We start from the raw sequence: 104,039 nt of genomic DNA, 5'->3' as shown, positions 1-104,039 counted from the left end.
AAAAGCTCCCAACCCACCAGCCAATAAGCTACATATTAATATACTAAAGGGTGGGGGAATAAATATGTCTTTGCTTAGTGTCAGAAAGAAACTAAGATAAGTACTGAGTCATCTGCGAACTTGCTTTCATGCGGAGTATATTAACAATACACTCATATAATTTTTCTCATTTAAATAATAACATCAGTTCCTGTAACATTATGGAAATTATGTAATTTTCATCATTTGTGTAATGGCATCATTACATAAAAGATGCTAGGATGTGATTTACATCATTCACTTACTTTACTTTATTACTCAGTGACTGAACTGATGTAAGAGCCACCATTCATTGTATCTCAGTATACAAATCCCAGGCTTTAACTGTTAACCCTGTTAAGGATATTGTTGTTGTGTTACCAACCAGCAGAGTGTAGAGCACAGAGAAACGTTGCTGAGAGCAATGAATAAGAGATGTGCAAACTGGTTTATCAAAAGTTTACTTTATAGTGAAAAAACAATCTCATAGTCTTTAAACAAATAACCCTGTTATTAAGCTGGTTATTAAGACCAGCTGCCTGCAATTACTGCAGGGTTTGAATCTCGCCAAGGCTCAAGGTTGACTCAGCCTTCCATCCTTTCTAAGGTAGGTGAAATGAGGACCCAGTTTGTGGGGGCAATAATTTTGTATAAATATACAAAAGGATGAAGGCTATTGCTGAGCACATTGTAAGCCGCCCTGAGTCTTCGGAGAAGGGCGGCATATAAATCAAATTTTTAAAAATTTTTTTAAAAAATGATAGCTTATCATCAACTGAATATGTTGCAGTACCTTTCTTAAATACGTTCACAACTAATTACAGCATGACTCAGCATTACAATGAATCAGCAGGAAAACTTTAAAGTCACACAATACATATTCATATTAAAGTCACAGAACACATATATTGCCTGGACAACTTGTTAGACTCAAACCATATCCTAACAAATCCCTAGGGAAGAAGTGTTCTTCAGACACTGTGGTCCTAGGCCATGGACTCTTTAGGGGGTTAATATCAGCAAGCAATGAAGCTGTCAAAGACCATATAAAATTGGCACAATAGCTTGCTTTATGTGGAATGTGAAATGGAGACCCAAAGATGAAGCATCATATACAATTTGCCAAAAGACAAGGCAACATGAAGTTCAACTCTTAGCATATTATTAACCTTTGCAAGGAGATACAGTAAATACCACCCTTAATTCATTCATTTTGTCATAAATTAATTAAATATATTATGGTGCAAGGCCAGCAACATAGGATACCCTACCAGAAGAAAATATCCAGATCATAATATAATGCATGATAAGACAGGCAGTGCTTATTTATTTGTCGAATTTAGACACTACTCATGTCACTCACAGAGTGAGTCTGTGGTGGTATACTTTTAAAAGAAAAAAACCCCAAAACCATCTAAAAATACAATGTCTGTCCCCCCCTCCCTCGAGAGGGCTGCCTCTCCTCTGAAGGAGAGTATTATTATTGTTGTTGTTGTTAATTGCACAGTCAGCCAGACTGGATTTGGCATTTTTATTCACCTGTTGAGTCTTTCCCCAGGACCTGGGATAGCAGATGTTGATGCTTGATGGTGTTGGAGGTATTGTCAAAAGACATAAGCTGTTCTGAATAAAAGTGCCTTTCTGAGCTAGAATGTTCCATATGGTTGGTGCTACAGCAGAAAAGGCTCTTCCTGGTCCCACCAGATTATTCCAAAAAGAAGCCATGACAGAGGAAGGCCACTTCCTGGACCCTTCTTTAACCAAGCATACCTTCCCTACCTAACCCTGTGGGACAGGCTGACATGATGGGGATGAAACAGCATAACATAAAACAATAGATTATTGTTTTATGTATTACAGTTGGATGCAGTTTTGCAAGTATCTCATTATTTATTATTGCACTAGCTAGTATCATGCCCTCAATATTAATTCCTTGGAGATATTTTGCATAAATAAATAAATTATTTATAATGTTGCTATGGCAAGACAAGGACTTCCAGTTTTCTTTGGTTCAGTGGAGCTTGTCTGGTGCAGTTGGTGGTGTTAAACTCCCAACTTGTTAACTTTATCTCTAGACTTTTATAATAACAATTACATTGATGTTGAATGAGATTTTTAAAAAAATACTGCCTTTGGGCTTGCTCAGAGAATCGATATGTGACTGCTCTGAAATCCTAGCAAATCAACTCAGAGTATAGATGCTAGCTTTCCCATCTTTGAGCTGCTGGACATAGTTGAGCCTTATTAGGGAAATAGCTGAACTTCGACCTAGAATCACGCAAGAAATTCATGTAATAAAGTAATCCGAATTTGAAGAAAGAATGGGAAAATGTTTGTAGCTTCTTCACATGTTTGTAGCTTCTTCATCATTACACTATTGAAAGACTTCAGCTAAGCAAGGGATCAATGTTTTGAATCAATTCATTAGTAATGGCTTTTCAAGCATTTTGAAAGGTTACTTCTGAATACAACTTATCTGAATCATATGCCTGGCACGATATACAGTTAAAACATAACTCAGATGTATTGGCAGCTGCAGAAATAACTAAAATATCTGGACGGGTAAGAAATGTTGCATTTGAAGCAAAACCAACAGTTCACTTTTATGTGACATTAAATAAAAATATGAAAAAGGTTAATATTAATAATATATATGATATATGGAATAAGAAATTAAAACACCCAAATCTGGAAAATTAATGGGCCCAAGTTAATACATACATTAATACAATCTTGGGGAAACATAAAATATTCTCTTTATGGCTTAGCAATAAAGTTAATTCAGCAAATTTTATTCCAATTTATTGGACTCTTCAAAGAATTATTTTAAAAGGTTGGATATTAGAATTTTTGTGCTGAATTTGTAAGAAGCGTGCAGCTCTTTGATCCTATAATTTGGATGTGTTCCTTCATGTTCTGCTTTGGGTCCCAAGTTAATGCATACATTAATAAAAACTTGGGGGAAAACATAGTAGTTAAAGAAACAGATGGGATGCTGAATTATATCCCAAAACTATGAAATACGATATTTTATGAAGAACTCTAGCCTTATCAAAGCTGGCATTCAGCCAATGTGGAAAGAAGTCTTGATATTAAAGATGTATGGATTTATTTCTTTACCTACACTTATTGTAAAACTGGATATAATGGTTAATCTCAGATCGAAGACCTTAAAATCTAAATCTGAAAGATAAATATAAATTCAGCTTTCCAATTCTAATAAATTGTTAAATAAATAAAAACATATCTATGGACTTAAGATCTGAGTCCCAAAAAGGAGCAAAAGCTAACACATAAGTAGACCTGGTCAACTTTAGCTGATCTTGAAAAAATTAGCAGGGTTACAACTGCTTGATATTTGGATCAGAGCGCACTAGATGATCCCAGAACTGAAAACTAGACCTGGAAGTTAAAATAATTTCAAAGGAGGCAAAGATAAAACAACAACAACCCACCTCCATATCACTGCCATGGAAACTGCATGGAGGTGTCTATATAGTCACCAAGAGATGAGCTGGAACTCAAGGGAATCCTAGACATAGCCTCATTCTCATTGCTGGCAAGAAAGATCTACTTGATACGCACGCACACAAACATTTTCTTTAAAAATGCAATGTAATGCATCTGTAGCTCTCCAATAGTCCTCTTATAAACCAAATCCCATTCCCTTCAGCAGTGATTATGAAATCACACTAAGGCCAGAAAATGGTCAATTCCTCTCTGACAAATGTATTTCAGTGATGCAATGATATGATTTTAAGCAGAAAAAGAAGTTCAACATTTGTAGTTGTTTAGCAAGCAGATAAGGAAGCTAATTTTTTCCAGCAATTTCCAGCAACCAGCAATTTTTTCTTACTCAAAGTGTCATAGATAGAATAACAGTACATACTGCACTGCACATAAGATCCTTCAAGCGTCTCCAGAAGTAGTTTCTTCACATAGCATCATTACACAATTGAATCTATTACCACATGTCCATATACACAGGAAACACAACCAGATAACCTAATTCTACTTTATTGTAAAGATACATTAACAGACTCTTGCAAGTCTGGAAATACATCTCTCCCTCCATTTTCTTTATAGTCCAAGAAACTTTGAGAGTTTGACATCCCATGTTTCTGCTAGGGCAGGGGTGTCAAACTCGATTTCATTGAGGGCTGCATCAGGGTTGTGTTTGACCTCGGGCGGCTGGAATAGGCGTGGCCATCTTGACCATTGTGTTGGGGGCGCCTGTGGTGGCCTGAGTGCTCTGCCAGAGAAAACAGGCTCCTGAGCTCCGTTTTCGGCTGCGAGGGCCTTCTGTAACCCTCTGCCAGAGAAAACTGAGTTCGGGAAGACCCATATGCGGCCTTTCCCAGCTCCATTTTCACTGGCAGAGGCACTGCGGGCTAGTCCTTTGCTGCTTCCAGGGTGGCCCCATGTGCCAGATCTAAGCACTAGATCCGGCCCCCGGGCCTTGAGTTTGACATCCCTGTGCTAGGGGTTCAACTGTCTTTTATATGACCCTTCCCTTGGCTGTTTCCCAAAGCCATTCCTTCATACTATTACATCACAGGAACAACAATAGAAACAACCTGGACAAAGGATGAAAATATATAGCCCTGATGATGATGATTGTTATTAATAAGGACAATATATTGATTGCCACGACTAGATGACTCATCGTGAAATAATCAGTATGACTCATAGAAGAATAAAAGCATAATTTGAGTTCATTCAATGTGGACAACTCAAAGCTTGGCAAAGTCAAAACCCACTCCAGTGATAACTAATTTGTAGCAGATAAAGGGACAGAGTAGAAGCAATTTCAAAACCTGCTATACATTGAGTCTGTAGAGATTCTCAGTCATTCAGGTCATGGTCGTCCCAATGGTGCTTTTTCAGGAGGCAACTGAACTTTCTTGTTTTTTCTTTGAAGACATTTTGCTTCTCATCCAAGAAGCTTCTTCAGCTCTGACAGGATAGTGGGGAATGGAAGGATTTATATTGCTTGCAGACAGCTAGTTGTATAGCTAATTCCCCACTATTCTATCAGAGCTGAAGAAGCCTCCTGAAAAAGCACCTTTGGGACAATCATGACCTGGATGACTGAGAATCTCTACAGACTTTTAGCTATACAATTTGGGACGAACACCCTTTGAATGGTGTGGGAGTGGGGATGGATTTCCAGAAGAAAAAAATTGCAGACTACAGGAACCAGAAGCACTACTCAGGTGGCCCTGAGGACACAGATAAACTTCCAATTGCTTCAATGACCCTCTAAAAGGATGCAAATGACCAGCTGTCTACAAGGAATATAAATCCTTCCATTCCCCACTATCCTGTCAGAGGTGAAGAAGCTTCTTGGATGACAAGCGAAATATCTTCAAAGAAAAAACAAGGAAGTTCAGTTGCCTCCTGAAAAAACACCTTTGCTATACATTGACTTAAACCAACCTTTTTTCAGGTTTCTGTGTGTTAACCTGAAAAGTGATGGTAATTTAAATAGCAGTTAATGTTAATTTTATGGGGCACAGTGGCCTAGCATTTAGAAGGTTGGCAGTTTAAGACCCAAGCACGGGTGAGACACCATTCTTGTCCACTCCTGCCAACCTAGCAGTTCAAAAGCATGCAAATGCAAGTAGATAAATAGGTATCACTTTGGTGGGAAGATAACAGCGTTCTGTGCACCTTGGTGTATAGTCATATGACCACGGAAGTGTCTTCAGACAATACTCCTTCGGATCTATAGGAAACAGAGATGAGCAGTGCCCCCTAGAGTCAGACAAGACTGAACAAGGGAAACCTTTTACTTTTTAATGTTAATTTTGCTACAGTAAAGCTAGCACAAAGTCCCAAATCCATTTTGTAATAATCGTTTTCAAAATGTGAACATACATGCATACATTCATGAAAAAAATGTACACACAGCATTTTAGGAAGAGATTGGAAAAATGGTTTGCTAGGAAAAGCGGAGCCCATATGTACAAATATAAACTTTGTAAAAGGAGAAAGTTCAGTCAAATAATTAGAATTTTAATAGCTCCATGACCAATATAAATGCTAGTTAATCAAGGTTAGCTATTTCTGTACTTACTTAAATGTCATAAAAGAGGTTACCATTAATGATTTTCAATTTAGCAGCCATAAATATTGCAGAGTATTTAAAAGTCTTGATTAGATAGCATACATATAATGTGAATTAATTATGATGTGTCTATCAATGATGAGAGCTTAGTAAAGAAGTGAAACTGCCTGAGTTTTATTTACCATATTTTTGTGACTGAAACTGACACGTTTTCTTTGAGATACTTGGAAAAAAAGACTTATTTAGATCTCTTCTATGCAGAAAATTAGTGTGAATTATAATTTCTATTCAAATAAAAATCTTCAAATAACTTTTGAGAAATTGTTTCTATTGAAAACATGTTTTTTTTCCATATTTTCAGTACATTTGTGTGTCTGACCAGAATGCCAGAAATGGTTTCCATTTCGTGAGCAAAACAAATGGGAATCAGCATACAAATTACAAATGAAGTAGGGCAATTGCAGACCTGGTGAAATGCAAGGTTCATTTTTCCCAAGATTATTGTGTGCTTTTGGGGAAGTGGATGGCTTGGGGGTCTACTAACTTCCATACAATTAATTTTCTTAGTACAATGTTTTGTTTTTCAGTTTTTCCACTATATGTTATCCATACAAATTAGCAGCCTGTGATTGTTTCACGTGCAAAAAATCAGGACCATTCATAAGGGTGCAGCATAGAAGATTTTTTTCAAGCCTATACACAAGAATCTGGTCAACTAAAGTTCAACACTAAACTGGTGACAGATAAGAGACAACAGAATTCAGGAGGGCTTGGAGCACTTGTGGGAATGCAACAAAAACTAAGCTGATGACGTGCTTAACTCTGCTCCCCCCAGCTCTGTCTGTTCTTCTCCGACTAATTGGTTGTTTATGCATTTCTACAGATTTAATCTACACATTTGCCTCTTTTATCCCTCATCACATGCCCATTATTTTTACTTACATTAAAAAAACCTCGGATTTTTCACCCTGAACAATTATTGGATACATAATTTTCGGACAAGACAGACCATTTTCTGTTTTTAGGTAGCCTATTTCCTGTACTTCTGTTCATATACAGAAAAATATTTACTTGTTTTTGAAAATGCAAAGTGGAAAGTTAAGTGTGATGTGGCTAATTTCTTTTTGTTGTAGTAATACTGTCAAATTGCAATATAAGGAAACAAAAATTGAATGTTTGTGCACAAATGTGTGCAACTCCTGCATAAATGCTCTCAAATAATTGGAATAATTGGGATTTCATGGGAATAATTGGAGGATTGGCTAGAAGTATCACAGCTGACATTCAAATGTCTCTCCTCTTCCCCTCTTAAAAAGTTATGGGAGCAAAACAGAATGGAATATTCACATTTTTGGATATTTATACGCTACTTTCATTATGGTATATTTACACTTAAAGAAAGATGGATGAAAGGTAGAAAAATATAAAACGAGAAAAGGATATTATCTGGATGTTCAATGAAATAGAGCTGGACATTCTGACCATTAGAAAGTCCTTCTGAATCATTATTGTCATATAGCATTTGGAATAGGGCTTTGCTGAAAGTTAGTTAATTAGGATTATTTATGATTAATTAAAGATTAAAATGCAGTAAAAACTAATAGACTTATTTCTTGGAAATGTAAATCACAGAAATATTGATGAAAGATACTGAATTCGCTTACTAGTTCCAGATGATTTTTGAATGTGGCATCCAGCAAGTGTTGCTTGGACAAGTCCCTGCAGTTTTTTTCAGAGGGTTTCCATTCTTTTCAGAAGAATAGAGGCTTTCCTAAGTTTAAGAAAGTTTTGTTTAGGAAAAACAAAATTATTCAAACAGGATATTCTGTAACAAATGGGTTTTTTTTACATTGCTTATAAATCTTGAGTGTAAATAGTAATAGTTTCAAGCAGTGTCTTTTATTCAAGGAATCAATTTTTGAGATTTGCATCTGAATAAAAATGGTCAGAGAACATAAGGCAGAAGGAAATCTAAGATCAGTATCAACTATATCAGATCTCTGTCTGTTTTTAAACTCAATTTGTTTTATTCTAGTATCACTAGCATGGCATTTGGGAATGACTGCCCTGGATCTAGTCCCATCAAACTATCTTTTCTTTGCAGCAGGCTATTTGTCCCATGATTAGCCTTTGCAGCCTTTTGTTAAGTATTAAACCATGATTACATTTCAAATCTTTTTGTTGAATATTTTTGACCAGTGGTTACTTCTTAGGCGAGCCCTAGAAAATACTTGAAGGACAAAAAGTTGCATTCTCATTTCTTCTGACACTATTGTTAGTTAAACATGTTAGAGAAAAGCAACCAAGACAGACCATTTTTCATAGTTTGGTGACCTTGCAATTTTTATGACTTCATTGGAACAAGATGTGCTGAATAGATTTGCTGTCAAAAGTAATATATTCCTTCCTAACAAAAAATAGTATCGAACTAGTTTGCCCCTTGGATAATTGTATCCTTGTAACTTTAACCATTGTAACCATCCAAAAAGAACATGGATGGTATTTGTCAAAACCATTCTCTTCTGAAGCTGTAAATATCTTCTAGGGAACAGCAAGGCAACTTTGCATGTGTTGAAGTCATTTCATAAAATTTTCTATTTTATGAACTACACCTATATATGAATGCCATTCACAACTAGGGAAGCATATGGATCTATGCTGTTAACTCCCTTTTTACAATCCCGTAATCCCTTACAGGGCTGTGAAAATATTTACAGACCCCTCATATCCTGGACATAAACTGTTTCAACTCCTACCCTCAAAACGACACTATAGAGCACTGCACACACACACAAGGACAGTTTTTTCTCGAACGCCATCACTCTGCTAAACAAATAATTCCCTCAACAGTGTCAAACTAGTTACTAAGTCTGCATTAATATTAATCTTCTCATCACTCCTATCATCCATCTCCTCCCACTTATGACTGTATGACTGTAACCTTGTTGCTGGTATCCTTAAGACTTATATTGACTGTTCCCCTATGACTATCATTAAGTGTTGTACCTTATGATTCTTGACAAATGTATATTTTCTTTTATGTACTCCGAGAGCGTATGCACCAAGACAAATTCCTTGTGTGTCCAATCACACTTCGCCAATAACGAATTCTATTCTGTTCTGTTCTGTTCTGTTCTGTTCTGTTCTATTCTATTTTGGGTACAGTCGGGGCGGCTAAATGGAGCTGAGCATTTATTACAGATGTCCTTCCAGACACCTACACAGAGTTCACAGTAGAATTTTTCTTCTTTGCAGCCTAGGAGAGAAGCATCTGCCGCTACCTAGGATTGAATTCTCAACCTTCCGAATGGTAGGTCAGCATCTTCACCATTAGGCCACCACACTGCTCAGATCTACACTGTTACCACTTTTACAAAATTTTTAAAATATGAAAGCCAACTGATTTTTATATAGTAAGTGTCAATTTTCCTTATGAACAAGGAAACAAGATGAAACAGTCCAATCCATTGAAACGTTTATGTGTATGATTGTTGTGGCCCTGCCCTCTGAGCCTGTCCCATCGGAGGAAGAAAGCTCCGAGCATGAGGAAGAAGAGTCAGCCAGGCCTCCCTCTCCAGGCCCTTCCCCTCTGGCATTGTCTCAGGTGCCGGCCGAGGGAGAGGAGATTAGCAGGGAGACAGGTGGCTCGGATCAGAGTGACGGAGAAACATCATTCCTGGACGCACGCCTCCGAAGGCGTGATAAACGACTGCAGCAGCTCAGGAGGCGTGCTAGGGATTAGAACTGAGTCACTGGACCACACCCCAGAGACTATATAATAGAGGGTGGTGGTCAGTGATCCTTGTGACGAACAAAACTAACCCTGGATAGTCACTAAAGCCTCGTTCGGAACTGCTGAGAGAAATATTTGTTGTTGTTGGACATTTGGAAGCTGAGTATTTATCTTTCTGTTTTTCTGTGAAAATAAAGGCACTTGGCAGACGGTGTGTCTATCGCTGCCAAGTTGGAGATAAAGAAACTGGGTGTGTTCCAAAGTGTTTCCTTAACCCTCGGCTGGCTATGTTTGTGTGTGTGTGTGGACGGGGACAGATCAATGATATACAAGCTTCTGTACATTGATCAATCCATCAATCCATCTATTACTGTAATTTTTATTACAGTAATAGACCAGCATAAGAATGGTGAAATACAAGCAATTAATAATTTTAAAAGCTAAAAAAAATAGACAAAATAAAAGAAATGGTTTAAATATACACACACACACACAACCTAAAAACTATTTTAAAAGGTAAAAACATTGAGCAAATTTTAAAAAACCTATACAAATGAAGATATGACTAACTAAATAATACAAAACTTCTTAACTAACATTAAATACTCACTAAGGCTGGTTTGAGATACAGGCCATGCACCCAAGTTTTTCCAGCTTGAGAATTGTGTTTGCCAATGGAGACTGTATTTGGTCTACCTGTGAATTAACATCTGGAGCAGAGAGGTTGAAGTGGTATCTACTGGTAGTCAAGCTTGACTCTGGTACCTTCAATTATACATTTATGTTGGGGTTTTTTTGACAATCTTATGGAAATGATTTATCATTGTCTTCTTCTGGGCTGTTTCCCCCCAATTTTCCAATCTAACATATTGTGTTGGAATTCTATGAAAATCTCCCATCCAATCCAAGAACTAACCAGCAAGCCTGCTTAGTTTCCAAACAAGTACAATCATGCACTTGACACTTTCTGAGACCTCAGTGGATACAACAATAAATGCTATTGTAATCTAGATTTGTATTCTATCTTATGTTCTAGTGTTCTGATCCAGCTCCCCAAACACGGCAAACCCTCTAACATGAACTCAAAAGATTCCTTTATTAGGAATGCTGGCAGTCCTGGCGAAAAGTTGATCTTGCACGCTAACAAGTCCGTCCGGCTGGAAGATGAATAGTTGTTTGCCACACCTACTCATATCCACCCCTGCCTTTTATCCCCAGAGCTAGGGTGGGCCTTGTTAGCAGCGGTGACTTTTCCTTCCCCAGGATCGGCCCACGGCTTTCCACTGCTCTTGCCTTCTCTGCCCTCTGCGCAACCGCGCATCAGGCACTGGACCCAGCTGTTCCTCTTCTTCATCAATCACTTCCAAACCTGGGGACTATTTACCCTCCAACTGAGGGCTGACGGTTGGTCCAGGCTCCACCTCTGTCTCTCTATCTGCCAGCTCCATTCCCTCTTCCCCCTTGGAGCTCCCAGGTTGCCCTGACCCTGACTCCCATGCCTCCTCCTCTGATTCAGCTGCTGGAGGGGCTGGCCACTGACAGGCCACAACATATAGGTTTGTAACAGGCAACCAAATGCTAAGAGCCAGGGTGTCAAACTCGATTTCATTGACAGTTGCAACAGGGTTATGTTTGACCTTGGGGGGCACATGGCCAGATGGGTATGGCCAGCTTGACATCACTGATTGAGGCTGCATCTTTGGCCGTAACAGCCTCCTGCAGCCCAGGCAACAACAGAGCCCGGGCGGCAGGGGTGAAATCTAAAAGTTTTCCCTACCGGTTCTGTGGGCATGGCTTGGTGGGGAGGTGTCCTGTGACTGAGTGGGCGTGGCCACCTCAATGTCACTCACAGCCACGCCCACTCAGTCACAAGACTCCCTTCCATCAAGCCATGCTCACAGAACCGGTAGGGAAAAATTTTTAAATTTCTATTCTGCCAGCGTGTCCTTACCTTTCTCTCACGGCTCTGCCCACCCGCCCCATTCCCCGGAGTCGGAGAATGTACCATTACCCAACTCCAGGCTTGCTGCGGAGCCGCTGCCTGCTCGCCCTTCGCCACGCAGCTCCGCCCATCCGCCCCATTCCCCGACTCCTACTGCTCACCTTTCTCCCGCGGCTGGCTGCCAGAGAAGCCAAGCGCCCGAAAGATACCGGAGTCGCTCACTCTCCTTGAATGAGCTGCTCTGGTCCACCCGCCGGCTGTGTAAGCACACACCCAACCTGCCGCTGAATTAAATAAACGGTGTGATAATGTAAAATTTAATTCTTTTCTTAATCATTGCATACTTGATCCCATTCTTACTGTTCTGACTGTTGGATTGTCCCAATCTAAGCTATAAATTAAGCTATATTTTCTTGATTTGTATTAACAAGGTATTCTAACAGTGACATCTGGCTCACTCACAAAGCAGATGACACATTGCCTTGCATGTCCTCTTGGCGCTGTATTCCTTAATCTTTCGTGTTTCCTCCTTTATGGCAGTTTTCCAACTTCTATGTATTATAAAATAAAGAAGTGTTTCAGACTTGAAGTATCATAATTCTTCCTGTATACAGACAATTAGTGAAGTTTAATACCTGCTCCCAGCAGCAAACATATTCTACAGTCATACAGCTTTGTTGTAAAAAAAAAAAAAAGCTGAATTTTAATATTTCCAATTTTTATTGTATTTCTAGTGTGTGCTTCACATTCACATTTAAAAACAGCTGAGGCAGCACTATTTTCTTTGCATGCACTTAATTTGCCATAATTGTATTTCAAAGAAATATTATGATACTTCAATATGAAAAGAGCTTATTTTAATCCTGCCACAAGGTCTAAGCATAACAAAAAGTATTATTGCTTCCTGTATAATCTGCTTCCTAGAAGATCACCCTCTATGTATCCACAAAATACATTTTTATAACAAAATATGCAGAAAATATGTAGATATTGCTTTTATATTTCAAACAGCTGCTTAATATTCTCCTGATAGTTATAGGAAATATCTGAGGTCCCAATATGTTAAGGGGCCTGTTTCTTGTCTGCATTAAAACATTAGGTTTTACTCAGTGAGCATATATATGTCTTTTGTATTTTTTAATGTTTTAATTGTTTTTTTACAATATCTGCCACAAGACTCACTTGTTGAGATGGGTAGGTACAGAAATCCATCAATCAAATAAATCTTAGGTCTTTGGTGTTCTGAGCTTAGTGCTTTTATTGCAATATTTCATTACCAAACTAGGTAACATCATCAACCCTAAACTACAAATGTTCTCTTCTACTGAAACATACAAATGGTTCTACAAAATTTGGAGCAAAGTAAAAAAGTTGATTTAAACAGGATAATGACGTTCATGGTAAGGTCACAATCAAACTTTAATAAAACTATATAATATGAACATTATATAAATGTTCAGATTTGTTTACATTTTTATTTTATTTTATTTTAACATTAATACAAGAAAGTAAAAAAAAATCATTAAAAAAGCCAACAGAAATATTCATTAAGTGATCACATCTAGATTGCCTAAAATGAACAGATATCTCTAAGTCTCAAATAAAGTGATTAGCAAATTGTTGTTTTGTTCTCTTTCTCTTTCAGCCTACATTTGGACAAAAAACAGTTCTTTTGTTTGTCTAATACTGCATTTTTTATAAGTGGTATTAATGGATCAATACAGTTTTTTTAAAAAAATGTGATGAGATCTTTTGTAGATAAAAGCTTTCAGTTAATCTTAATTTTTGTGACGTTATTTAAAGTAATAATCTCATTATATGTTCTTGTAAATATTTTCCATTTAATTAAGAATGCATTTACTGTGCAATTAAAATATAACAACTATATATTAGAAAAGAATTCTCCAGATATACAGTTACTTATAAAAAATAATGGTCATGTAGATATATTTTTAGTTCTAACTGTATTTGGATTAGTTAATTCTGCAGAATGGTGTGTATATGATTTATGGTCATCTAATATCTGCAGCTACTTGTTCAGAGGCAATGCAATCAGTTTCGTACTTTTTCTTCAAACCTTTCAAGTATATTCGCAAGCTGTCTGGATCCAGTTGAGAGTTGCGAGCAGTCTGAATCAATCTATTTGCTAAGTGATACATAGCCTTCTCCTTTAATATTTCAGGATCTGTTCTTTGCTGCTGCTGTTTATTTAAAAGGACACACACATATTAAAATCTGAATGTTTAGGATGCTCACAGGGTCAGTATATAAATCACCGTAGAAGATGCAAATCTATTCTTGCCGCTAAACTTTAGAGTAAGAGTTTGTAGGAACAAGACACGATCTGAAGGGAAATAGCTGGGATGAAAACCCTCTAGCTCATTGCTCCAAATTGTTTCTGTTTCTAGCCAAATCTTATACCTGTTTGCTAATAGCACTCAGCAAAGCTAGAGGACGTTAGTTGATTGAAGCACTCTTATCCCCTTTTCTGAATACAAGTAGTCCTTGACTTATGACCACAACTGATCCCAAAATTTTCATTGCTAAGCAACAATTGTTAACCCTAACCCCGTTTTATGATTTTTCTTACTACAGTTAGGTGAATCGCTGCAATATTAAGTTAGAAACATGGTTGTTAATTGCATATGACTTCCCCATTGAGTTTGCTTATCAGAAGGTTACAAAAAGGTGATCACATGACACAGGACGATGCAACCATCATAAAAACGAATCAGTTGCCAAGCATCCGAATTTTCATGACGTGGCTATGGGGATGCTGCAACTGCCATAAATGTGAAAAATGTTCATAAGTCGTCTTCTTCTTTTTTTTTGTGCTGTTGTAATTTTGAACGGTCACTAAACAAATGGTTGTAAGCCAAGGATTACCTGTATGGCATACTAATGGCAGTACTCCAGTCCTGGAGAATGTGATGAATGTGGTCTACATAGGAAAAAGAAGATGCCAATATTATCCTTCAAAACTCTAGTTGAATAGAATTGCCAGCAGGAATGGTAATGGATAATTGGAAGATTGGCTGACTTAGGTATCCATTTTTTTATTATTATTTACAAGAATCTCCAGCTCCTATATTATATTGGGAAACTTTTATGGGGCAACCATTTGCAGACAACAACTAGAGTATTGGTGGGGGAGGGAAAGCCAGCTTTCTTTCTTTCTCTCCTGCAAATATAGATACTGCAACAGTGCTGGAAATAATTTATTTACTTATTTATTTATTTACCAAAAATTTATATGCCGCCCTTCTCCCTAAGGACTCAGGGCGGTGAACACAAGTTAAAAACATACAATAATAAAAAGTAAGGTGATTAAAACCCAGATTAAAACAACAACAATCAAAATAATAAAACCCAAGGATCAGGGTCAACCCATTTGTTGGAAAAGCCAAGTCTTTAAGTCCCGATGGAAGGAGCGGAGATCAGGCACCGTTCAAAGCTCGGTGGGTAACTTGTTCCAGAGGACAGGGGCGCCTACAGAGAACGCTCTACCCCTGGACGTCGCCAGCCGACATTGTCTGGCCGATGGTACCCTGAGGAGGGCAGCCCTATGAGAGCGGACAGGATGGTGGGAAGCGGGTAGGAGATGGTCCTGCAAATACCCTGGACCTAAGCCATGTAGGGCTTTAAAGGTAAGTACCAGCACCTTGAAGTGGATCCAGAGGACCACTGGTAGCCAGTGCAGCTCGCGTAGCAGAGGTGTTACCCGGCAGTAACGGGGAGCTCCCATAATGATGGAGCTCCCAAATAATGATTTGGGAATCCTCCCATTTTTGTTATATAATATTGTTTGGTCTATAAGTATGTCATGATGTCCACCTTTTTTAATGAGCTGTGAAAAATAAATACGTTCTGTCAAAATAATGAAAGGTGATTACTTGATACAACTACCAAAATTTTGCCACGTCAATGGTAAGAGGGCCCTGCATTCTCACAGAAAAGTTTAAAAGTTTTTTTAAAGTCATTAAGTGGGTTGTGGGTGATTGGTTAATAGAAAAGCTTGAAATATTAGACTGCTCTATCTGATAGGGATAGTTTGTCAACAAAAAGAAAAAAAAACTAGCATGTTATAAAAATAACTTTCCTGCCAGAAGATTGTGCTGCAAGGTTTTGACATTATGTGATATAGTCTTCTGGCTGGTAATTTCCTGAGTAAACACATAAATGTGGATTTGAAGCTCTATGCTGCCATATTTGTGACAAAGATTTATGTCATTTTCACAAGATAGAGGAGCAGTATTTAATCCAGCATAAATGGCAGTACTGATTGTAACCATTTGAGCTTTAATCCAGACAAGAAAAGGTAATGATGAAGGATTAGTCTATGATTAGAGAATATTTAGTTTTATCCGCTTGTTAATGGATGTTGCCAGTTTGGACATCTATCTAAATGCAAGCTTGCAAGATTATGATTGACAACATTTTTCTAAATGATCTAAAAGAGGGGCTATTTGTCAGAACTTCAGATAAAATAAAGGTAGGAAATAATAGTATTCAAAATGATCTTGGGATCCTAGAATATTGATCTAAAATCAACAAAATAAAAATAAAACAAAACAAAACAGAAATAAAATTCAAGACTTGAAAATAAGCCATTGTATTTTCTTATGTAAAAAAACAAAACGTGAGAGTTTTGATAAATTGGAAGCAGTACATGAGAAACAGCAGCAGCTGCTAAAAATGTTAATACATAAACAAAATACATAATATTCAGATCATAGACAATGATATCTTTTCTGCTCTCTTCTCCATCAATCAGATGCTTTGTTGTACTCTGTTACAAGACAGACATTGACAACCTGAGAAACATCAAAAGGATGGACAGAGTGGTAAAGGAGGTTCGAAAACAAGTCCTAAAAGAAATGATTTTAAGTGCTTGGTAGGTTTAGCCTGAATAGTTAAGGAAAATACAATAGCAGTCTTAAAAATCTGAGAGGTACCAAACCTTCTGTTGATTCTGAAGGTAGTAGTAAAACTATAGGACTGAAGCTACAAGAAAGCAGTTTTCAGTTAAACATTGGAAAACGTTTTTTAATAATAGGAATCTTTAGCTTTGAAAAGCACTGCCTGTGAAGTCTTGACTCTATAGAGCCATCTGTCAGAGATGTTGTCATTCCATCCTATAATGCCAATGCAATACTGAATTGGATTAGATGAGGACCAAATATTCCTCCCTGCCTTTATTGTATTGAAACATAATATGATTTGTTGAGTTGAGTTGAGTGAATCCAGCCTTTGATCTGCAAACTGTATTATGCTTAGTGCATTGAGGAAATATGATTAAACAAATCAAAGTTTAGTACAGGTTAGGATTTAAATCTAAGGCTTTAACACTTTGTGGCTAAATATATATGAAGCCATTTTTCTTTTATTGCCAGATTTACTGATATGTCTGTGGTTTCTGTGGTTTTATTCATATTGTATATTGTTTCACATGTCACTACAAAAAATGTAGAGAGCACATTTCAAAATATTTTTTCAACAAAATTCAATAAAAAGTAAGCATGTTAATAATAGCATATAAAATGAAAAAAAACCCACCCTGTATGTGCTAATAATACATACCATCATTTGTTTATCAATAAGAGTTACTAGCTTCTTGGCATCCAATATTATTGATAACGGAAGAGAGGAAACCTCTGCAGCTTTCAAGCCTAAATGTAAAAAAGAAAATGAAGCCATTTTCTTTACTGTGAAAGATAAGGCTGTTTAATAAAAATGTCTGATTTGAAAACACCAGATCAAATGCAATTCAAACTCTTTCCTTCCTATTATTAATCTTAACCATGAGTCAGTGTTATCTTGGCACATTTCCTTTTTAAACAGGATTTAAAGTAGGCTTGCAGATCAGAATTAAGAACATTTTTTAAACTAAAGTGAGAGTTCAAGTAAATCGGGAAGACAAGAATACTAAACAACATGACATACTTTTATGGGTCTATTTTTTAATCATGTTTATGAATTCAAAAGCACAATGCCGACAACAGATTTCTATATTTTTAAAAACAAATCTACATATTCTTTTTTCTCCATTTTCCATTCTAAATACTATAATCTGCCAAGAACCCATTTCATTTAATTATTTATCAAATTTATATAGCTGTCCATATCAGAGTTGTGATATTATATTCTGAATCCTATAGAATAACTACCTAGGCTCAAATATATTAAATATTATAGCAATTTCCAGATCAGCAGCCTTTCCACAACTTAAACTGTAAACTCTGTTATGGATTTGAGAGACACCTGTTTTACTGAGACCAAGAGACAAGAAAATGAACAGAGCATGCACAGCATAATTATTACAGCTTGTATTTCATGCATTTCATTTCTTTCCTAATCTAAATGCTAACAAATTTAACTCTTGTATGTATACATGTCAACATAAAACAGAATGATGGAACTAGACTGATGGAACTAGAACCTAACCCTAACCCTAACCCTGGCCCATGAAAACTTATGGAGCCCTAGCATAAATTCATCTATTCCCAATAATATTTTGAATGCCACAATGAGAAAAATATTGGTTAATGACAAGAAATAAAACATCTTGCAAAATGGAGAGGCTAATAACAGTCGCTAGACTCAATAAGGAACACATCATAAAATATTAATAGTCTTGTTTTTTTAAATAAAAGCATACTGTTCCAAATATAGCTAAAATTGCATGTGCAAACTCTTATGCTAGATGATCCCTTCCGCATATGCAAATCATATACTGAAACCTTCTTGTGTGTGTTGTCATAAGCCTTAATGAATCAGGACTATTACCATAATTTTTTTCCTCTGTGCATCCTTTAGAAAGAATGTAAGTATAAGCAATTTTCTCCCTAATTTCACAACTGCTTCTTACATGCTGCACTTCAAAGTAATTGTTTTCCACATTGGGATATAAGTTATCAATCTGACATAATTCCAGGAAATGAGTAGCAAAGAGTGTGAATGCCTGCAAAACGAAACAACTGAATTGAATTATTGAAACAGGGAAAAATAGCAGAAGGTATAGGAAAAAGTGATTTAAAAATTAATATTACTTTTAAATTTAGAAGATATTCACAGACTGCGTAACATATGCCAATGCCTTCCTCAGGACTGGTACCTCTGCCAAGCTCATCAATTATGATAAGTGATCTGTCATTAGCATTTTGTATGATGTATGTTACCTAATGAAAGAGACATCAAATTTCATTATTAATATTCCATGTGTGGATAAATCCTGCTAATAGATATTTTCATTTCCTGCTCAAAACCCCAGTCAGGAAATTTAGTTTAGTAACAGTCAACCAGCTGCCACCTAAAAACAAATCATTAATCAGCACAAACAGCCCAATTCTAAAGTTCTCTGCATTCACAATAGTTTCAATTTTCACAAAAGCAAATGCCATGCATAACTTTATGCTGTATGCCGATCTTTTGCGATGCTGGAGTAATTGAAAAGAAATGCTTGTACAGTACAGCAATCATCTTTGATTAATTCTTTGCATGTAGTGGTAGGTTCAGCAAGATCTGTGCTTGATCTAAATTTCTAAATTCATGACACATCCTCAAAAAGAGACATCATCAATGTAGAAATCATGATAATCATATATTCCACTCACATTTATGTATGAAGCAACTTCTAGCAAGTTAGATCACAGTTCAAACAATAAGACTGAAGTAAAAATTTAGGATTCAATGCTGTATGTATTAAACCTGTTCAAAGTGTAGTTTGAATGCAAATAAGGTTTAACTGAACCATTAAAAACCTGCTTGAAAAGAAAGTAGTTACTTTGCAGGTTTGCCCAGCAAATGACCCCTTCCAGTGATTATGATGGATAATGAGCTTAATGAATTACATGATAAAATATTCAATCTAATAAAGTGCATATAATCAATCCAAATGCTTTACAGCATTAAAAGGGACCCTGTATGCTTAGGTGGACTAGAACAATGATATGTCAAAGATCAGGAGAAAATCAAAGTATGACTGATGGATAAAGGTACCAAGAATTGGGCATGAACTTCTATAATCTAAAACTGCTCAAGAACTAGACTCCTTCCCAAACTGTTTTCTAAATCATAACAAGATTGCATACCAAGATTGATGAAAAGTAGCTTGTCAGAATCCAATGCTTGTCAGAGTCACATTGAACCAAGAGATGGGCAGCAAATAGGGCCTAGTGACTCAGCAGACTGATAGCATTGTGATTAACACCAGCTGTCTGTAATTACTGTAAGTTCGAACCTCACCAGGCTCAAGGTTGACTCAGCCTTCCATCCTTTCTAAGCTAGGTAAATTGAGGACCCAGTTTGTGGGGGCAATAAAATGACTTTGTATAAATATACTAAAGTATGAAGGCTATTGCTTAACGCATTGTAAGCCGCCCTGAGTCTCCGGAGAAGGGTGGCATATAAATCAAATTAAAAAAAAAAGTTTTTGATAAATAAAATAAATAAATATGTTTAGGCTATTAAACAGGAGGCAAGGAGGAATGCTGAGAGAAGCATAACATATCTGTGTGTAGTAGGTAAGAATGCTCCATTTTGATTGCTATTGTGATTGCTGTTTTTTTACTTGCTGTTTCTCTCATTATTGTATCTTTTCCATAAGCCTTCCTGGACTATACCTTAACATATGGATTTGTACCCCCTACAAAATTTGTACCCCCTACAAAATTTGGAGGTTTTGTGTCTGTTTAAACATTTTTCCTAAAAATAAAATTAAATATGTATAATTAGCTGAAAAAGTTATTTTCAAGGGTGCAGACAAGGGACTGTAGGTAAGGGAAGTAAATAGGTCATAAAGCTATCTATGTCATGATGTCAATGTCATGACACAAATATGATACAAAGCAATACAAATGTGTAATTCATTACACCAATTTAGTTATTTAATTTATGTGCCACCCATCCTGTCCAGAGATGAGTCTGTATGGCTAACGAACTACTACTACCATTAAAATAATAAAGCAAAAAATAACAACAGTAGTTAATAATATTAATATTATTAAAATTAATATTAATAATAGGAGTTAAGATATTTGCATTGTTTTGGATTGCAGGATCCAATCTGGGTCAGGGTGATTGGGATGAGAGGTTTTGCTTCTGAGTTTTTGGACTCATGCTGAAGCCCGACTTCGGGGAACTTCTCCCTAGAAGAGTGTGTGCTGTGACCAATCCAGATTGGATCCTGCAACATTATTCTGAGACACATATATTCGCTTTCATTCATTTTTTGTATCAAATGAAGCAAAAGGACACAGATATCACATATGCCACATTTATATGGTGACATCATGATACACGTGGTATCATTTTGATCTAACTGCATCTAACATCTGTTTATGAATATAAATCCTATGAATCAATTAAATATGAATCAAGGCCATTTAGTAACTAACAATCTCTAACTCAATCAAATGAATACCTCTTTCATTTCTTTCATGAATGTTGATGAATTTGTTTCTATATCATCATCCATACCTATTCTGGTAAATATTTGTTCAGCAATCCTAAAAGAAGAATATTCTGCTGGAACAAAAGAACCTGCAGATTAAATAGAGGAACAAAACAAATGCCAGATATTCATAGGTTTACTGCACTTGAACTCACTTTAGCTTATATATTCAGAGAAGCTATTATTTACCCATTTGTGCCATAATCTGAGAAAGGGCTATCTGTTTTAGGTAGGTTGATTTTCCACTCATATTTGGTCCTGTAATTATTATAAAATTACTTCCTTCTGTGATATAGGTATCATTGGGGACAGGTTTCTCAAAATGTACTTTTTCAAGAACTGGATGCCATCCTTGCTTTATTGCTAAAGTATCTGTAAACTCAGGACGTACTAGAAGAAAGAAATATAATAAAACTTTTTAATACTCATTTATTATTGACAAGTATATTGTAACACAAGCTGGTTTATGAACCATCCAGAAATGTACATGTTATGTAATGTAAACAATGTGTAAGTTGCACTATTCCTACATTTTTAATATTACCATTTGCAGAACATGTAAAATTTTAGGAGTAATGCAATCCTATATATAGGTAAACAAGTGCCTTTTTTCATTAAAACTTATTCTCACAAAACTACACAGCCCTCCAGCCAGTAGTGTGCCAAGGAGGGCCATGTGTGTGTGGTCCACCCTGGATGCAGGCAATAAAGGGAATGCTTTTTGAAACATAAAGAGGCTAGCAGTGGGTGTAGAGTTGTTACTGCCTTCATGCCAATCTGCTGTTTGGCAATGGGTGGTAGCACAACAGAGTTGAAGGGGGAAAAATTGCTTTCAAGTCGCAATCGGCAATTGTCCCCTGTAGTTTTCCTGGCAGCGTTTTTCAGAAATGGCTTGCCAGCTTTATAACTAAGGTAGGATTAGAATTTATATTCTCCTGGTTTCTAATCTGACACCTTAGCTAATCGGCTCTCAACAAATTGGCTCTCAACAATAAAGGAAGGGGCTGTTAAAAATGATCCAGTTCAGGTATCAAATATGCTAGGTGCGCCACTGCCTGCACCTAAATTAAACAAAAGTGAAACTTGTGTATCTTAACATATATGCAATATCTTCAAATTTAAATCTTAATTAATTCAATAAGTCTAACTATATAATTTGCCAGTTGCGTAATTTTAGAACACAGAAGCTGTGGCAGGAATACAATACAATCAAACAAAATGATTGGAAATTGCTGTTCTGAAATATATTTCTTTTGAGATACGATATTCCAAGAAACTTCCAATGACAGAATTGTGGAATAGCTGGAGAGCAATATGTTCACACCTCAACCTTTATCAACACTATTAAGATCCTTCCAAGAAGGTTTTCAAATATTATGTATTCTATCTTTAACTTTGTTATAATAGAACAATAGTATTTTACCCAAATATTAATCTGTGTACCAAAGAATTCCTATAGTTAAGGTATGGGCTGTCATAATAGGACAGTACTGTAAAATACAGTACTTTTTTTTTTTTTGGGGGGGGGGGGACGGGCCATACTTGTGATGCCCATGTGAAGATTGAGCATAAAAAAAACCTTTAAATTTGATCACCATTGTAACTGTGCATTGTCACTAAGCAGTTGCTAAAAAACAAGAACTATTGTAGCTAATTACTTTGTAGATATGGTTAAAAAAAATAAGTGGTATAAGTTTCAGTGGGAGTTGTTTTAAGAAACGAAATTACTTACCATAATCAGACAGTGTGCAAGCATGGGCAAATGACTGCAACATATCTAGCATAGAGACAGTGTCAGAGAGTTTGTATAAGCAATGGATATGCTCATAGATTTCACTCAATAGTTTACACACTATCCTGAAAACAAGGATAAGTATTATTTTACCATTTAAAGTAATTTACTATTAGTAAACGTATCATTATATACTAAAAAATTTTCCTTTACATAATTGAAAAAAATTACATATTTAAACAAAATTGTTAATATAATTTATGTGGCACAAAATAACTACATTATTATATCATTCATTATCAGAACTGAATAACAATTAGGTCTGAAAATATTTTGCAAATATTAGAAATAAAGTAGTACCGGTATACAAGGGGTTTGGTTATCTTATGAAACTACACTTTACTATCAGAGATTTTCAGATTCAAAAATCTGAAGTGCAAAATTCATTTTTAGGGTTCGTGGGTTAATGTGCCAAGGAATATAATCTAAAATCATAAAGAAGTGAATGAAATGTTCAGTTGCACATGCACTCTTCCCTGAATACACTAAGAATTGATCTAATTGATCTAATTATCAAAGAAAACTTTTCGTTCTAAAAGGGGAAACCAAACTTACAAAACCTCTATTTTTATTGCTTCTGGTTTGTGTTTAAATTACTTTTGGAGTGTTTGTGTGTGTATAAACACATGCACACACACACATACTCACACACAAGGATATGTCACTTGTGTGTCTGTTATACAGTTTGCCAAAAGACCAATGACAGTTGGTACAGATGACACAAGGTGGCTCTAAAGAGACTTCTTGCCTTCAAAATTCTAAGTTTTCAATAATATTTCATTTCTTTGGTAGAGGCTGCTGATAAAAGAGTGCCAGAATCCCTCTTTGAGGGAAATGGCCAGTCCAGAAATGCAAAACATAAATAAATAAAAATGTTTTTTTTTCTGGGAAGGCCAGATGAAACGCACTCAAAACACTACAGTACTGTATTTGCTTATATGTAGCACCATTTTGGTATCTGTTAATTAACAGGCATCTAAATTATGTATACTGTACAACGAGCATCAAGGCTGAAGTAGAGACTGAATCATAAAGACAGGAAAGGGTCCTAAAACTTCTAAAAAGCCAGATGTTTGGGTTCCAGAATTGAGGCATAGTCCTTGTCTTAAAAACTTTATAGTCTATAATTTTAAAAGCCTCATTATTAAATGATCATTTAACACAGTGATTCTACTTAGAATAATCAATATAATTGTTACTCACAAGTAAGTCATGTGATAGATTTCTCTCAAGGATTCCTGGCATCTTTCATTCATTTTCATTAAATCGGGTGAAGTAAAACTATATACATTTTTCATTTTAGTAATCTGTGGGAAATTTTCAAACTGAACATTAAAATATATTAAATATATTGAATAGTCATACTCCTAATTCCAAAAAATCAACCAAAAATTATCTCTAAAGTGTGTGATTAAATACAATAGAATAGAATAGAATTCTTTATAATAGAATATAATTCTTTATTGACCAAGTATGATTGGACACACAAGGAATTTGTCTCCAGTGCATAAGCTCTCAGTGGACATGCAAGCAACATGCAAGCAACAAGTGATAAATCATAATCATGATCATAAAATAAAAATAAAATAAAATAAAATAGAAATATCTTGATTACTTTTAAACTTTCAGCTAATTATACTAGTAACAGAGCAAGAACACAAAAGTAAAGCATTAGTAAGTTATGATGGTAACACTGTTCATTATTAAAAAAATAAATAGTAATAAATGATAAAATATTTTTTATTCCAGTCCTGATATACAAAGGCAGCAACATTCAGTCAGTACCTTCTATTAAACTGTGCTATAACATTACACAAATACTGAAAACAGACTACAAAGACAATTCAGTCTATACAAATTACTCTGGTTATGGCAATAATAAAATAAAAATACAATTTGTTTCATTATAGTTATTTTTATAAAAATCAACAGTATTCTTTAGTGAAAAAAATACATTAGTTAAATTATAATTTTAGTGCCTTAGGCATAGAAGCCAGCTGGGTGACTTTGGGCCGGTCACTCTCTCAGCCAACCCACCTCACGAGGCTGTTGTTGTGGCAATAATAGGCGGAAGAAGGAGAATTATGTATGTCTGCTGCCTTGAATTACTTATAAAGTACTAAACACAGGATGAAAATCAAATAAATAAAAATAAAATAATAGATTTGAGATCCAACATTGTCAAACTGCTTACCTTGGTAAATTCTGAAGGAAGTTGACCACTGTGTACTGCTGCACAATCAGCACTCATCTGGATAAAAAATCCTCGACCTGAACTAAAGCTTGTTTTCAAAGGAAGGTTGTGTTTTTCTGCAAGTTGTGTTATCATTCCTTAATTGCAAGGTATAAATAAATATTTTAGTTATGACAGTCAACCACATTGTATGGGCACTAAAATTAATCAGTATATTAATTCATATTAATATCAGAAAATAATGTAGTATTTTTTTTTAAAAAAAATAGCAAAATAGCATTGTATTAGTATTATGTCATAAAAATGAGTGGAAAGTAATTAAAAAAAATAGTAACAAGTACATAACTTCTTCCATCTGAACTTTTAGAACTTTCCTTGGGGCAATTAGTAATTATAATTCAAGAAGTAATTCATGAGTTATTCCTCTTTATAATTATACAATATGTAACAGCTTTCTTCTTTAAAAGGTGTTAAATCCTGAAAAGTCTTTTTGTACTTTTTCTCCACATAAGGAAAATTCATATGACAACCCTTTCCCGCAAATAAATTCAAAATAGGGGGAGGGAGAGGGAGGGAAGGAAGGAAGGAAAGAAGGAAGGAAGGATCCATAAAAAACAAATTTATCTGACATGTAAATTTCTCCTTCACAACTCTCCTTCCTATTCTATTCTAATATATGCCTCTATTTATCACCTACTCTATGCTCGCTTCTTTCTGATATCACTTTTTTTCATTTGTCAGCTAGGTAACAAATATAAAGAAATTCTTAAAGCTTTGGTTGCATAGGACCAATGACACAATTCCCATTTATTTCAAAATAGTAATGAAAGAAGAATATTCTAGGAGATGTTGCCCAATGTGAATAACATTTTATAATCTTTAAATAATTTTCTTATTTGACATAAACACTTAAAATTTAAGACTGCATTTCCTTAAATATACCTTCATATATTTATTTGTAAGGCACATACTTCTGAATGCACCAACTCCGAACTATATTGTAAATTATTAAAGAGTATATATTGCTGTAATTTCAATATTTATTTTTATTGTTTCATTGTTAAAGTTTTATAATTTTACGTTCTACTGTTGTAAGCCAGCCCCATGGCGAGATGGTGGCAAGTACATTTAATAATAAACAAACAAATAAACAAACAAATATATTCTAGTAAATTATTGTTCTAAATTGTCTTCCCATACCAGCTATATCATCCACAATTTCAGTGTAGGTTCTTCGTGCTATATCAAGAAATTCATTAATATTAGGTTTCACCGCATAGCACTTTTGAGTTCTCATATTCAAACATCCTTTTGTGTATCTTGTATCATCATTAATAACAGTTTTAATCTTTTCAAGAATGATCCCAAACCTAGAGAAATTATACATAATTGTGGAAATGACAGTTATATTTCACACTGTATTAACTGCCTAAAAGATTTTTTATCCCAACTCAGATAATATATTTTTATAATCTCACTATGTTCATATAGGTTGAATTGCCTAATGCAATATTTATTTTTCATTATTATCTGAAAAACTATTTTTCTTCAAATGATACTATTTTTGTCAGGATTCTTTAGTTAGTTAAAGTTTCACTGTGATAGATATGTTTAAAACAAGTTAATAATTACTTACTTAAATCTAAATACTACTATATTTTTTGACATGAGTAATAGCAACAATTACAATGAGTAGTAACTTTAACTTTTATTGTCTAATGTAAAATGTTAGATATAAAACTGTATTTATAATATAGTACCTGCTATCTTCCAAAGAGCTATAATAAGCTTTTAACAATGGCGTCTTATAGCTTTTTAAGACTTCCTGTTTAAATAAAATTAAAATCTCTATGAACAAGAGTACAGGAATTTTAATGTACTACTATCTTACTTCACTAAGGTTTGGATGGAAAGAAATATAACTTTATTTTATAAAATTATCTAAAATATAAATAAATCAAAAATTACAATATAATAAATATATGCACAAAAGAATTGGCTTAAATAGTATCAACCAAGTAATTTAAAAAGTAATCACTTTTTAAAATTGATTCATGCCACTTTCACCACAAAAATGATTACCTAAACCAAAACATTGCTAAAAATATTATCTATATCAATATAATAAAATATAAATTGAAGAAAATATATCTGTATAAATCAATAATATGTTGAAGAAAACAGTATTGAATTGCTTAAAATCCTCGTTATTAGAAATGCAACTCAGGTGTTAGAACATTAATACAAGATTTTGATTTGTTCTAGTATTGTTTTATATGAGGTAGGTATCAACTGAATTAGTAAAATGACTCTGAATCATATTAATGGTGACGAATGTAGTACTGCATGAATTAGTAAAATGACTCTGAATCATATTAATGGTGGTTAGAATGTAGTACTGCAGGCTACTTCTGCTGATCACCGGCTCCCAGCAGTTTGGCAGTTCAAGTCTCACTAGTTCAAGGTTGACTCAGACTTCCATCCTTCTGAGGAACCAGCTTGTTGGGGGCAATATGCTGACTCTGTAAATAGCTTAGAGAGGGCTGTAAAGCACTGTGAAGTGGTATATAAGTGCTATTGTTATTAAAGTTGCATATATTTTTAGCTATATCATAAGATATACCACTAACTGTATTGGTATTTGGAATGTATCAAAACAGGAGCTCAGGAGCTGACAAAAAAAAATCATCATACAACTGTCACAGGCAAAATCTGCACCTGATTTGCAGAAAATAACTGATCTTCTGTCAATTTTCATTTAGAAGAGCTAATTTTTTGATAAAAGAAAGAAGATGGCTTCTGAGCAATATGTCATTTTAAAAAAATTTTTCCAGGACTCTCCCTTTTTTCTTTGTAAATTATCATATTATTAGCTAGGAAGTTACATTATTCCTGTTGTTTGCATTACTGTTGTGTCAGTCATACCTTCAGTTTGTTAATTAGTTTACCTTAATGAAATTATATTGAAAAGCTTTCATGTGTTAAACTAAGAAAAATAACACTGAGTCCTGGCAGAAGAAGTGAATGCCACGACAAGACATCCTGATTCATAAATATTGATAGTTGTTACTATCCAGTTTATTTCAGGACATGAAGACCCTCCAAGCAGGTACTCTAAAAGATAGCTTTGATATATATCATAGTTTAATAGATTTATTAATTGCCTGATAGGTATGTGCGCACAATGATAGTTCTGTACCTATTTAGAATTTTAAAAGGTTAAAATCAGTTCTATGAATTTTCATAGGAGCAAATTATCAAACAATTGCAGTAGCTCTATCTATATGTTATTAGGACATGGCTAATTGGCTAAGCTTATATTTTTGCACGGGCAGCTAAAAACATGATCAAAAGATTCCACATCTGATGTTCTGCTGGCAAAGATATTCCACAAGAGTGATCAGGACTACAGCAGTTATAAAGTGACTATTTCTTTCCTGAAGGAGGTATTAATTATTTACCAGATAATAATTCCTCCAAGTATGAACTTTTAAGCAAGCATGAATGACAAGAATCAAGCATAAAGGTTATAGAACAGATTGGTTCTAAAGGTTATAGAGAATCTCAATCAAAGATTCTCTATATGCAGGCAGGCCACTTCTTCCCAGCTTCTATGGAAAATATATGAACAATATTATCTGTAAAATGCCTTTGAAGCATTACGGTATGTAACTTTTCCATATGATCATTTTGAAGAAAACAGATAGCCTTCTTGCTATATAAAAGAATTCAGTTTGACAGCTTGGAAAAGATATATTGGTAATGGAGGGGTAGTTATGATGTACCATTTTCACTACAAGAGAATACAGGTAGTCCTTGACTTACAACAGTTCATTAGTGACCGTTCAAGGTTACAACAGCACTGAAAAAAGTGACTTATGACCATTTTTCACACTTATGACCGTTGCAGCATCCCCATGGTCATGTGATCAAAATTCGGATACTTGGCAACTAGTTCATATTTATAATGGTTGCAGTGTACTGGGATCATGTGATCTTCTGATAAGCAAAGTCAATGGGGAAGTCAGATTATTTTAACAACCATGTTACTAATTTAATAACTGCAGTGATTAACAACTGTGGCAGAAAACATCATAAAATAGGACAAAATTCACTTAACAAATGTCTCACTTAGCAACATAAATTTTGGGCTCCAAAATTTGTGGTCGTAAATCAAGGACCACCTGATTTGATATGTTTTGGGCAAAGATTCTGAATTTCCTTCCACCTATTTTTAATCTGTCTTCTTATGCACACATATATAAACCTATGGTTATCAGATAGCTGCAAGCAATGAGTAGACAGTGTAGCACGTAAATATACAGGGATTGGACAATCTGAGAGTATAGTGTGTGACTGTGTACTGGGGTATATTGTATAGTGTAAAGTCCTGACTTAATGGTGTATATTCCTTGATTTGAGAATTAATGAAATTATAACCATAATTGGGATTTACATAGTATTTTAGGATATAATACCTTCAAAGGCTCCACAAGTTCCAAAGTATGCTTCAGATAAATTAAATTGGTTATCTTTGATTCAGACGCATTAACCTATTTTAAAAACACATCAGGTTATTGTTGGTACAATAAAAAACAGCCCTAGATACTGTTTATTATCATAGTTATTTGTGCTTAACTGTCATGACTATTTTCCTTGTAAGCACAATAATCAGAGCTAGCATGTTAGAAATGTTAAAAGATATTTTCGGCTTTCTCCAATGAATTGTTCGTTCTTAGAGCCTTTAGCTTGGCAGTGTTATACTACAGGGCATCCCTCTGGTATTAACACTGGGTAATCTCATACTGTCAACGTCTGAAGAAAAATGGGAAGAAAATAAGGGGAAGGAAAAAAGAGCAATGTGGTTTCCAAGTTGAGCAACAACTATTTCTTCTTTCTCATTTAAATAAAGACTTTCATAATGTCATTTCCTACTAATTATTTATAGAGAATTTTACAGACGTCCAGTATAATACTAAATAATTAACCATTTGATTACTGATAAAAAAAACCCAAAAAGATCTTAAAAGAGTTTAATGTTGTGTAATTAAAACTAAATCGTATATTTACTTTAGTGAAAATGAAACAGCTAACTATAAATTCTATCGTGCATATTAGATTATAGTAATATCATACTGTAACTGGTTCTGCCAAGCTAAAAATTATTATATAGAGAGAGAATCCAACACTTCTAGTACAATGCAAAGGATAAAAATATAAGGTGACCAGACGTCCCGCTTTTGGCGGGACAGTCCCGCTTTTGAGCAATTTGTCTCGCGTCCCGCGGCGTTTTAAAAAAGTCCCGATTTTTCATTCTGCCTCCTGAGTCCCGGCTGCCTCCTGAATCCCCGCTGATGGCTAGAGGGAAAAAAAACTCTTTAAACTCTTGCCACGGGGCTTCAAAGGGCCGACCTACAGCTGATCAGTGTTAAAAAAAAAATGAATAGACCCATGCCTGCAAAAATAGAAAAAACAGCCCCTGTTAACAGCTTCCACTAGGTTAATTAGCTGCAAAAAGCTCCTGGAGCAGATTTTTTTCCCCCTAGTTATACTGAAAACAAAGGCGAAAGCGAAAGTAAAGCTGCAACGTGACAAAATGAGGCAGAGAGAGATTTCTTTCTTTTTCTTTTTCTTTTTCCTCACCAAAAAAGGTAGGTACAAAACTGCAAACAATGGGAAATTTTGGGCAAAAGAGGAGAGTTCAAGATTTTAAAACACAAAAGAAAAAAAGCTCTATTTAACTAGGGAATTGTAATAATTGAGATACTATTAATAATTGTATGTTGTGTTGAAAGCAGAAATGGTTAAGTTGTGGTTTGGAGGAATATATGGGGGAAATTATTTGGTTTATTATTATTGGTAAATATAATTAATTGATTTGTAAGAAATTGGATTGCATGGAAATAATTGGAATATTCATGTTCATATTGATTAATATACAAAAAAAATAGTTATATAACTAATTGATTTATATTAAAATGTTGAATTTGTATTAAACAACTGTATTACATAATTACATAATTAACCAATGTGAGGATGGATATAAAAATAGATGACAATGGGAAGGGGTATAATATAGAATAGAAGGGAAAAATTGAATTTGATTAAGATTAGAGATGAGGATGAAGGGTAATATTGTTTTTTTAAAAAAATAGATGAGGAATAAATATGGCAAAAAGGAAATATAGAAATTGTAAATTTAATTGAAATGACTAAACGCTGTTTAAATTTGTGAACCAGCCAAATATTCTGTTCAAAGAAAATACATTGTATGTTTGTATGTGTGTTTCTAATTATTGCTATTTATTCATATTTGTTCTCTTTTATTCTTTAAAGTTTAACAATTCATTCTTAATCTTAATATCTTTATATTTGCTTGGGGTTGGCTTTCTTCCCTTTCATCTTTTTTATTGTACAGCAATCTTTCTCCTCAAACCTACCACCACTCTCTTTTCTTTCCTTCTTACTTTCTCTTCCCCCCACCCTCTTTTTCTCCTCCCTACTTCCTCTTCCTTTCTCCTTCTCCTCCTCTCTTCCTCCCTCTCTTACCCTCACTCCTACTCTAATTTCCATTCCTTCATCCCTCTCTATTGCTGTATCCTTTAATGCATATGGACTACTCAGAGGGCTGAAAAAGTTATTTTTGACTGGTCCTCACACTTTTGACCAGTCCTCGAATTTATGACTGTCCTCACATTTTACATTTTTGCCCTATCTTGTCATCATGGTGAAGAGAAGCAGTTGTGAAATGAGTGACATGGTTGTTAAGAATGCTGCATGGGCATAAATATGAGGATGGTCATAAGTGTGAGGACCAGTCAAAAGTGCGAGGACCTGTCAGAAATGACTTTTTTCAGCCCTCTGGTTAGTCCTTTTGTGCATATGGACTACTCAGAGGGCTGAAAAAGTTATTTTTGACTGGTCCTCACACTTTTGACCAGTCCTCGAACTTACGACTGTCCTCACATTTTACGTTTTTGCCCTATCTTGTCACCATGGTTAAGAGAAGCAGTTGTGAAATGAGTGACATGGTTGTTAAGAATACTGCGCGGGCATAAATGTGAGGATGATCATAAGTGTGAGGACCAGTCAAAAGTGTGAGGACCTGTCAGAAATGACTTTTCAGCCCTCTGAGTAGTCCCTATACACATAGCCATGGCCACCCGGTCACAAGACCAGCTAGCCATGCCCACCCAGTCACATGGCCTCCAAGCCACGCCCACACAATAAGTCACGCCCACAATGGTGTCCTTCTTACCAATGTTAAAATCTGTTCACCTTACCCTATACACATAGCTATGGCCACCCGGTCACATGACCAGCTAGCCACGCCCACCCAGTCACATGACCAGCTAGCCACACCCACAAAATAAGCCACGCCCACAATGTCCCTCTTTACCAATGTTAAAATCTGGTCACCTTATAAAAATACCATCTCTCCATATACAGTATATATGTATGTGTATTCATATCTGAAAATCTTTTTAGAAAATGGTTTTGATTCATATTTTCTATGAGAACAGAATTCTCTAAAACAGACAAGCAATAGAGACAGATAATTGATAGATATTTATAATGTATTCCGTAAAAATATTTATAAACTTACCGTATCCTGCTTTGGAATTTGTACTAAAACTGAAAGTAATTGTTCAGTGTCCAAAAATCTTCCTATAACTGGAAAAAAAATCAAACAGAACTTTTAGTTTGATCCACAAACCAATTAAACTTAAATTCTAGGGTTCATTCTACACATGTACAAAATGATTCAAATTCAAAATGTTTTGAATTTAAGATATGTGTATTTCAAGTTTCTTGTTTTTATTAAAAGGACAGAAATTAGATTTGTGATAACATAATCAATATTGAGATCGAGGCCTGTTTCCTGTATCTGTGGAAATTATGGTTATATTTGCTCAAATGTAAAATTATCTGCCTCCATTCCCTTTTCCCTTTCTCCAGTTATACCATGAAATAACTATACCTTATAAACGTGATGTGGGGGTTAGGGAATAGTGGCAAGCAAGAAAATGGACATAGATACCATTGTGAGGTGATTGTTTTGGTGCTATTGCAGTGTTCTGCAGGTCTGACAATTCTAATTACAAACATCTTCGCCCTTTCCTGTAAATATTTTCCAGCATTTTTACAGTCTTTGTCCAGAGAATGATCACATATAAATAACAGGTGTCTTTGCTTTTCATTTAATTGAATCTAGCTACTCAACAAGACCATTCAATGATTCATCCCTTTGGACAGGAAACAGAGTGATTTGGATGAGTAGATTGTCCATGGCACTTTTTCTGGTTTTTGCTGCCCCATTAGCTACTCTCCTAAAACAATCCGTGTGCAATCAGTCAACCCCCATGAAATAATCTCTACTTATCAAAGAATCATTACCCTTCTCAAAAAGTACACTCAGCCTGCCCAGCAATCTTCTTCACATCAGTTTAACAACTGATCCAATTTTGACTCAAAATGTAATTCTAGCTTATAAAAATGCCTATATATATATATAATGATTCTCCCTAACATGAAACATTTTAGTTCTTTTAGAAGGGCTATAAGAAGCTTTTAAAGGGAAACACACACACACACACACACACACACACACACACACACACACACACCAAATTTGAAAAATCTAAAGCATCCAGTGGGCTGTCATCAATAAAAATTATTCTGTTTTGGAGTCTTGCTTCTCAACTCCAGCCAGAGTTAACTCTGAAAATAATACCAAATCTCTAGAGACTTGGACTACATACTTTCTTGGTAATTTACTGTGTCCCAAGGCAACAAAGCCCATGTCCAGCTTCTTGATGAATCTCACTCTGAATGACCTCCAGTTTCACCTTCCGAGGTTCAGAAATGAATTTCTCAATTGATGAAATGTAAAAGCCTTGGTAAACATTTAATTTTGTCAAAAAAATTAAATTAAATTAAATTCTGTATGTGGGCCACTGTGCTATTCCCCCCTTTTTTTACAGATATAAATATTCCTTTTGATCGTGCACATAATGGTCCAATTTGGCTGACATAAATTCTGGCTAATGGAAGTCTTTGAGCGAATCTCACATCACCAGCTAGGTTTAGATCTACCCTAAGGAGACAAATTAACAATGATTTGGTGTACTGCAGCCCTTACTTGTCAGCACTCTCTGCTCTTGGCTTTGATTAAACTCTGGCTGAACTGAAGCAGAGAATTTGGGATTTAGATATTCAGACTGATAGAGCTAGTATTTTTCATATTTTTTTACAGTGCAATCACTCCCTTGTTCCTCAGTCTACATTTTTAAAAATATATTTCATGCTCCTCATTGGATATTTTACTTTGACATGAACTGGGGTACTACCAATTAGGATGACAATTAGTCAGATAGATTAAATTCCTGCACTTGCTTGTGCTCCGATAGAGAAGTTGAATCTATATCACATATGCTATTAAAATGTTCGTTATATACCCAATGGCAATTGAAAAGGGCCAATAATTTTCATTGCTTCTGTGATTATTCAGTAACTGCTTTTCTTTTACGTAATCGATTGTCCAAGAAGGTTGTAAAATCCTTTCTGAAATTCTCTGATACCTCATTTCCACTGTCTCTGGATTTTTTCATAACTTTATCTTTTTATTTACTGAGCCTCTTGTATTTCTTTGTTTGCTGTTCTTGAACTATAATTAAACATTATTTTTATTTATTTATTTTATTTATTTATTTCATAAAATTTGTATGCCGCCCTATCTCCAAGGACTCAGGGCGGCTCACAACGACAGTCGACCAAGCGACTGTTAAAACAACGAATATACATAAAAATCAAGAAAGTTTTTTTAAAAAAATATTTTTTTAAATATACTACCCCATCAGTCCAGGCCGGGGGACATAAAAAGCCAGGTTTTCAATTTACGGCGGAAGGTGCGAAGGTCAGGGGCCAACCGGAGCCCCAAGGGAAGTTGATTCCAAAGGGTGGGGGCGCTCACAGAGAAGGCTCTACCCCTGGGAGTCGCCAGCTGACATTGTCTAGCCGACGGCACCCTGAGTACGCCCTCTCTGTGAGGGCGCACCAGGCAATGGGAAGTTGACGCTGGTTGCAGGTGGTTCGACAAATAACCTGGGCCTAAGCCATGAAGGGCTTTATAGGTTAACACCAGCACCTTGAATCTCACCTGGAGGGCAACCGGCAACCAATGCAAGCCGCGCAGGAGTGGTGTAATATGGGAATATTGTGTTCTCCTGCAACAACCCGCACGGCCGCATTCTGTGCCAGCTGAAGCCTCCGGGTGGTCTTCACGGGCAGCTCCAGGTAGATAGCATTGCAGTAGCCGATCCGGGAGGTGACTAGCACATGAGTGACTGTGTGTAGGGCATCTCGGTCCAAGTATGGGCGCAACTGGCACACCAGGTGAATCTGGGCAAACGCCCCCCTGGTCACAGCCATGATATGACCCTCCAGACTCAGCCGTGAATCCAAGGGACGCCCAAGTTGCGTGTCCAGTCTACAGGGGGCAACACCTCGCCCCCAATAGACAGCGTTGGAACCTCTTGCTCGGCCCGAGATGCTGGTATCCACAGCCACTCAGTCTTGGCCGGGTTAAGTTGAAGCCTGTTATTCCCCATCCAGATCCGTACTGCCTCCAGGCACCAGGACATCATGTCGAGGGCATCGCTGGGCTGATTCAGGGTGGATATAAAAAGCTGGACATCATCAGCATATTGATGATACCCCACCCCAAAACCACAGATGATCTCTCCCAGTGGCTTCATATAAATGTTGAACAGAAGGGGCGAGAGGACCGACCCCTGAGGCACCCCACAAGTGAGGGGCCTCATGGCCGACCTCTGCCCCCCTGCCAACACCGCTTGCATACAACCCGAGAGGTAGGAGGCGAACCACCGTAAAACGGTGCCGCCCACTCCCAACCCCTCGAGGCGTCGCAGCATGATACCATGGTCAATGGTATCAAAAGCCGCCGAGAGATCTGATAGGACCAGGACCGAGGAATGACCCCTGTCCCGAGCCCTCCAGAGAACATCCACCAGCGCGACCAATGCTGCCTCCGTGCTGTAACTGGGCCTATTGGGCTGATTGGCACAGATCGAGGTAATCTGCTTCATCCAGGGCCACCGGAAACTGACGTGCCACCATGCTCTCAACAACCTTCACCAAAAAGCGAAGGTTGGAGACCGGACGAAAGTTGCCCAAAATGGTTGGATCCAAGGCAGGTTTCTTAAGGAGGGGCCTAACCACTGCCTCCTTCAAGGCGGCGGGAAAACTCCCTCCATCCAAGGATGCCATTATCACTGCCTGGATCCAACTGCGTGTCACCTTCCGAGCTGCATAAACCAGCCAGGAGGGCCACGGGTCCAGTATGCAAGTGGTCGCACTCAGCTTCCTCATGATCCTGTCCACTTCCTCCGGGGTAACAACATCGAACTCTTCCCAGACAACAAGACCTGCCGCCTCCCCACCGTCCGACCCTGCCCAGTTAAGAGTCCAAGCCATCCCGAATCTGAGCGATCTTGTCCCACAGATGTTGGCTAAACTCCTCGGCTTGCCCCCGCAAAGGGTCCTCCCCTGCCCTCTGATATAGGAGGGAGCGGGATATCCTGAACAGGGCAGTTGGGCGATTATCTGCGGACGCGATGAGGGCGGAGAAGTATGTACGCTTCGCCGCCATCGCCTCCAGGTAAGACCATGTAAATGATCTTAGTGGGCTCGGTCAGGTTCGGAACGACTAGTCCTCCAACGGCTCTCTAGGCCTCTCCTCCTGCGCTTCATCCCCCGAAGCTCCTCAGTATACCAAGGAGCAAGCCGGGGTCTGCAGCAGGTCAGAGGCCTCAAAGGCACGACACGGTCGAGAGCCCCAGCAGCCGCCCTATTCCAGGCCTCCACCAGGGTCTCGACCGGGGCGTGGGAGAGAGAGGAATCATCCCAAGCTAAGTCTGGAACCTCTCAGGGTCCATCAGGCGCCTGGGGCGGAATCAGATTGTCAGTTCCACATCCCAGCAAAGTGGGGCAGCATTCTGGAAGTCCAACCAGAGAAGATGATGGTCGGTCCATGACAGAGGGGAAGCAACATAACACGCCACTGCTCCGAGATGAAAACAAGATCGGGTGTGTGCCCTCCCTCATGAATCGGCCCCTGAATAATCTGAGTCAGGTCCATGGCCGCCGTGGATGCCATGAACTCCTGAGCCACCCCCGCCTAAGGAAGGCACGTTGAAGTCCCCCAGCATCATAAACCTGAGGAGCTCCACCATCAATCCTGACAGGGTGTCGAGTAGGCCAGGCAGGGCTGCTGCCACGCAGCTGGGAGATAGGTACGTGATCAGCAGGCCCAACTGACCCTGCGGACCCCATCTCATGAGGAGGGTTTCACTTCCGTCTATCTGCGGAACAGTGACCTCCCGCGGACTAAGGGCTTCCCTGATAACAACCGCCACCTCACCTCCCCTTCCCTGGGCCCTCGGTTGGTGCAGCACCCGGAAACCTGGTGGGCAAAGCTCAGTCAGAGGGACACCTCCCTCTGAGCCCAACCTGGTTTCCGTAATGCAAGCCAGGTCTGCATTTTCCTCCTCAATCAAATCCCGAATGAGGGGAGCTTTGTGAAACACAGACCTGGCATTAAAATAGACCAACCGGAGCCCAGTGTCCTCCTCTCTCAAACCCCCAGGAAGTGGGATAGAACCAGGAGGGTCGGAACATGCCACCACTCGAAGACAGCAGGGGTGAGCTCCCGAGTTTTGATATGGCCCTCTGTTCATCCACCTGCCTCCATTCCCAATCACAACTGGAATAGGAACTCCCACCCTTTCCCTTAGGGCCCGCGGGGCCCCCCATCCTGCCCCCCCTCCACCGTTCTCCCCCAAAGCCTGGACTGACACTGGCCCGACGGAGCCCCCCCAGTCACCTGCCGGCAATACCCCTCCCCCCTCTCCAATCCCCTTAAAAATTTAGTTAAAAAACAATACAGTGTCCCCTTTAAAAAACCCTTAAAGCCTGTATGCCACCTCTCGGGGTCCCAAGACACTTCATTAAGGTAGGCCTTTGCTAGGCCAACAGGCCACTCCCAGGAACGGGGGGGCATTCCTCAAAGCCACTAAGTCCGCGCTGGAGTTAAACATAGGTTAAATAATTTTTAAAATGCCTGTCCTATATTTAACTTGATAACTTATTACATCTGGGTAACTTATTTACAATGCTAACTTATTAATGATATGAATTAGTACATTCAGAAGTTTTGAAAAGTAAAATGATATAGGTAGTCCTCGATTTACGACCACAATGGAGCCCAAACTGTCTGTTGCTAAATGTAACAGGTAAGTGAATTTTGTCCCATTTTATGACCTTTCTTGCCACAGTTGTTAAGTGAATCACTGCAGTTGTTCAGTTAGTAATATGGTTAAGTGAATCTTGGTTCCCCATTGACTTTGAATGTCAGAAGGCCATAAAGGCTAATCACCTGACCTCAGTACCTTGCAACCGTCATAAATATGAGTTAATTGCTAAGTGCCTGAATTTTGATTATGTAACTAAAGGAATGCTGCAATGGTCATAAGTGTGAAAAATGGTCATAAGTCACTTTTTTCAGTGCTGTTGTAATTTTGAACAGTCACTAAATGAACTGTTATAAGTCAAGGACTACCTGTACATTGCACCAATCTAACTATAAACTATTTTATTCCTTTTACAAAGCAGAATTTGTTTACCTGCCTGAAGACCAAAAAAGCATTCCTCATCCTGAAGGAGCTCTTGAACAGAATCCAATCTTGTGTTGATACTATCAGCATCAATCAGTGGTTCCAGAATATTAGACCGAAGTCTTCGACTTCCCCCTGGTGTCTTAGTATAATTTAGAATGCCAAATAGAGTATGGCCTTTCCTTTGAAAACAATGCAGATTTGAAAAACAATCTCATTAAATAAAGTTAATGGAAATGTAAGTGTACATTTATATACTAATAGTTCAGTTTTTAAAACAGACAACACTATATGTGCACAAATCACAAAGCCTTACCAAAGGCAGAGAACACAGGGTGGAACCACTCCTATCAAAGTTGCATAAACTCAATGCTATGTTCTGTTTTATTGGTTATAAAAAAAATCATATCACCTAAATTGCTTTAACACTAGATCTTTCTCTACAATGCCCATCCATTATTATTCATTAGTTATGGTGAATTTGGAAAGTATTATCAGCTATCTGTCAAGCGTCAAGCAACCCTCGACACCTCGCGGACTGACAACAGTGATAGACAACCCGGATGCAGGGGGGAGGGAAGGGTGAACACGGGCACGGGTGACGGTGACAGGGGTAGGGACCACAGTTAGGGCCATCCATCACCGGTGCTGGGCATAGAGGGATCGTGTGGGGATTGAATCCAACAAACGACGACGTGGAGTTTCCAGCAGACGAGGGAGCCGAGAATGGTGATGTCACATTCCAGCGACCCAGCTGCTCCCGGTGGTGGCAACTATGAATCTCAGCTGAAAGTGATTTCAGAGACACAGCGAGATAGTTAAAAGGCGCTGAGTAGCGGACGCTCTCAACGCTGACTTTATATTGCAGTAGCAATCTGGCAACGAGTAGTAGCTGTTGTGTAGCAGATATTAAACCAGGATTGATTCACCAGCTCAGTTCTTGTGTGTTCCCTGCATTTCCGCACTGGCAGCCTAGCGAGGCCGAGACTATCCAATCATGTCAATTATTTTTAAAAATATTTTATTTTCCCCTAATGATGTAAAATGTAATAATGTTTTGTTATTTCTTCCTGCTGATTAGAAATAGATTTAATGATTAGTTTACTTTCATTTGTGTCTCTTTGTTTTTAGATCTGATCTGATAGCTGTGGCTAAGAAGTCCCCCTTAAATGAAGACTATGCTACACATTCAATATCTAGATGCAAAAAGTTGAAACACGAAAAATGGCAGAATTGTTGTATCAGATTCTATGGCCCCATTTGATTCAGGCTTCCAACCAGCAAATAACACTGTAACCATATTTTGTTATAGCCTTACATTTGTACTTGAGCTACTTTGCCTATGCTGAGTAAAGATAATCATCAATTTATGACCACAACTGAGCCCAACATTTCTGTTGCTAAGTGAGACATTTGTTAGGTGAGTTTTGTCCCACTTTACAACCTTTCTTGCCACACATGTGGAGTAAATCACTGCGGTTGTTAATTTAGTAATTCAACTGGTAAATAAATCTGGCTTCCCATTTGTCTTTGCTTATCAGAAGGTCGCAAAAGGGGATCACATGACCTTGGAACACTGCAACCGCCATATAAGTATGAGTCAGTTGCCAAGTGACCGAATCTTGATCACGTGACCATGAAGATGCTACAACGGCCGTAAGTGTGAAAAACGGTCATAGATCACATTTTTCAGTTGTAACTTTGAACAGTCACTAAACAAACTGTGTTAAATCAAGGACTACCTCTATTCTTTTTAAATCTAGGCTGCATTTTACATCTACTCTACTCCAACTAGAACACTTAACGACATTAGTACTGGAGGAAAAAAAAAATTCTATCAGTTTCATAGAAAAATAGTACACAAGGTAAACCAATTTAGAAAATTCCAGAAATAGAATTTTTTAATAACATGGGAAAGAAACATTGATAGGACTTCATTATGATTAAACAGAACTGCATTGTTGAAACAAACAAACAAACAGTAAAATTCTACACGTGTACTCTAAACTAGATCTAATTATGTTAAATGTCTATTTTCTAGGATATGCATTTATAATTGGAAAATATCTATCTTGCCTTTTTATTTCACTTCTAGCTAAGAAAAGCAGTGCTAATTAAAGTTGAAATATAGACCAACATTTTTCCTTCTAGTCCCTAGATAGGTCAGTTTAGGAGAGAAAGTAGTTTGTGCTTTAAAGAAATAAAGTATTGGGCCTACAGCAAATTGTGTTTTATATCACAGCACATCCGGTACAACAGCAGCCTATTTGTGGAACAGAAAAAGCTTATGCAGTACTTATAGGGAGCTGCTCCAAAACTTTGCATACAGGAAGATAGAAATTTCAGACGATAATTATGCAATACATTAAAGCAGGTTTGAGACTGGTGGCAGCCAAATTGAGTGAATAAATTAATGCATAAAAATATGCATTAATGATCCAAGTGTATATTTTGTCTGTTAATGTCTGACTAAACAGATCAAAAAGCTTCTTTAGAAAAAAAAAATGTTGTTTTTTAGTGAAAAGAAAATAATTTACTCAATCTGTCAAATTAATGCTGTGATTAGAACACATAAGACAAAATGTTAAATATTTATCATGATCTAACTGAAACTACACAAAACATGTATGCTCTGTCAAGCAAAAAAAATTATGTCAGCAATATATTGACATTAATGCAACAAATTAATGCACAAATTTAAATTTTGTGCCTATAGTGAGAAGAAGATAAGCACTTCAAGCAAACTGCATGAAAAAAATGGAGATCCAGGTGTAGTAAGTCTTTTTATTTAATACAATCACACAATCATCACTGTGTCAACATCAAGGGTCCTCTGAAGGGCCACAGCAGTTAAATTGTCCTAAAATTGAAGGGATCTGGGCAAAGGCCAACAAAGCTCAAGTCAATAAAGGCAACATAAAGAAACCTCATGGAGTAATATATTTCTATAATATGAAGAGTAAGCCATTTCCCTTTCTTGAAACTGGATCAATTCTCTTCCCCTATATTATCCAATATATATGTTAGAAATTAGTTGGCTTCTTTCATAACCCCATTTTTTTTTCTATGCTTGCATTATGATGAACCTACATCAATCTGTGGGAATCACAAAGGAAAAAAATAAAATTTGTGAACAGGATGCCAGGACTAAAGTTGACCAATCCAACTTTGCCTTTAGATATTCTGTCTGTATCAGATTATCTCTAACTACTTTGCCATTTTAAAGTTGTAAAATGAATTTAGAAGGCTCCAGCAAAAACATGAGGGGTCAATTTGCTACGGCATCAGGGAAAAGACCAAAAAATGGCATAGAATTTGGTGCATTGCTGAACAGAGTATGGAAATATTTGGCCTACGTCTCAGAAGTAAGGAGGTGGTGAGACTTAATAGAGGCTTTGTGGAAAAAAGGAGATGGGGATTGCAAGAAATCCTCATAAATCAGTAGAGTTTTTTTCATCAGTAATCTAGACGAATGTCTGTCAATTACCTTCTGGGTCTCTATTTTCTTTCTAAACAGAGCTCTGTACTCCCCCACCCCCCAATCTCATGAATGATTTGAACTGGGAATTACATACTTTCTAAAAACTGGTCCTAGCTTGAATGCACTCATAGACAAACAAAAAAATTGGTAAAGGCTTGGCTCCCTGGATCTGACCCAATAGCACCACCAGGACATAGCTAATTAGCATTTAAAAAGTTAGATGGGGCAGCTATGATAGGCTGCTTGGTGCAAATACAAGAGTCACCATGTGAAAACTGAATATAAGAAGTGTAAACAGCATTCTCTACTTCCTAGATGTAGCAAGTAATCAAAACCCTTTCCCTGGAAGGATTATCCAAGTGAATTGCTTGTTTGTAAATTTGAGCATTTCTGATTGATTTAGAACATAGAATAATAGAGTTGAATGGGACTTCAGACATCTTCTAATCAGGGGTGAAATCTAAAATTTTTTGCTATGGGTTCTGTGGGCGTGGCTTAATTAGTGGGCAGGGCTTGGTGGTAAAGTGACTGGGACGGCGTGGCTTGTTGGTCAGGTGGGTGTGGCTAAGTCAATGTCACTTCTTTGCCCTTTTTTAACCTACAAAACACAACACAACACAACTGGCTCACCCACAATGTAAAAGCAGCTGTGCTAGACCCAAAATGGCCCCTGCAACAAGCAGGAACCTCACACAGCCACAAAAAGCCCAAAAACCCAACTTTCACACTTTACACACACAAAATTCCACATACAGCTTTGTGAGATTTTGTGTGTTTGTGTAATTAGAGTGAAACACTACAGAAACACACTAAATCTCAGAAAGCTGCACAAATATTATTTTATTTTATTTTATTTTTATTTTTATATAAAAGCAGCTAAATTTAAAACTTCCTAAACTTTAAATGGCTAGGTCTAAAAAAAAGAACAACTAAAAAAACCCCCAATTAACTATTTTTTTTAAAGCTCCCAAAGGGGAAAAAAAAATTACCCAATAGAACAGGGGTCTCCAACCTTGGCAACTTTAAGACTTGTAGACTTCAACTCCCAGAATTCCTCAGCCAGCTTTGCTTTGCTGGCTGAGGAATTCTGGGAGTTGAAGTCCACAACTCCCTGCCTGCTTGATTGCAGACGGAGAGATTCAGTTGCTTGCTGATGCAATGGATTGCAGGGCTTACAGTAAGGTGTTGCGACCAGCAGCTAAGGTAAGCAAGCTGAGGGGGGAGGGGGAGGGATTTTTGCTACCGATTAGCAGGCAACTGGGATTGTCAGTGCTTGGCTCGTTAGAGCCATTTAAAAGAAAAAAAAGGCTCTGATGATTGCGTGGCTCAGCTAGTGGGGCGGGGGCAGGGATTTTTGCTACCGGTTCTCCGAACTGCCCGCCACCATCTCTACCTACTCGCCTGAGCCAGTCGAACCGGGAGCATTTCACCCCTGCTTCTAATCCAATCCCCTGCTCAAGCAGGAGACCCTATATCATTTCAGACAAATGGTTATCCAGTCTTTTTTTGAAAGCCTTCAGTGATGGAGCAACTTCTGAAGGCAAGCTATTCCACTGGTTAATTGCTCTCACTGTTATGGAATTTCTTCTTAGTTCTAGGTTGCTTCTCTCCTTAGTTAGTTTTCAACCATTGTTTCTTGTCTTGCCTTTTGGTGCTTTGGAAAATAGTTTGACCTCTTCGTCCTTCTAGGAGCCCCTCAAATATAGAAACAGTGCTATCAGTTTTCCTAGTCATTCTTTTCATTAGACTAGACATACCCAATTCTTTGTACGTTTTAGCCTCCAACCCCCTAATCATTTTTGTTACTCTTCCCTGCACTTTTTCCAGAGTCTCAACATCTTTTTTGTATTGTGGTAACCAAAACTGGATGCAGTATTCCAAGTATGGCCATACTAAGGCTTTGTAAAGCAGTACTAGAACTTCATGTGATCTTGATTCTATCTCTTTATTAATGCAGCCTAAGATTGCATTTCATAATGAGTAGGAGATTATTACTGTCAGGTTGAGTTGATAGACAAGAGAGGTGATATTTCATAACAATCTAGTTAACACTGGAACAAAAACCTTGGTAGTGTTAGAGTACGGGGCCAAATTTCGTGGCCTTTTAGAATAACCTTTATTACCTATAAAGATGGATCCTTAGAGTCCAAGGAAAAGAATGAGAGTAAGCAGTTCATAGGAAATACCATTAAAGTTACTCATCAAGATTTAATCATTTGTATTACAAAATTTAAGCTTGTCTTACACTCTTTACTCTTGCTTCTCAAGATCTCTTTATTAGATGCAATGCTTGTAGCAGAGTCTGTTTGTAAGGCAAAACTTATAATTCGTTATCAGGGTCTTATATCACTATCATAAAAATGAGAAAAAGTAAAGCTAAAAAACAGCTAAGAGCTTTCTCATTTAAAAAAAACATGTAAAGAGATAGTTCTGTGCTAAATGTTAGCAACATTCTGTACCAAGCTCTTGATAGGTCAAGAAATATACTTTTGTAAGAAATGCTATATTAAAAAGCACAAAAATCATGTTTAAAAAGCATAATCAAAGCTTGAACCTTTGCTTCATCTCACTGTAGTTTTCAAGATCTGAAACCTCTTCCCTTCTTGTAAAGTTTCAATTCCCTCCTCCTTCTCCCTGTTACATTCCTTATAAGATCTTACAGAGAACTAATACAACCTAAACCTCAAATCCCTGATCTCCTTAGCTAAGTAGCGACACAAAGAGTCAGATGCAAAGAAAAACACCGACACATAGTCTGTCCAAATATCTGTTGTGTGAAAACTGTAATTACTTATAGGTCTGGACAACTTTAAAATTAGAAATTAAGGCCATCAAGCTCTTGGCTATATATGGACAAAAGAATCTATTAGAAGGACAATTTGTTGAGCAGAGATGTTGTTCCATTCTAAGGATTTTCAAAAGAAAGATTATGTGAAGGAAGATCTAGCCACTTCACTTCCTGATGTCTCCAATTTTCTCCTACTAATCTCTTTGCTGTTCTACCAAACTCCATCTTTGAATAGATTGGCAATGAGTGATAGAATGATCTCTGTGTTGTTAAATATTAAATGTATAGGTTTCCAGATATAAACTGTTGTCAAGAGAAATCTTGCTTCTTTATCGTCTGAAACCTTTGGGCAACTTTGAATTTTATGTTTGGAACAAGTTTTGTGATATGTTGAAAGCATGAATACTGTACTATAAAGAGAGATGGAGTTCAAGAAAAGCAACTAGCTACAATATACTTAGTTGCAATATTGTCACCTGTCTTAAGGTGATTTTGATAGTGGAAAAATAGCTTTTGAGTGTTCCACTATTGCTCTTAATTTAGGGTCAGGATAACTCTATCTTCAATTATCTCACTTCCTAAGGGATTGAAAATCTTGCCTATGAATACAGGTAGTCTTTGACTTAAGACCACAATTGAGCCCAAAATTTCTGTTGCTAAGCAAGACAGTTGTTAAGTGAATGTTGTCCCATTTTACGACTTCCCTTGCCATAGTTACTAAGTTATTAGCACAATTGTTAAGTAAATCTGGTTTCCACATTCACTTTGCTTGTCAGAAAATTGCAAAAGGTTGACCCAGGACACTGCAACCGACATAAATATGAGTCAGTTGCCAAGCGTCTGAATTTTGATCACATCACCATGGTGATACTGCAATGGTCTTAAGTGTGAAAAATGGTCATAAGTCCCTTTTTTCAATTGTAACTTCAAATGGTTACTAAATGAACTGTTGTAAATCAAGGATTACCTGTACTGTTAGTAGTCTGCCCTTTAGGAAGTCAATAATCTGCCTTCTGGATGGAAACTGTGTTTCTCTCTTAATTTATTACTGTCACCTAAGAACTCTTTTGCCACTAAGTGGGAGCTGCCAGTTTCTCATCCATAGAAATTTTGATGGTGTAAATGAATGGTGACTCATACATATCACACACTACATTCTGCCAGCAATTGGCCATGCTACTTTTTTTATACATCTGTATTACATTCTTGTTTGTTTGTTTTAAGTGTTTTAAGGATGTGTGCATAAATCAATCTGGTTAATATTTTCTTTACTAAAACACCAAATGTTTATGTATAGTTATTGCTTCGCTTAAAACTTAGCAGGTGGTTATGAGGAGTTATAATCCTATAGAAATAAATAATGGAGAGGATAGAACATAGGAAAGTAAAGAATAAGGAAGCTTGCTGAATCAGGCAAACTGGAAATAGGCATTTCATCACTAGCAGAAATACCCCTGACAACTATTTTTGCAAAGCAGTTCATAGAAGATTGTATCTCATCTTATGTGTCCTTAATGGCAGATAATACCTGAAAGATCAAAGCCATTGCATACATTGTTTAAAAAAGGAACTAGTTTGCCACTATATTAACAATGTTACTTTGGCTGGTTTAAATATAGACATTGGCATATGTATTCAGATGGTGGTGTAGAAAAGCCAAGTTGTATTGCAGGAGTGTAGTATTGTAAGGGTGGGAGAGATATACAACCTTCCAATTCTTCTGACCCAAGTTACAGTGAAAAGTCCTTGGTGCTCTCTGATTGTTTTCTTGGAGATGTTTCATAATTCAAAATAGGTAATATCAGTGCTTGTGATAGTGATTACCTAGTTTGGGTAATGAAATGTCTGCAAGAAAACAACCAAGCTTAGAGAGCACCAAAAACCTCTCCTTTCAACCTGAGCTATTCTCCTTCATTGGTACCAAGTTATTGTTGCTTCTTGAATTATTGCTTAATGTGAGAGGAAGGGAACCATTTGCTGGTAAGAAAGTCTCTACCCTTGATTATTTAGAGGCTTTCAATGGGCTCAACTGAGATAGTTTCTTCTCATTTTCAGGTAATGAGGAGGCTGAAGATGCAGAAACCCCAACTCAATAAACAATTTATTGAGCTGAATAAACAATTCCTTCCCCATTCACTAAAAGCTGGGTATCCTGAATTGTACTCAGATGAATAATTAAAGCAGCTAAACAGTTTAAATAGCTGCTTAAATGTTTAAATTTAGATAGCTATTATAGACTGATTAAGCAGAGGAAAAGAACACCAAGAACCATCCAACCACCTTCTTGAAAAAAACAAAAAGCAATGATAATAGAATAAAACTGTCTCTGGTCAATTGTTGATTATAGTTAGCCCCTAGGAAGTCTAGTTCTCATCACAAATGGTTGAACCTGATGGTTCAGACCCGATTTAGATTTTATGAGTAAGACAACAGTTCCTAAAATCTTGATAAATTTTGCAGCTAATATCCAATGCAGGCTGTTTAATGAAACGTGTGGAATAAAATCAACCAAATGCAGGAATAATGTGGGGAAAATTGTTATCCAACTATATTATACCAATTTCCCTTCTTTTATATGTATCATTAAAACTAAACAATTGGTTTTAAAGGCAATAATAAGAACTAATTGCTTTTAAAACCTTTAATAAAAATTGTATTTAAAAAAACCCTAAACAATTGGTTGCTTATATAAATGTGACTCAGGTGGTCATTTATGAATCCAAACAAATTCTTCTGTGGTACAGTAGCAGAGATGCAGAATTCTAGAACCTGGGATTTTTATCATGAAAACTCGTGGCATCACATTGCTGTCACGTGATGTATCGCAATTTTTTTCCCTTTGCAGAGCTGGATTAGGCATGGCCTACGCATGATGCATCCGGTCGATGGGCTGCCAGTTTGCCAACCCTAATCTAGAGGGTAGCCTTCAGTTGAAGTACGTATGTCATCTGTGACCTCCAAAGCAGGAAAATATGTAGACATTAACAAATTCACAAATGAAAGTTAAAGAATCAGTTACAGGTTGGCAATCTGTTTTTTTAGGATTGTGTGTGTGTGATTCACACAAACAGATGAATAGAAGGCTATCTCATTGGGGGTTGGGTAGGCATTTAAGTTTCAGTAAAAACAAAACTGCATTGACAAAAAGCAACATTTTGCCATGACCAGAGATCCATGACCAGAGTATTGGATAAATGTGGGAGGTTCTAAGTACATGGGAGTCTGGTAGATACCAGGAAGAAAACTCAAGAAAGATTGCAGATGTAGCTACTGAGCTAACTGAATGGCCTCTGAAACAGTTTGATTTCAGCAATAACTCAGTTGGCCATTTAGTGCTCCAGCTGTAGACCAGGATCCTCTGATCACCATTCTGTTGGATTACTGCAGTAATAACTACTTGGGGCTGCTATTGGAGATGATTCAGAAGGTGCAGCTGGTATAAAATGCAGCAGCTAGGCTGTACATGGGACAGTCCTCCCTACCCCATGGGACTTTGTTTTAATGATCTTGTTTTTCTCTTGTATGTTTTTTATTTGCTATATTGGACTTTTTTGGGGGGAAGGGGAAGCAGTATACCAAGACAGCATGACTTCTAGTATTGCCTTAGGCACAAAGCCAGCTGTATGATCTTGAACCAGTCATTCTCTCTTAAAGGTAAAAGTTCCCACGCTCATGTGTGCTAGTCGTTTTCGGCTCTAGGAGCGGTGCTCATCTCTGGTCCTAAGCCGAAGAGCCAGCGCTGTCCGAAGACATCTCTGTGGTCATGTGGCCAGCATGACTAAATGCCACAGGTGCACAAAGCGCTTTTACCTTCCCATCAAAGTGGTCCCTATTTTTCTACTTGCATATTTTACGTGCTTTCAAACTGCTAGGTTGGCAGAAGCTGGGACAAGTAACTGGATCTCACTCCGTTACATGGCGCTAGGAATTCGAACTGCTGAACTGCTGACCTTCTGACTGACAAGCTCAGTGTCTTAGCCAGTGAACCACTGCGTCGAAAGGCGCAATGAACAAACCAGTTCCAGTATAGTCTGAACCTGGGTTCTAGTCCTACCTAAGTCACAAAGTCAACAGGTGATCTTGGGTCAGTCACTTTCTCTCAACTCTAGGAACACACAATGACAAACCAAGGTTTTACTGCTACTGAAATGCCTATCCAACTCCTGATGAGTTAGCCTTCTACTCATCTGTGCATGTGAATCACACAATCCACGATGAAAACTCTGTTACCTACCTTAACTGATTCTTTAAGCATCATTTCTGAATGCATGTATGCTTTCATTCTCTGGATTCAAAGATATTTCAGTGTAGAGCTATCTCTTGATCTTCAGAACTCTAATAAATGAATCCTTATGTTTTGGACCTGAGCTCCATACAACTGGATGAGCTCCCATTACTTGCCCCAGCTTCTACCCACCTAGCAACTCAATGCAAGTAGATTAATAGGTACCACTTCGGTGGGAAAGTAACAGCATTCCATGTGTGTATAGTCATGCTGGCCACATGACCATGGAAATTGTCTTCAGACAATGCTGGTTCCCTTGGCAAAGAAATGGAGATGAACACCGCACCCTAGAGTCAGACATGATTGGATAGGGAAACCTTTACCTTTTTTTATGTTCTATCATCTTACTTTAAATATTTTAATGACTGAAAATGTATGTTCACTATCTTTAAAGCACAGACTTGTATTATGATATACATAATTGGATACAATTATGTATATTATAATTGTAAATATAATTGTCATATATTCTCCATACTTTAGAATTTGAAACAAAAATATCTTACCTAGGATCTCTATTGTTAGTAATTAATTCAAGATTTAGGGCTGATGTTGAATCAATCATTGCTGTTTGCTCACTTCCATGGAAACGAATCTTAAGTGATTTAGGCGCATAAACTGAATTTTGAATGAATTCAACGTATTTCAGCAAGGCAGCAACAGCTGCGAGACAGTAATACCTAAGAAATGATAATCAAATGAATGAAAATACAATTTAAATAACATATTATATTATCATAGCTTTTAAGATTTAGGGCCACTAATTTTGCTGGGAATAACACTGAAAATATCACATGGATAATTTCTTTTATCTATTTATTAGGTGTATACTTTGGCTTTTCTTCAGGACCTTAAAATAATTATATTCTTTCTACAACTTTTTCTTCACAACCACAACCCTGCATGATAGGTTGATCTGAGAGACTGATTGGTCCAAAGTCACTCATTCAGCTTCCACCACTGAGAGTGAACCTGAACTGCAATCTCTTCAGTGCTTGTCCACTTTAATCACTACATAACACTAGCTCTCATATGAGATGGAAGCTTTTTGTAGATTTATTACAAAAATTTTTATTATTGACTTCTGGAAAATAAAAATGTGCTCCATTTTGAAAGACAAAATCTGAAGGAAAGGAAGGTTTCCCCTAAGGTAGGGGTATCAAACTCAAGACCCGGGGTTGAATGCGGCCCACAGGGTGCTTAGATCTGGCCTGCGGGGCTGCCCTGGAAACATTGAAGGACCAGCCTGCACTGCTTCTGCCAGCGAAAATGGAGCTGGCATGTGAGCTGTTTTCGCTGGCAGAGGTTTCAGGAGGCCATCGCAGCCGAAAACGGAGCTCAGGAGCTCGTTTTCACTGGCAGTGCTTGGGCCACCACAGGCGCCCCCAATACGAATGAGGTCGAGCTGACCATGTCTACCCTGGCCACGCCCACCCTGGCCCCCTGAGGTCAAACACAATCCTGATGCAGCCCTCAATGAAATAGTTTGATATCCTTGCCCTAAGGTTATTACTTAATTAAACAGAGGACTTTCCAGAAATTCTGACTGGAATCTTGATCTGATCAGGATCATGGTGGTACAGTGGTTAGAATGCAGTACTGCAGGCTAACTTACTGCTCACTCAAGGAGTTTGATTCTGAACGGCTCAAGGTTGACTCAGCCTTCCATCCTTCCAAGGTCGGTAAAATGAGGGCCCAGATTGTTGGGGACAATATGCTGACTCTGTAAACCTTAGAGAGGGCTGTAAAGCACTGGGAAGCGGTATATAAGGCTAAGTGCTATTGCTATCTTCAAAAGCAAATATGACAAAAGACCTAATAAATTTAGCAAGCAAAGTTGTAATGTTTTTCCATTCTACAGTAATCTTACAATTTCCTTGTGAACAATCAGATAATTTTCAAAAAGCATCTGTCACCACAGACATCTTAATAAATAAAATAAATAGTATCAGGCTTTCAGTAACGACAGGTACAAACAATTTGGATAGTATCCAATTGGAATTGTCCAATCTAGAAAATGTATGCATACATTAAAGTCTTCAATGAACTGCATATTTTTTCTAAAATGTTGCACTTAAATGTGAAAAGGTCAATTCAAATCCATCTCCAGACATGAATTTCACTGAGTTGGCATAGCAATTCACTCTCATTTGGTGCAATTTATGGTCAGGAATCCTAAATCGTACTCTAAACGTCTTAAAGGGGAGATAAAAGTGAAATAAATACATTTAAGGCAGAAAATTGTGGATATAGTCCAGAATCTTTCTAATGATCTCAACACTCAAGGAAAATAAAAACTTACTCAAAAGAAGACATAAAACTGGAAAAATAAAGATGACATGCATAGTTTATAAAACAGATGATAGATATATACGGTAATATCTATCTTGTTGGAAAATTAATTTTATTTATAAATCATATTTATATGATCACCCATTTCATAGAATAAGGGTTTATTAAGCTAATAATAATTATTTTGCAGAATCAATGTAGGAGATGACCAGGCTGAACCCAAGTGCATCATCTGTTTGGAGTCCTTTTGCACCCAGAAGAGATCCAAGACCCTGAACTTCACTGACTCTTACCTCCAATTTTCCTTGACTGCTAGTACTTCAGATTCCTATTTAGGAATAGCATGGAATAAACTTGAATTCCTTTGAACAACTATGGTCCTGATTTTTTGCACCTGACAATGATATTATCATGCGAACTAAGACACAGTCATGGTGACAGCAAAAGGAAAGGAGAGGAATTCATAAATGAATCATCTGCTAGGAAAATAATTACAAAGTAACAGCTGAATCCAAACTAAACTAAATGGTGAAGATCTGGCTTTTCCAGCAGGCCTGGGGCCGTTGATCTCACTGTTGCAATCTTGCGAGATCCGACCATGAATGGTGTGCATGGGCTTTTAATGTTTTTAAAATGTTTTTAAAATGTTTTTTTAATAATTTTCCTATGTTCTTTGTTGTATTATTTTTTGCTGTAAGCCGCCCAGAGTTCCTTGGGAGTTGCGTGGCATAGAAATTCGATAAATTAAATTAAATTAAATTAAATTAAATTAAACTAGAAAATATAGAAGCTTTCATTTGTTGATTATCCAGCATGTTCACTGTATTCTTGCATGTCACATCCCATGTCTTTTCATGGTCCCAAGAGGCCTACAGAAAGGCAACTACTGAAATTTTTATTCATGTTCCTTGGATCCATTTCAGTATAAAATACAACTTGGGTCAAAGTCAATACCCATGATGTTATATTTAAAAATACTTATTGAGTCAAATAGAAGGCAAAGACTTATAGGTAGTGTTCTCAGGTTACTAACTGAAAAATGATCAACAGTAAACTAAAGTGAATGTATTATTTTTAGAACATACATACTTGGACTGAACTTCCATTAAAACAGTGCTGAATTCTGGTGTACATAATTGTTCAATGTATTCCAAACCTTTGGTTTCATTAAAATATTTTCTCTGGACTGTGGTAAAAGTCACATTCTGAAAAGGAAGCAAAGGCGTCATTACAAAAAACAGTTGTAATGTATTACCAATATTTAAAAGTAATAAAAACTAAGTTATTTAGGTTCAAATACTGATAAAAGGCAAAATAGGAATTTGCTATCGGATTGATTCAGATGTACATATTACCTTTGCTGATTTATAGTGATTGTCTATATTTGTGCAGCTCATAGGTGACAATTCTGGCATGCATATACAATTACATTTCTTTTAAAGAAAAATTATTATTGTACAAACACGATTAAGTTGAGGCAGAGCACATGATTATCTTGCCTGGGCATAGGAAAAGACAAGAACAATTCCCCATCTTGCTTTCTGCTTCAGTGCTACTCTTGCTTACAGTTCCCAAGAAACTCATGATAGTTTGCTAGTTCTTTGCAGGACTCACACTGTTGACACTGCCCTGACCCATGACTTTCAAATCTGAGGCTTTTTATATTTATACTGTACAAGATCTGTACAAATAGTCTTATTTGCTTAGTGACTGTTTGAAGTTACAATAGAACTTCCCAGGGCTACTTACGACTAGGTTTCAAAGTTCCTCCACCCTGCAGTAAAACGTTAATATTTTGGGATTTGGCAACTTGTCTACATTTACGGCCATTTGCAGCATCCTGCAGTCATAACCACGATTTGTGACATTTTTTTTTTGCCAGAAACTGGTGTTTACTTCTGGTTTCCAGCAAAAACCCCACCCCACCCATTGCAGACAATGGATTCCTTAAAGATTGCTGCATTCACTTAACAATCACAGTGTTTGATTAATGCACACAGTGATTCACTTAACAGCCACTGGAAAAAAAAGGTTGTAAAATTGGACGTGCCCATATGGTGACCTGCTTAACAACTACTACAACTTACAGTTATAGTTGTAAACCGAGGAACACCTGGACCAGAATGTGTGGGATTATTAATGGGGGAAGAAATTGAATTGCTAGTCAGATAGCAATACAATAGCACTTAGATTTATATACTGCTTTACAGTGCTTTCCAACCCTTTCTAAGTGGTTTTACAGAGTCAGCATATTGCCCCCAACAATCTGGATCCTCATTTTACCAACCTCGGAAGGATGGAAGGCTGAGTCAACCTTGAGTTTAGTGTGATTTGATCTGCCAAACTGCTGGCAGCCGGTAATCAGCAGAAGTAGCTTGCAGTACTCTTCCCTCCTTGGAAGAGCTTTATAGCTCCCGCTGCCTTAAGAAAATTCAAAACATTCTTAAAGATCCATCTCATTCTGGGCACCGTTTTTTTGAACTATTACCATCTGGCAGATGATAAAAGTCAATAAAAACAAGGACAAATAGGCTGAAAAACAGCTTCTATCCCAGGGCAATAACCATATTGAATTCTACGGTATAGTGCAATATTGGGTTTTCAATTTCAATGATATAGAATGTAAAGGATGTATGTTTGTGTTTTTATTTTTATAGTTATAATGTACACTGAAGATGGCATTTAATTTCGTAGTACCATGTGCAATGACAATAAAGTAAACTATACTATACTACACTCTAACCACTGCGCCACCATGGCTCTCGGTTAAGATAAAGACTAAGATATGCATTATGCAGATTGGAAAGAATAGGGAAATTTTGAATAAATAATAGAGAGAGGAGAGACACTAGGACACTGTGACTTGGCCATTGCTGGAAAAATAGAGCACTATTTGATATCCTTTCTTTTCATTTTATAATGTAAATCAAAAAAGGAAAGGAAAGTGACCTATGAAATTAAAATTGTTCTTCAGTGCCAGGTCATATGCTTGTGAAACATTTATTATCTAGAATATAATCCCAAATAAAAGCATTGATCTGGCATATCATAGATAAATGACTAAGAGAAAAAGGTACTTCATCTTTATTACATCTAGCCCAGGGATCCTCAAACTATGGCCCACGGGCTGGAAACGGACTGCTGAAGCCATTAATCCAGCCCGCATGGGACCATGAGGCTGCTCCAACCACATCGCCCCACCTACCCGCCAGTCCCCACCCTTCTGGAAGCCGAGTCCAAAAACGGGATGTGCAAAAACAGCCCCGTTTTTGGCCCCCCAGCCTCCAGAGAAAGAGAGAGGGAGACAGACAGACAGACAGACACACATACACACACACACACAAACAGAGATCCCTCATCCCCCCCCCCCCAAAGGCAGCCACATCCCTTCACTAACCTGCTTTCCACCCGCAGGAGCATAACAAATTAAAGTTTAATTTGTGTGTATTGTTTAATGGACTGCTAAATTGGCCATGCCCACCCAATCACATGACCACCTAGTCACACTCACCCAGCTGGTCCGGCCTCCCAACAGTCTGAGGGACCATGAATTAGCCCCATGTTTAAAAAGTTTGAGGACTCCTGATCTAACCATTTAATTATAATTTTATTTCTATTCACACAGAGTCAATTATGGCCCTTAGGGGTCATAAGATTATCAGTCTTGTCTTTCTAAATCAGAGAAAGGATTTCAACCATAGAAAACTAGATGCAACTTCAGATGCATCCAAACTAATGTAGAACTGCTATCCTTGAGATACATTTATTTATATCTTTTTACATGGTGTGATGAAACGATAAATGAATAGTGAATTTCTACTTTCTGCCTTCCAGCCGGAATGCCTCCAGATCTGGATATAATCAAAGGCTCTATAAAATTGGGAAATAACTACAGTATAATGTTTAAAAATAAACTAGTAAGGAGTTTTAAACATACCTTGAAATTTTCGGCTATCAAAGTGTACAGTTTTGTTGCATTTCCTGAATCACAGGCAGTATTTGACATTATTATTTCTAAGGGTGTTAAAATTCTGAGTTTGGTGATAACCTAGAAAATGTACAAGACAGTTTAGTTAAAAAGGTCTGTTTGAATAATGTTCAGAACACATAGCTTTCTTTAAAAAGAAATATTGTATTTACTCATATGATGTCAGTAAAATAAACACATTTATGCATCTAGACTTAGATACTAGAGGCAATATATACAGGAAAGACTGAGAGTTTATTACATATATATAGACTCTGTTTTTTTTATGTAGTAGATGGGAACATCCAGTCAAATTTGGCCAATCACCAAATGCTAAGCAGGCGTTAACAATTATTTTGGAAGAAAGCAAAGGCAAACATTTCCATGTGATGAAAACTAGAGTTCTACTAAAGCTGTTCATAAAATATGGTTGTTATGCTTCCATTGAATATAACCCTATATCAATTTTTCAGCATTCTCTGTCAGGCAGTACTGCAGTAAATATGCTTTCCGTAAATTTCCCTTATTTCTGACACAAATAACAAAAAAAGAAGTCTGGTCCAATCCATCAGTTGGGAAAGAAACTTCTTTTGCTCTGGACTGTAGATTTCAAGCAGTGGAAGATCTCAACCCTTCATGCCAGAATGCCGTTACTACTGCCTATCTCTCCAGACTTTCTAGAGGCTACACTCTCTTTCAATACCCAATGGACTCTGGTTTCGTTCATTGTTGGCCTCAACCCTGATAAGTTTCCATAGTGCTTAAAACCCCAAATGTTCTTTCTTTCTTTCTTTCATTATTGGTTCATAGACTATTCCAATAGCAATGAGTAACATACATCTCACCTTCCATTAATGAGTTTTAATGAATCCCATTAAAGCAATGCAATTAAAAAACCATTTAATTGATATCATAACCAACACATATAACATTAATCATGTAGTTACCATTTTCTTTAACTAAAATAAATCTTTCACGGCCAGACATAAGTTCACAGTATTCAGGCTTTCAAAGCCTGGGATAATTGGGAAGAAGCTGTTATATAGAAAGGATACAGCAATTGGGGAGAATAATTTTGTGGTCTCTGTAAATGGTCTTTCCTGAACAAAGGAATATGTAGGGAGCCCTTTCTACCAGATCTTGTTGGATGAGCAGGTGCTATTGAACCACTATTTTCTATGACTGTGATCTATTGTTATTGCTACCTGTAAACCGTTATATATAACAATATGTTTATTTGGATTTGGCACTTACAGTTTTATAATGATTTTGCAATCAACCAAGTTCAATTCCAATGTCAATAAAAAGCAATCAGAAAAATTTAGAATCCTAATGCAATTGGCCAGAACAATGGCTATACATAATTCTGCTGATTCAGTGCAAGTATCTTAGCTGTTTATATCACGAAGAAGATTATAGTATTCAGATTTTACCTTGGTATATGTTGTATTATCAGCAAACTGGGATAGTACTACTTCTGGATTTTTTAGGTCAATACTTGCCATTCCCACTTCACCTCTAGCAAATCCTCTCCCTTCTATTACAGCCACGATAACCGATGCAATACTGTGAATGGAGACTGCTGAAGATGATGTAACTGTGAAAGATACATTTAGAGTACTGACTGAGCCAAGACCTGCTGTGAAAATGTCTTACAAAAGTCAATAAAGGAGAATATTGTAGTTTAGATCTGAAATGAGGGAACTTTGATGCTCTCTGAGCTTGGCTGTTTTCTTGCAGACATTTCTTTACCCAAACTAGGTAATATCATCAGTACTAGCATCATCTAGTACCACTTACCACTGATGATATTACAAGTTTGGGTAATGAAATATCTGCAAGAAAACAACCAAGCTCAGAGAGCACCAAGGACCAAGGAGTGGCAGTTGGTGATTGTCACTGGTATTTAAAATAATTGTCCTAGAAACACCAGATCTCTTTAAAATTTGGCATACTTGGCAAAAAATACCAGTAGGCAAATGCAATTTGCCTACCGAGCATAGATCGGCAGTTCATGCTGTTAATATGAGTCTGCACTACATCCTACAACATTTTGAATCTCCAAAGACCTATGCAAGGGTCCTCTTTGTAGACTTCAGCTCAGCATTCAATACCATAATTCCAGATATTCTTCTAACTAAACTAAATCAGTTAGCTGTACTTGACCACACTTGTAAATGGATCATAAGCTTCCTAACACAGGAAGCAGCAGGTGAAGCTAGGCAAAATCACATCAGATACCTGTTCAATTAGCACAGGAGCCCCCCAAGGCTGTGTGCTCTCTCCACTTCTCTTCTCTCTATTTACCAATGACTGCATCTCAAAAGATCCCTCTGTTAAAATACTGAAGTTTGCAGATGATGCAACAGTGATTAGTCTCATTCGAGACAACGATGAATCTGCATACAGACGGGAGGTTGAACAACTAGCCTTGTGGTGCAACTTCTACCCTCCAAATGATGCTATATGGCTCTGCACACTAGAACAACAAGACACAAGGACAGTTTTTTCCCGAATGCCATCACTCTGCTAACCAACTAATTCCCACAACAGTCAAATTAACTACTAAGATTGTATTACTATTTTTCTTCTCATCCTTACTAGTACTTATCTCTTCCCACTGATGGCTATATCCATGTTGCTTGTATCTTTACAACTTATATTGCTTTTATTGTTTCCTAATATGATTTGATTACTTATTAGTATCCTATGACTGTCATTAAGTGTTGTATCTTGTGATTCTTGACAAATATATTTTATTTTTTCTTTATATACACTGAGAGCATATGCACCAAGGACAAATTCCTTGTGTGTCCAATCACGCTTGGCCAATGAAGAATTCTATTCTATTCAAAAAAATCAATGTATTAAATTGTAATTTGATTTTAAAAAACCAACTATATTTTTCAGCAATTGAACAAACAAACAATTAGGAAACAACTGAATATGAATTCTGATTTTCCTTGAAAGATTATATTATTAAATTTACATTTAATACTTAAACTTTAAATTTATACTTGTGGGGGGCTTTTTCCTCTCGCTGGAAGAATGCAGTCTTTACATCTGGAACATGCTTGTCTTCTCATTGTTTCATCACACTATTATCAATTTATGGAAAACAAACATATCCCCAAAATGTAATTATATTCTGTGTATGGTTGCTTTCTGAAACTGTGCAGAATTAGAGTATGTTTTTCAAATAACACACATCTTCACTTATTTTTCTAGTCTTTAAACATTGTTCTTTATATTGAGCTATTAACTTCCTGTCAATTCCTTTCACAGTCTTTGCTAGGTCAGTGTTTGGGTCTTGCAATTTAATTGTGTGTTTATGTTGCTACAGTCGTTAGAACAGAAGTTTTTTTTTAAAAAAAATCATTTGAGATATTTTCTTGAGGTTTTTTTCTTTCAAGTTGGATTTAAATGTAAACATTTCCATTTGCTTAAAATACCATTATCACAGGTTTCAGAACATCTTTTGTGTAATTATAATTGTTTTATAACTCAGACTATCTCTAACATGAAAATGAATGTTAGTAAAATATGTTCAATTCACACCTATTCATTTTGCACATAATACATATAATTACCTAGCTGTGCCTAAAGGGAGGGACTAAATGGAAGCAAACTGGATTGTTCTGCAGTCTTGGCTAATTAAATATTATCTTCATGGAAATGTTCCATCCCAGAATCAGAGGGAAAAAAAGACAGCATCCCACTCCTTTATTGAAATCCATTGCTTATTGATGTACCTTGCAAAGAGGTTAGCAAATGGAACTGTAGAAATTTATTCACTTACTTAATGCATTAACCTGTTACTTCTTATACTGAACCACCTTGATATAGCAATAAAAGCACCTCACAAATCTCACACAGCAAGCCTTTGAGAGTTCCGGTACTACTTTTCAAGGCAGACATCAATAATCCCTTTACCATTCTGAAGAAATCTAGTGAATGACTATTTGAGGAGGTATGGATGGTACAAAGTAAGGCTTTAGCAAGCTCTTCCACTAAACAGCAAATGTGATTATTTTTATTATTATTATTAAATTATTAAACTTCTATATCACCCATCTCACTGAGGCGACTCTAGGCAGATTACAGTCACAAAATTAAACTACAATATAAAACTTTAAAACAATCAATAAAAATTATCTATTTAAAATTCAGTTATATGTTTTAAGGTACGTCCAATAAACATTCTGGAAGTTTGACACCATTTTGACTCTAACTGCCTCCTGGGTTGTTCCCTGCATCGAGATCCTAAAGAATCAGGTTTAGGGTAGTCTCTCTTGACATCTATAATTTAAGGTAATCATGCTGACATTTAAATAAAAATCACAAAGAGATCATCCTGTAACTATCTTGGAAGCCTAACCTTATTAATTTCTTATTTTGTCTTCCTTAATGGATTATATCTTCCTTGATAGATTTGGGGAAAATTCTGGAAGTAATATATGATATGTCAACAAAATCTCTGTAAAAGTATTCATGGTATGCCTATTTGCAAGACTAAATGTGGGCTGGCTGACATAAGTATTAAGCAAGGCTAAACTGTAATCAATCTGGAATATTTTAAGTTGTATTCCTGTACTGAACAGGAATTGGACTTGATAATCTAAATAACACCTTCCCATATCTATAATTCTATATAGGTATTTGTTGAATCTGAACATAGAACTTGTATAAATTATATTTGGAATAGCATAAACATTTAAAAAAAACAATCATGTAATATTTTCATGATTATGTACCTGAGAAGTCTCTAACATTTTAGTTCAGAAACACTGACTGGAATCCCAACGTAAGATATTTTATTTCATTTTTTTTCTCCTCTCCTGCAGGTGCTATTCAATTATAGTTCTTTTATACCATAACTAACATCATATTTCTATCTCTTTCAATAAAAATAATTTTAAAATTCTAGTGCAATTTTATACTGCCCTCTGCTGTCCAGTTAAACAGCTACATAAAAGAAGAAAAATACAACAATCATCAAAAACATCAAATGCCATACAAATTATTAATATATTTAGGTTCCTGTAAATTATCTCTAGGATGTTGAACATATGCTTGCTAGTTGTTTGAAATAACAGGAAATAATGAGTTTTTTCCTATTATTTAAAAATGTACTTTTAAACAGGAATTTGTAAACTCCATAGGTATTATTTCATAATTGCTTGTCGTAACATCATCCTTCTCCATGCTACTGACATTGCTATGTTGGCTGAACATACTGAAAATTGCAGTTCACACATCTGAAGGGCAGAAGTTCAGGAAAGCTGTTTTATTTAGCACGGTCAGTTTAGAAGCTTTTCTCTGTATTTTTGTCCATTTGAAGTGGCAAGCGTACGTCAAGTGGTTATTTCAAAAAGTAATTTGACAACTGACTGGACCACAATTCAATGCTTCTTAAAATTAAGGAAACTTCTGGGAAAAATAGAGAACTAAATTCTTCAATCCTAGGTGAGATCCTTCAATCTATTAGGTGGCTGTAATAACTAGTCCAAACTGTTCTTGTTAGAACAGTTTGGACCAGTTATTACAGCAAGACCAATTACTACAGCTACCTAGTAATTATATAACAATCAGTGAATTATAGTTCAGCATATTTGAGAGGCACCAGATTGTTCAGCAACTGTTTGGGAACACTGATATTATCAATGTTAAACTGAATGCCCATTCAGTTTAATTTAAGCTGGGACCTTTATTTATGGGTGCAGCTAGGCTGAAATGGGTTCTTGGTGAAGAAAGCAAAATGAGATCATCATACTGTGCAGTCTAAACCACAGAGTGGTGAACAAATATACAGAATGCAATCATAAACAGTACAAAGCTCAGCAGTAAACCAAACTCAATTGGTTTTAAAACATTTTTTAAATGCAGACTTGAGACTCAGCGTGCGCCGAGTACAATAATAGTAAATAAAACATCATGTCAGTATGTCAAGCCAAATCTTGATAAATTAGAAACAGCAACAGTGAGAGGCTGCCTTCTATGCAGGCAAGGCAATGGTATACCATTCTCCTTCCTTTTCTTCTGCTTATCTGGTTTGCTTGTCAGAGCATCCACACTGCATATGAATGTTGTGTGGTCTCGGATACAGCACAAACCATATGAGTCAGTAATCAGGGCCCAGCAACATTATCCTTGTTGTTTGCAAGTAGGGAGTGTAGGGTTACTCAAAAGTTTTTCTGCTATGTCTTTTACTCTGCAAACATAGTAGTGACTATCTTCAGTGTCCCACTTTCTGGCATGCTCATTCTCAGTTGAGAGCACCAACCAGCTTATTCTTATTTTTGTGGTATGTTCCATTGCATTGTTTTCTACAGTTTTAAGTTTAAAGAATTACTTAACTGCACTTGCCATTATAAAAGGTATGTTGTTGTTTTTTTAAAAATCAGGGCAAACTTCAATAATATTTGATGACCGAGTATGGTGTTCTATCCAAAGACATTCTACCATTTCTTTTATTTATGATTTTTAAAGCAGTATCAAATGAGAGCAATTTTCATGGAAGTGTATCCAATGTCATGACTGTATTTCTTAAGTTCTCCAGATGTATAAATACAAGAAAGTGACATCAGTTGCTGATATCATGGTTAATGGCTGTAGAGTATAACATTCAAAAACTATTTTATTTAAGCAGGAAAGGCTATGCCCACTGATGTACAGTATATGTTCTCTGCAGATGTTGATATTTGATCCTCACCCATGAATTATGACATTTCTGAGATACATTCCCATGACTGGCCATTGCCAAAGCACAGTCCTGCACTATATTGTACAGTATTGATCTCTGGCATCTTGTAATTTATTGAAAAGCTCTGTAGGCTTGCTTAGGTCAGTTGGCGGTCATGTAACAATTTTGAATAGGATTGTAATATAAAAGTTAAGAACCTGTTTTATGTTTTGCAGTTCTCTTTTGCAGTAGTTTGATCAAAACTACTACTTGAGTTTGATCAAAAATACAAACTGGAAATACTCATTTACATTTCAGAGATCTTGATTTATTAACCAATTTCTCTTTCCCATGAGAATGAAGATCTTTGTTAGTATCTCTGATGTAAAAATGAAATGCTACAAGAGCTTCAGAGGAATGCTGACTATCTTATTAATAATACTGCCTTCAGCATAATTTTCTACTAAGGTATCATATTATAGAGGAGCACAGAGATAACCTTGAATGAACAGATTGGGAGAAACTAAACAGAACTCAGTCCTGTGAAAGGAGCTATGAGGGGGAAGAAAACAAAGAACCTGCCATGATGCTATTTGCTACGAACAGGGGTCGAAAAGAAATAGAATAAGAATAAGAATAGAACAGAATAAACTTTGTCACTTTAAATGTCACTTTAAATGTAATCACAGACATTAAAATGAAATTTCATTGTATTCAGCTCTCAAAAAGACAACCATTATGCATATACCCACTTATACACACATATATAATACAGAGAAACACAGTCTAGTTAGAATGTATACATAAACATGGCAGGGAAAAAAGAACCTTGCGATGGCATAATGAACAAAGCTGTTACAGAATCTAGTAATCCTGCTATAGATACTTTGAAACCTCCTTCCAGAGGGAAGCAAGAGAAACATACCGTGAAGTGGGCGGGTGTGGGTCTCTAACAATGCTTCGAGCTCTAAGCACATAGCGCTTATAAGCATAAGAATAATGGGAAGCGAGCTTCCTATAATCTTCTCATCTGTCCTTACCACTTTCTGTATGGACCTTCTATCTGAGGCACTGCTGCCACCAAAGGAAACAGAGATGCAATTTGTTAAAGCGCTCCTTTGTAAAAAGTGGCCAGGACTGAAGGAGAGAGATGTAGTCTCATCTGACGCAGGAAATGCAAATGTTGGTTTGCACACTTCACTAAAGAGAACATATGTAGAAATCAAGTCAGATTATCTGTTATCTGCGCCCCCAGATACTTAATGCTATTGACCACCTCCACAGCTGCAGCCTTGACATAAAGTGGAATATGACTATGCCGGCTCTTTCTAAAATCAACAATGATCTCCTTTGTTTTATTAACATTCAAAACCAGGTTATTTGTATTGATGGGCATTCCACATCTTTTTTATTATACCTTACAATAAAGTAGTATTCCTATAATCCTTGGGATGCTTGTTTCCTGATCTGACTATCACAAAGGGTTAACACCAGGGCTTGGATGGATAATTTCTAGTGAGCCCCACCCCCCAATTGATTCATCCCTTCTCTATGAATGACTGATAGTTGTTTCACAACAGCAATTCACATGCTCCCCTTCCTATAATAGAAGAAATATTGCAACCATGCCATGACAATAGAATTACTATACATGGGAGAATTAAAACCTTGCTTCAGGTTTCTCAAGAGACTTCGAGTGGCTGAGAGTGAGAACAGATGTCGAGGGCCATGTTTCATCCTGACGTGCCTGACACTGACAAAACACAGCAAAGTAACTGTGTTTATTCCTGGCAAGGACTTTTCATTGGTTGAGGAGAAAACAAATTTTTTTCTAAAACACTATTAGAATTCAAATTAATGTCATCTTTGGCTCTTCTGACCTACGAAAGGTAGTCAGAAAGAGTGAATAAATGATTTGACCAATACTTAAGATGGTATATCTCTTAAAATAGGTCAACTGAGTTTAACTGTTGCCTCTTGCAGAATTCACCTGCAACAAGTTAATACCAAAGGTGCTTTTGGACTTCCTTGTTTTTCTTTCAAGACATTTCGCTTCTCATCCAAGAAGCTCCCTCGTTTCTGACTGGATAGTGGGGAATGGAAGGATTTAATGTAACGTAACGTAACGTAACATCACATCACAACAAACACAACATAAATTCTTCCATTCCCCACCATCCAGTCAGAGCTGAAGAAGCTTCTTGGATGAGAAGTGAAACGTCTTCAAAGAAAAACAAGGAAGTCCAGTTGAAAAAATCACCTTTGAAGCAACCATGACCTGGATAACTGAGAATCTCCATAGACAACAAGTTAGTACAACCCTCCATAGACAAGTCCTCTTATTAGAGAGTCTATGACTAGATCATCCCCACATCTTACTCTCCAGAACTCAGGCATCTGTTTTTTTGCACTTCTGACTACAAACAATATGAGTGTGCCACAGATGTCCATGGTCAAGAAGGTGCCAAGACTGAGGTGGGGGATTTGGTTTGGCTTTCCGTCGTTTTCACCTTCTTGTGAGTAAGAAACTCCTTCCTCAAATCTGTTTGGTATAAGAGGGGTAGAGGGAAACTCTGGCAAATGTTTAAGATTAGGTTATTAGGTTATAATAACAAATACAGTAGCATTCCTATAATCCTTTCCCTACCTGGCCTACTGATACGTACAATAGTGAATGCCATAATTTGATACTGTATGAAAAATTATTGTAAATGCAATTCATTTTTATCTATTTATAAAACTTATGGGCTACCTATCTCACCTCAAGGTAATTCTGGGAACTTTAGAGCATACATCATATGCTATAAAATTATTAGTTTTTATAATAGCATCAGTCACTGAATAGTGAAAATATGTAGTTTTTGTTGTTATGATAGATTACTACTTTAAAGACTAGATTACAATCCATTCATATTTGCAGCTCCATCACAGGCTTGTCCTTACAATTTTGACTTGTTCAGTCCATTACTTTCAATGATGCTTAAAATATTGTGCATTAAACCTACTCTACCATTGACTGATCTTCTACTCTGAAAAAGCCCCAAAAGAATTCTTGTATTTTTGTGCTCAACATAAATCTATAGCAAATCACTTGGCTAAAATGAAGTTTCTTATCAATATCTTGGATTAGATCTATAATTGAATCCTTGACAGAGTAAGAACAAATATGAACTAGTTCATTAGTAGGTTGGGACTCAGGCATTTAATTCATTGTTCTACATTCCATATGTTCAACAACCTGTCCAGCATAAGATCAGATTTTTCAAGGTTGATATTAGAGGGAAAATGTCAATACTATACATCACCTAAACACATACAATAGTCTCTGCAACTTCTATAGGTCAGGTTAGAGGGAGCCAAGGTCAATGTTATATTAATTAAGCCCTTGATCCAAAAGCTTGGCTTGCTTTGTAAAGCCATTTCTAGTTTCCATGTCGATGGGATCTGTAAGAACCATTGCTCGAGAATCTTGCAGCATTGGTAGTGGGTATTGGAGTCTTCATGAATCATAATTTCATTTTTTAAGCAAAGCCAATTACAAATATTGATCCCAAATAATTCTGCTGAAGGAAGCAGGTATATCTGACATTGATTTAAGGTTGAAGAATAGAAAAACTATTCTCATTGGATTTGCACATCAGGCTTACAGATGGCTGCATAAATTTCTAAAATGTTTGTATTATTATAGACCTTTGGAAATGGTTCTTTTAAATAATGAAAAGTTTACCAGCACTCAAGGATTCATTAAAGTGAGTTCGGTATGCAGGCAATGCCTAAGAGGCCATAGCAGGAACAGAAATGTTGCCAGATGTTGTTTTGGTCTCTTCACACTGATTGGGCACGCATTTTATAATAGGCTGTGCACTCAGTGGTTTCTTGTGACTCAGGGGGTCCCTTGCTTTGTATGAAAATCTTAAGATGTCAAGATGGTATCTTAAGCTTTATTTTGTTTATGACCATTATAAGTATCTATTAGTTTTCTTCTTAGATTTTCTACACTCTCCTCAGTCTTTGAAATACCAAAGTAATCTTGGGGAGTTTTGCTGTTTTTATTTCCTGTTGTTTTCTCAACTTTTGCTTCTAAACCCCACTGCAAAAATGCTAGTTGGACAATGCTGATTGGCAATGTCATTTTAGATTTAGCCTATTTCTTCCATTTTGCCCTTTTACATTCATTAAACTATTTTCATTAAATAAATGGGGATTATTTGAACCTCAGAACCTTGCAGGTGTTTAATATATTAGCCATAGTTAGAATTAATGGCCTAGCTAATAATGTCTTATTCAGTAAGCCATAGGACAGTAATGGCTTAATGTGATGTAGAAAATCAGCCATTATTTTTAACTGAATTTTTGGATATTTCTGTAACATAAAACAAACAAACATATCTGTATAAAGTGCCATGGAAGGGTGGTGTGTGTGTATGTGTGTGTGTTCTTTAGTTGAAAAAAGCCACTTGTGGCCTACAGAAATATTTTTATTCCCATGCTAATAGAGACTGCACACAGAAGGGTCCTCTGGCTCTGGCTACCTTGCTGGATTTATGCAACAACAACCTATTCCTTTCTTCTGCTACCATAATTGGTGTCTCAAAGAAGCCTGTTCACCTCTAGGATTCGTCTGTTCAGCTATTGTTCTCCTGCAAATGATATGTTGCCTCCTCCAGCCCCCAAAACCTGGAGCTAATTTAAGAGGCTTGTACCTCATGAGTTTATCCAATTCCCTTTTAAAGCCATCAAAGTCAGTAGCTCCACTTTTTTAATTTTCAAAAATGCACAAGGTGAAGAAGTATTTTTAATTACCTGTTCTAAATCTCATTCTATTCAGCACATTTTGGAAAGAGAGACCTCCAAATAATGCATTATTTTATACAACTGCCTCCATCAGTCACTTTTTTTTTAACCAAACGTTCTAGCTTTTTCTCACAGGAGAGTTCAAACCCCATGGCAAATTTGACAGCTATCTCCTACGTTTCCCATCTTTATAATACTGCTTTGCAGATGTGGCAAACAGACATAGCATTCTAGATACAGTTCTACAATAAATGTGTATGTCATTACAGTATTGTTTGCTTTTATTTTCAACTCTCTTCCTATGATCCATACCATGGAATTTAACTTTAAAACTATGTAGCTATCCACTATAAATCCAAGATCTTTTTTCTGGTTAGTCATAGTTAGCTCAGACCTAAATCAGCATATATGCAAAATTACTTTTTTTCTCTTAATGTGCATATTTTGAACAGGTAGACCTTGACTTATGACCACAATTGAGCACAAAATTTCTGTTCCTAAGCAAGACAGTTGTTAAGTGAGTTTTGCCCCATTTTAAGACTTTTCTTAAGTTAAGTGAATCACTGCAGTTGTTAAGTAAATCTGGCTTCCCCATTGACTTTGCTTGTCAGAAGGTCACAATATGTGATTACATAACCCCCAGATACTGCAACTGTCATAAATATATGCCAGTTGCCAAGCATTTGAATTTTGATCACATGACATGGAAATGCTGCAGTGGTCATAAGTGTAAAAACCGGTCATAAGTCACTTTTTTCAGTGCTGTTGTAACTTTGAATTGTTACAACTGAATGAGCAGTTGTAAGTTGAGGACCTTGTGTACTTAAATTACTCTATATTAGCAATTTGGTTGGCCATTTACCCAGTTTAAAAAGTTTCTTCTAGAGATCTTTACAATCACTTTGTAACATACAAGTCAGTTAACTGAAATTAATTTCAATCTGGATTCAATAGAAGTCCAAGTAGTTTTCTATTTAGTATGAATATTTCTTTTGAAATGAAGTAAACCAATTTCTTTACCTGAATATCCCATGAAAGGAGTCCAGTTTCTACATCCTGGTCGGTTGGATGAGAGAGGTGTTTTCCGTACTCTAGAAATCTTTATATCCTTGGTGGAAGAAGGGCTTGTCATATTTACTGTGCTAATGTTTTCTGCATAAGAACTCTTGTCTCCAAAATATGAATCTAATAAAAATAAAAATAACATTTTAAAAAAGTAATTAATATAAAGTGATCGCATTTCTTTATTTCTAAGGCAGTTATTTGAAACATTATTTAGTAATAACATTTTTAATTCTTTTAAACAAGATGTTGGAAATTTGGTGCCTGTAAGTGCCATAGCATTCCCACTCTTAGATGCTCTGGGATATCTAACATTAAAATATTATATATAAATATGTCTTAAATATAGTATAAATTGAAACTCATCTACCATCTCATGAAAGTTCTAAACTTTTCAAGATAATTTTTACCTACATTTTTAAAAATTGGGGACATCTATGATACTGCAGAAAACTAGGTAATGACACTTTCAGATTACTGACATCCACATTGGAGATAAAATGAAGCCAATCCATTAATCAATTTCTAAGTATCCCTTGTTAAAGTCACAAAGTTCTATTTCCTAAATTATTAGGTTCTGCTCATCTCAGAAAAGATCTCCTTTTCAATTACACAGCAGAACAGATATATAAAATTCATAGGTCCATTAAATAAGGAAGAAAACATAGTTTCACTGAACAAATAGAACAAGGCCACTGATACTATACTATATAAAGAATTTTATATTTTTCAATAATATTGTAGAAAATATGTACTTTTCCTTGTTTTGTGGAACAATTTTATGCACGTTTATTTAGAAGTTGTGTATGCTTACATTAAGTTTTACATTAAGATTAAGACTAGATATGACATTTGTGTGAGAGAAAATATTTCCATTAGTTGTAAAAATTTTATGCTAGAATGTCATAATTGGTTATCATCCTATGGATTGACACCAGGTTTAGAATAAATCCACTAAAAACAAACAAAACAAAACAAACAAACAAACAGGTAAGCTAATTTAAATTGCAATAATCAGAAATCTATGTATTTTACTTAGCATCACATATAAACTATAATGCCTCTTATAAAAATACGTTTTGTATTTGAGTCAATAATTGTAATTTAATATAACTGAGCAGAATCTTCGTTCTTCGTGCTTAATCATTTACAAGTTTGTTTAGAAAGAAACCAAGCCCTTTTAGTTTTAATGTCCTAGTTTAGAAAGTCCTTTTGAATTCCACCTTTTATTTTCTATTTATCAGATCCACAATTAGTCATTCATTTAAAGTGTATGTGCATATTTATAATTATAGCTTTAAATTATGTATGTTTAATAAATTATTATTTATCATATATTTAATATGGCTTAGTTTACTTCAGAATTTTAACCCCACCAAATAGTGTTGCAAGTTGTCAAATGCATAACCCACTAATTATATATTTATCCATGTTTGTAAAAATGTGTTGGTTTCCCTCATATAGCATATGTTATCTTAATATATAAGCTGTATATCTATATTTACTTATGATTAAAAATAATAGAAAAAGCTATCTTCGAGAATATACTTCGAGAATACTTTTGCGAAGATAAAATTAATTATTCCAAAGTTCAGATAAATATTCAACATTAAAGGATTAACAAGTCAGATGTGTGATCAGATCAATTTAGAGAGCCAGTAGAGCAAATTTAAGAGGTGGGATTGTCATAAAAGAAAACCAAGCCCCTTCCTCAGCCAGAAAATGTTCCTAAGTGATTCCAGGCCACCTCACAGGGCTGTTCTGCAAAGAAAGGAGGGGAAACTATACATAACTCTTTGAGCTGCTGACCAAAAGGAAGGATGTGAAAGAAATAAAATGCTTAATAGCCAGAGGAGTCAGAAAAAGCTGAAAACCCCGATGGGAGGACTTTGGACCAGTGACTCTCTCAGCTAACCCATTTTAGGGTTGTTGTTATGGAGAAAATAGGAGGGAGGAATATTATGTATGTCTGTCAAATTAAGTTATAGTTAGTCCTCGACTTATGACAATTTAGTCTCAAATTTCTGTTTTTAGGTGTTGTTAAGTGAGTTTTGCCCCATTTTACGACCTTTCTTCCCTTGGTTGTTAAGTGAATCACTGCAGTTGATAAGTTAGTAAATCAGTTATTGAGTCTGGCTTCCCCATTTAACTTTATTTACGTCAGAAGGTCACAAAAGGGGATCACATGGCCTTTTGGGACACAGCAATAGTCATAAATATGAGTCAGTTGCCAAGCATTTGAATTTTGATCACAGGATCATGGGGATGGTGCAAAGGTCGTAATTGTCGTTTTTTCCAGTGCCGTTGTAACTTTGAACGGTCACTAAACGAACTGCTGCACGTCGAGGACTACCTGTACTAATGAAGTGACAAAGGTGGGATAAAAATCTATTCCATAAATAAGAATGGAAGTTTTGACCATTCAAGAACTGGGTAAACGAAACTGTCATTAAAGAAACCTAAACTTTGAGAATTAGTTGCTGCTAATGCTTCCCATTCACTTATTATTAGGGAAGCCTTGAAAGGTGAGTTGTGGATTGACGTTTCCGCCCAGAAGAGAACGTTATTTTCACTATTTCGGGCAATGCCCACCTTCCAACCCTTTCGGAGGGAAGGCCGAGGCGCCATTGGGGACCCTGATGGCCGTTTTCCCCCGCTGAGGGTGAGAGGGCTCGTCGGTCAAACCCGGCGTCTCTTGAAGACCGAATTGGTAACGGGGCTGACGCTCGGGGCCAGAAGACGACGAGCAGCGGCCCGAATATGAGGTAGAAGCAGCCGATACTTCCGCCATGATCCACCTGTTTCGGGGGATCGCCTCTAACAAACCCCAGCCCGAGGCAGACGGCTTAATAAACCCTCCGCCCCGTTTGCCTCAAAAAGTCAGCCCGAGCCTCGGCTGCGCCAAATGGAGACAGCGGACTGTACTATTTCAAGCAAGACAGAGGGGCGTCTCCCATTTAATTGATTTCGCCAAGGGACAAAAAATAACTCTCATACGAGCTCCCTCGACCTTGGGGAGGAACTTTCTTACACAGGTGAACATTAGAGAGTATGATTTAAGTATGCCCCCCTCCCCCTTAGCATTTTCAGCCGTTGTCTCAAAATTGTACAACCCACCAGGAAAAAGCCACCTTAACTGTGGAGGCTTCAAACAGGACAGCTCTTTTCTTTTTTTTCCCCATCGGGTTATCCAAACTTGATGCCACGTGTCATCGCTTTCAAATGATGGGAACTGTAGTCCACACAGTTTAGACTTTGGTTAAGGAATCCTAGCCCACAGTTGTACTTTTTTTAAAAAGTACTTTAAAAAAAAAAGAAAAAAAAAGGAACTTCCTAGGCAGTTGACTGCAGTTCCATTTGTAGCAAAAATGCAATTTAGAACTAAGGGAAATGATATGTATAATTTTAGATTGTTTCCTCCAGGATAACATCTTCTTCTCAGAGTGTCAGTAACCTGTTAACATTGCGGTGGATGCTTGCATATCCTTAGTTCAGCCACTTTTTGATGAAATGAAGCAAAAATGCTGTATTCATCATATTGAAAAGCTGGATTTAATTAAACCTGAACTGAATGTTTCGTTATAAGTGATGAGACAGCAGCTGTCAAACTTGAAACCAACGAAATCTGAATTTGGATTGCAATAGGATTGCTTTAATGCCATTTTGAAGAGCTACTATTGTATTCCTATTGAGCTTTACTTTGCATTCAGATGAAAGGTGACAGAACTACCAAAACACACTGCATTTTTATTTATGAATCTAAATATTGATCTTTATGCAATAGTGTAATATTTCCTTGCATATATCCTTTCTTGGCACTACATACAACATTCAAGCTCTAATTTCACACTCTTGCTTGCAACTTCAGACTAACCCAGGGGTCAGCAACCTGCGGCTCTAGAGCCGCATGTGGCTCTTTCACCTCTGCTGCAGCTCCATCACTCAAAATATGCGTCACAACCGCCAATATGCGACACCCGCTAGCACGCAATTTATTGAGCTTTTCAACCCCCGGTAGGTCAACCATGGATAAATCCAAGAAAAGAAAAGTTTCAGAAGAAAACAGAACGTTTAATTCAACTACATATGCTAGTTTTGTGGCTGCTCAAGAAATAGTCAGGCACGGGAAGGGCTTTGTGGCTCCCGGTGTTTTCTGTGGGAAACGGGTCCAGACGGCTCTTTGAGTGTTTAAGGTTGAAGACCGCTGGACTAACCTAATCCAGCTAGATGTAGATAAAATTAGGAAAAATGAGAACAACTTTCCAAATACATTGATAAAGAAAACCAAAATTTAGAAATGCAGCAGTTGCAAATTGACTGATAATGGAGAATGGACACATTTTCTTCATTATAAATGGTGGTAGGGGTTTCCTGATATTCTTTGAAACCAGTTTAGCAGCAGTGTACTTTAGTAATTAGTACCAGAAGTTGATTTATAGCGTTATCAGTTCAGAAAATGGGCATGTTTGTATGACATAATCTTGTTTGACCAGATAACCTAATAAAATTCAGTTTCATTGGAAGCAGCCAACTTGGTTGGTGCTTAGGTCACACTTGAAGTAACTCAATATAGTTCTTTAAAAATTAAAATTTAGAAATTTGAGTGACTACTGCAGAAAAGATTGAAGAGTTTTGTTTTTTAAGTGCCATTTTACTTTTTCCTTCCACATGGCACAGAATGAAAAAAATGGAGATTGTATGGCTGGGATTGGTATAATTTGTATCCATTTTAATATTACATCTTTGTCCACAGATTGAAAGCAAATGATAATTTTCCATCAGTAAAGGTCAGAGTTGATATGGACCTGAATATTTAATTCTGTAGTTGCACATGGCGCAAGCCCAGAATTCAGTACCCCAAGAATCTACTTCCCATCTTGCTGTGCTTTTAGCTATTGGGAATTTTTTAAAAATCAAATACAACACTTTGAAAATATTTAGCTAGTATTTGGTTTACAGCAATTGAAACTGGAATTGCCGTCATTACGTGATGTGGTTGCAAAGTGTGATGTCCTATGACCATGCTGCTTCCCAATGGCAGTTCTGGTTGCCATAATCTCACATGGCCATAACTTCCGACGTTCTGTTGGCTTTCCAATTGGCTTTGCTTGTCGGAAAGTAGCAGGGAATGTTGGAAATCATGATCATGTAACCGTGGCTTGCTGTGACATGATCATGAACACGGCACCAAGTGTCCAGATTGCGATCACATATCTGTGGATACACTGCTGTAGCCAGAAAACTGAGAACTGGTCAAAACCACTTGTTTCGCAATGAGTTTGAATTGTTGCTGAACAAGTAATTGTAACCAGAGGACCCACCTGTACTATTTTGCTTTTACATAATATGAACAACTCTGGTTTAACAATTGTTGCCTTTCTAGGTATAATGTGCATGAGTCATATGTAGCATAAAGGCTAGAACTTAAATATTTGATTAAAAAACCCTTGATACTTTTTTGAAAACAGAAATGCAACAAAAAATGCAAACCTGAAAATTTCTTACTTCCGGTGGCCCGTGGACAAATACATCTATAATTATAACTAGCTGGGTACCCATCCTTCGCTACGAAACTATGTGATGGGGCTTGATAAATTGACACTTAAAGCTTGAAAATTAATGAGTAGTTAACATCGACCTCTCCTCTCCCCTTCTCTCCCTCAGCCTTGCCCCACAGAAGCCTCCCCTATCCTATCCCTGCTTGTTGCTGTGAAAGTAAAACTGAAACTCCTCTCCTCTGCTTGTGTTTTGCATTTGGAACAGATTTCTTTTCAGGTGGGGAGGGGGAGTAGAACTCCTTAGCATCAAAGCGTGTTAATAATATAGGAAACACTAATGCTCTGGTGGTCATTTCGAAAAATCCTTTCTTAGTGAGCACCTAGAAGCCAAGAGGAACATACATGGCAAATTTCAAGTTTGTAGGCTTTACGGTTCTAGAGATTTCGTGATTACAGCATGAATGGTTTTCGCTTTTATATATAGATTAACTTTAATCTGTTTTAAGCAAAACAGATTTATTTATACTTTGATTTCAATCAACTTACAAATGCAGTTGTGACATATGAAATAGAGACATTTCTATAATTCTAATGGAAACAAGTATTTTCTCTTGCAGAAAACAATCTTATACAACTTTATTCTTGAATATATACAATTATTCCAAGTTTACTAAAATTGGGATTCAAGCCACATTGTATAATAAATATTTTAGAGCAAAGAAAACAATTTGTAAAATTCAGCAAGGCCATTAGTTAAAACCAAGTTACATTATAATTATGTGTTTTCTTTAAAGAATGTCACTAATAGAGAATAACTATTTGGATACCATTGTATTTCTTCTATTATGGTTTGACAAATAAATTAAACTGGATTTAATTATCGCATATCCTGAAGGGGCATTCAAGTGCATGAACTGTCACTTGCAAAATAAACAAGTAAATTTCTATCAACAGAAGAAATGCCTAGGACAATTTACTATGTAGTACTTGTTGCTTATCACCCAGATGGATGAATGATTGTATCATAATCATAATTCAAGTATATATCTACTGCACCTAACACAGTATGTTATTTTCAAAGTGAAGCAGCACTGAAGGCAAAATACTTAAATACATATATCTGTTACTGAAAACCTCAAGTACATGTCACACTCAGTTTATTTACTTTGTTTACAGTAACATGTACAAAATGATAGTGCTTACAGTAAAGTGGCAATTTATAATGTAAACACATTTAGAAATGCCTTGATGGAAAAATTCAAAGCTGCTTATTAAAGTATTTTATACATACTGTACCCTAGCTAATAAGTTCAGGCTGTACATTTATTCTTTGAAGGATCTCTTCAGGCATACAAAACACAGGATTTACAGGCTTAATCTGTTCTTCACCCAGTAATGATAATCCAGCAATTCCAAACAAAGTGTGAAATGGATCCACCTAGAATATATTAAGGTATATTTATTGAAAACATTACTTTCCATGAGATAAGATATTTTAAAAGATTAGGCAGTTTTCTATACTAAATAAATTTGAAGATTCAAATTAAAAAAAGAACAATGGTAATGCACATCTTATTAACTACTCATTTTTAGAAAACCAGGAAAAATTTAAAGGATTTTAATTAAAGGAAATGCAAACTAATTAGCCAGAATACAATGTATCAACAATACTGTAGCTTTTTTTTTTTTCATTCCCAGGAATATAATTTAATATGTTGAGGAAAAGTAACATTGTACTTTCATTTGTAGTATGATAATGCTAAAATTCAGAGAAGTCTATACCCACTATAGGTTGAAATCATTATATTCCAATCTTATGGTAGGGAATGTCTTCATCATTTGTCATTTTACCCATCACCTCTGAACTTCAAATTCAGTGCAGCTAAAGGCATGGGTTCCTAGACTGATAGGAATACTTTTAACATTGAAAACACGGGTATAATGTTCCATGCATGATGGCTTTGGCACTGAATGTAACTTTAGGCACAGGCCATAAGTTCCATTTTTCAGCACCATTGTAAACTCTGAATGCTTGCTGAACAAATGGTAGTAAATTGAGGATTATTTGTACTTTGTTTTAGGCTTGAATGAAATGTATTTTCCATTTCATGTATACTTTTAATGTTGTGGCAGTACTGGCTATTTATAATATGGCTCGAGCCATATTATATCACAAAATGTCTAAAATGGCAACAAAACACTATTCCCTGCTACCCATGTATTTCAAAAGGAGATTTGTTAGTTATCTAACCTAATTTGTACTTTTTCTGAACAGGAAGATGTACTTCTACACTAAATGTGAAGCTAACTATGTCCATCATCTTTATTAAGGGTCCCACATATTTCTGACAATATATTTATTTATAGGCTAGTGGTTTTCCTTGCAGTATCCCCACTTCTCATTCTGAATTAAAATAATATCTAAAGTCAGATTAGGATAAAATCTTGGCAAGGATTAAAGGTTATTATATCTACCAGCATTTATTTGGAAGTCTTTGTGTTACATCTTCAAGATATATTTTATTCAGAAGTTCTTTATATAGATTTCTTCTAACTGATTCAAGATTTTCAAAGTATTTGATTAGTTATACCCTTGATTCTGGTAACAAATTTCCCTAGTAGTAACTACTTATGATTAGAAACAACATTTAATCATGAAGATTAAAGATCTTCAGATTATCCATTAAAGTGGAACTAATCTAATTTGAAAAGAAAAAAAATCCTTTAATGAACACCATCATTTGTGATAGATTTCTAGAAAACATGAAATAAATGCAAATGTATTTCTAAGCATCAAATACTGCTATGATTTAGTAAAATCAAATCTATTTGAGACTACTTGCCATATCTCCCGGTCTGTCAGCAAATCCTCCAGTTTCCTCATCCTGGCAAGCCAAGATAAAATTGCATAATTTCTCTCTGTCAATCCAGTGCAACCTGCCAATTATCTTCAGGGATGCTAATACCCACCATGAATAACATACATCTGGTAACTGACAAATGAAATGACAGCACAGTATGTTAGGTGATTGTTAAGAACAAGAATAATGTGATTTAAGTCAAAATAAAATATTTTCCCTGCATAAAAATTAAACAAGACAAGGGAACTCTGTTCCTTCTCCCACTGAACAGAAAAAGTTGGGAATAATAATAATAAAAACTTCTTTTTATTAAACATGCACAATTTAAGCTATACAAAGTTTCCTTAAAATTATTTTATTATGCTTGCTATTTTTCATCTAGCAGCAATTTTTGTGAGAAAGCCTCCATGTAATATTGACCTATGTTTATTATGTCCATAGTTAACAAGATACAGATAAAAATACAGATTAAAACTAATTTTTAAAAAGCATAACATCATAATTTTACAGTGAATCTTGAAATATTCTTGCTGCCTTACTATTTTCAAAAATCTTAATTAGAATTACAAATGTTTCACAATGACTGTGTTTGAATGTGTTTGCAGCTTAGTGCTCTGTGTAATTCAGCTATTGTTTTAAACAGGGTGAGAAAGTATTTTATTGTGGTGTGTGAATGCATTAAGGTATACATGCATGGACTTGCGGTTTCTAAAAAGTATGGATTAGATTTTTTTCTGTTTAAAGAAAAAGAACATCAGATTGCAAATAGAAAATAACAATGAACATCTTTTACAACTAATAAAAAGGTTATTTAGTAAGAAATAGGATGCTAAATTTGAAAAAGATAAAAAGGGGATTTCTACAAAAAGTAGAAATATTAGTCTAAGTATAATAAACCAATATATAGTATCAGTAACATAGGGGGAAACTCCATGATTTCAGTTTCTAGTCATAGCACATTAATGAGGTAAGCTTTCTAGTGTCTTGACAAATTTGCTACATTAAGGAATAGTTTATCTGTCAAGTCTACTCCCCAAAACAATGTATAATACACCATTCAAACATTGCCTCATGATATTTTCCAATGGACAAAGGCAGGAGAAAATGACTTTACCGCTATTCCCTTATTATGCTGAATGTCTAGAAGATAACCAATGCTGCTTGGTGGTTAGTATGTTGTGTAGGTCTGATCTAGATAGTTTCAAAGTTATTTGCAAATGCATAAAGAAAATAACCACCTATAAGGAATCAAGAATCCTTGCTAAAAATATTAAGTGTTAACGGAAGTATCAATGAATTCCGAATGTTGTCTTACAACAATCTTACACATGCTATAACCAATTTACAAAATTCTGCTTCCTCTCAAACTACAGAATTCTGAAAAACACACACAAATTATACCTTTTCTGGTCTTCCATTAAGGCCACCAGATGGCAACTGACGTTCGCAAAGCCACCATCCTAGAAGATCAGCATTTATTTGGTGTAACTGGCCAGTTATAGCCAGAAATCCTGTGCAACAATAGATCTAAAATTACAGATATAAAGTTCATGTCTATTTTAGAAAACTATTCAGATAAAGCAAAGGAAAAATACAATGTGGGATATCAATTACTTATATAATAAATGCAACAAATTAAATCTCTCAATTTTTAGCTATCATACTTACAATTAAGTATTAAAATATGAAACTAATTTAACCTAGTAACATTAAAAAATAAAATTTAAATTTATTGACAGAGATGCACAGGATCAATGGATAATATTAATTAATATCATAATCTTACTTTTCTTCTTAGAAAGATTTTCCTTACCCAGGTTTTTGATAACATTATGCAAACAGATTTAGCATGTCTAATATTTATGAGACTAATGAATACTTTAAAAAAAACTTCAAAGACAATTCAGCATGTTATTACCAAGCTTTAATTATAATTTACCTGTCCTGCATGAGATTCAGATCCTGGTCTACAACCAAATCCTCCATCAAAATTCATACACGATAACACAAAATCTACTGCTTTGTCCATATCAATTGCATCCAACTTCCCCTGAAAAGCAGCAAATTGAAAATTATTTCTTTGGCAAAATCCAACTAAGCATTGATGTCTATTCAATGTGGCAGAGGAAAACACAACTGTTATCTGCCGAGTATAATAGTGAGGTGCTTCTTCTAAAATAGCTTTCTATTCAGTTTGACATATTTATAGTTAGAGAAACATTCAAAAGTCAACTCAATTGATTTCCATTATTCACTGCTCTACAATTTAGCAAATTCATAATTTCCAGGGCCTGAATGAACAAGTAGCTTCAAATGTAGAACACAGTATTTGTCAAAACTAATTAACGTTAACAATGTACTCAAAGGACTGAAGACAAGATAGCCTTTTTAATTCATTATAATACTTTATTCTTTTTTCTTCAAACTGAAGATAATACCAATTTCAAACTTGGAATCTTCAATTTTGTTGAGCTTTAATTCTTGGAATTGCCAGAATTAACCTAGCTAATACCAGTTTTCCACTCTAGGAATATTTTAAAATGTTACATACCTAATAATATTCTGGAAAGTTTTTTTAAAAATGTTCAATAAAACAAAATACAGATTATTTGAAAACATATCTTGACCATTTCAGTATATATATATATTTGGTTCAAAGAACTTACCAGAAGGGCTAAAGTTGCTACTGCACAAAATGAAAACCTAGTATCAATTTCTCCTAGAGGAAGAAATAAAAGCAGCTATATACATTACATGAAAAAAGTTTACAAAATTAAGTTAGGCTCAAAAATACAAAAATAAGACATTTATGAATCGATTCAAATAACATTATAGACAAAATTAGCTTGTTTATATAAATACTCCAATAAGATAAGAACATTCTTTTAAGAAATAATCATATTTAAAAGTAAATATACTAAATATATTAACAAATTAAAGATTCAGTCCTATAGATAGATTCCTATTTAAAGACGTCTTACTGCTGTTAAATTTTACATAGAAGCCAATTATATTTTCATAAGACTGACAAAAAGTAATTGTACTCATGCAAAAATTATAGTATTAAGCAATATATCTCAGATCTCAGAGTAATTCTAGAGCTAAAATGGTAACACATCACATTTAGAGTCAGATGTATATAAAAACTCATCATAGATCTAAGTAGCTACAGCTCAGAAAAAAATGTGGAAATAACACCACATATCCTTTTGAATTATTTTTAAATCTTTCATCAGAAAATGGAAATCAATATACTTTTACAAGTTACCCCAAATGTCTCCAGCAAATGATCCATCTTCCTTCTGTAAGCTTTTTACATAACTAACAATCTTATTTACATCAACAACATCCAGACTGTCATACAGGGTTAGAATCTGGAAAACAAAACCGAAACTATTAAAATTTTAGAATATAACAATACCTGAGAACTTATTTATATATTTGAAAAAAATCCAAAACTATTTTAATTAGAATGTTATTTTACTTCACTAGCCTGAAATATACAAAAAAATCCAATCCTGTTCTATTTTATTCTACCTCCAATATAAAATACCTAGAGGTACATTACATTTTAAGTTTCCAACTATGTCCAAAATATGCTGAATTATAACTCATATTTAATTACATTTAAAGTAGACTTCTGTGAATCAATGGAAATTTAGGGATGATTAAGACGACTATTTTCAATCACTTTGCATATGGCAGACTGGATCCAACCTAAGTTGTCTTTTTAATTAAGAGTAAATAATTCCAATACTATAAACATTTATCCAGATTACCACGATTTACAGCTTTATTAATTATATAGTTAACAATTTGTATGATGAAATTATACCATGTTTTAGATGTGCAGGTATGCAACAATTAAGAGTGTAAAATAGAATTTATTAAAAGACATATATAATTTTTGAAAGATCAAAGACAAATAAGATCTACATTTCCTTCCCTTTCTCTTATGTGAATGTGGGATTTCATCTGATCATTGCAGCTCCCATCTGATTAACTTAATAGAAGGCAGATGATTTAATATATTGTCTTGAATGCAGGGTGGATAAAAATCAATGATTTTTTTTAAAAAATAAAAAAAATCAGATTTTTTTGTTTTAAATCTATTTTTTTATTTAAATTGGATTTTTTTTAAATAAAATGCTTTTTGAGGAAAATATATTACCATCCAAAGGTTATTCCATCATGAAATAAAGATTAGTTTTTTAATTATGTAGAATAAGGCTGTATATAATTTTTTTGGTAAATAAATTCCATTAATCCATTCACAATGTCATGCTCTTCCAGAGGTTTTTGTAAGATTATTGGGCAGTTTCTCTGCCTACAAGATATTATCACAGATGCTTGGTTTACTTTTGCAGTTCTCAAAACTGAATTTGACTCAGCAGAGATCACATGCCTCTTCTTCACAGCAAATGTTATAACATGAACAGAGTTGAGAAAAAGACCTTAATCCTATTGTTCTACAAACCTATGAATACAGAATCAACCCCTTCAGTGCTAAGTTTCAAGAAGTTCAGTGAACAGAATAGAAACAATATTTTTCTGATTGTTTGGAGTAGAATAGATCTGCACAAGAAGAAAGTGAAACTAAGTGTGAGGAGGAAGGGGCAAGCAGACAAGCAGTACAAAATGAAAGTGAAACTTTCTGAGCACTATACTGCACAGCCACAGACAGACAAGTCTTTGGATCTTTTTGTGTGTATGACCTGAGGTTTATCACATTCTTTCCTTGGAAGAAAAAACCTATAATGGCAGCAGGCCGTAAAAGAGACCCAGTTTGGCAATATGTCTAGTACGCAGTTTGGTCACAGACAATGCTGCAAATGTATCCAAGATGAGAAGAAATTTAGAAGAGCAGGAAGGGAATACAAAGCTAATAACATATGATTGCAGTGCTCATTTGCTGCACCTCTTAGCCAAAGACTTAGTGCTCCAGAAATAAAGACTAATGTTGTTGAAATTGCTAAATACTTCCGTAACAATCGTTTTGCTGCAGCAGCTCTGAAAAGGATGGGTGGAACCAAGCTAACGCTCCCACAAGATGTTAGATGGAACTCTGTGGTGGACTGTTTTGAGCAGTATATCAAGAACTGGCCTATTCTGATGACAGTTTGTGAAAAAAATCGAGATAAAATAGATGGCACTGTCACGGCCAAAATCCTCAACATTGGGCTTAAGACAAATGTTGAACATATGCTGAGCATCCTGAAACCCATCTCTGAAGCTTTAAACAAAATACAGAAAAATAGCTGTTTTATTGCTGATGCTGTTGAAATTTGGAAGGAACTGAGTGAACACTTAAAAACAGAACTACACATGGACAGAATTAAATTACAAGCATTAAAAAAACAAATGGGACAAGTACTGTCTCCAGCTCATTTTTTGGCAAATATTGTCAATATCCAGTATCAGGGTCAAAACTTAAGTGCTGAGGAAGAAGAGTTAGCTATGACATGGGTATCCAGCAATCATCCATCCGTAATGCCAACTATAATAAACTTCAAAGCTAAGGGGGAATCATTCAAGAAATATATGTTTGCTGAAGATATTTTAAAGAAAGTCACACCAGTGAACTGGTGGAAGTCACTTAAGCACTTGGATTGAGAGACTGTTCAAGTAATGATTTCACTTTTAACAGCAGTAGCTTCTTCTGCAGGCGTTGAAAGAATATTCTCTTCCTTTGGACTCATTCATTCTAAATTGAGAAATCGTTTGGGACCCGATAAAGCAGGAAAGCTTGTTTTTCTTTTCCAGATTATGAACAAAGAAGAAGATGATGATGACGAGTGAGCCAAAGAGGACAGTATTTAAGTTTTTCATGTGTAGGATGGGCCGACAGTCTAAGTTTCTTAAAATATATATATTTTGTTTAGCCAAATTAGTTAACAAACATGGATGTTTGTTTAAGCAAATAACATATGCTGTAATGTTATTGTTTCAGTTGAATAAATCTATTTAAATTGTTATTATTAAGATAATGATTATTTTTCTCCTTCCTAAGTACAACAGAAAAGTTGTCCAAATATGAATGATTAACCTATTAAACTAGGGATAAAAAAACTAATATGAAAAGTTGTTATTCTAAAAATCTTCATATACTTGCATATTAAAGTTATACCAGCAAGAATTAGTCTTTATGTAGAAAACTATGATTTAAATCAAATCCACCCTGCTTGAATGTACTTTACTATAGTTTGCATTGGTTAATATGATATGAGCTATAATTTGGAAGGCAGTTGATTTATTTCTCCAGGTCTAAGATATTCTGATGTTTTGAATTAAGATTCAAGAATTAGATTGCTCTGATAGAATCCAGAAATCTAATACATAAATTATTTTTTTAAAATAAGTTCTCAGGTCTCAGAGTAATTCTAGAGCTGAGTGTTAAACCACATCAACTACAGATTCAGATAAACATTATTTCATCACTGACCCAAGAAGCTATAATGCTTTGTGTTAAAAGCATCAGTATTCTTAGTTATAAGAAGTTACTTAATCTTGTCAAAGTTGATTGGTCATATCACTGTTATGACTGGTTCAGGGTTATGCTACATAAGATGGGTTGACATACAAATCAATCAATAATCAATCAAACACTCAATTGTACTTTATATTTTCCCAATTTAAGACAAAACAATAAGATGAACCATTTATTTGAGAAAACAAAAAAGGGTATTACTTTTTAGCTAACAATGAATAATGCTGAATATAAAGAAAGCTCAGTAAATGTAAGGAATTACTTTTTAAAAAAATGTATCTTGGAGTCTACAAAACAATTCACAGACATTAACACTATGGATAAGCCGTTATCAACTCTGTATAAATAATGTATGTATTTACCTGAACAGCACTTAATGTATATAAAAGATGAGGATCATGGCCTATACTGGCACTTATTCCACCACATTCATGTTGGCATGATTTGATAAATGCCAGAATTTCTTCTTTGTTCATACGATGAAGCTGCCCCATAAGATCCATTACTGTCAATCCCCAATAGACACCACTCATTCTTAAATATTCTGACATGCAATATTCCTGAAATAAGCATCACATTTATATTAATTTCTAATCTAATATTTAAAGAATCTAAAGAAATAATAAATGTAAAAGGTAACATGTTTACTTAGATGATTAGGAAAAGAATTCCCAAGGAACTTTTTCTTTACCAAGCATACACTGAGGATTCTTCCTTAAATCTACGAGCATAGAAGAACCTAAAACAAGTATTTCATTCAGGTACAGAAATGTCCGAGATGAGTTGTTCATGGAACTCATTTTGCACCTAGAATGTCTTGAACAATTTGCACCTAGAATGTCTTGCAAATTACTAAAAGTTCCCAATTATATATTCATTGACTAAACTAACAATTCTGAATATATAAATCCTTACAACTGACAATTGTTAAATGTTAAGTACTGGTAGTCTGTCTCATATCGCCATTTGTATAATTATCCTGTCTTTCCCTCCTCAACCATCCCCCATCCCATCCAATTTAAATCTACATCAGTTTAATTACTCCATGCATCTGATTAAATGAGTTGTGGTTCCCCAAAGCTTATGCCTTTTAATAAAATCTGTTAGCCTGGAAAGATTTTGGCTATCATGGGCTGATATTGCCTATAATTAAGCATTATAATGGGCTAAAGTAGCATATTACTTTGTTCCAAATTTTTAAGCAAACAAAGAACATTTGAAAACAAGTAATAAGTATTAAACATAAAAATACATTCAATTAATATAAAAGTGGACTTTTTAGGTCTCAGTGTCATTCTAAAGAGACTTCTACAGCTCTGAAGTCAGATAATACATGCCAGATTACATCATTGACCTAAAGAAACCATCTGCAATGTTTATTAGAGTTGCCTCATAGGGTAGAGGTCCACCATAAAAACTTAACATTAAATATTAAAAGAAAACCCCTTCTATATTCCATATATATTTACATGTTCTGTAGAGAGCTAAATAAATACAATTTATGTTAACAGAATACTCACATAATCATCTTTCTTCGTTCCATAAGCAGCGATGTAGTCTGCATGCTTCTCTAACAGTAATGTTGATGGAGCATCATTTTTTATTATGACATCTTTTTGTGGTGTTCCCTTAAAAATTATATGGTAAAACTCATCAAAAAACTGTTGCAATCAAATACATAATGCAGTTTCCCAACTTATGTCGAAACAATGAATTGCATATATTATTACAGTCAGTAAACTAAATTTAAAAATGCTAATATTCATAGAAGTACAAAAAAATCTGGATACAGAAATGATGTAGATTTTACTATGTACTTTACGTATTTTCTACAGGCGGAAAAATTTAGAAATTTGCTCTTGAGAAAATATCAATGACACTATAGAGCCAAACTTTAAAGCCAGAAATATAAGTATAAATCTGTCAGCAACAGAGAACTATGCCATGTTCATAAAGGTTAAACTGTCCCTCCCCAAAGATGGCTGCCTAGTTAATGAATGAAAGGATGTTGATTTGCCATTGGTTGCTTCTTTTAGTTTTTTAAAAAATACTATCTTGCTCAGTTAAATTTTTCTCAAGGGACATGCATTTTAATCATCTCATTTTAGTTCTTGCTCTTGATGCTGTTTGTAAAAAAAGCACGGTAAACTCCTTTGACTCTTGCCATTTTAAATTCTGAAGTTAAGCACGTGGCGCTCCACTTTCTACTTAACGATTTTGTGGTTGAAGAGGGTTTTAAAAAAAAAAAACATGCCCAGCAAATCGAGAAGTTTAGGGTTTAATCCGAAGATCGCCAAGACTTTTCTTTTTAAACCAGAATAAAAAAGCACAAGTTATCAAAGCAATTGCTTAAGCTGCATACTACCTTTTGGCTTTTGCATAACCTGAACGTTCACATCCTAGGTAGGTAGGTAGATATATATATATGGGAAATATAAATATATATCTACCTATCTACCTATCATATATATATATATATATATTTCAAACAGAGAGAAGTTCCTGCCCTATAAACATTGCTATACTCACCCAGCAAGAAATTCACGGGAAGTTGCCACGGTATCTCGCAAATAGCTGGGGGCTACGACTTGGACTATAAAGGAAAGCGCGCTGCATTTTCAATTTAATCATCCATTATTACCATGACGGATAAGCCTTTTTCAGAAGATTATGTCGGAGGGGGAAAGAAATGGCACTTGGGAAAACGGGTAGCTGAGAAACGTGGCTCCCCTAAGCAGCCATGACCAATTTCTCACCCGCCAGAAAATATAAATTCCGGGGGGGGTTTTCTTCCTCTCCCCCCCAATAGCCAAATACCGCGAAAAGGGTTTTTTTTTTCCTTCCACCCCCACGCTGCTTCCCCCTTCCTACCATCTCGGCCTCAGCCTCCAACCTTCCGCGGAATGGCCGACGGGCCTAACAAAGGGGCTCCGCCGACTATTTGCCCTCCCCAAGAAAAGGAGCAGAAGAGGGGGGGGAGGAGGAAGGGAGAGGCGGGAGGAGCAGCGAGGGCGCGAAAAGCGGCAAGAGCGGGAAAAGGAAGCGGACACTCACCATAATGGTACATCGGCGATACCCGCTCACGTGACTCCCAGGCGCATGCGCATAGCTTACCAGGGAAAAGAAGTCGATTTCCGTCCCGGGTCCCGAATGGATCCGCTAGAGCTGGCTAAGAATTGCCAGTACGGAGAAAAGTTGTTTTTAAAAAAAAAAAAAAAAATCTTCTTGTTGTTGTTTAACCAACAGCCGTTCGGAGAAAACTACTTATTGATTTTGGTGCTTTTTTCCATTTAAAGAAATTATTCCGAGAGGTTCTGTATTATACTCAGAGAACACTACGTGGGGGGGGGGGGGGCGCGGAGTTATCAATTTCGTTTAATAATCTTATCTAGTTCCTGTTGTTTATAGAACAGGGATCTCCAAACTTGGCAACTTTAAGACTTGTGGACTTCAACTCCCAGAATTCCTCAGCCAGCTTTGCTGAGGCTGAGGCATTCTGGGAATTGAAGTCCACAAGTCTTAAAGTTGCCAAGTTTGGAGATCCCGTTTATAAAAAGTAGATATTGGTGGGGGTGGGGGTGTTTCGTGTCTTCTTTACAGGTAGTTATCGACTTAATGACCGTGATCAAGACCAAAATTTCTCTTTGGGAAATTGATTTCATTTGTTAAGTGAAATTTTCCCCATTTTACGACTTTTAAGTGAATCACTGCAGTTATTAAGTTAGTATCAGGGTGGTTAAATGAATCTGGCTTCTCCGTTGACTTTGTCAAAAGGTTGTAAAGGAGGATCAGGACACTGCAACTATCATAAATATGAACCAGTTGCCAAGCATCCGAATTTTGATCACTTGAACATGGGGATACTGGAACGGTTGCAAGAGTGAAAAACGGTCATCAGTCACCTTTTTCAGTTCTGTTGGAACTTTGAAAATGGTCACTAAATGTACTGCTGAAAGTCAAGAACAACTGTACTTGCTTTTGCTCTATTCCTGATTCCCACCTTCTCGGTTTTGAGATTAATTTGAGGAACTGGTGATTGTAGTTATCAAAAGTTCTACAATCTTATATTAACTCCAAAAAATTATAAGGAATTAAAAACCTACTGCAAAAGACTGTATTAGTTCCTCTGCTAATATACCTTAAGACACGGTTTAAGAGAGATCACATTGGGCACTTAAAGTTGAATCGTACAAGATTATTTTCTTAAAATGCCAAAAGGAAATGAAAGTGATTTTACCTATATAAATATAACTTAAAACGTGGTTTGTTCTCCATAGAAGTCCTACAATTAGAAAAGCAAATTAAACAAAGGACTCAAAAGCAGACTTGTTCATTTATTGAAGAAAATGATCCAAAGGTACATATTTCTGTGTGGCAAAAGTATTTAAACCTCACCCTCATTTGATGGTGAAATTAGCAGGTTTTTCAATTAATGGGATGATAATCAGGTGTGAGTGTGGGAGGTCCTGGCCTTAGTTCAAGAGAAGATTCAGGTTCTTCACTATCAAAAGTGAGATCTTCACAACACAGGTATACAGAATTGTGTCACAGCTGGAAGAACGAGTTCTGAGGATCTCTGAAAACCAGCTGCTGACACTCAGCCTGGAAAAGGTGACAAAACTATTTTTGAAGAATTTGGACTCTACCACTCCACTATTAGGCAAACTGAGTACACAGGGAGGACCAGGGGTGGTATTCACTTACCTTCGCTACCGGTTCACAAATGTGAGCGCGTGGGGTGTCAAAAATGGGACGTGATGATGTTCGGGCGGGTGGGCAGGGCCTCCTGCAGCCACCATTACCGGTTTGCCTGAACTGGATAGAACCGGCTGAATACCACCACTGGGGAGGATATTCAAAACCACTGTTACCCTCTCCATCCTATTCTGGAAAGGGGGGAAAATATGTCTTCTGAAAATCGGTGTCTCCATTGTGTTTTCTACTTTGGCTCCACATCAAATTCTGCAGTGTTGCTGCCCTCACAACAATAGTAGTTATTGCAGCTATTGGAATACCAATGATGGCTTCGTTGGTAGGGCAGACAAACAGCCAATAGAAAGAGGCAAAGTGAACAATCTGCACTTAGCCTGGGCACTTTTCAGATCTGGGTGACAATAAATATTGTGTACTGCTATCTGATCAAAAAAATGAGATATTCCACAAGGTTCATATTCCCCAGATTGAACCCCTACCAAGCAGGGGTGAAATGCTCCTGATTCGGACCCGATTGGGTGATCCGGTAGCGATTGTGGCAGGTAGTCCAGAGAACCGGTAGCGATGGCGGCACGAGGCTCCGCCCACCCACCTGGGTGTCATTACTTCCTAGTTTTAACCAGGAAGTAATGTGTTTTTTACTCTCTGTGCATACGCAGGAGGTTTTGCACATGTGAAGAGGGTCTGCACGCGCACGTGATGTGTGCAGTGATGCACATGTGACGCGTGGCGCATGCACTTCCAAAACCGTAAGAAAGGTAAGTAGATTTCACCCCTGCTACCAAGGGGAGGAAAAGCTATACAAAACTTGCTGTCTTCAGCAGCAAGTTACTTTTTCCTTCCCCCCATGGCCAAATGCAATAGATGGGAGGTAATACTGTACAAAAAAAAGTTCAATCAGGAGATTTTATGGCATTTTCCAAAATAAAACAATGGCAATCTTCTTCCAAATAGTCTTAATTCAGCATAGATTGTTGTGCTAATGTCCGCAATGAACAGGAAGCAGGCTGTTCCAGACTAGAGGCAAAGAGGCTATATAAGAAAATACTTTCAGTGCTTGTATAGCTCTGCAAACATAACTTATGCATATAATATTAGTGTTCCTGTTATAAATTTAATGTTATTTTACAGATTAACACTGGTATGATGAGGTTTCTTTCACTTCTCTCAAAAATAAATGAGGACCCTTAAAGTAGATCTAGGGGTTGTGAAGGGTGGGAGAAGAGAGAGGAAAAAATGAACATTAGCACATAATGTTATATTGGAGAAATAAAATGAAGCTCACAGCCCAAAGATGTTTTTTTTAAACTTGTTCATTTGGTTTTGCTATTTAAATAAACTTTCATCTCTTTGTGGGAAGACAGGTTAACATACTTTAGGACACATAAGGCTTAACGTGAATCCGATGTCTCAGTTTCAATACCAAAATAACTATATACACCCATTATAATAAAAAAGGTCATATTTAGGCATATAGAATTTTGGCTTACTAGTAATTTGAAACTACAGCTCATAAGAATACTGCAAATATTGAATACTGCAAAGGCTATTGCTTAACGCATTGTAAGTCGCTCTGAGTCTCCGGAGAAGGGCGGCATATAAATCAAATTAAAAAAAAAAATGTAATAAAATTATTAGGGGAAAATTGCATTGCATGACTATCTTTTATCATATTTGAGTATAGATCAGGGATGTCAAACTCACGTTGTCACGTGACATATCGCAACTTCCCGCCCCCTTTGGATAAAATGGGGTGGGCGTGGCCAGCGCATAATGCATCTGGCCTGCAGCCTGTTTGACATCCCTGGTATAGATAGTCCTTGCAACAGCAATTGTGACAGGAGTTTGTGTTCTCAAATGATTTGATGTGAGGGGGTTAGGATGTTGCATGGGTCAGGAACAGTATGTGAGAGGTACCATGAGGGTTGGTGAGAGTGCACAAAGTGTCATGCAGGTCAGGGGGTGTTCACAGGGGTATGAATCAGAGGGTGAGTGGATAATGCGAAGTGAGTGCAGAGAGGCTGGAAGACTGTGTGATAAGAAACACTTAGCTCAGCAACTTGCAATCTTTCCTTCTAGCTTCCCCATTGGCCTGGGGAAGCCAGCAAGAAAGATTGCAAGTGGCAATCATGATTGTGGGTTGCATGTCAACTGGCTGTAAGTGTGAATTGCTTGTCAAGCACCCAGATTGTAATCACGTGACTAGCAGGGTGCTAGGATGACCAAAACTCCAAGAACTAGTTGTAACCACCATTCGTTACCTGGCACTGTAACTTGGAATTGTTGATTGAATGGTCATAGATCAAGGAATATCTGTCAAGGAATACCATAACATTTAAGGCACCATTATCTGTCTTCTTCTTTTACAACATCCTCAAAAATTTATCCCAGGGAATTGAAGTAGACTCCAAACAGTGGAGTTAAGGCATGGGAAAGGAAATTGGGACAGATTTTTTTTTGCATCTTTCAGCAAGGAACTTTCATTAAATTTCATTCTGCTCTGTAAAACAAAAATAACTTCTATAGCCTTTATGAATCCAACTGCAGGCAATAAAACTAATTTATCTAGAAAAATATTTTAATCTAGTCAATATGTAATACGTAGTAATGCTGCAATGCAGATCTAACAACATCTAATTTACACATGGCTTCCAGACTTCAATTTGGTATGAAATTCTTCATCTAATTTATGTCAGTGACCTGTTCAATTACAAAAATCCAAGGCACTTTAAATACACTATAGAGATTTCAAAGAACAGAGATAACCATGTCATGATAAAGCTGAACAAAAATGTGAAAACTCTTGGATAGTTCTAGAAATTAAGTGACTAGCTTTTTCATGTATTAGGTTTTGACAATACCATTGTTGATGCCATTTTTGTCCAATATTAAAAGTAAAGCACCAGAGAAAAAAAGCCCAACATTTGTAAATCAAGCTAATGTACATCAGGGACATTCTCAAGCTTTAAACTTGCCAATATGTTCACGAACTATAATTATTCTCTGAATTTGAGCTGTTCCTTCATAAATCTGAAAAGAGAAAATATATGATAGTGTTTTAAGTCAATTTAAAATAGGATTACGATAGACAAAATGTTCAAGAAAACAGTGTATCTTAAATTATGATGGGTAATGTGTAAAAATTATTATAAATGCATAATTGTGTTAATAAACACGAGAGAACAAAAATCTAAACTTGATAGTCCAAAGAGCTACTTTTGATTAAACCTGAACCTAGAGCTACCAGGATGTTTGTCTTTTTCTTCTGAATAATAGGCTCCCATGGCACGTCACACTTAAAATCCCTATTCTGTATAAAACTATTTAAGTTTAATTAATTATTGGCTAATGTGAAAATATGTAACAAGCAGGTATGATGAAATCTGCACCTATACATTTAAAAACTGCATTGCTACATATTATAGAAATTATTATTAAACAAAACACTGCAACACCTCAGCAAAGTAAAACACAGGATGAAAAATAGTCACCAAGAAGTGGTGTATTTAAGTCAGAAACAGCAATGTTATATGTTTCAACTTGGAAATACATACAGGTAGTCCTTAGCAAGTGATCTTTTTAATGACTGTTTGAAGTTATGACAGCACTTAAAAAGTAACTTTACAATTGGTCCTTGAATTTGCAAGTGACATGGTATCCCCGCGGTTGAGTACTAGTTGAGTGCTTTGCAACCGGTACACATTTTACAATCATTGCAGTGTTTCATAGTTATGTGATTGCTATTTGAGTTGGACTTCCAACAAGGAGAGTTAGTGGAGAAGTGGGTAATAAAACCACAAGTCGTGGTCATGTGGTGTCTTGCTTAACAACCACAGTGGTTTACTTTATGACTGAAGCTGAATTGCCATAATAAAACCAACATGGTCATAAGATATTTCGCTTAACAACCATGTTGCTTAATGATGGAGTTGCCAGTCTCAGTTGTGGTCATTAAGTGAGGACTACCTATACTACTGAATGAGATAAGATTACTTTCCAGCAACTCTTATGGGACCAGAAGTGAGTACAACAAATGGACATACTTTCAAGCTAAACTCTACATTTTCCTCCATATAAAAACTGCCTTTTCTTTATTCCGTAGTGGTGCACAGTGGTTAGAATGCAGTACTGCAGGCTACTTCTGCTGACTGCTGGCTGCCATCAGTTTGGCAATTCGAGTTCACCGTCTCAAGATTGGCTTAGCCTTCCATCCTCCCATGGTCAGTAAAATGAGGAATCAGATTGTTGGGGCAATATGCTGACTCTATAAACCGCTAAGAGCTTAAAGCACTGTGAAGCGGTATGCAAGTCTAAGTGCTATTTGCTATTCAATGCTATGATAAAATCTGTTGTATTACTAAGTCTACAATTAGTTAATAGAAATAAGAAAAACATTCTGACTAATTAAAAAGAATAAAAAGAGCATATTAAACCTTCCATTAAAAATAATATTACATGCTTTCAGAGGGCAATAGAATAGCTGCCATGAGTCTTATTGATTCAGAGTGCCTACATGCAGATCAATCAAAAAAGGCACATTTTCTTTAGCATTATATAAATGTAAATTTAGCTTAAATATACTAATGCTATTGACTAAGATTACTTACCTGGTATATTTTTGCATCTCTCATTAGTTTTTCTACTGGATATTCACTATTGAATCCATTTCCTCCAAAAATTTGGACAGCATCAGCAGCTACTTGATTTGCAATGTCTCCCGCATATGCCTTGGCTATGGAGGCATAATAGGTATTTCTACGACCAACATCTACCTCCCATGCTGCCCTCTGGTAGGCCAGGCGAGACAGTTCCACTTTCAGTGCCATTTCAGCTAACATGAAGGACACTGCTTGGTGCTGGAATTGTTTGAGGGAGAGGTAAAAGTTAGTCTTGAAAACTTAACTTCCAAATATGCAATGGTAGTGTGTATTTAAACAGTATACACAATTCAGTCTTATTTATTTATTATATGTCACTCTGCGACTCTGGGCAGTAGACTTCTTATGTTCTGGTTTAACAAGAAACCCTTTGCTGATAGAAGAGAATATTTGTAGCTTGGTGCTCTCCGAGCTTAGTTGCTTTGTTGCAGATATTTCATTCACAACTAGGGTAAGCTAGCACTGATGTTACCTAGTTGGGTAATGAAATGTCTGCAAGAAAACAACCAAGCTCAAGGGCACCAAGGACTCCACAAGAAAGTCCTTAAATGGCTTATTGTTCAATATGCATAAAACATACGTTAATAAACAACAAGCACAATACAAATATGAGTGACTCTGTAAAGGGATAAGTAGTATGCTTCCTTCCCGGATGTTGCATTGCAATGTTCGCCACCCTTAACCATTGACCCACGGTTGCCGGAGACCAACAATTTACCTACCACTATTTCAGATGAAACATACAATGTAACATATGGCAGTATCAGCAGGTATACAATACACAGGCCTAGTAACTTAAGTAACAAGGGAAGCCATTTTTAAATTTCTTATACCACACAAGATTCTCTTCATCTACAGTAAGTGGAGTCTGGTAAAACAAACTGTATATTTTGTGATTGTGATTGAATATTTTGTTATTGTTATTATTTTTGTAATCTTTTGTTATTGTGACATTATTGTGATTTTAATGAGACTTTTGGATTATTGAAAATTTCCAAATGCAAGACTCTATAAGCACTCTGTGAAAAAAATATATTTGAAATATGCCTCCTACAAACTACAACAATTCAAATATGTGCTTCCATTAGCAGAAACATGTTCCACTAAATGGTATGGTTCTTCCTTGTTAACTCTTTACACCAGTGTTTCCCAACTTTGGCAACTTTAAGCTGCGTAGGCTTCAGCTCCCAGAGTTCCCAAGGCTGACTGGCGAATTCTGGGAGTTGAAATCCACATAGCTTAAAGTTGACAAAGTTGAAAAACATTGCTCTATCTATACTCAAAATCCACAAGATGATAAAGGGTGAGGAACAGGGCAAGAAAAAAGGAAATCTAATTAAGCTTAAATTTATAAATGGAATGTTTGATTTCATACCATATTACATCTGTAGTTGGAATTCCACATACCTCTGCAATGGCCTTCCCAAATGTTTTTCTTTCCATAGCATATTTTGTGGCTTCATCCAAAGCTCTCTGTGCTAATCCAACAGCACCAGCTGCTACCTGTAGATCAGTAATAAATATTACAAAGCAGAAGTTCTACAATTAGAATTCCTCTTTCGAATGTACTTTAAATACTTACCGGAGGTCTTGTTTTATCAAAAGCTCCCATGGCAATTTTAAAGCCAGCTCCTTCACCAATAAGTACGTTTTCTTTGGGTACTCTTACATCCTCAAAAACAATCCCTCTCGTATCTGAACAGCGCTGGCCCATGTTAAGCTCCTGAAAAGGAATTTTGTATGATAAATAATTACCATGAAAACTTTATTTTTAATTCAACAAAACTGAAGTAGGTTCATCAGAAAGCTAAGATTAAAACCTGTTCCTCCCACTATGTATTTGTTCTTACACATATATTAAAAATAAATTCAATAAAAAAAATTTAGAAATCAGATTTGGGCCTATATTTGGTGGCAATGTCACAAAGCTGAACAATTTCGGGAAATGGTTTATAACAGAATGGAACAAATTCTAAAAGCTTGATTTCCTTTCCAAGTACTATTTTTATTACATTTCACTAAACCCTATATTCCCACAAAGAATATCCAATTAGCTTTATACAAGCTCACTACTGCAAGAATATTTTATTATATATATTTTATAGCCAATAATTTCTTAACTATTAACTAAGAAGAGCCAATACCAAATTTTCAAATTAGCATTAAGATGTTCCACTTCTACCTTTCTTCCAATCTGAATTCCAGGGCTGTCAGCTTCCACAATAAATCCAGTAAAAGCTTTACTTGCTGGAGCTTTTGGATCAGGATTGGAACGTGCCAATAAAAAATACCTAATTGGAACATAATAAAACCACAATTTTACAAATTTGCTCACAGGCCATCAGAAACCATTAACTATCTTATAGCTTTCTTATAGCATAAAAAATACTGATCACACATTTCTCATGAAAAGATAGTACATTCTTATAGCATAATCCTTTGTTTTTATTCAGACACATGCCCCAATAAATTCAGTAGATCTTAATATGATTTTGATTCTAAATTTCAATTCATACATAAAATTAGATATGTCAGTATTATACATTGATTCTGGGTGAAGGAATGACTTCGCTTCTACAAATTTATCTTCTTTTTAGCCCACACTCATCTACTGAATTCTTCTCTTTTTTTTCCCCTAAATAAATTAATGACTTATGATTTAGAATTAGGGAAATAATACTGTTGACCAAATGAATGGGATAAAAATTGGTATGTAATAATAGCACATCATTCAAGTTCAAACATTCTATTGCTTGGTTATAGAAAGATACAAGTGTGATACAAGAATGAAAATACTGTTGAAAAATTGTTTTTGCACATTTAAATGTTTTTATCTGAATTATGACCAGCACTGAAAATATAAATATATAGTAGTAACATTTTCCTAAAAAAAATGTTAGGGACATACTGTATAACTGAGCCTTATTTAAATAGCTTAAATAAATTGCTATACCAATTAGCTTTGCCACCATTGGTGATCCACATTTTTTGTCCATTAATAATATATTCATCTCCTTTCCTTTCAGCTCTTGTCTTTATACTTGCTACATCAGAGCCTGCACCAGGTTCTGTTACACAATATGCCTTAAAGAAGAAAATTCAAAACATCAAATTACAAACTATACAGTACTACACATACTAAAATTTGAAGAATGAGCATTAAGTCCAGCCATTCTAAATGAACATGATACAAAATCATCAGTAATTTGGTTAACTTTCATTATAATTTTATTGATAAAGAAATTAATAACTTAAAATTATGAAAACTTTTAAATTGTGGAGAACTACTGAGAATACAAAGAAATCCTAATGAAACATCACTGTTTTATTGCTAAATGTGTATATTGCTTTATTCATCACGAAGATTGATACCAATTCATATTTAAATTCTTGAGAATATGCAGAACCATCTTATGAAATGAACTCTATACACTGCAACCATTAAAACTCTGTGTGTGTGTGTGTGTGTATTTTCCTGAATCAAGACCACAAATTGCCTATTTATTTTATCACTGACCCACCCAATTTTAGACATTACTGAGTCTAAATGAACAACTGCCATTTCTACTATGTGTAAACACAACAGATGTTCATTTACGTTAGTACTGTAGTGAATTCGGTAATTATTATAGCAAGGTATGACTTCATGCTCACATAAATATTTTTATTACTGTTAAATTATATTGTTGAAGTTCAATGTATTACCCTGAATAATAACATAACATACTATGACATACTATGACATAAGTATAACAAAACATAATACACTTTTGTAGATTTCTTTCACGATGGAAATCAAAATACCATTTATCAATATTGCAAAAACACTTACACACATTATGGGCTCTTCAGTCATTCTTCCTAAATATTTTTTCTGCTGTTGCTCATTTCCCCCAATTATAACTGGCATTTGCTGTAACAAAAAAGTTCATTGTTTAACATGGGAAGACAGAGCCTAATGCTAATGTTAAAATAATGTAAATAATAAGTACAATTAAAGCAAAACACTTACACCTAGGGAATTTGCCTCAATAGCTGTCTGAACTCCTGTACATCCATAAGCCAATTCTTCAGTAATAAGGCAGGCATCAAAAGTGCCAAGGCCAAGACCACCTACAAAAATTGTTTTGGACAACAAATAATATTCCACACAAATAAATGTTATGTCACAAAGTTAATTATTTTATGTTTTATTGCACCCTCTTCTGATTTAGTGATGGAAGCCATTCCAGCAACTTAAGCAAAATGGCTGCTAAATGAACAAGTGACAGAGGGGGAGAGAGAGAAAAACACCCTGCAAAATTCCTGGTTGTTGCTGGTCATTCAGATAAAGTTACTCCGTGTTTAATCCACCCCCCCTCCTTTTTTGTTGCCCCCTTGCAGAATGGAGCAATTGCTTAACCAAGCTATCTTTTCCTGAGCTGCTTTTCCTTGCAGCCCAGAACTTCCCTAAAATGTGTTAACAAGTTCCATTCTGACTTTAATTAGTTGATTAGAACTCTTACTGTTGCCTGAAACTCACTAGACATTAATCAGTTTCACACTGAAGCTTTTTGTTGTCAGGTCATGAAATTTGATCATAAATGTGTACATTGAGCAGAAAATGATTTTTATTACTGTTTATGTATTTACAAATACAGTTTACAAATAAAGGGATTGTACATTAACCAACAGATATGCTAAATTTGATATATTCTGAATACTGCCCTTCACACACACAAAATATAACAGATTTAATTCTATGGGTTTTAAAAAGATTTATAAATATACTATCTTTTAAATCTTTCCAATTTAAATACAGTATCAAAGAATATAATGAATACTAATTGTATTCAATAATTGTATTTATAATAAATAATTGTAGGAGAGAAACAGTTTGAGCTCAACAGAATAACCACAGAATGAGGTCAATTCACATGTTAACATATCATCTGTAACATGTTATATAACACCTCTTCAAGACACATTCCTATCTCATATATTCAAAATCAGATTGGACTGTAATATCTTTAGTGTTGTTATTGCTAATACATACATTTCACTGTTTATTTGGTTTTATAGCTTATAAAGTATTTTACTTACCAGAACTTTCTGGTATGTGTGTATTCATCAAGCCAAGCTCCCATGCCCTTTTAATGAGAGGAACAGGATACTAAAAAGGAAACAGACACAAGAAATATTATGCAGAGCTCCTCTGCTTAGGATCTTATTCACTGAAATTTTAAACCTGGTCTTCCCCTACTATTTATTGTATATTTACCTCTCCAGTTACATCATAGTGAGAAGCAACAGGTATGATTTCTTCTCTAGCAAATTTACGAGCTGTAGCTTGAAATTCCTTCTGTTCATCAGTAAGTTCTAGAAAACATAAGATTTCAAGTTCCCAAATAAGCATAAAAATTAGTAGGGCATAACATATTTATTTATTTGATTGTTTTTTAAAGCCTATCTTTATTATTTTAAAAATAACTCAAGGTAACAAACATACATAATACTCGTTTCTTCTCCCACTTTCCCCAAAAGGTGAATGGTAAGGGAAAGAGAGTGATTGGCCAAGATCACCCAGCTGGCTTTCATGCCTAAACTAGGACTAGAATTGGGAAAATGTGCAGACTAATCTACATGAAATACTTTCTTCACTATCATCCTTAACTGTATGCATCCCATATCCCATCTACTAAAATATACACTTATTATTTTTCTTCACCCACAAATATCAATCCAAAACTTTCTCTACCCCAAGTCATGTGTAAAACACATATATGGAAATATGTATGCGCCAATGTTAAACCTTAAAGGAGCATGTGTTAAGATTCTGCCCTACATACCGGTAGTAATTGTCCATAAACCAAGTATAGTTTTGAAGCATTTCAAGTAATTCAGGGAATGTATTATCTTTCATTACAAATGGCTTCCACTCAATCTAAAAACTACAAATGCTTCTTAACAAGCTGATAATGCACATTAGGGAATACAGGTGAATAAAATGTCCAAAAAGGAATACATTTCAGCCTTATGTATTCAGAGTTTATCCTATATAAATATTCTATCCTTTTCTTCCTAGGCTGATGTATGTTTCATAAGAAAAAAGTGGATGTATCAGAACATGCCTGCATATGCTCATATAGTATATATGTATAGCAAATATGCTCACAAAGTACATAGCAAACAATGACAAAATAAATTAATTTAGATTTATAATACTAGAAGCTGCCAATTCAGGGCCTTCATGTGAAGCATTATGGAGCATTTTTACATACCAAAGCTATAACCAGCAGCCGATTTGCTTTTTGGTGATGTTGCAGTAGCATGACTGGATTGTGCTCTCAAGCCACAAGCAACAATGCTTCGCCCAACCTGAAATTTAATGTAGAAAAAGAGCCAAGTGTCACAGAAGTTTGGAATAGAATATTCCAAACTTTATTACCAATGCATAAACATCGCAAGGATATAGAGTCCAACACATTTAACGAAATACAATTTTTATCCCAGAGATGGTTAAAAATTCCATATGTCAATTATTAAACATAAATAATATGAATACAATCTAAAGTAAAAAAGAAAAAGAATATAAGAATATTTGTTTTACTGTTATAAAGAATACAAAACGTTACTGTTTACTGTTAGACTACTGTCTAAAGAAATGAAGCATTCTTTAAAATACAGTGGTTTCTTTATCTACAGCGAACACTGTAACAGACACTATGTAGGCCAGACAGGCAGAAGACTAGCAGAGAGCACCAACTGGCAAATAAAAGATATGATGCAAAGTCCTTAATCTCATAACACATGGGTAGAAATAGACCAACTAAATCCAAAAATGCCAGAGAATTCTTGGAAACTTGGCATATAAACAAATCAGCCATCCATACAAGTAGTTCTCAATTTACAACCATTTGTTTAGCAACCCTTCAAAGTTATGAAAATGCTGGAAAAAGTAATTTATGACTAGTCCTTGAACTTATGATTGTTACGGTATCCGAAAACACAATCATGATTTGGATGCTTGGCAACCAGCATGTATTTATATTGGTTGCAGCATCCTGAGGACACAGGATCACCACTTGCAACCTTTGCAGCTGGCTTTCAAGAAGGAAAATCAATGTGAGAAGCCACAGCATAATTCGCTGAATAACTGACTCACTTAATGATCACATTGCTTAGTGACAGAAGTTCCGGTCCCAATTGTGACTGTAAATTGAAGAATTTCTGTAGACACATAAAGCACATTTACATACCATTCTAAGGGGTCAATAAAAAAAAGCTAAGAAGGAAACAAAAAGAACACATCTTCTCCGGCAACCAACATCCAGATAAGCAAGAATTTATATCAAACAAAGAAGCAGAAAACAATTAAGGAACTACAAGCAGAAAACAATTAAGGAACTATCAAGGAGAAAACTACACCCCTATCAATACTCTCAGGGCAAGCTAGTGTATATAAACAAGGAACAAACATCACACCCATTAGCATGTTACCTCATGTTATTCTTCATTGCAGTCAGTAATGAAATACTTGTAAGCAAACAACCAAGCTCAGAGAGCATCAAGGACTCCGAATGCTGGTTCTTTGTTAATTTTTTTTTTGATGGCTCACAGTAGTTGTAGTTACTTTGTTTGTAACTGTGACCCAGCAAAGTCAAAGTCAATGTTTTACTAATTATTGTTTCATAGTATATGCATAGTCCATGTACTATGCTTAGTAATATAGTCAATAGATAGGACTTAAAAAGACCAAACATGAAAACAACTTTTTGTGCTAATACTGAAAAAAGGACGAAGAAAGTATTAAACAAGTTGCAGTTACACAATAGTTAATGCAAATAAGGAATTTTTAAAAAATCAAACAGAAAAATTGTTAAGAAAGAATCCTTAAAAGGGAAATTTATGTAAAAGGTTCTTCAAATATTCAGTTATTATAAATCAACGTAAGAAACTGCAATACTATTTTAAGGTTATAAAAGTTACTGGACAGTGAGATGGGTGGCATAGAAATTAAATAAATAAAAAATAAAAATTATTTTATTAAGAATCAAATGGAAAGAAAAAATGCAAATGAAATCTAAGATATAGGAGCCATGGTGGCCCAGTGGATAGAATGCAGTATTGCAGGCTGACTCTGCCTGCTACCAGGAGTTCGATCATGACCAGCTGAAGGTAGACTCAGGCTTCCATTCTTCTTCAATAAAATGAAGACCCAGATTGTTGGGGGCAATAGGCTGACTCTGTAAACCACTTAGAGCAGGGGTGTCAAACTCGATTTCATTGAGGGCCGCATCAGGGTTGTATTTGACCTCAGGGGACCGAGTGGGCATGGCTGGGCTAGGCATAGCCAGCTCGATGTCCTGCAGCCCTCTGCCAGCGAAAATGGAGCCGGGCTCCGTTTTTGATTGCGACTGCTTCCTGCAGCCCTCTACCAGCGAAAATGGAGCCTGCGCGCGGCCCTCCCAGGCTCCATTTCCCTTAGCAGAGGGCTGCATGAAGCCATTGTAGCCAAAAAAAGAGCCCAGGAGGGCTGGCAGAGGCTCCGCGGACCGGTCCTTCACTGTTTCCAGGGTGGCCCCGCAGGTCAGATCTAAGCACCCTGTGGGTCAAATCTGGCCCGTGGGCCTTGAGTTTGACACTCCTGACTTAGTGCTGTAAAGTACTATGAAACGGTATATAAGTCTAAGTGCTCTTGTTCTAAGTGCTATATAAGTAAAGCAAAAGCAATAATTTATTGAGCAAAAAATTAAGTACATTAACTCATCGCTTGCAGTAAAGACTGCAAAATGATGCCATAATTTGAGATGAACAAGATAATTTGGGGAAAATAATTATTACCCCTTAGATATTAAATATGTAATAATAATTTTAGGCATGATATCTGAAATGTTAATAAGAATGAAGGAACTCAACAGAAAGTCAAGTGCCTTATTTTAGACCAGAAATCTTTTTCTATTAGCAACCAAAGGTTCACTTTTCATTTTTGGCAGCTTGGAAGAAATCAATTTCATCCCCTAAAACTACAAAACCTTTCCCAAAATTGGCCTTGATTCAATTAATTTTCTCTGAATAGACAGCAAAGCAGAAATGTGCAAGAGTACATGAACTTAAATTCACATCTTGTCTTTTGAATCCAGCCTTGGTATATAAACTGCAAATTAAATGGCAAGTAAAGGATAAACCCAAACTATTCAACTTAATGCACAATTAGCTCAATAAAAAATGAGTACACATAAGCAAAGCGAACCTGAAGAACAACAAAAATAGGTCTTACATAAGACAACTGAAAGTAACTCCCTGGAACATCTAAAGTATAATATTAACTAGAAAGCAAAGCTTTTTGTTAATTACTTGTTACTGGTTACAAAAATCATTTATATTTGTAATTTGATATATATTTGTATAGCAGACCTTTGATATCTTGTTCTGCAAGATTTGAAATGATTTCTTGTGGCACTTTTTTTTTTTTTTGATGGTCGTAAAGTGCATCAAAGTGTCACCTTATTCCAGGACTATCACAATAGTTTTTGTTTGGACCATTCTATTGTGGCTTATTCCATATTCCAATTTTCCTTATGGTAAATAACTTGTTTTTCAAATTCACAGTAATTGTTTTGTTTCCTAAATCTGTGCACATTTGCACAGAAGTAAATAAAGACCCCCCCAAAAAAATACCTGATCCCTGGTAAAAATGACCTGATCCTGATCTAATTTCCTGGGACTTCTTAGAAGGAAATTGTCAAGCAACAGGAATGTTGACAGTAATATACTAACTACCTTATGTTCTACTTTCACAACCTTAAATTGCTCTGTTCAGAACACTTTAGCCTACATTAAACACATATATTATCATGCCAAATGATTGATGATTCTTTATATTATATTAGCATCAGTACTGACTGGCATAAACCCAAAGAACTTTCACATTATATATGGTAAGTATTGCAAATAATTTCTAGAGAAATATTTTTATATAAGTTTGCAATCATTTTGAACAATGGTTTCCCTTGTTATAATATATATTTGTCATTTATATTTTCAAACACTACAAAGGCTCCCAGACACTGTAACAATCTGTATTAAATGATAAAATAATGCAGCCTTGCTGTTACATGCAAGAAAGAACTTTGTACAGCATATCACAGATGCCAATTGACAAACTTAAAAATGAACTTTTTAAATAAGATCCTAAAAACACTTTGAATTTTACCAGGGGTCAGGTAATTTTTTATGATGTAGAAATATATTTTTAGATAAAGCAAGACACCTTTATAATTCTGAGACTAAGTTTCTGACCAGAAGCCCAGTTGACCATGGCAAACAATACTATTCTTTTTGCTGTGCCAACAGAGTTGGCCTACCTGCTTCAAAAAGTTCATCTTATATGTTTAAGTTTAAAAGAATGTGGGGACGTGATTTTGGAGTCAATTTACCCGGGTGGACAGAAGGAGGGCGACAGATAGGCGACCTTTGACATACTTTAATATGATATCCCATAATTTTGCAAATGATAATACAGAAGGGGGGCGACCTTTGACATACTTTAATACGATATCCCGTAATTTTGCAAACAACAACAACAACAACAATAATGTTCAGTTGACCGACTTTCATGTTTAATGAACAAAGTATATAATAATAATAATAATACAACGACACTTCGATTCCCCCCCCCCCCACCTCCGCAATTGACTACCAATGACTGTCATCTTGCGGGCTGCAGCCGAGATTTACGACCCTCCTCTTCAATCCCTGGACTTTTCCTCTGGAAAGTACAACTCAAGCCAGTTCCACCCCAGCCCTAACCCAGGCGGCTGCCCCCAAATTCTGCAAACGGACACACCCTCCAGTAAGGCAGGGGAGAGTCAGAAAGATCGAGCCGAAGTCGCTCTCCCTATGCTCCCCCGATGCCCCTAAGACCCCCTGTCCCCTCTTGGCCAGCTTTCTTCTCACCCGACAGGCTCTCAGAGCAGCCATGACAAAGCCTTCCTTTTTCTCTTCCTCCCCGAACCTGCCAGGCCGCGACTGAACTCCGCACCGATTTACACCGAGCCTAGACCCGCCTCCTGCGAGCGGAGGAGGGGGGAGAGGTTGGCCCTTCCGCAGGCCCCGGGCGGCTGAAGCGGAGAACAGAAGCGGGAAGAAGAGGAGGAGGAGGAGGAGAAAAGCTGGCTGGCTGGCAGGACGGCTGCTACTGAAGCGCTTGACTTGGTGGTGAACTGCTAGGGAATCGGTCTCGTTTTTAGCGGATCCAAGCGTGAGGGGTTAGTTTGTGGTTCGGTGGCCTGGTCCAGACCAAATGATTAAAGCATGAGGAAGCGTGTCTAGAAACACGGTTTATTCTTAGTTTCACGGCAACACCGGGATGCATTCGAACGGCGATCGGAAGGAAAGAAAGAAGGAAGGAAGGAAGGAAGGAAACATTCGAACAGCGATAGGAAGGAAAGAAGGAGGGAAGGAAGGAACAAACGAACATTTTGGGAAGCATTCGAACATTGATAGGAAGGAAGGAAGGAAGGAAGGAAGGAAGGAAGGAAGGAAGGAAGGAAGGAAGGAAGGAAACATTCAAACAGCGATAGGAAGGAAGGAAGG

General features: G+C 36.2%; 3 protein-coding genes and 3 non-coding genes across 6 annotated transcripts; all 6 read right to left on the bottom strand.

Moving 5' to 3' along the window:
* Window positions 1-12,479: 12,479 nt before the first annotated feature.
* Window positions 12,480-71,161, bottom strand: MSH4 (mutS homolog 4). Its single transcript, XM_034437019.3, has 20 exons — window positions 70,838-71,161; window positions 68,204-68,368; window positions 57,141-57,304; window positions 55,678-55,788; window positions 52,830-52,945; window positions 49,955-50,128; window positions 38,904-39,076; window positions 32,807-32,874; window positions 29,679-29,753; window positions 26,961-27,025; window positions 26,401-26,570; window positions 25,201-25,337; window positions 24,210-24,313; window positions 22,947-23,071; window positions 21,404-21,604; window positions 21,185-21,303; window positions 18,813-18,941; window positions 18,550-18,724; window positions 17,344-17,432; window positions 12,480-13,964 (listed from the first exon to the last, which is right to left on the bottom strand). Exons 1-20 carry the CDS (start codon window positions 71,034-71,036, stop codon window positions 13,776-13,778), a joined length of 2,748 nt encoding a protein of 915 aa, XP_034292910.2. The 5' UTR covers window positions 71,037-71,161; the 3' UTR covers window positions 12,480-13,775.
* A 3,081-nt stretch (window positions 71,162-74,242) lies between these two features.
* Window positions 74,243-86,211, bottom strand: RABGGTB (Rab geranylgeranyltransferase subunit beta). Its single transcript, XM_034437016.3, has 9 exons — window positions 86,146-86,211; window positions 84,612-84,719; window positions 83,454-83,651; window positions 79,873-79,978; window positions 79,271-79,323; window positions 78,544-78,654; window positions 78,006-78,131; window positions 76,587-76,736; window positions 74,243-75,181 (listed from the first exon to the last, which is right to left on the bottom strand). The coding sequence occupies exons 1-9, from the start codon at window positions 86,146-86,148 to the stop codon at window positions 75,041-75,043; spliced, it is 996 nt and encodes a 331-aa protein (XP_034292907.1). The 5' UTR covers window positions 86,149-86,211; the 3' UTR covers window positions 74,243-75,040.
* Window positions 79,683-79,763, bottom strand: LOC117677361 (small nucleolar RNA SNORD45). The gene has a single exon (XR_004594773.1). It is a non-coding gene; the product is annotated as a small nucleolar RNA SNORD45 (small nucleolar RNA).
* On the bottom strand, window positions 82,968-83,047 carry LOC117677359 (small nucleolar RNA SNORD45). Its single transcript, XR_004594771.1, has one exon. It is a non-coding gene; the product is annotated as a small nucleolar RNA SNORD45 (small nucleolar RNA).
* LOC117677360 (small nucleolar RNA SNORD45) lies at window positions 84,371-84,446 on the bottom strand. The gene has a single exon (XR_004594772.1). It is a non-coding gene; the product is annotated as a small nucleolar RNA SNORD45 (small nucleolar RNA).
* Window positions 86,212-87,405: 1,194 nt separating the features above from the next.
* ACADM (acyl-CoA dehydrogenase medium chain) lies at window positions 87,406-103,831 on the bottom strand. The gene is made up of 12 exons (XM_034437014.2): window positions 103,401-103,831; window positions 98,723-98,819; window positions 97,723-97,820; window positions 97,545-97,614; window positions 96,475-96,575; window positions 96,295-96,375; window positions 95,416-95,546; window positions 94,645-94,753; window positions 94,045-94,185; window positions 93,870-93,965; window positions 92,412-92,660; window positions 87,406-90,834 (listed from the first exon to the last, which is right to left on the bottom strand). Exons 1-12 carry the CDS (start codon window positions 103,422-103,424, stop codon window positions 90,763-90,765), a joined length of 1,269 nt encoding a protein of 422 aa, XP_034292905.2. The 5' UTR covers window positions 103,425-103,831; the 3' UTR covers window positions 87,406-90,762.
* Between the last annotated feature and the right edge of the window lie 208 nt (window positions 103,832-104,039).

Source organism: Pantherophis guttatus, chromosome 3 (genome assembly GCF_059756535.1).
Source record: "Pantherophis guttatus breed Tessera chromosome 3, ASM5975653v1, whole genome shotgun sequence".
Lineage (NCBI taxonomy): Eukaryota > Metazoa > Chordata > Lepidosauria > Squamata > Colubridae > Pantherophis > Pantherophis guttatus.
The sequence above is the reverse complement of the archived record's forward strand: the minus strand, read 5'-3'. Positions and strand labels throughout refer to the sequence as shown.

Coding starts and splice junctions, on each gene's coding strand:
- MSH4 (XM_034437019.3), bottom strand. CDS start 71,036: ATGGCGGAAGTATCGGCTGCTTCTACCTCATATTCGGGCCGCTGCTCG. Junction 23,072..24,209: donor ATCTATCACATGACTTACTT/GTGAGTAACAAT, acceptor CCTTGTTTTCAG/GATAGTGTGTAAACTATTGA. Junction 21,304..21,403: donor TCAGATTATGGCACAAATGG/GTAAATAATAGC, acceptor TTTAATCTGCAG/GTTCTTTTGTTCCAGCAGAA.
- RABGGTB (XM_034437016.3), bottom strand. Junction 83,652..84,611: donor GAACGAAGAAAGATGATTAT/GTGAGTATTCTG, acceptor TGCTTATTTCAG/GAATATTGCATGTCAGAATA. Junction 78,655..79,270: donor TAGCAACTTTAGCCCTTCTG/GTAAGTTCTTTG, acceptor GCTGCTTTTCAG/GGGAAGTTGGATGCAATTGA.
- ACADM (XM_034437014.2), bottom strand. CDS start 103,424: ATGGCTGCTCTGAGAGCCTGTCGG. Junction 97,615..97,722: donor ACTATGATGTAACTGGAGAG/GTAAATATACAA, acceptor TTTCCTTTTTAG/TATCCTGTTCCTCTCATTAA. Junction 95,547..96,294: donor CTGAAGAGCCCATAATGTGT/GTAAGTGTTTTT, acceptor TTCTTCTTTAAG/GCATATTGTGTAACAGAACC.